At 33.3% G+C, this 144,179-nt stretch overlaps 4 protein-coding genes and 5 long non-coding RNA genes across 9 annotated transcripts; 5 read left to right on the plus strand and 4 right to left on the minus strand.

Annotated features, from left to right (window-relative positions):
• The first annotated feature begins 733 nt into the window (after positions 1-733).
• On the plus strand, positions 734-24,975 carry LOC145306458 (protein spinster-like). Its single transcript, XM_080148556.1, has 22 exons — positions 734-799; positions 5,228-5,304; positions 6,772-6,871; positions 7,020-7,109; positions 8,836-8,896; positions 9,275-9,364; positions 9,594-9,657; positions 9,987-10,040; positions 10,628-10,683; positions 11,443-11,516; positions 13,308-13,350; positions 13,653-13,682; positions 14,236-14,300; positions 15,358-15,482; positions 16,165-16,235; positions 17,518-17,578; positions 19,609-19,684; positions 20,378-20,463; positions 21,312-21,420; positions 23,577-23,627; positions 24,187-24,305; positions 24,830-24,975. The coding sequence occupies exons 2-22, from the start codon at positions 5,246-5,248 to the stop codon at positions 24,885-24,887; spliced, it is 1,542 nt and encodes a 513-aa protein (XP_080004682.1). The 5' UTR covers positions 734-799; positions 5,228-5,245; the 3' UTR covers positions 24,888-24,975.
• LOC145306459 (uncharacterized) lies at positions 24,921-31,158 on the minus strand. The gene is made up of 5 exons (XM_080148557.1): positions 30,918-31,158; positions 30,016-30,123; positions 29,445-29,492; positions 28,303-28,356; positions 24,921-25,984 (listed from the first exon to the last, which is right to left on the minus strand). The coding sequence occupies exons 1-5, from the start codon at positions 30,990-30,992 to the stop codon at positions 25,874-25,876; spliced, it is 396 nt and encodes a 131-aa protein (XP_080004683.1). The 5' UTR covers positions 30,993-31,158; the 3' UTR covers positions 24,921-25,873.
• A 2,463-nt stretch (positions 31,159-33,621) lies between these two features.
• LOC145305505 (uncharacterized) lies at positions 33,622-37,162 on the plus strand. The gene is made up of 6 exons (XM_080147133.1): positions 33,622-33,717; positions 34,286-34,449; positions 35,048-35,097; positions 35,612-35,694; positions 36,270-36,356; positions 37,066-37,162. Exons 2-6 carry the CDS (start codon positions 34,286-34,288, stop codon positions 37,123-37,125), a joined length of 444 nt encoding a protein of 147 aa, XP_080003259.1. The 5' UTR covers positions 33,622-33,717; the 3' UTR covers positions 37,126-37,162.
• LOC145305506 (uncharacterized) lies at positions 37,117-39,452 on the plus strand. Its single transcript, XR_013874605.1, has 2 exons — positions 37,117-37,257; positions 38,277-39,452. It is a non-coding gene; the product is annotated as an uncharacterized LOC145305506 (long non-coding RNA).
• Positions 39,453-59,752: 20,300 nt separating this feature from the next.
• On the minus strand, positions 59,753-66,141 carry LOC145305450 (uncharacterized). Its single transcript, XM_080147067.1, has 4 exons — positions 65,066-66,141; positions 64,667-64,780; positions 62,533-62,637; positions 59,753-60,381 (listed from the first exon to the last, which is right to left on the minus strand). The coding sequence occupies exons 1-4, from the start codon at positions 65,664-65,666 to the stop codon at positions 59,753-59,755; spliced, it is 1,449 nt and encodes a 482-aa protein (XP_080003193.1). The 5' UTR covers positions 65,667-66,141.
• Positions 66,142-68,492: 2,351 nt separating this feature from the next.
• Positions 68,493-74,269, minus strand: LOC145305828 (uncharacterized). The gene is made up of 3 exons (XR_013874719.1): positions 72,689-74,269; positions 70,262-71,668; positions 68,493-69,016 (listed from the first exon to the last, which is right to left on the minus strand). It is a non-coding gene; the product is annotated as an uncharacterized LOC145305828 (long non-coding RNA).
• A 14,796-nt stretch (positions 74,270-89,065) lies between these two features.
• LOC145306546 (uncharacterized) lies at positions 89,066-91,025 on the minus strand. Its single transcript, XR_013875061.1, has 3 exons — positions 90,971-91,025; positions 89,697-89,762; positions 89,066-89,408 (listed from the first exon to the last, which is right to left on the minus strand). It is a non-coding gene; the product is annotated as an uncharacterized LOC145306546 (long non-coding RNA).
• A 44,804-nt stretch (positions 91,026-135,829) lies between these two features.
• Positions 135,830-136,366, plus strand: LOC145305451 (uncharacterized). Its single transcript, XR_013874597.1, has 2 exons — positions 135,830-135,924; positions 136,192-136,366. It is a non-coding gene; the product is annotated as an uncharacterized LOC145305451 (long non-coding RNA).
• Positions 136,367-136,672: 306 nt separating this feature from the next.
• Positions 136,673-137,811, plus strand: LOC145305616 (uncharacterized). The gene is made up of 3 exons (XR_013874639.1): positions 136,673-136,792; positions 136,878-136,986; positions 137,665-137,811. It is a non-coding gene; the product is annotated as an uncharacterized LOC145305616 (long non-coding RNA).
• The last annotated feature ends 6,368 nt before the right edge of the window (positions 137,812-144,179 follow it).

Here is a 144,179-nt window from a genome sequence, read left to right on the forward strand (position 1 = left end):
TTTTTAATTAGAGTTTAATATTTCAGTTGAATATTAAATGCGTTGATATACTTAGGACTTGATCACAGAGATGCCTTGCTAAATGGACTTACGGACTTTCTTGTAATCGTCATTTAATGAAATCGATAGGACAATTCTAACAAGCCTAAATTAACGAAAACAGCAATCCATTTTTATAGAAAAGCTTCTCTTATACACAAGTAAAAAATATCATTGTTTATTTTAAATTCAAAAACAAATTATTTCATTAAAAATCTTCAAAACATATCTTAGAAATCTACGAAATATGTAAACAATTTATGCTATCATGTGTAGACATTAGATAATTTTGGAAATTATGAATATTTTGAAATACATATTGAAAATGAAACTTTTCTATAATTAGGGTCGATCCGTTTGTACGTTCGTAACGGAAAGCTATCATCGTTATTACAAGCGAGGTAAACCAAGGATCAAGTGCTTATTAATGCAAGTAAACTCTTATACAGTAACATGTATTTTTTCAATTTTGCAAGAATTTATATTTGATTCTATTAAGACTTCTGTATTAATATTCTGCTTATTCTGACACTCTACAAGTGTTAATGTTCGTTTGTCCTGCCGTATTATTCTAAAGATTCGCATTTATGGATGTTGTCATCTTTGTTTTGATAAATGTTTTACTTTTGATGCCATAAACTTAATTTGCCTATTTATTACAGGAGTTAAGCTTCGCTAAAATGACTTTATTTTCAGATAAAAATATGTTAATAGGAAGATCTTGGATTCTTTATCTTCTTAACTTCAAATAAGATAAAAGGTAAGATTTTTTAAAGCTGCAATCGATTTGTACATGTTTAAATCTTATTTTAGTTCTTTTCTAAGTATTTTGCTTTAACATTAGAGTAAAACATTAGAGGGTTAATTGGTCAAATAACTGCATGTCCTGATCCTAAGGACCTTGTACCGACTCTCAATTGGGTCTTTGAAAATCAACCAATAGTTTCGGGAATATCAACACCGCGAAGGTGCAGAAAACGATTTGCTAGCAGAAGTAAAAGGTTCTTTAAAGAGGGGGACAGGTAGTTATCTGTATATACATCTATACTATACATCTGTTGCTTTGACCCTCTCCCTCATACTTATTATTTAGGGTCTCCAAATAGGGTGTCGACCTACCTCTTTACACAATTTCTTAAAATAATCCTGAACCTTAGCTTCCTTGGACCAATGTAAATATTAATTGAAACGATTGGTTAGGTTTATGAGACCTATATTCTACATAACAGACATACCAATATTTATTGCGGTTATTGAGATCTTAAGACTCAAAGTTATCCTATCGCTGTTATATTAAAATTATCAGCTGCGCCCATAGCATCTTGGGGCTCTGTATTCAAAAAGAGAGGGAAATATAAAATAGTCAAAAACCATCTTAAGATTTAAACTTAAAAATGAAATAGCCTAAAACCAACCGGGGATTACACAATTCCTAACCTATTTCGTAAAGTAATAAGCTTTTTTGTCTGTAGTAAGTATCTCCTAACCACTGAACCTATATTGTTCTCCTTTACGTCCAAGCTTTTTATAGGTCCTGAGATAATTTTAGGCTATTTTTCTGCCCATCCATATACCAAAATGAGCCTCTACATGCTAGGGGCACAGCTGGTAGTTTTGTAAAATAAGAAATAATAAAACAGGTGACTTAAGTATTTCAAAAGGTTAAATAAGATATGACAGTATTAAAAGGTAGCCAAGCAAAAAGAATTATGAACCCAGTATTAGTGTCGGACTGATTATGACGTAACAAAAAAAATTAGCCAATGAGAGGCGACTATGAATTTTACCATTGGTCAATAATGTCCTCTCATTGGCTAATTTTTTTTGTTACGTCATAATCAGTCCGACACTAATACTGGGTTCAGAATTATTGATGGTTAAACATACAAAATGAGTTATAGAGCAGATGCATCAATTGTCATAAAATCAAGAAGAAATAATATGCAATTAATCGTAGGTAAAAAAAATCACGAAACCTCTCTAAGACATAAGAATTTATGTCTTTTAAAGCATGACCGACAGTCTGACGGAGCAAGAATAAGATTTACTAAAAGTCATTGTTACTGGGACTCTATACCTTCAGTTTTCTATCTTAAATAGCAGCTGAGAAATTTAGATTTCCCTCATAGCGTTACGGACGGACTAACGGACAGACAACTTGAATTATAGAGTAGCCTGGCTTTTGAAAATCTAAAAAATAGTCAATAAACAAATTTAAAGATAAGGTGAAATCACTTCGTTCTTAAATATACAGGGGCAATAACTAAATATGTTTGGCTCTTATCATATTAACTTAAGACTACAGTCAACATTAAACCAACCCCATCTTTTTTTTTTTAGTTGTTTAAAAAAAAATTTTTTTGGGGGGGTTAATTTTTTCTAGAGTTGTTTTCTAGGAGGGTCGTGGTACCCTCCCCCAAAATAGTTATAAACCTTCCTATGGCCTGTTAAGGAGAACCCGATGGGTTCAGCGGTTAGCGATATCCTTCAGTACAAACAGAAAAACAAATAAACTTTATTATACGGATTATATAAATAATCATTTTTTTGGTTTTTCACAACCAATGAAACGATTGAGTTTTACATTTTAGGAAAGCATCACATTGGTAAGGGGATTGTTTTCGGCCATTTTTTTTTATTGTGAATATGGTTTTAGACTTTTTTTCTCATGCCCCCATCCCTATTAAATCAAAATATCCCCTAGAAGCTGAAGGTGCACCCGTTAGTTTTTAGTAAGAACTATTGTATGTCCATTACGATTTTGTTAACCACTGAACCGATTGGTTTCTCGTTACTAGGAAGCTTTAAATGAAGTCTGGGAATAAGGGATGGTTTTAGGCTATTTTGCCACCATACTGCATCTTGGAATATTAAAAAGTTTTCAATTAAATCGTGATTTTAAAGGATATGTTATGTTTATTACATTCTCCTTCTTAAAATAAAGATAATCTTTTTATTTCTCCTTTATACTTTTTAATAGTATTTTTTTTTAATTTGCGATAAACAATTGTTATCAGTTATAAATTTCCCAAGTTTAACTAGCTGTTTAATACACCTCACAATATATACATGGCATGGCATTATCTTTTTAATTCAGTTATCAAGTTAATTTGTGATTTTTAATCCGTGATTCACCTGTATCTTTATTTTGTGCAGTTAATATATCAACATAGCTATGTAGTCAAGTTGTCAGCCTTTATCCCTTTTTTTGCCATATAGTCGCAAAGAGGGAGGGGACAATAGACTGATTTTTTTTACACTAGTCCCCAAAGTTTTATTTTAACATTTTTTTATTCGTTGGTTTAACAACTTTAGTGTTTTTAGATTGGTTGGTTTATCAAGTTGAATGTCAATGTGTAAACTTTCAACCACTGATTTTAATCTACAGAAGAAATAATTTGGTGCATCATCATTTGGGTTGTACATCATTTAATCGGCTATTGTCTTATCCCTTTAAATCCCTGATAAAGTCGACAATTATTTTATAATAAGAATATTATAAAAACCCGAATCTGATCCAAACTGAAAATACATGAATCGCATTTGACTTTAAGTTATACTTGCAAACCAAGTTTTTTTATTTTATGGCTCTTAAACTTTGGGTACACTGCACTGGTCCAAACTACTATTAAACTTAATTTCCAACTGCAATAGGGATAATTATGTTTATCATACCTAACCTAAGATCCCTGCAGGTTTAGTCATCTTGCTGATTTTTAAATCCATTATGGGTGATATGCGGCTGCCGAGCCCTGATATTAATTTTCCTATCTTGAGTTCATTGTATTATATTATTGTTTTCTGTGTGTAATATGAGCTTTCAAAAATTCAAATGAAGTTATACTTCAACAAATATAAAGTCATTTTCTATTACGTCATATACTTCAATGTTTTCTTTCTCTGTTTTTTTAATATCAAAGCCTTGTGTTTGTTTCTGTCAGTCCTTCTTTCTATCCTTCTGTATGTCCCTCTGTCTGTCCATCTGTCTGTCGCTCTGACTGTCCCTCTGTCTGTCCCTCTGTCTGTCCCTCTGTCTGTCCCTCTGTCTGTCCCTCTGTCTGTCCCTCTATCTGTCCCTCTATCTGTCCCTCTATCTGTCCTTCTGTCTGTCCCTTTGACTGTCCCTCTTTTTATCTCTTTGTCTGTCTATCTGTCTGTCTCTCTCTGTCCCTCAGTCTATCTCTCTGACTGTCCCGCTGTCTGTCCCTCTGTCTGTCCCTATGTCTGTCCTTCTGTCTGTTCTTGTGTCTGTCCTTGTGTCTGTCCTTCTGTCTGTCCTTCTGTCTGTCCCTCTGTCTGTCCCTCTGTCTGTCCCTCTGTCTGTCCTTCTGTCTGTCCTTCTGTATGTCCCTCTGTTTGTCCCTCTGTCTGTCCTTCTGTCTGTCCTTCTGTCTGTCCTTCTGTATGTCCCTCTGTCTGTTCTTTTGTCTGTCCTTCTGTCTGTCCTTCTGTCTGTCCCTCTGTCTGTCGTCTGTCCTTCTGTGTGTCCTACTGTCTGTCCCTCTGTCTGTCCCAATATCTGTCCCTTTGTCTATCCCTCTGTCTGTCCCTCTGCCTGTCCCTCTGCCTGTCCCTCTGTATGACCTTCTGCCTGTCCCTCTGTCTGTCCTTCTTTCTATCCCTTTGTCTGTCCTTATGTATGTCCTTCTGTCTGTATATCCGTCTGTCCTTTTGTCTGTCAATCCGTCTGTCCTTTTGTTCATATTTCTGCAATAAAAAGCGGTTGTCAATTTTAATCCTTAAAAATACACATGCTTTACTTTCCTTGTTAATCATAGTTAGAAATGTAAATAAATTTATCGTAATCATTGACTTGTAGGTTTATTGCTTATCACCATTTTCAAATTTAAACTTATGGGATGATTCTATCATTTTAAAAATGTATATGGGTTTTTATGTTCTCTACTGTTTCTGTTATGTTATTGATGACATCAAACTCTCAGCTGATATTAAATTCACTAGAGGCTGCGCTCCGTGCATTTGGTAGATATGTATTCAACGAAATAAGAAAAGTAGAAAAGTAGGCTTAAACCAAACTTAGATATAAGAATTAAATATCCTAAAACTATAAATAAATTCTAAATGAAGAACTCAATAGGTTCAGTAGATATCGATATCTTAAGTTGAAGACAAAAAACCTTACTACTTTAAAAATGGGCTTTTTTAATGATTATTTTTTTATTATTAGACTTGTAAAAGTGGAAAAATGAAGAAGACGTCGGTAGAAGAGAATTTCACAGAAAAACAAACAATGAAGGATCCAAGGTTAATTAATTTACAATTAGATAGAGGCTACGCCCCCTAGAGGCCTCTAGGAGCACTTGAAGAGGGGGGAGGTTGATTTCGATAACCTAATTTTTATTTTAGATTTAAAAAGAAACTATATTTCTTTAAAAATCTTAGTTAAAAAAAAATATTAAACTTTTTCTTTTTGGTGGTGGGGGGGGGGAAGTTTTATTTATTTTTCTAGAGGCGATTTTTATTAGTTATTGGATAGCAAGATCCTTCGGTTCAACCATACACACAAGACATACAGTCATCCTGTTACTTTATTATAATTTGTAAAATGTTGTCGGAATCAAGCATTACCGATACAAAGTACTTTAAAGGCTGCTCAGACCAAATGGCTGAACCTACATGTAATGTCTGCACATCGTTATAGCAGTCATGAAAAGGCCCAATAATACCCAAAATTGGTTCCACGCCAAACGTAGGAGTCCCAAACGTAAGAGTGGAAAAACATCGGAGTGGACAAACGCAGGAGTCCCAAACGTCGGACTGGGACAAACGCAGGAGTGGGACAAACGTCGGAGTGGACAAACGCAGGATTTTTGGGACAAACGTCGGAGTGGGACAAACGTCGGGACTCCTGCGTTTGTCCACTCCGACGTTTGGGACTCCTACGATTGAAGTAGGACCCAAAAATTCAATAATGTAAATCAGACGCCTGGCTAGAGAAAACAGGAAAAGGGTTATATTTCAAAGAAGGTTATACTCGTAGGAATATGATATGTCTGGCCATACTTTTCATACTTTATATTTCAGGGAAGGGTACACTAGTAGGAACATGGTATGTCTAGCCATACTTTTCATACTTTATATTTCAGGGAAGGGTACACTCGTAGAAACATGTTATGTCTAGCCATACTTTTCATACTTTATATTTCAGGGAAGGGTACACCCGTAGGAATATGGTATGTCTGGCTATACTTTTCATACTTTATATTTCAGGGAAGGGTACACTAGTAGGAACATGGTATGTCTAGCCATACTTTTCATACTTTATATTTCAGGGAAGGGTACACCCATAGGAACATGGTATGTCTAGCCATACTTTTCATACTTTATATTTCAGGGAAGGGTACACTAGTAGGAACATGGTATGTCTTGGCATACTTTTCATACTTTATATTTCAGGGAAGGGTACACCCGTAGGAATATGGTATGTATAGCCATACTTTTCATACTTTTATATTTCAGGGAAGGGTACACTCGTAGGTACATGGTATGTCTAGCCATACTTTTCATACTTATATATTTCAGGGAAGGGTACACCCGTAGGAATATGATATGTCTAGCCATACTTTTCATACTTTTATATTTCAGGGAAGGGTACACTCGTGGGAACATGGTATGTCTAGCCATACTTTTCATACTTTTATATTTCAGGGAAGGGTACACTCGTAGGAACATGGTATGTCTAGCAATACTTTTCATACTTTTATATTTCAGGGAAGGGTACACCCGTCGGAACATGATATGTCTTGGCATACTTTTCTTCACTAATCTTATCAATTACATGGACAGATATACAGTCTCTGCTGTTTTAGAGGTATTGCATTTTACATTTATCTATCAATCTATCTATCTATCTATCTATCTATCTATCTATCTATCTATCTATCTATCTATCTATCTATCTATCTATCTATCTATCTATCTATCTATTTATCTATCTATCTATCTATCTATCTATGTAGAGTATATCTAAAGAAGTATGCCTACCAGAACGCTGTAGTACAACTCAGGAGGGACTTATCCAGACTGCCTTTGTTCTTGTGTACTTTGTTGTAAGTTTTTCTTTTACAATATTTTAGCTACATTATGGTTATGATAGTCTATTTGGAAATTTTATTTATAATTTAATAAGGTTTTTAATGTATTTTACTTTATTATATAAAGAATAATTGATTCTCTAATGTTTAATGTTATATTTCGAGAATTAAACAAGGATGACAACATCCATTAGATAAAAGCTCTAAGACGGTTGAACGAATCTTAATGAATATAGTGTTACAGTGCTTTTAATGTCAAAAGAAATTCTTTTCTCGTTTTCATTCGAATCCGGTGGATAGGAACCGGTTCTCATCCATACGAAAAACTATGTCTAGCATCGTATTATACCCAACTTTCTACGAATATAGAAATGTACAATCATAAGATTAAAACCAGTTTTTTTAGCCGGTGCCTTCGGCACTTCGGGGCTAAAAAAACTAGTTTTAATCTCATAAGTGTACTTTCTATATCCGCGGAAAGCCGTTTATAAAACGATGCAAGAAATAACTATTAAAGCTGAAAAACTGTGAAATTACTTAGTACACTGGGTTATAGATATAGAGTTGCTTTGCTTATTATGTAGTTCATAAATTTTCTAGGAAACATCCTTCCAAAAATAAAGGCAAAATGATGATTACATCATTTAAACATTCAACATGATACCTTTCAGTTACATGAATCATCTTTCAATGTTTCAAATCGATAGAACTATTTTAACATACCTAAATTGCAAAATATCTACATATACTTTATGAACGGCCTGATCAAAGATACCAAACAGCTTTGCTTTTAAAAATGATTTAAACAAATACAAGTTAAATTCAACATTTGTTTTATATATTTAATTTTGTACTTATTATCAGGTTTTTTAAAAGCGAAAATTTTATTTATGTAGGCTGTGTACGTCTTAACGTCGGACCTGCATTTCACTCTTTATTTGGTATAAATTTTCCGATTCCTTGGACAATGAGACATTGCGTCATAAGCGAAGCATCTCTATAATAACATACCAAAATTAAATTTGTACTTTATTATTAGAGATCTTGGATTATTATATTACTAGAGGCTACGCCCCTAGAGGCCTCTAGGGAAACAAAAAAAAGTTTTTTTTTCAATCGCGCTTTATCGATATTTTTTTTTTATTTTTGGCGATATTCTTGGGAGAATGGTGATGCCTCGAAAGGAGAACCATATCAGTTCAGCGGTTAGCGAGATCCTTCGGTACACACAGATATCCTTTACTTTGTTATAAAGATTTTAAACATTTTGAAGATTTTTACTTTTTTCCACAAATATAAAAAGAAGCGCAAATCTATATTTGTTAATTTTAATTTGTTTGATTACTTTCTTCTTTGTCGAGCTTTGCCTTAAATGGATATTGTCATCCTTGTTTACACACAACTTAAACAATATGATGATTAGGCAAATAAAGAAAAAAATAAAAATATGCAATACAATCATTTTTGTTCATTTTTGTGACATGCAAGTTATATATTTTTTTTAAGCAGTTTCCCTTAAATTACTTGATTTTTCTTTTGTTTACTTTATGCCAGGTTAGGTTAGGTTATCTAGGTACTGGGTTGATGACAATGCAGGTATAGGGCTCCCGCAAGGGTTAGGCATAGGAGAAAAAGACCCCATCTCTTATTTTCAATTTACTTGAAAATTAAGGGGGTGGGGTTTATTGCTCGATATGCACTCTAAGAGAAAGCATAGGTTCTTCATTAAATATTTTTCTAGGTTGCACCAATCTTTGGATACCTTGGGGACAGATACTCTAGAAAATACATCATGGCTGCAGGTTTACAGATTTTATAGAGGACAAGACTATGGACGATGAATTAATGTAGATCCCCATTTATGTTAATCGATATTACCAATTCTGTATTTGTTTAAAAGTTTGGACAACGAATAAGAGAGCGTGATTATAAAACTGTGGGTATATTTAAATTTCATTTTGTATTTTTACTGGTTGCACCTTTTGTCAAAGTAGTAAAAATAGTGAGGTAAGGGACAATAGACAGATCCCTGCTTTCAGATATTTGTTAGCTACAAATTTCATCATCTACTACATTAGACAAATCTTTTCAAATGGTTTTTTATAAATAGGGTTCGAAATTCTAAGCTAGTTTTGTCACCTTTCTATGGGCGATATTTTGAAATTTTTTTTATATTTCAGGTGTATTGGTGTGGGGAGGAACTTCTCTGTCTGCCAGCTTCATGACATCCTACTGGCCATTCCTTACTCTCAGAGCTCTTATTGCTGTCGGTAAAGATATATAAAAAGTTATATTTTTAAACTCTGAAAATGCAGCCGCTCGTCTTCTGAAAAGTGTTGAGTTCGAATCTCAGCCTAAAACGGTATTAAGTGCCTGGATATACTGCAAAGAGTTGTCTGTGCCTCCAGCAGAAAAATAATCTGCTGCCATATTCTTTATTATAGTCGACTGAAGATTCCTCATTTTCAGAAATACTAACTTATGATTATAAAAATTAAGGTGAGTCAGCTTTTACCACCATTGCCCCAACAGTACTTGGAGATCTTTTTAATGAAGAAACTAGGTTTGTAAAAATTTCATAATTAGAAAAATGTCTATTTTTTTAGTTCAAGATATCAAATATTAAGAATACTAAAAAAATCACAATCATAATATGAGACAACCTGTCAAGTCGTAATGTGCTTGATTAAACATGACGTTTGAGAAACATTTATAAAACTATGGTTAATCAATTAATCAAATTAAAGTTGTTAATTCTACTATATGAAAAGTAGATAGTAAAAAGAGAAAACTTATTGAAATTCTTTTCGTCCTATAATGTGGTAATGTTTTTAAAATTAATGAAACTTTCACGTCCTTGTGATGTCTGATATAAATTAATATAATATTTAGGAGTTTAGTTCTTGGTTTGTTTTACCTTGCAATTCCATTTGGTAGTGGCTTGGGGTAAGTAAATATCTTAATTTTAGGGTTTTTTTAGCCAGATTTTTTTTTACATTTAGGGTTGGTTCGTAATTGGTAGCTCTTATCGATAATCTACGCATGTTAGAATTGTCCTATAAAGAATGATGATTACTGTAATAGATAGTTACAAATTAGAAAGCCCAGGAACTCTAAAATCAATACCAGAAAATCAGCACGTGTTGACTTTTAGGCTTTTTAAAATCAATACTTGATATAATAAATGCATCCTTTTGTCTTGATTTTGGAATTGGATTCCGAGGACCATTGGGTATAATAATTTGATCGAAGTTTTTATATAATCAAATTTAGAAATATAAGTATATCCATGCAAATTGAATAATTTTGACATTGATTCATATAGAACTTTATTTAAACTACCAAATAAGTTTACAATAGATTTGTTTATGTTTGTTTGTTTGACTTTCCGGGCTGTTAGCTTCCCTTCAATGGATATTATCATTCTTTTTTTTACAGTTTTTTTATTAAAAGTTCTGGAGAAACTTGTATTAGGTTATTCTCAAGTTATTTTTTGTAGTTAAATGCACTAAAATATATTGTAAATATTTTAGTTATGTAGTAGGAAGAGCGCCTGAAGATTGGCATAATGGCCTTAGAATTACTCCCGGTAAGTTAAATCTCAGGTATTGTACAAAAAGATATTTAGGTTGAAAAGAATTTTAATGTTAGAGGTAGATTTAAAATCTGCATCAAATTTTAAGGATTCTTTTTTTATAAAATTCGTTTTTTGTATAATGCTTTATCTAAAAGCGGAAATACAATTTAAGTTAATTAATTTTGACGTCTGTGATTGGTTGATTTTGATATCCGTGATAGGTGGATTGAAAACTACCTGCGGTGGAATGATGATTAACTTAAATTGTATTTGCTCTTTTAGATAAAGAATTATACAAAAAACAAATTTTTTTAAAAAAAATCCTTAAAATTTAATGCATATTTCAAATCTACCTCTAACAATAAAATTCTTTCCATCTTATATATCTCATTGTACAGGGATCTTAAGGGATAAGACAATGGACATTATATTTTTGTACATACTTCTACACGATGCAGCAAACATATTACCCTTCCTCAAAAAAGTGTTTAAAAAAAGCGTTTATTTCTAATATTCAAATTGCGCGTCTTGTGTTAATAGTAGAAAAAAAGCTTTTATGTTTCCAAAAACTAAAGCTTATAGCGGTTCTAACGATATGCCTAACTTTTTTTCTACTATTAACTCAAGCCTCGCAATTAAAATTCAAAAATCTAGGCAATTTTTTCTTCACTCTTCATATTAAAGTTATAATTATTTAGAATCAACCAAACGAATAAGAAAAATTTGAAACAATATATTAATTAATGAAGTATATAACCAAGTATATTTTAGGTTTAAACTTCTTAGCTGTGATTTTAATTTTATTCTTTGTGGTTGATCCTCCTAGAGGTCTTAATGAGAAAGAGGTAAACTTTTTTTTCTCGTATTCATTCGTAACTGATTAATATTCGCTGGATTTGAACCGCTTCTCAACCGAACGAAAAAATTATGTCTTGCATCATATTATATCCAGGTTTCTACAAATATAAAAATGTAAATCATAAGATTAAAACCACTTTTTTTAGCTCGTGCTTTGGGCATCTCAGGGCTAAAAAAATGTGGTTTGTGTTCATTTTAAAGCCGCGGAAAGAAATAACTAAATATTTTTTTAAAAAGTTAAAATATGTCTGCCTGTACCGAAAGTCCTTGGAAGGCTTATAAATATTTGTGGGTACCACCATCACCACAAGAGAAATCGCCCGTGGATGAAAATTGACCCCCCTCCCCCCAAAAATCCATTTTTTTAACTTAGTCATATATCAACAAGATGTATTATAAAAGTCAAAAACGAAAAAGGCAATAGCCTGTAAAATCTATAAACCCACAATTCCTACATGTAGGTTCAATGTATAATGATCTCCAGTTGTTTCAACGAGCACAGCCATGCTGTCAGAACTGGATCAACTACAGTTGGAAGTCATTTCAAGGCCCAAGGACACAATCTACAGGACTTAGAAATTGTCCCAATAGAGAAAATAAGAAGCACAGACCCCTGGATACGCCTAGCTAGAGAAAAACTTTTGATTAGGTCTTTTGATTCTGCTCTCAATAAAATTGTGTAATTTGCTTCACCCAACAAACATTCAATCATTAATCAAACAAAAAAATTCTTTCTTAAACAAGACCCATCTTTTCAACAAATTTCTTTTTCAACACATAACATTTGTTTGCAGTTTCAAAGATCTACTTAAAAAAAAACCTCATCATTTAGTTTGTAAAAATATTTTATTACTGAACATTTCTTTAAACTCAAATTAACTGTGTGCATTTGCAAATTTTTATAAAAAAAACCTTTTAAAACACATTTAACATTTCAAAGGATTAAGCTTCTTTGATATTTAGGTTATCCTTAAACACAAATCAATTGTTTGCATCATCAAATTATACTTCCAAAAATCTCAAATAAGTCAACATTTTTATACCATGTAGTTTTCATTTCATGTTTCATCAAAAAAATGTACACATTTTTTCACTTTTTTGGTTATTTAAAAAGAACACCATTTCTTCCTCCATCCTAAAACCTAAACAAAGCAGGATATCATAAAGATTAAAATTTTTCCCATCCCAGGAATAACTCCACCCATTTTTTTAACAGATTTCAAAATCCAAATCTCCACCCAGGCAATTGCACGCACAACCAAGGACAAAAACAAATCCACAAACTTTTTCCAACTCCCCCCCCCCCACTCCTCCCACTTTTTCATCTCCTCCCAGTTTTTTTCTGTCTCCGCCTTCAACCAAACTCACCTATCTAAAACTCCGCCTATTTCCTAACCATCCAAAAAATTCCTTCAATAAAAACTATGCCCCGCCCCATAACTCAAACAAGGCCAAGATTTATTCCCTACTCCTCCTTTTTTACATAAAAAAAACTAATGTTTTAATCTTTTTTTTCAAACTTTTTCAGTTGTCAACTGTATTTTATGGTAATACCTAAGATTCAAAATAATTTGTGACATTGTTCTATATAAATGTATGTTTAATATCTTTGATCATATTTGCTGTTATCCAATGTCTCATACCTATATTTTTTTAGACAAAATGAATTGAAAATGATTGCTAAAATTGAAATATATCTTTATGTCTTAGAATAGTGTATTTTTTTAAAAATAGGTTGAAAAACATACTAACTTTAAAATATAAAATTAATTATTTAGGAAAGAGATTCTTCTTTTGTTGAAGATGTGTTCTACCTTATGAGTAAGTTTACACAATATTATTTATATCAAACACTAAAATAAAGTAAACTATTATTTTTTTGTATTTTTATTGTTAATAACTTTGCATTATATCCTCTAAATTATTATTTCTGAATATACTTTTTTTATCACATGCTTTGCTAATATCATAAATTAAAAGACAACTAAAGAAATTTTTGTGTAAATTAAAAAAAATAGAAAAAATAGCTTCTTTAAATTTTCAAAAAAAATATTTCTTTAAAAATAAATTTTCATGTTAAATTTTATATTTTTTATAATTTTTGATATTATGTTTTTTTTCAGAAATCAAGTCATTCCTTTTGAACGTAGCAGGTTATTTTTTTCTATTATTTCAAAATTATTCAATGATGACAACACCAGATCTATAATATAGATGTATATACATACAACTACCTACCTTCCTTTTTCAAAGACCTCTTTCGTCTGCTTCTTTATTGTCTGCTACTTGGCTGTGTTAATTTAAGCGACATGACCAAATAGAAAGGTTACACGAGGTGGTTGCGATCGAGAGATACAGATATTTAATCCTTTCTCCTTGTAGTGTTTTACACTAATATGACAACATATACAAAAGAAAGCTTAATAGATTTGACAAACAAAAAAACGTTACTAAATATATTTAATGGGACATATCTTCACTAAAGACTGCCCTCCTAGAATCTAGCGTATGTATTCGAAGGGATAGGAAATACCAAAAACAATCCCAAGACCTAATCTTAAGAAAAACATTCTAAAACCATACCGGGAACTATGTAAAGCCTCCCTAATGAGGAGAACTCAACCAGTTAATTAGTTATTGAAATATTCAGCTTTAGATAAAAACCTTATTACATTATTTAATTTTAATGTTTTATATAATTTTTAGGTTTTACCTGTGTAACCTTCACAACTGGTGCTTTGTCCTGGTTTGGTCCAACTTATGTTAGTCATGTAAGAATATATTTGATACCATCAGCCAGTGTTGCGGAGCCGGAGCCGGGAGCCGTGGAGCCTCTATATTTTGCCGAAGCCGTAATTTTCGTTAAAAAATGGCTCCGGCTCTGGACTAGATAAATAAAAAGATTTTTTATAAACTCTGTTTTGTCATGTGCAAATGCCCCAATTAAGTTTTTCAAGTCCATTTTTATCAAAAATTGAACTTTTAAAAACTTCAAAAGTCAAAAATAGACGTGGGAAAAAAAATATGTCGAGTTTTTTTTTATTTTAGGTCAGAACCGGAGCCGCATCAAAATCAAACGGCTCCGCATTCGCAACGCTGCCATCAGCATATTTATGCAAAGCGAGAGGGGCAAAAAGCTGTTTTTTACTTTATCCCCGAAGTCTTATAATAATGTTTATTGTTGTGTGGCTTAACAACTTTGGGGACTTTTACTGAACTATGATATTGGTTGATTTATTGAGTTGATTGTTCAAACATTTCAATAACTAATCTTAATCTAAAGAAGGGGTAATTTAGTGTGTCATCACTGGGGATGTACATCAATTTATCGGCAATTGTCTTATCCCTTTAGATTACTGATATTTATGTGGATAATGCAATCGTCGTATTTTCACCGTAGTTTTTCTCCTATTTCTAGCCCATGCGGGGGTCTCTAACCCTGCGGGTTAATCATTAACATATACCTAACCTAAAATAAAGCTATTGTTAAAATACGACGAAACCCGCTACTTCGTTTTCTTTCCATGATCCGTATTATCATATGAATACAATTTCCGAATTCATTAAAGTATAAATGATTCAACTTTTAGTAGCTGTGCTTAGTGCCGTAGGAAAATGGGGATAGTTGTCACCTCTTTTGGCCTACCTATTCTATTGACGTCATAGTAGAAGGAAACAGAAAGGAAAGGGGTAAGAAAACCTATAGAAAAGAGATGGTATTTGGATTAGGGTATTTTCTGATGGCAATAGAACAGGTAGGCCAAAAGCAGTGACATCTATCCCCATTTTGCTAGGGCACTATAGACAACTACAATTTTTACTGCCCAGGGCCTGAGAAGTTGCCTGTACCAGGCTGGTGTAAATAATGTAACCACAACATCATCATTGAGTTCAACAACAACAGAAGCTATTTCAACAACAACATCAACCCTTAGCTTTCTATTCAAAGAATCAGGAAAATATTCAATATATTCGTTTTCTAATGAAAATAAAACCATATAAAAAGTGAAAGGATATTTGTCTGTTTGTACCGAAGGATCTCGCTAACCGCTGAACCGATCGGGTTCTCCTTAACAGGGTAGCTTCTCATAGGTCCTGGGAAGGTTTATAACTATTGTGGGGGAGGGTACCACCACCCTCCCAAGATAAATCACCCCTAGAAAAAATTAACCCCCCCCCAAAAAAAAAAAATTTCCCCCACCCCTAAAAAAAATAATTTTTTACTTTTTCTTTTCAAATCTACGATAAGAAATTGGGTTATCAAAATCGATTCTTTATCTCCTCAAGTGCCCGTAACCGCTAGTAATAAGTATATGGGTTAAAATTTATTGGTGGAAAAGTATTGAAACTGCTCCTTTGCATGTAGATGTCCTATAGCATCTTTTTCAGCAAGAATTTTTTTTTCTTCTAATATTATCTCGTGATTTCAAGAAAGATTTTGACAAAAAAGTTATATACAACAATTACGCATCTACTATCGAACAAGCTCTTGCTGTAATTTACCTTTTTATAATACACTAGCACAAGACATATGTGAAATTTTTCTTGAAATCTTAGACAAAAAAAAACCAACTACCTTATATAATAGGAAAGTAGAATCGTATAATATTAAAAATATTGAATAAAAATTTTATTAGATAGATGTGAAGACAGAATTGCTCCTGATGATGTTTCTTTCTACTTTGGACTAATTCTTATGTTATCAGGTACTACCGGTTGCTCCGGTAGTTTCCCTGAAACGCTAAATCGAGCAAAATCCCTAACACTCTTATTTAGAAAAAAAATTATTTTTGGGTATAGTCCCTTTCGTGATAACGCCTCTTAAAGGCCGCATTTGCACATTAGCGTTTAATAGATTATTTTATGTTAATTTAGGTTTTGTGATTGCCTCGCAGGGTTAGAGCCTCCCGCAGGGGCTAGAAATAGGAGAAAAGCTACTGTGAAAATACGATGATATGCCCTTTAAGAGGGGTTGTCACGAAAGGGACTAAAGCCGAATTCTTTTTTTGTGTGTTTTATTTTAGATCATTTAAGGTTATATTGGCCATCAGGGACAGGTAGTTCTGTAAGGTTTAGTGCACTGTATGTATATCCTTCGCAAGGGTTAGGGCCCCGTGGGGCTTAGGCATAATAATTAACTAACCCCACTCCCCTTGTTTTCAACTAAATATGTCAGGTACATGACATTAATAGTAATATTAATGGAAATGCTTTGGCTTACCATAAATTGGTGCAACTTATTACCATGCTTTGCTTGAACTCAGGGGTATAAAGCGATAAGACAATAGCCGATATATTGATGTACATTCCCAATGCTATTACACAAGATTACCCCTTCTGTAGATTACAATAAATGGTTGAATCGTTTAGACACTCAACTGTAATATGGACGTATAGCAGACTGTAGCTAATTATAGAATAGTCTTGCAATTCTTACTATCAAATAATTCACTTTATTTTTTCATGAACTTTATTAACATATAAAAGCATTCATGCAAATACTATTACTTAGGTATTGATTAACTTTGGTTTTACCCTTGATTGGATATATATAGTAACTGTGGCGTCCACACCTAGGGACTCAAGCCTACAGCTACAGGGGGCGAACCTAGCAGTGCTAAATTCTAAATCCAACTAACTCCCCGAGTATCATACTTTGCACATTCTTAATTTGCAAGCAGCAGCTTGTAATACTTATTTATGAAATTTAGCCCCTCTAGCCTTTACCCTTTTGTTAGCTGTCTATTTACTTTTGAGAAGCAAAGCTTCTCTTTAACCCATACCCCACAACTGAATGAACCAACTAATCAAAATTCAATAAAAATCCCCAAAGTTGTTAAGTTTATGATTAGGAAACTTTATTATAAACTTTGGGGATCAGTGTAATAAACAACCCAATGCTAAAACAATGGCTAAAACTTCAAAGCAAGGTGATTTACAAAATTAATTTTTAAATGAAATGAGTAATCAACTTAATGATGTATCTAGGTGTTGTTGGTGTTCTAAGTGGTATGTTCATGTCAAGATTACTCAGACCTAAATATCCAAGGTAAAATAAATCAAATCAATATAAAAATGTAGATGATTAATCTCTTAACTGGACCAATAGGAACAATTTTTGTGAACAATCCGACAATGTTATTTGTTAGAAATTGTTGACAATTTTTATTTCATCCTTAAAAGAAATCAGCTAGTATAGTTCAGATCCTTTAGGATGAAGCTTTGCTTTAGGAAAAGTATATCCATAAAAATTTTGAGTTATGGCATTAAATCCTCTGTGACTAAAAAATAATATAAACAAATCTTCTGCTAGATTTGCCCCCCAGTCTCATTTGTAGTTATATATTTAGAATAGACCCCCTGATTTCCTATGGAGTTAGCTTAATTATGAGTGTTCCTCTAGTCTCATATATAATTATATATTTAGAATAGACCCCCTCATTTGTGGAGTTAGCTTAATTATGAGTGTTCCTCTAGTCTCATATATAATTATATATTTAGAATAGACCCCCTGATTTGTGGAGTTAGCTTAATTGTGAGTGTTCCTCTAGTCACATATATAATTATATATTTAGAATAGACCCCCTGATTTGTGGAGTTAGCTTAATTGTGAGTGTTCCTCTAGTCACATATATAATTATATATTTAGAATAGACCCCCTGATTTGTGGAGTTAGCTTAATTGTAAGTGTTCCTCTAGTCTCATATATAATTATATATTTAGAATAGACCCCCTGATTTGTGGAGTTAGCTTAATTGTGAGTGTTTCTCTAGTCACATATATATTATATATTTAGAATAGACCCCCTGATTTGTGGAGTTAGCTTAATTGTGAGTGTTCCTCTAGTCTCATATATAATTATATATTTAGAATAGACCCCCTGATTTGTGGAGTTAGCTTAATTGTAAGTGTTCCTCTAGTCACATATATAATTATATATTTAGAATAGACCCCCTGATTTGTGGAGTTAGCTTAATTGTGAGTGTTCCTCTAGTCACATATATAATTATATATTTAGAATAGACCCCCTGATTTGTGGAGTTAGCTTAATTGTAAGTGTTCCTCTAGTCTCATATGACGTATGAGGGGATGTACAGACAGACTGCGAATACGAGTATAGAGTAGCTCCGATACAATTTAATAATCAATAATCTAACAAAGTATTTCTAAAAAATACACATTTATTAAACATATAAAACTGGTTAGAAATAGGCAGATTAATGGGATTATTATTATAGGATATATTTATTATGATATATAAATTAAAGGCTTGGACGTCCTGTTTCTTAGTTAGGTAAGAAACGACGTACTTGAACACGTGGGAAATATAGATACCGCCAGCCTAGACTTATAGGCTTGTATCTAACCGAATGCAGACGGGAGGAAGCGTATTCACTCTTTGGCCTGCAACAATCAACTAGCCCTCAACACAGCAGGATGGAGTATGGTGGCGGTTACAAGTGGAGGTCTGACTCAGCCAGAGAAGTATAGGAATGTGAACAGGGATAAGGATACATAAACTTGGGTGTTGATTACCACACATATATAATTATATATTTAGAATAGACCCCCTGATTTGTGGAGTTAGCTTAATTGTGAGTGTTCCTCTAGTCTCATATATAATTATATATTTAGAATAGACCCCCTGATTTGTGGAGTTAGCTTAATTGTGAGTGTTTCTCTAGTCTCATATATAATTATATATTTAGAATAGACCCCCTGATTTGTGGAGTTAGCTTAATTGTAAGTGTTCCTCTAGTCACATATATAATTATATATTTAGAATAGACCCCCTGATTTGTGGAGTTAGCTTAATTGTGAGTGTTCCTCTAGTCACATATATAATTATATATTTAGAATAGACCCCCTGATTTGTGGAGTTAGCTTAATTGTGAGTGTTCCTCTAGTCACATATATAATTATATATTTAGAATAGACCCCCTGATTTGTGGAGTTAGCTTAATTGTGAGTGTTCCTCTAGTCTCATATATAATTATATATTTAGAATAGACCCCCTGATTTGTGGAGTTAGCTTAATTGTGAGTGTTCCTCTAGTCTCATATATAATTATATATTTAGAATAGACCCCTTGATTTGTGGAGTTAGCTTAATTGTGAGTGTTCCTCTAGTCACATATGGAATTATAACAGCTAAGGTAATATATATAATACAAAGTAGCTTGATGTCTGTCCGTTTGTCTGTCTGTCCGTCTGAAGCTTAATATCTCGGCAACTACTGAACCGATTGGGCTCTACTCTTCAGGGAAATTTAGCTAATAGTTTTAAATAATTTACAAGCAGGAATAATTTGACATGACTATGCTGTTCTAAAACATGTATCTGTCTATATTGTCCTAGCAAAATGGGGTTAGATCTCTAATCTAGTGGGTGTCTTACCCCCCTCCCTTTCCCTTTCCCTCTAATATGACGTCTAATAGAATAGGTTGGCCAAAAGCGGTGACTTCTATCCCCCTTTTAGTAGGGCACTAAACACAGCTACGCCTCTACAATATCATTATCCTACTATATAAATAAGGTTTTTTTCGTCTGTTGCAATGATCTCGCTAACCACTGAACAGAGTCGGTTCTTCTTTACAGTTGATCTTCTGATAGGTCCTGAGATGGTTTAATGCTATTTCATATAAATAAGTCTGGGTATGGTTTTAGGCTGTTTTTGTGCCCTTTCATATCCCTTCGGATATAGAGCCCCTAGATGCTAGGGGCGCATCCGCTAGTAGATAAAACAGCAATATTGCAATTCCACATTTTATGATGGAAAGTTGTGGACAGTAAAGTTTTCTTTGGGGTTAGATATCCGAACTTTGGGTACTTGACATTTTTTATTTCAGGACGATTTGATAGTTGCCTTTGTGTTTGTATTCTTTGGAACAACTTTCCTCAACATGAACTGGTCAATTTCTGTGGATATGTCTTTGTAAGTTAACATACTTGTTGGTTCTTTCCATAAAAGTCTCCTCCCAATCAAAGAAACATCCCCCACCCCATTTTTAAAATTAGATTGAAGGATTAGGGTATTTTTTCGTTTGTTTATTACTTTAGGTCAAGTACGGTTAGGTTAGCCCCAAAGGGTAAAGAAACTGCAGATATAGTGTTTTTAAAGAAAAAGTAATTCCCACCCTCCCCCTCACATTTTTTTCAATTTATTTAAAAAATAGGGGAGGGGCTGCATGTGCATATGTCAGCTATTCAATTTAAGGAAAAGAGCGAAGCTACATCATTAGTATTTTTATGTCCTTCTGTCCGAAATAGGAATTTTTGCTTATATAAAATTCTCTTTTAACATATTTAAATGAGGACAAGTAACGCAACAAAAAATTACTTAAAGAAAAAAACAAGTTTCAAACAAATAACCAAAATATATCAATCGAATAATTATATTTTATGGAAGGCACTGTCAATAAATCACCAAACTTGGTATATCATGTTATAACAGTCCTACGGTAGGGGGACAAAGTGTCTCAAAAATCAGCAATGTGACGTCGTATAAATGAGGGAGATGAAAAGAGAAGTGGGGAAAAAAACACCTGAAAAAGAGATGGGTAATCCCTCAATTTTTATAACGTCACATGGCTGATTTGTTGAAGCACTTTGTCCCCATACGTTCTACGATTTTTTACAATCCATCGGGGCAATATTTAGGGGTTTTTAGGGGAGCTGTAATACTAACAACAATAGAGTTGTTATTTTGTTGTCGGGACTTACCCCCTTGCTGGATCCCCCCCCCCCCCTACTTCACCCCTCTATTTGAATTTTTGTCTCCAGGTATGTTGTGATACCAACCCGGAGGTCAGCAGCCGAGGCCATACATTTGATGGCAACTCATGCCCTAGGTGAGGCGGGCAGTCCCTACATCATTGGATCTGTCTCAGATGTAAGTTTTATAGGTTTTTTTTGAAAAAAAGTCCTCCATTATTCGGTTCTTCCAATTCAAAAAAAAATTAATGCTCCTTTGTAATTTCTATGGCCTTGAAGTACCCACAAAGATTTGTCTGTGTGTATCTTGGTCTGTTCGTCCGTAACGGTTAGCTCATATCATTAATTTATAACCCGCGACCGTGGCTCAACACGTAGCGCATCCGCTCGGCGTCGGGGAGGTGATAGGTTTGAATCTCGGACCAACACCGCGTCATAACTAAAGACGTTAAAAATGGTTCCTACTGCTGCTATGTCAGATGCGAGACATAAATAGTTAGAGTAGGGGGAATGCCTTGGCCCAAAACAGGCGCAACTCGTTACCATGCACAGTTGGGACTTTTCAGACAAAGGTCGTGCATCATAGAGAGTTGGTTGTCTGTTGGATGTTACTTAACCTAATATCCTTGGGTGTATGGACAGAGAATGGTGCGTACCAGTCATCCTTAGTTCTCCTGAATTGCTGGACCAGGACCTGGACAGTACATCAAGTCGATAAGGTCCTTGACTGCAATTCCGCCCGTATGAGGTAATTGAAGGTAAATTAATCATTAATTTATACAGGTTAGAATTGTCATATCGATTTTAAACTTTGCATGATGATCCCTATGACAGTTAGGTACAATTTAGAAAGCGTAGCATCTCTATAATCATAACCAGAAAGTAAGTATGCCAATTTAAAACATGCTTTGTGTGTTTCTCGGCTGGTATTGAAGATAGTGAAGATTCCTATTATATATGTGCATCTACTCTACACATTATTTTGTCTGTCTTTCTGTCGGTAATGCTTAAAAAGACCAAAACCTTATTGTTGGATAAATGTGATTTTCTCAACTGCTATTTTAGATAGACAGCTGACATTTTTATTCAAGATTTCTTATATTTATACGGATCTGCTCTATTCGTTTATTTTGTCCATCTGTCTGTCGGTCAGGCTTAAAAAGACAAAAACCTTATTATTTTAGTTTAAAATGACCTCAGTTTTCATGAAAACTATTCTTGTTTTGTATGCCTTGTTGTTTTGTAAGCTTTGTCTAGTTGTTTTTATTGAGTTTTTTTGGATGCGCCTGTTTAAGTGCCTTGGCATTCGATTCCACAATCTGGTCATATTATTGGTCAGAATGTGTACACAGATATTTTTTCATTTAATCCCTATGAAATGTATCAGCTATAAACAGTATAATTTCTTAAGGAAAAGGTAGCTTTCGGTATAGTACAGTTAGGGAGTTGAATCCATTTTTATAGAAGCAGAAATATACTCTATGATTATGGTTTGGACCCTCTAAAACTGTAATCTACCTTTCCACTTTCCCCTCTCTTGGTGAAGATATCTTCAACGCCGATACGATTTTTGAAATATAAGATTCCACTTTTGTCTCTCTTGTTGAAGATATCTTCACCAAGAGAGGCAAAAGTGGAATCTTAAATTTCAAAAATCGTATCGGCGTTGAAGATATCTTCACCAAGAGAGGTGAAAGTGGAATCTTACATTTCAAAAATCGTATCGGCGTTGAAGATATCTTCACCAAGAGAGGGGAAAGTAGAATCTTACATTTCAAAAATCGTATCGGCGTTGAAGATATCTTCACCAAGAGAAGGGAAAGTAGAATCTTACATTTCAAAAATCGTATCGGCGTTGAAGATATCTTCACCAAGAGAGGGAAAAGTGGAAAGGTAGATTACAGTTTTAGAGGGTCCAAACCATAATCATAGATTATATTTCTGCTTCTATAAAAATGGATTCAACTCCCTAACTGTAGTATATCGTCGCTTATGTTATTCGAATGAATCATGTGTGAGTTAAATATAAACAAAAATACCGCGTCTGCTAGAAATTCCTTTTTAGGATTGACGGATTTTTGCGAAATGATAATTTTGTAGCTGTGTTTAGTGCCGTAGGAAAATGGGGATAAATGTCACAGCTTTTGGCCCACCTATACTATTGACGTCATAGTACGGGGAAAGAAAAAGGGAAGGGGGAAATAAACCTCCTATAAAAGAGATGGGGTATAAAGTATTTCCTGACGTCAATAGAATAGGTAGGCCAAAAGCAATGACATCTATCCCAATTTTGCTAGGGCACTATAGACATCTACATAATTTTTATATTTTTAGGCCATTATTGAAGATATTTGTCCTGACCTTTCCTGTGATGATATAGAGTTGGTAAGCCTCTTGTATTCAGGGATATTAAGGGATAAGACAATGGACGATAAATTGATGGTTGTTGGTTTAAAAGTTTGAACTCAAATTTCAACACACCAATCAAGTACCCACAGTTTTGAGCCAACGAATGAGGAAACATGATTTGGGCACCAGTATAATTTGCTGCCAATTATCCCCTCCCTGACTGACCTTAGAAGATCACTGGTGGCTGCATACAAAGCATTTAAGGTCTTTGATTTTTGAGCTTCTCTCTTGTGGATGTTTTCATCTTTGTTCATTTATTTTTACTTAGTCAACACAATTCATAAAAAGAATATGAGGTAGCTGTATATAGTGCCCTAGCAAAATAGGGATAGATGTCAACACTTTTGACGTGTCAATTCAATTGACATCATGATTAAACCTATTTCCAACCTCTTTTCTATATGGTTTCTTTCCCCCTTCTCTTTCATTTTCCCTGTACTATGCCGTCATTAGAACACGTAAGTCAAACGCGGTGACATCTATCACCATTTGGCTAGGGCACTATGAGGCAAGGGTTTTAGAAATTTATTATCAGGCCAAATACCTGGGTCTACAGCGTGCAATGTACCTGGCCTTTGCCCTCCTGTTTACTGGAGGTGTTCTGTATTGTCTGGCAGTCATCTGGATCAAACCTGAGAAGGAAAAAGTGGACAGGTAAAAAAAAAATTTTGAAACAAGGAATATTTATTTCTCGCATCGTACTATAAACAGCTTTCCGCGGAATGAAATGAAAAATTATAAGATTAAAACAGTTTTCAATTGATGAGAACCAGTTCTAATCCACTGGATATTAATCGGTTTTGAAGCTATACTTGAAAAACAATTCTACCTACAAATATTTTGCTAAACTAAAAGGCCATTATTTTCTTTGCTAAACTACGTCTCAAAATAGATATATTAGAGTAAAACACTAGAGGGGGAAGTGGTTGAATAATGGTATGCCCCCAGGACTTTGTGCCGACACTCAGTTGGGTCTTTGAAAATCAACCATATAGTAATAATATTAACACAGCTAAGTAGCAGAAAAAATTTGCAAGAAGACGAAAAGGGTCCCTGAAAAAGGGGGGCAGGTTATCTGGATATACATCTATACTATAGATCTATTATAGATATGGTTTTTTTTTATTTTTTCGATCCATATTGGTAATGAAGAATTTAATGCAAATCTTTGTATTTAGGTATTTAGAAGCAGAGCTAGCCAAATATTCAGAAGTTGTTGCTTTAAAAGCAAAATAGAACAGTTAATTAAATATTTTTATTTCATAAAATTTTTATGATGTACAGAATTGATTCATTTTGTTAAATAATAAATTTGAAATAATTATTGCAAGTAATTTGATTTGACGAAACTCGAGTATATGTAGCAAAATTTACTTCATGTATAGTAAAAAATAATAGTTATTTCTTTCATCGTATTATAAACGGCTTTCCGCGGCACCTCGGGGCTAAAAAAATCTGGTTTTAATCTTATGATTGTACATTTTTATATTCGCAGAAAGCTGGATATAATACGATGCTAGACATAGTTTTTTCGTATTGATGAGAACCGGTTCCTGTCCACCGGATTCGAATGAATACGAGAATAGTTATTTCTCGCATCGTATTATAAACGGCTTTCCGCGGATATAGAATGTACAATTATGAGATTAAAACTAGTTTTTTTAGCCCCGAGGTGACGAAGTCACCGGCTAAAAAAAACTTGTTTTAATCTTATGATTGTACATTCCTAAATTCGTAGAAAATTGGGTATAATAAGATGCTAGACATAGTTTTTTCGTATGGATGAGAACCGGTTCCTATCCACCGGATTCGAATGAATACGAGAAAACATATTCTATAGTCAACTGACTGAATTTTATGAAAATGACCTTTTTATTATAAGCAAATAAAAAATGGCATCAATGCATCAAAACAGCAATCACAAAAAGACTTTATTTCATTTTAATCATAAATTAAAATGAAGGATAATTGTTGAATTTTTTATGAGGTTCAAATAAAATTAAGATAACTGCAAAAGTTATAGTTATTTTTAGAATATAAAAATTAATCTTATACCACAAAGTTTAACAAAATTGGTACTTTTTACAAATAATTAAATGTGTTTAGCAACTCAATAAGTTCGTCTGTCATGCTACATATAATAATATTTTAATAATTTCAGAAAAATAATTTTATCACATTAAATCATAAAAGGAACATACATCTGGAATTTTGCAATGAGTTTAGGTACATGCTCGCATGTAATCACAGTTCTTTCCCAATTTCTTGAATTTCTGTGTTGGTCTATGAAATTTGACCATGTAGGCACAGGTTTCATCACATGATTCAACACACTGAAAACAGTTATTGTCATAAATTGGAGAATTTAATAAGTTAAAAGAAAGGAGGAGGTGGAAAAGGGGTTTGGGTAAAGTCCCTTTCGTGGCAATGCCTCTTAATGGGCGTTTCTTCGTATTTTCACAGTAGCTTTCTTATAATTTTAGCTCCTTCGGTGGTGTTCCATCCCTGCGGTGCCAATTGCCTTAAAGGGCGAATATAGGTTTGATATAATATGAGCTTATTTCAAAGGTGCCATTATATAGATTATAAATAACTTAAAGATATTGACATATCTAATTGTATAAGTCTGTTTATAGCTTAAAACCTGTCTAACTCAAAATAATATTATGTAATTAGTGTGGTTCCCTAAGAACTCAAACACCCTAGCATCACACAAGGCTTCGTAGCAAGGTTGAAATAAAAAGCTTTCGTTAAAGGATAGTCGTAATAACGTGGAAACCAATTAATCAGGGGTAAATATACCCATCTTCTACCTTCATACAAATTATATAAAGTAAAATATTTAAAAGTTTAAAAAAACATCAAATAATGTAAAAAGTAAAAAAAAAATAATTGATAAAATTTTCTTGGAGGAAGAATGATTTCAAATCCCTGTTTTTTTAAGGTTCGTGTGTGTGTGTGTGTTAAAATGGCGTACTTGAGGGTTTTTATATTTTCCAGAATTAACCAATGATCTTTGTACAGAAAATAAACTTTAAGACGTATTTTTTACCCTAGTCAAAACTATTGGCGTACTTTAACGCAAATTAATTTTACTTTTTTTAAAAATTGAATTAAAGAGTATATAATCTAAAATATTAAACATTTAAATTATCATTTAAGATGCGGGCCATTGTAATAGTCAATCAAACTTAAGCAAAATAGTAAAAAAAGTCTTGTAAAGGGCTAAAATAAACCGTTTGTCGTCAATCTCATTTATCATATGTTCAATTGAAACAGAAAATTGCAAAATCTACTTAAGGATTTTTTTGAATTTTTAAATTTGGCGTAGATATTCTAAAAGTATGAAATGGCACCTTTCATATAAGCTCATATCATATCGAACCTATATTCGCCCTTTAAGGCGCTTTGCCACGAAATGAACTATATCCGGAGTTTTTAACCCCTAAAACATAACACCCCTGATTATACCCCCTCAAAATGTTTAGAAGTACGATTAGATTACCCTACAAATTTTTAAAAACACTCATCTAAATCCCACCAAAAAAAAACTTGAATGGGAGAATATAATTCGAATGAACTGACAAAATGCTGTATTCCTAATTAAATAATTTAAATAACATCAATTTCTTATCCAAGAGAGAAAGGAAGAGAGACTAATTTGGATGAACTCTAGGTGCACTTGAGGAGGGGGAGTTGAATCCCAAGACACATTTTTAAAATTTAGATTCAAAAAAGTAAAAAAAAAATTGGTAGGTGTTTCCCCCCACCCCATTTTTTTATTTTTTATTTTAATAATAATTTTATTTTTTTTGGGGGGGGGGCAGCAGTAATTTTTTTGGAGCGATTTCTCTTGGAGAGTGGTAGTACCCTCCCACAAAATAGTTATAAACCTTCCCGGGACATATGAGAAGCTACCCTGTTAAGGAGAACCCGATTGGTCCAGCGGTTAGCAAGATCATTCGTACAAACAAACAAACAGACAGACATTGTTCTACTTTGTATTATATATAGACTACAAGAAATGATGATTATCAGAGAAATAGGAATATTATATGATTTGAAATGTCCGTCTGTCCCTATGTCCGTAAGAAACGTTTTGGAGGAAACGTGAATTTCTCGGCTCCTATTCAAGATAGATAGCTGAAATTTTTAATAAAGATTCTTTTAACATATGCCCATCTAATCTATACATTGTTTTGTCCATCTGTCTTTTATTTGGGGTGCTAGATCGATTCCTAGATTTTGAAGTTTTCATGATTTTTCAACTCCTTTTCAAGATAGAGGGCTGAAATTTTCACTAAGTTTCATTAAAATTTGTCTATTAATTGGGGTGCTAGATTAATTCCTAGATTTTTAGATTTTCGTGGGTTTTTTTCTATTCCTATTTATTCGGTATTGAATACTTCTCATATTCTATAAAGTTTCATTAAGATTTGTTTATCAATTGCTGTGCTTGATCGATTCCTAGATTTTAAATTTTTCGTGATTTTAAAGGTTGCATGATTTTTAAGTTTTAGTGATTTCCCTATTTCATCAAGTTTAATGTTTATTGTATGACACTGCTTTATAGTAAATTTTTCCCCGATATCCATTCATAATTTTTGAGCATCGCTACTTATAGTTATTGCATATGAAAAATATGAATTACCCATTCACTTGGCTTGAGTGTGGTTGTTAATGCTGGCCAATCCCCAACAAAAGTCTAAATTTATATTATGTAATTAAATCTTTATTAAAATATTAAAAATACTAGCGGCTTCGCCCCTGGCCTCTAGGGGCGAAGCCGCAATTGGTTTGATCAACCTAATTTTTCGTGTTTTGAATTTAAAAGAAAAATTAAAGTATTTAATTTTTTATTTTGGGGGGGAATTATTTCTTTTTGGGGGGCGGGGATGGGGGTGTCGCATCCCCCCAAAAAATGGTTATAAACCTTCCGGTACCTATGAGAAGCTACCCTGTAAAGGAGAACCCGATCACGATCGGTTTAGCGGTTAGCAAGATCCTTCGTACACAGATACAGACAGACCTAGTTCATCTTTGTATTATAGATAAGTTATCAAGAAAAAAAATTTAAATTTGAATGATAATAAATGAGATAACTTAACTATACCACAAATGTATTAAATGGCTTTGCTTATCTTCATTTATCATTTTATCCAGGGAGTAAGGGAGGGGACAATGGGCAATTAATTCAATATAAGAGCTATCAAAGAAAGGGCATGAAATCCAGTTTAATCCAATAAATTTGTAGGAAATTATAAAGGGATTGTTAATTCAATAATAGATTTCCATAGCGTCATGTAAAGTGAAATCACAACTTGTTTTTGATGAAATATATTGAGGTTTTTTGGTGTGATTTTTATATTAAAAGATTATTGGACCCGGCCAGCTGCTAGCAAGAATATGACTGCCCCTTTTTATTCTGTTTATTTCCCTTGCCCCTTGCCCCCACCTCCCTTCTCCCTTCTCCCCGTCTGCTACATTCCAAACTAACACAACGAGTGTTTATTTCCCTTCCCCCCAATTCCCGTATCCCTTCTCCCCGTCTGCAATATTTAAAACATTCATAACGAGTAGCGGCATTCTATGCGCAAGTCCCCAAACTCAGTCAGAAACTGCTAAATTCTTGCACATTCCCTTTAAGCCAGTCCCCAAAGTCTGAGACTCCTAAAAATTGAATATTCGATTCATTGTCCCCTCCCTTACTCCCTGATTTTATCTATCTAATTTAATTTTTCTTGAATTTGAAGTATAAAAGAAGAAAAGCTAATATTATAAAAATAAACTTACTATGGGATAGCGTAGTACAAACCAATAAATTTCTGTATCTCCAGATAACTACAACAAATACAATCGGATCATGGAAAGAAAACGAAGTTGCCGGTTTCGTCGTTTTTTCACAGTAGCCTTTCTCCTATTTCTAGCCCCTGCGGGGGGATCTAGCCCTGTGGGGCAACTATTAACATTTACTTAACCTAGCCTAACCTAAAATAACCCTTCAAAAGCTACTGTGAAAATACGATGAAACCGTCAACTTCGTTTTCTTTCCATGATCCATAAAATCCTATTTACTCAGGAAAAAGATAAGGTACTTCTAACAATTCTATAAAGTAGTAAGCTTTTTTTGTCTGTAGCGAAGGATCTCGCTAATCACTGAACCGATATGGTTCTCCTTTACAACGAAGCTTTTTATATATCCGGAGAAGGTTTTTAACTATTTATGGGGAGGGTGTCTCCACTTTAAGTGTCCCTAGAGGATTCTAGGTGCGTAGCCGCTAGTAACTCTATATTTCTGTATGTATGGAATAAAACTATAATATCTGGGATAGCCTAGCAAACTTTATAGGATATGGCATATTACCTTTTCATAAAGTCCTTGTTCAGTTAAATCATACTTCATTTTACAATCAGGTCTATCTATTACAACAGACTGAAGTACTTTGTGATGATGGTCTGTCAAATTTTCTACCTGAATTATTTATAACAAATATTAGAGTAAAACACTAGAATGAGAAATGGTTAACTAACTGTATCTCCCCATAGCAACCGCCTTGTACTACAACCTTTCTATTGGGTCATTGAAAATCAACCAATGGTATCGCTTATATTAACATAGCCAATTAGAAGAAAATAATTTAGAAGCTGACGAAAGAGGTCTTTGAAATAGGAAGTTTTCTGTATATACATCTATGCTATAGATCTGTTTAACAAATAAAGTTCCTAATTAATAAAAGAACATAATTGTCTCTCAAACTTTAATTTATGTAATCTAGTTATATTTTTTCATACAATGAATATTATTATGTAAGAAGTCATATTTATATGAATAGGGGACCTAACGCCCGCGTAAAAAAAATTTCAAATTTGGAAACAAACTTCCTAACAGATGATTATACTTAATCTTGACAAAGAGTAGGAACACTTCAAACACATTTTGGTATGAAAAAAACCTTTTTTAAATTTTATCTATTGAACAATTGAATATCTATAAAATAAAGTACTGCTTTACGACATTATATAGTCATTCATAGTATGAATCAAAAGTGACAAAATATAAGGAGCGTCCAAGGGGAGAGGGGTGTAAAAGGTTGATAACCCTAAAAAATTTTTTTTTAACTCCCCCCCAAAAAAAAAAAAAAATCTTGGACGTCCTTACAAAATATAATTTAAAAAAATCTTTGTTTGCTTGAAGTTAAATAGACTTTTTGTCTGATTGACTAATATGGGTATTAAATCTATTTATAAAAATTAAACATGCTAAACCTTTTGCCATTGTGAGTTGATCAAACTTATTGCAGAAATTATCAAGAAAATTTTTAGCAGACCAACTTGCCACATTGTTCTCTTACTATTACTTCTGTTGAACTGATTTTTTGTTTTACAAATTGAATTTACATTTTATAAGATTGTATTGAAATAATTTTACAAATAATTTAATGTTTAATAACATGCATATAAAGAGTTATCAAATATATATTACTTAATGTGAGGTGTAGAGTTACAGGATCAATACAAATCCAAATTACTATAAAAAGTGTCCATTTTAACAACTATAAAGGAAACTGTATAATTCAACTATGAACTCTGGCCGCGGCGCTCGGCACTTTTGCCTGCCTAGCTGCAGCGCTCGGCCCCCTAGCCTATAACCTAACCTAACATAATTGTAACAAAAATTGTAATTCTCTGCAAGCGTCATAGAGGATAACGCCAAAAATTACTAAAGTCACCAAAGTTGTAAGGCTAACGAATAAGAAATCGTTATCATAAATTTGTGGGGGCTAGTTTAATAAACAGCCCATTGTTCTCTCTCTCTCTCTCTGTGGATAAATAGCTATAAATACAGCCTTATAGGAAGACTTACTTTAATTAAGGCTAACTAAAACTCAGATATGTACAAAAACAGATAGGCTTACATTCAGTCTTAGATACATGATTTGTCAGTCCGTCTCTCTATCTTTCAATATCTTTTATGAATCCAGAATTTTCCCTTTCTCTCTCCAGTAGTAACAGTTATGAACAAGGATGACAATATCCATTAAAGCAAAGCTCTGAAACGGTAGGACAAACGAACATTAACACTTGTAGAGTGTCAGAAATTAATAATCAAAATAAAATGTATAAAAGTAAGCAAATTTGTTGAAAAACTACTTAAATACAGAATAATAAATAAGAACATACTCACATTTTTAAAATTGATCATAGAGATGCTTTGCTTAAAACATTGTACTTTGTTGTCCAAGGAATGAGTATTCCAAAAGTCAGATCAATCGGATTATTATATTACATAAAAATTTGTTGTTAAAATAGTTAAAAGTCAACATGTTTAACGTACGGACATTCTGGTAACGATTATAGAGTTGCTACGCTTTCTAAACCGTACCTAACTACAACAAGTTTGGAAAGTTTGAAATTGATAGGACAATTCTAACATGCCTAAACTAACGTAAAAAGCTATCCGTTTCATACGGACGTACGGACATACGTAAAGACAGGCCGACCCTAATTATAGAAAAGCTTCGCTTTTACAAATAAAAAAATGCATAAGTTGAAACAAATATATGTATCAACAGAATTGATATATTATTATTTGGATGTTGCACCAGATTTTCATTTACTCTGATACTCGCAGCTGGCTAAAATAACGACCCCCCCGCCCACATCCTTTATCCCACATCCTACCCTCCTACTGTATGAACAAACTGCCCAAAAATTAGGTCCATGTAAGCAACCAAAATTGACGACAAATTTATATATTAACATATTCTGTATATCTAGTATCAACAGGTAGTAAGAACCGTTAGATCTAAATTTAGAAAATAAAATAAACAAACCTTAACAATTTTATTCGGAAATTTTCATAACACTTTTTGTTTTTAGAATCCTAGATTTTTATCTTCTTAGTAAGGTTTTATTTTCGATTGCGATTACGCTAACAACACAACCGATTGAGGTCCCTGTTTTTTGGGAAGCTTATGGTTTTAGGCTATTTTCTGCCTTTCTCTCTTATAGGGTAGGGAAGCAGTCACTTGAAAGTTAAATATTTTTAAAACCTTTATTTGGTTTGGGGCAGAGTAATTTTATAAGAGTTCATTCTTAGTTAAAATTATAACTTCTATGAGGGTTTATGCAATTATAATTAAATTTTTACAATTTTCGTCAAAACAATCCACGATTTGTGCATATCTTAACAATTTCTGTATTTCTATTATTACACAAGTATTATTATGCGTTGCAATTTCCCTCTTTCTGATAACCACTGGTAACTTCCCCATTTTAAACTATCACCTTCCTCTCCCCCTACCAAGCGTACAGCGGTCAATCTAACCTAAGTACAGTTACAGGATATTTTACCCCTCCCCTCTTTTATCAGTGCAACAATTCTTAAGTTTCCCTCTTTATAAAAGGCATATTGATGGCCTAGGTTGGGTTTTTAACAAAATTGTAGTATTTGGATTTAAACATATTAATAGAACTTAATAAAAGAAATGTTTTTTTTTCGATTATACTTTCAATAGTATCTCCTTTTCCAAAGAAAACAGTATTAACATAAAGAGTTTTATGTTATTATGTCAATGTGCCTCAAAAACTGGAAAGATCCACTTTAAACTTAACAAATTTTATCAAGTAAAATTGTTTGTAATCGAAGAGCTATGCCTTAAAATAGATGTGCTGAATTTTGATGTGTTTATCTAATGTAGGAAATGATAGAAAATAGCAAAATGATTCATATTTTATTAGAGTAATAATATGCCTCACCCAAACAAATAATCTATTATGCTTGCACTCGCGTTGGTTTTAAGCTATTTTACAACTGTAGAATGCATTTACGCTAAATGCGTCATTTATTGCAATCACGGTCAGACATCCAGGTTTGTTGCTATAAATTAGTTAGCCTACAAATAGCGCTTTTGTTAGAACACTTTTGGTATGGGTGTGTACCGGCACGGCGCCAAGGCCAACTAGGCTAGGTATAGGTAAGTATGCGTTGACCGTTATAATAACCATTCAGTTTAGTACTGACTTTCAAAGTTGCACAACTTAAGTAACCCTACATAAATTTAAGGTAAGATGAATATGTATACTTAATTGATTTTTATCAGAGTTTAATTTCAAGACAGGCGGCTGTGCTCCTTGGATCTAGGGGCACTGCAATCCAGGGAAAGCATAAAGCCATTGGGAGACTTATATCTTAAATTAAATAGCCTAAAACCATCCAGAGACATATATGAAGCTTTTTCAATATTGGAAATTTAAAATTAGGTCCTAGGACATATGGGTTTATCAGAGAGAGAGAGAGAGAGAGAGAGATAGAGAGAGGGGACAATGGGGTGTTTATTATACTTGTTCCAAAAGTTTTATAATAACTCCTCTTATTCCTTGCCTTGAACAACTTTGGGGACTCAAGTGAATTTCGATTGGTTGATTCATAAAGTTGAGTGTTCAAACGTTTCAACAACTTAATTTTATCTACAGAAGGGATTATTTTGTGTTCATCATTGGGGATGTAAATAAAATAATTTTTTTTTTGGCCTTTGTCTTATCCCTTGTGCTCCCTTGGTTTTAGGCTATTTTTTTCTGAACTACTAGTAGAAGACGGTAATATAAAAGTTATACTTATTTTCTTGTTTTAGATGAAGCTGTTTATGTTAGCCTGTCTTGTTGGTTTAGCCGCTGCCGCTGTCGAGGAGCAGCCAGGAGCAGCTGAGCAGCCGCGCCAGGGGCTAGTGGAGCAGCCACAACAGTATTACTATCCCTCACAACCATATCCATACCTTCAAAATAGAAATGCCGTCGGGTAAGGAATAGTCATTTATCGCATCGTATTATAAACAGCTTTCCGCGGATATAAAATGTACAATTATAAGATTAAAACCAGTTTTTTTTAAGCCCCGAGATATCGAAAGCACGGGCTAAAAAACTGATTTTTTCTTAAGATTGAACATTTTTATATTCTTAGAAAAATGGATATAATAAGATGCTATACACAATTTTTTTCGTATGGATGAGCACCGGTTCTAATCCACCGGATATTAATCGGTTTGGAATAAATACGAGAAATATGTATTTAATTTTATCGTGTAGCGCAGATGTACTCTATAAATAAGTAATATTTAATGCCATACGTTCGTTTTTACTCTGTTCTAAGCCCTGAAACAATAATAATTAAGAAACCTAACCTAACCTAACCTACCTGCTAAAAAAGCTTTATAAAAACGGTTAAAATTAACTTTACAGCGGTCAACCAGATAATATTATTTTTTCTCTTTTTTTATTTTAAAAATTACAAAATAAATGGGGGAGAAGGAGTGGTTATACTTGCGATTTAAAGAATTTCCCCACATTTTTTTGCTATTGTTGTTGAAAATATAAAAATGTGTGTGGTATTGTTTCAGGGCTCAAGAACAGAGAACTGGGTTATTTTCCATTCCCGGATCTTATGCTACAGGGATACTACATCACAATTTTTATTCACATTTTTTCTCAAAATAGGGGTTGTCTTCCCCCTCTCACCCTCCCCAGAAAAATAATATAAAACCTCCTCAAGACTAGTAGATATATTTTCTGATACGAAAAGAAAGAAATTAATTGACTAAGAATTGCTGCGCTAATTTTGGAATTTTGTGATTTTGATTTTATATGAATGCTCGTTTTTTATGACAACTTAAACATTTTTATAAGGTTGTAAAAAGTACTAATTTAATAAATATAAAAAACATAGCAAATTAAGACCGGAAAGATGAAATGAAAATGCAGGAAAAAAATATGCCTTTTTTAAATTGTATGCTGGATGCTTATTTATAAATGGAATCTTCATTAAAAATTACAATTGTCTATCTTACATAGCAGCCAAGAAAATTGCACTTTCCTCATAGTATTAAGGACAGACGGACATATCAAGTTAAAGAGCAGCATCGCTACTGCCAATGCTAAATTGTGAGTATCTTGTGTCTCCCTGGCAGGGCTGGTCACAACATTCCTATTCGTCCTGGGAGTTATCCTCTTCATGGACTTCATCCTTGGTGATGTCAACATTCTTCAGGCATGCTAGGATTTTCCAATATTACTTTGGGCACTTTCACATAAAGTTCCCTGTTGAGCACTGGTATCCCCCCTCCCCCTTCCCCTAAGGAGGTCTAAACTTTATTTTTAAGGTGGGTAAGGCGGAAATGGGGGAGGGGGGTTGAGGTAATCTATTTGTAAAATTTTGAGGGGGTAATCATGAGTTTAACTGTTTAAGGGGGGATAAACACCCCTTTACCCCAAACCCCCTTGAAATCATGCCCCACCTTTATTATTTTCTAAATGAATAAAAAATCCGAAGGGGGCTGTTTTTTTTCGTTTGTTTGCTTTAGGTTAGGGTAGGGGTTTGTCGCAGGAATTTTTAAAAATAAAATCAACCAAGTTTTTATGTCAAGTAATCAGAGAACGCAATTATAAAACTTTGGGTACCAGTGTATATTTACATTCAAACCGCACCTATATACCCATTTATTTCTCCCTGTATTCAACAGATTAAAATTTTGTTGATTTATCCAGTTTTAAAAAATCCATTGATTAATCTATTCCCCTTACAATCTATATATTCATTCAAATCCTTAAAACTGCCTGTATCAGACAATAATGGGCCGTGCAGGACGTAGCTACATGCCAGCTGTTTTACAAGAGCTGGAATCCACTAACATTATATCAGCTGCCAATGAGGTGAGCTACACTTTTTTTTAAATCAAAGCTTTTCTATTATTAGGTTCGGTCCGTCCGTCAGTCCGTAACGGTTAGCTTTTTTCGTTAATTCAAAAGTTATAATTGTCCTTTCGCTTTCAAACTTTGCATGGTGATTCCTGTAGTAGTTAGGTAGGATTTAGAAAGCGTAGCAACTCTATAATCGTTAGCACGTAAATTTTAAACATGATGATTTTAACTTTTTTTTAACAGCATACTTTTATGCGATATTATTTTTTTTAATCGATCTGATTTTTGGAGTACTGATTCTTAAGACAACAAAGTACAATTTTATGAGCGTAGCATATCTATAATCAAGTCCAAAACATTAAAATCAAGTTTCCTTAAACATTATACATAACATTTACCATGTCGTGCTAGGAATCGTTATATCAAAAATCACATGAATAGGATGATTATTTCACATAAAATTTTTTGGCAAAAAGTAAAAAAATAGCATGTATAAAATAGACGTACGGACTTTCTGTTAAAGATTATAGAGTTGCTACGCTTTTTAAATTGTACCTAAGTGTTATAGGAATGAAGAAAGTACAAACCAACCCTAATTATAGATAAGCTTCGCTTTTAAAAATTGTTTGCTGTTGTTTTCTTTTAAATTAAATAATAATTTAGAGATTTTCTCTAACTTCAATAATTCTACTTGAAAAAATAATTTTTATTTTTATTTCAGTTGTACACTGCGCTAGAGAAGTATAAGAGTTTCAACGAGAATGTGCCAAGAAGCTTCTAATCGCTCAGGATTGCTATGTTTAAACCAACAAATAAGTTATAGAGTAGCTACGCTACGGAAAATATAAGCAAAGTGTAAATATGTACAGACATATGTATTAAAGATGTACAGTAATTTCAATTAATTTAATAGGTATTTTTAATTAATTTTTGATAACTTTTTTTTGGTAGCTGTCTGTAGTGCCCTATCAAAATGGGGATAGATGTCCCAACATTTGGCCTATCTATTCTTTTTACATCAGGAAATACCCTATACCCCATATCTTTTATAGGGGGTTACTTTCCCCATTCCAAATCTTTTTACCCTCTACTATGACGTCAATAGAATATGTAAGCCAAAAGCTGTGACATCTATCCCCATTTTGCTGGGGCACTAAACACAGCTACGTTTTTTTAACAAGAAATTAAACAAATAAAGTAAATTTTTGGCCCTTTAACACGGATTACCTTGCTAGCACTGATATCACCCCCCTATGTTTTTAAAAGTAATTGAAAAGTTAGGAAAAACTAACCCCTCACCCCATTTTCAATTAATTTTAAAAATAAAGGATTTTTAAAAGCGGGCTCACACTGCTCAATAAGTTTTTTGTGTAAAAGTCCAAAATATTCTTTTTGTGTGTAATAGAAAAGTAGGATCTACTGCAGTTGACGGTAAAATATTGCTGGTAAGCAATATTTCTAAAAATCTATGAATTTTAAAGGCTGCTAGCTGCCAAACGGCTGAACGTACAGATCATGCCCGCACACTGTTTTAAGCGGCATAATAAGGCCTACAAATAATCTGGAATAGCCATATATCAATAATGCATAATTATCTCGCAGTGCAGAGAAATGCGCGAAAAAGACCTATTTTACGCATTTTTTCTTCAGTGAAGCTTTCCCTGTGCATAATTGGATCTTGGCTCTTCCAGATTATTAGTAGGCCTTCTTATGCCGCTTAAAATGGTGTGCGGGTTTGATCTGTACGTTCAGCCGTTTGGCAGCTAGCAGCCTTTAAAATTCATAGATTTTTGGAAATATTGCTTACCAGCAATATTTTACCGTCAACTGCAGTAGATCCGGAAAGTAAGTATGTAAGCGTCTTTTAAGATTCTGTAAGCTCTTCTGACAGAGTTATAGTCAAATAGATGTTCTTTATTGATTTTTTTTCAGGGTTGGTGGTGAATTATCTTTCGAAAATCCTGTTGATTTCTCCTCTTTTATGCCCTCCAACCTCATCACCACCATGATCTACGCCCTCGGCATCCTCTCCCTGGTCAACCTCATCCTGGGCCTCATCCCCGACGAGACTGTGCGCGCGTCGGCTGAGGAGCGCGCAGAGGCCGTTGACACCCCTGCAGACACCGCCGAGGGACGACAGCTGACGGAACCGTTGGCCAAAACTGTGTTTGCGGCGATTTCAAAGTTGGCTGAATATTATGATTAATTGAATTAAAACTTTTTTTTTATTTTTGTATATACAAAACTGTATTTTAAAACCAAAAAAATATTTGGCATTCGTAACTTTTTATGGCATTATATTAACTGTAATTTTTATATAAAAACCTTATGTATTTTTATGAATGGTAAAACTTATCTAATTTTTAACTCAAAACAAAAAAAATGATTCAAAGTTACCACTAATGAAGTGGTAATACCCAGGGAGAAGGAGGGAGGGGACATTGGACTGTAAATTACACTAGTTCCCAAAGTTTACAACCACGTTATCCTATTCGTTGGCTTAAACATTTGGTCACTTTTATTAAATTGTTGGTTTTAGACTAGACAATATTCAAACCATTCTAATCTTCAATTTCAATTTCCATTGGAGATAAATTTTAGGTATTTATATAGATTTATTGTCCATTGTCTTATCCCTCTAGATTCCTGTCTGGTAACCCTCACCCCCACGCTATACTGAATAGTGCCATATTATTGGATTAAAGTGGGACACCTGTTTTACATTATTAAATTTCCCGCCCCTTTTTTCGACTATTAGATAATTTTTTACCATTTGTATTCCTGGCCGGAACCTGACCAGTGATATAGAGTTTCCCATCTTTAAAAGCATCCTTAAAATCAGGTATGGCTCTTAGAATCCAATCCATTACCGCTGAATTAAAACCGGTTCTGAGCCATACTGAAAAATCAAGTATTATAGAGAGTTTTCCCCTAGGTATAACAAAAATATTTAAAGGATTAACTAAAGTTTTTATCAAACTGTTATTTAGTATCCGCAGAAAACTGTCTATAATACGATGCGATAAATTTAAAACGGGACCTCCAGTATAACTAAATTTAATTGTAACTTTTATGTATAACTTTATGAAAATAAATTTGAAAATTGTATACTTTTGTTTTCATTTTGACACATGCAAAGCTTGTTCTATAACTCTTGAAAATGATCTTCCTTCAAGCATAACCTGATATTTCATGAAAAATTAGTGTTATTTCAGCAATTAGTAAATAATAATTTTCATACAGTTTAGTGCAGCTTATATCAACAATGAAATTAATTCGGGAAAAAATCACGAAACCTATACGTGTTTTTCAGCTGTAATTGGGTGGCCACACATCGTAAAATTGACGACCTTCTCCATTTGCCCCCCCCCCCCCCCGAAATATTATTTTATATGTATTTTGCTTTTTGGTTATACCTTATACCTGAGTTTAGTGGCGTCGTCCAAAGAAATATTTACTCCCCCACCCCCCCTCCTATTGTTTTATGTCTAAGTTTTTTTTTCAAAGAATTGAGAACTTTTAAAACCAACTCGATTTTAATAATATTATCCTATGTCTTATTTCTAATAAAAAGGTAGAGTTTTATGTTTGTCTTTTAAGATCTTGTAAACCAAGTGAATTAATTTATTTCTTCATTTTAGGGAAGTTGAGTATCTGGAGTCAGGATAGTTTTATGCTATTTTCCTGTAGCATAATTTTAATCATTGCGCTTCTGATGGACATTTTTTTCTTTGTAATAAATCATCTAAGACATCCTAAATCTATTTTAAACTTAATTTTTAAGTGTTTTTATTCGTAGTATCGTAGTTACCTTATGATTAGGGGCAATCTCGCTAACCGCCTTTAAAATTATAATCTGAAATGGAGTCGGCTACTCCCCCCCCCCCCTTTCTTTAAGGTCCACTAGAGGCCTCTAAGAGCGTAGCCGTTAGTGTACAAGAAAGAACTTAGTACCTATAATTAAAATTGTTTGTATGTATAGCTAAATGTTTAAATTATATAATATAAACTGCGAACCAAAAAGATAGGCAAATCTGAATTTGCAGAATAGCAGCTTTAATATTCATTTAGGTTGATTTTACTGTAAATATAAAATGTAGATGCATCTTTTGGTTACAAGTTTCCACTGTTATTTTTTTATTAATCAGCACCAATGAAGCACAAGATCTCAAAAACAGCATTTTGGGTAAAAACTGGTGAACCAAAAAGATATGCAAATCCAAAACAAATTAATTAAAAAAACGATTTTTTTGCACTTTTCTTCTGTTTTAAAGACTGATTCTGATAAATTAACAATTTTATAAGGGATTTATGCAATTATTATTATGAAATGATAAGGTAGAAATTAAAGATTTTTAAAAATAAGAAATATTAGGAAAAAAGAAATTCGACCCCTATCACTTAAGAGGACAGTTGCTGACCTCCAGTCTTATGGATGAAGCTAAATACATATTAAAAATAATAATTACTCCCAAAAGTATACAAAAATTACTTTTAATGTGTAAAAAAAGTCCGTTTTAAATTCTTGATTTTGAGGATGATGGCCTTTAAGATGCTCCTATGGATAGTGATGGTGAGCCAAATGTTATCAAAGTGCATGACCATGATGACAACTTATACATTGTACTATGGTCCAATTTTTGTATTCATAGCAGCCTCCAGCCAAGCAGTATTTATAAAGAAAAATAAAATGCAATTTTAATTACTCCAATTCATAAGGTAATTACCATAGTTTTTAGAAGATGTTTATATTTCTTGACGTCAGGCTCCATTGGAGATTGCTATTACTACAAAAAATGGTACATAGGTTGATAGACAAGTTGTTGTAATGGGCATGTACTTAGATAACATTTAGCTCACCATCATCACCAATAGGAGCATCAGAAAGGACATCATCCTCAAAATCAAGATTTTAAAATGTTTTTTTTTAACACATTAAAAAGCATTTTTGTATACTTTTCAGGGTAATTTTTTATCTTTAACATGTATTAGGCTACATCCATTAAACTGGAGGTCAGCAGTTTTAAGAGTTCCTAATATAAATGTACAGTGAAAATTAAAGCTTTTATTGGAAAATATTTATTTTTTCTCTAATTAAAAGATATTAGATAAGGTTATGACTTATAAGTAAAGACAGCCAAAATTACTCCTTATAATAAGGATATATATTGGGAAATCATCAATCACTGTACCATTGTTGAGCAAATTTTAAAAAATTTAATGTTTTCAAAAGGGTGTGCAAAAAATACTTCCAATTTTAAAACGCGGTGTTTGTTAATGGTAGAAAAATATATTTGGCTTTTAGATATACACATATTTATTTTTATACTGTTTGTACTTTTTTTTCTTATTTCCTTTCAATATTTCTCAGCACATAGTACTCTGAATTGAGATTTGTCATTAAATGAAAAGGTTAAAACTAACTATTATACTTATTTACTTTCTTTTATTAATCTTTTATTAACTTTCTATAAAAATATAGCATCACAATTAACTCTTTAAAAAAATTTAAATAAATAAGCCCTTCTTTACTTTCAAATACCAGTATACCTAGCAATTCATTAACTTAAAATGTTTTATGATAAAAATAACTCAACTGAATATTACAGATAGCCATGAAATGCGTTTATAACAGCATTTGCATATTTTTGACCAAAATTACTTCTTTGTACCATTGTCTCATGAGGTAACAAGTCTTTTGGTGTTAACACAAATGAGATAACTCTCAAATTCTATCTTTGTAATTACATCCATGACAGAGAAAAACTTTCGACATTATTTCTAGCACATTTCCTCGTTCTTTCCATGAGAACATGTGTCTTGCCTAAAATTTCATAAAGATCCGCCGCCTTTTCCCCACCATCCGTCGAATGCCAAGTTCAGCTGCGGCCGCCGAAATTTATATTTTAAGAAAAAGAATGAACGCCCCACAGTGCGATCTTTAGAAAAAAATTGGGACATCCAAAAAATTTTAAATCGACTTTTATCTATCCTAGGACCTAATAATTAAGAGATATAAGTTTTCCGGAATTTTAATGTAGGGAGTAGATTTAAAATCTGCATCAAATTTTAAGGATTTTTTTTTATAAAATTCGTTTTTTGTAAAATTCTTTATCTAAAAGCGAAAATACATTTTAAGTTAATTAATTTTGACCAATAGGATAGGTGGATTTTAAACTACCTGCGCTCTAATTGGTTGAATGATGTACGCCATCCAATCAGAGCGCAGATTTTTTAAATCCACCAATCACAGATGCCAAAATTAATTAACTTAATTTGTATTTCCGCTTTTAGATAAAGAATTATACAAAAAACGAATTTTATAAAAAAAATCCTTAAAATTTGATGCAGATTTCAAATCTACTCCCTACATTACAATTCCGGAAAACTTATATCTCTTACTAATAATGGCTGTAAGTAAACAGCTAGAAAAGAAATTTTTGAAAAAATATTAATTTTTAGATTAGATTAGATTAGATTTATTATTCTTGGGTGTACATACATAGAAAAAAAAACAACAAAATAATAAATGAATTAAATGAATATTATATACATTTATATATACAGTCAAATTTTATTGATATGATTAATTTATAAAAAAATTTTCTTCCCAAATGGCAGTTTCCTAAAAACTAGGAAGTATGCAGTAATGTGTATTCACACATTGTTTTCATACAGGCCATATAAATAAGACAAAAAAAATAGAAAAAAAGATAATAAGCAATAAATAAAATCATATTGGAGAGGAAAGAATGATAATAGGAAGGATTGATTAGGACATACAAGTCTCACACCATTATTGCAATAATAGAAATTAAAAAAAATTTTAACAAATAGATTTTGATTGATTTATCAGATTTCAAACAATATTGAAAAGAAATATAATTTTATCTACATTCTTGACATAATGGGTTGTTACACACTAAAGTTAAGCTTGATAACAAAGATTCTTTTAGATTTTTTATAAATTTTTTCTTGATTGATTGTGGGTTAATAAATCATTATTACAATGGTTATTCCATAATTCTTGGAAATGATACTTAGGAAATCTTTCAATAGATTTAAACTTCGGTTTTTTAACATCAAACATATTAGAGTTTCTAAGATTTCTGGTATGTAATTGATTACGGCGAAGCCATGTACCTTGAAAGGAACTTGGTAGCTTACTGTTTATAAAATCATACATAAATAATAATTTCAAATAATTAGCTGATTCATGTAAAGGAAGGACATTCATTTTTTTAAATAAAGGCATTGTGTGTGAGATGTGTTTCTTACTAAAAACAATTCTTATTGCCTTTTTTTGCAATTTAATTAATGGGTCCATAGTAGATTTTAGACCACAACTCCAGGCAGGTAAACAGTAAAGTAAATGACTATTTATAAGTGAGTGAAAAAGCATTTTTTTGCTATCTAAATTCAGTATATGTTTAGCTCTATTTATAAGAAATAAGGAACTAGAAATCTTTTTACGTAAATGTTCTACATGATATTTAAAATTCAAAGAAGGATCTATAAATACACCTAGGAATTTAATTGCAGGAATATTGCTACTTGAATTGACATAATTTAAGATTTTTATTTTCTCAGGATCAAACTCATTTTCATTGTTAAAGTTTAGCTTAATATTAAGAGCATTCCAATCAATAGTATTTTCATTTTTATTAAATATCATGATTTTAGTTTTATCAGGATTTAAGCTCATTTGATTACTCCTAAACCAATCAGATATCTTTTTAAGTTCATTGTTTAATTTCAGTTTTATCTCTGTAAAGTTTTTACCAGAAATTAAAAAATTACTGTCATCAGCAAATAATAGGGTAAATAAATCAGTACAGTTTTTAAGATCATTTATGTAGATTAAAAATAGAATTGGTCCTAAAATAGAGCCCTGTGGGACACCTCTATCTATGTTCAGCTTTGTTGAGTCAGTGTTGTTTACATGTACAAATTGCTGTCTATTACTTAAATAATTTTTAAACCATTCAAGTTCAACGCCATTAATGCCAATTTTTGACAACTTTTTAATTAAAATAGAGTGTGGAATTGTATCAAAACATTTTGCAAGATCACAGAAGACTCCAATTACAGTTTTATTATCATTTTTTGCTTCAGCTATATAATTTAAGAGGTGTATCACGGGGTGTATTGTAGACTTTTTTGATTGAAATCCATACTGATGTTCAAAAATGATATTATTTCTAATCAAATAGCATGACAGTTGTTGATAAATGACTTTTTCTAAAACTTTTGAGAAAATAGCTAATAAACTTATCGGCCTATAGTTTGATGGATCAGCTTTTTCATTAGAATTATTCCCTTTTAACTTAAAAATAGGTATAACTTTTGCGATTTTAAATTCAGAAGGTATTTTCCAGTTAAAATAGTTTGGTTAATGACATGAGAGAGAGGAAGGGCAATAACATAAATTATTTTCTTCAAAAAAGAATTTGACAGGCCAAAAATATCCATACTTTGTTTATTTCCCATTTTTTTAACAATATCTATAACTATATTTGGGTTTATTGTATGCATTTTAAAACTGGAATTATAATTAGGTATATAGCTACACGGATCAATGTTAGAAGGATTTATTTTAGCTGATATCTTGCTTGCTACAGAAGTGAAGTGTTCATTCAATTTCTCAGAAATTTCTGCATTATCTAAATATATAGCATCATTAAACTTCAATTCATTGATACATGTTGCTTTATCTTTTGTTTTTCGGATTGCATCTCTAATAATATCCCAAGTTTTCCTCAAGTCAGATTTACATTTTTTTAGCTCATTGCAATAATACAATTTTTTAGCTGTTTTTATTGCACGATTATAGACATTTCTATATCTATTATACATCCTAATATTATCAGCAGTTGGTTCATTAATACTTAACGTGGACAATTCAAATTTTTTATCTCTACATCTCATTAAACCATCAGTCATAAATTTTTCAATTTTATGTATGTTCTTATTAATTCTAATCCTTTGTAAAGGAAAAGAAAGTTCATAAAATTCATTAAAAAGCTCATAGAATTTATTAAAACAATTTTGGGGTTCTAAACTGTTAGTTACATTTTCCCAATTAACATTTCTTAATAGATTGATAAACCCAGTAATTTTTTCTTCATTAATATTTCTTGTAAAAAAATAAGATTCTTTACTTGCTTTATATGAATAAGGTGTTATTGTGAAAATTGGGAAATGATCAGATATATCATTTAATAAAATTCCTGAATGAAAACTATAATCTTTTGCGTTAGTAAAAATTTGGTCAATACATGTTGCTGATGTCCTAGAAATTCTTGTTGGTCTTGTTATCAAAGATAAAAAACCATTTGCAATGCAATTTTCAAGGAAATCATTTGTTTTTTCATGACAGTGATACTTTAAGATGTCAAAATTAGAATCTGTGAAAATGTAAGAGGCACATTTAAAAGACATTAATTTACTTTGTAGGTTAGAAAAATTATCAATAAAAAAATCCATTTGTTGAGATTCAGTAAATCCCATTATAGAAGTATTAGGCCGGTAGACATTACTCAAAACAAATTTTTCTTTGTTATATTCAAGTTGAATTGTGAGTGACTCAAATAAGCCTTCTTCAAATGTTGACAATTCATTCAATATTTTGAATTTTAGATTTTTATGAATATAATAAGCTATCCCGCCGCCCCCTTTATTCTTTCTACATTTATAGATAAATATATAATCATCTATTTTAAATATATCTTGGTCATAAATAGTCCAGACTTCTTGCAAAGATATTACATCTATTGTAACTTTATTTTCTTTTAAATAATCTATATATTCTTTAAGCTGAATAAATTTACTATTAAGACTCTGAATGTTCCAAGAAAGAAATTTTAATGTTTGAAATTGCTTACATTTTTCAATAAATTGTTTGTTATTAAAATATGAACATGCCAAATCAATTTCATAATACGGATTTTCATAATTATTACCATTTAATGTAGAATCTTTATATCTAGATAAGAAATCATATTCAATATTATTTAAAATCTGACAAATACTACCCACCCTATCGAAAATCATTAGATAAATATAGTGTGAGACAAATACATAAAGGGTATGATGAAGAAACGAAGTTGGGGGAAAATAGGGAGAAGTTTTTAATGAATGAAAAATAAGGAAATTGGGTGTAGATTAACATGTAAACAAAACTCAGCCTACAAGGGTATTATATTAATTTTACATGAAGCAATTTTTAGTTGCGAAGCTACTCTATAATTTAAATATTATAAAATATAATGTAAGAGGATAAAACTTAGAAAAAAAATCAAAGTATTACATATAATAGAATCATAATGTTTAACATTTAACAATATTTCTCAATTATTTGATTAGGTGTGATTTCAAACATTTTCACTTTGAATACTTTATCACTCTTTTTAGTAATAAATTTGACAATTTTGCCATCTAGATGCCAAACTTTTTCAAATTTCTCAGATTGAATCAATTTTTGCATGACAGCATAACGGCGTTTGGTAAGATCAGCAGCAATACGATAACTTTTTGTGCCTTTTTCACAATCAATTTTCCGAACCTTAGCAAAATTTTTGTTGGCAAGAATTAGATTTCGAAGGTTGCGATTTTTGAAGCGCACAAAAATAGGTGGGCACATATAGTTACCACTCTTTGGGATGGGCAATACATGAGCTGTTTCAATGTAATCTGATGGATGTTCAACGCTGAAACCAATAGAATCTTTCTTTTTGTTCAAAACAGGCCCAAGCATCTCATGCACCGCAGCCATGCAAAGCTTAGCATGGTCATATTCAGAGATATTTTTGGCTTGGGCTTCTGGTACGAACAAACCATTTATACGCACACAGTAATTCCTTGATGCCTGCTCTCTAGCATCCACTCCTTCTCTGACAGCCTCAAGTCCTTCCTTTAAAGGAAGTATATCCTTATCATTAATTTGTGCTTTAAATGCAGATAGCTCGCTTTTTAAAGCATCTAAATCTGCCTTTTTAGGCCTGGACTCAAGATCTTCATTAAGCTTCTTTACCTCCTCTTTCAGATCTGTATTAGTATCCTGCAAATCACTCATGGCTTTAGAAAGAGAAGCCAGTTCTTTCTCATTTGCAGTAATACGGGCAGACAGACTCTCAATTACTTCTAATTTAGATAGCCTATCCTTAATATCCCGAATATCTTCTGATAGTGTAGTTTCTACACTTAAATTGTTAAACTTTGACATTTTGTTAATTTGATCCCTTGTATAGGAAATGAATTAGAAATACATGTGTTTATAGGATGATTTATGCCATTTTTAAAAAAGGTAGTGAAAAATTTCTTTTCAGTTTTAATGATTTTCCAGTTTTTTTACACAATTTTTTCAAAGCAACAAAAAATACATTTATGTTTATCTTATGAAAATATTTTTTGGTTGAGGTACTTTTTAGATACCTGTACAAATATCCCATGAAATAAAAATTAAAAATTGACATTTTGTGAGAAAATTTCAACAAAAATATAAAGATTTTTAACCCCAAAAAATCAGTTTTTTCCATTTTATCCAAAAACGGCCAGGAGGCCCCGGGTTTTTCAATAATAATATCAATATACAACATGTATTGTGTATAAAACAGTTTTCACAACCTGGGGCCTCCTGGCCGTTTTTGAGTAATTGGGCATTTTACATTGCATGGTTTGAACAATTTCGTTCTTGTTAATTTCAAATTTTTCCTCCTTAGAGGAGGAAGGAGTCATTTTAGAGCCCAAAGTCATCTCTGCAATGTTTTATAACTTTTTGAGGCCTATTTTACTTATACTGGACCTACCTAAAAATGCCGGGACTCGAACTGGGTGCACCTGACGCTATATTCATGTTCACAAACATTGTTTGCATTGAAGAAATATTTACATAGACGTTGATTTTGTTAAAATATTCAAATCGTAACTAAAGTTATGAAGGTTTATAGATTTTTTAAAAATAGGGTAGCTTCGCTCCTCCAAAACCGCCAGACGTACTTACCAAATGCACATTAGAAGTTAACAGAGGCAAAATTTAAGTTATTTCCGAGTTAAAGCAAAAGAAATTACATCATTTCTTCAAATACAAGCTTATTTATTGAAGTTTACTTTTGTCTACTCTAAATGTCCCGTTTTTGGCAAAAGATCGCACTGTGCGCCCCCCCCCCCCCGGCCCCCCCCCCCACTGATAAAGGTGTGGCTAGGGGACCGACTGTTATAGGTTAACAACAAATTTTTATGTGGTAAAATTACCCGATTTGTCTAATTTTGGAAATTCTGATTCCTAGTATAACAAAGTACAATGTTATGAGAGAAGCATCTCTATAATGAAGTCCTAAAACATTATCATGTACACACAGCTATCCTCAACAGTTTAGCGGATTTATAAACAACACGCTCTAAGCGGTCAATGGATCCTAAAAATAGACATACTTGCTGAATCATTCCTGGTTTTACCTAAATTATACCTGCTCCTTCTTCGGGACTATAGGCTTTTAAAGATTTTCACTTAAATTACCCTATTATTTGACTTAAAAATAGTGTTCGACAAGACATCCTGTCGCTGTTTATAAGTTTTAATACAAAAAAAGATGTTATTATTTTCTTTTAAGGCCATCCAAATGTCTTATATTAGATTTAAATTTAACCGATATAATTGTTATTGGTTCCCTCTGCCGTTTCTATCCATATTTCATGAAATTAAAACCATGAGAAAGAGTTGACAAGAAAATAAGAAAAGTGTTGAGAGGATAAGTAAAAACTAAGTTAATGATAGAGTTATAGTATTAAGACTAAAGTAATTGTATCTAATATAAGGTTTAACAAGGTAAATCTCAAGAAAAACGTAAATATAATGGTGGGACAAAATAAATCATAAAGTAAATGATCAGTTAAGTTGTCTTAATAAATAGGAAATAGAGGAATAGAAATAAAAGAAAAGAATGATAGGAGAATATATAAGAAAACCGAGAAACCCTTAAATATCAATATAAAAATATAGCATGACCAACAGACTGACAGACAAAGTAAGTTGTATGCTGTTACTTTTTGTTAAGGGATATCTTCACAAAAATTGACTTATCTATCTGAATTAGTATTGGTTAAAATTAAATTTTACCATATTGTTATGGACTGACAGACAAGATAAATTATAAAGTAGTTCTGCTACTAACCCGCAACTATGGCTCGTCATGTAGCGCATCCGCTCTTCGTTGGGGATGTGATAGGTTCGCGGTACAATTAAAGAAGTTAAAAATTGTTCCTACTGTTACTATATACGGTGCGCGGCATAAATAGTTAGAGCAGGGAGACAGGGATCTAAAGGGATAAGACAATGACTTATAAAGTGATGTAAATCCCCAATGATGATACACAAATTTACCCCTTATTTAGCTTACACAAAGTGGTTGAAAAGCTTGGAAACTCAACTTAAATACCAATCAATCAAAACTTAATAAAAGTCTCCAAAGTTGTAAGCTAACAAATAAGAAAACACTATATTAAAACTTTTGCTACAGCCCAATGTCCCCTTTCCCTTCTCAGACAAAGTGTTGGTTGTCTGTTGAATGTTACTTAAATGAATATCCAACAGTGGGCGGTAGAGCTCCCATGACAAGCGCGCGGATTTTGAAATCGAAGGATAAACCCACCCCAATTAGGTATTTATGGTATACTCTGCTAACTTAATTTGAAGTCAAATAAGCTGATCATATTTCTACCATCCACTGTCTTATATTATGCCTGGAGTAAAACTTCAATTATAAAGGTTAGTACTCTAGCCTATAACTTTTCCTCAAGATAAAAATACAGTTAATCTTTTAGATGATTGTAAATTTCTTTGCTATTGATTATAGCATACTATTGAAAATCTGTATGCAAAAGATAAATTTCTTGTCAAGTTTCACAATTATCATTTTTATCTTTTGATATGATAAAAAGTAATGCAAAATTTAATTTTCTATTTTTATCATTGGTGTTGGGCGTTATATACCAAAAATATTTGATGCAGTTATCAGTAAGTATATAAACAGCAGGTCAACAGTCTTTAGATTTATGAAATAATATTAAATATGTATTAGATGGTAGTTCACAGCACAAAAAACGCGCGAACAGAGGTTAGTGGGTTAAACTACTTTTATTCCTCAAAAAATAAAAATCACCCTGTGATAAACATGCTGCTACTTTTGTTTTCCATAAATTGTTACATGTCTGTTATTACTTTAAATAAACATATGGTTGCCCTTTAACATCCAGGGGATTTGTATTCAAAATGGAAGGAAAAGGCAGAAAAATACCATTCTGAGACCGATTTAAATTTTCCATTATTTCGAGAATTCAATCAATTCATTAGTTATTGAAATCTTAAGCTAGCTACAAACAAAAAAAAACCTTAAAACTTAAAAAGAGAATAAGTATAAAATACATTTTACATTTGTGCCAATAAAAAAATTGATCCTAAATTCATGTTAGTATATCATACTGTAATCTTAGGCAATATAATTATTTTTTAGGAACCGCTATTCTTGACTAGCTGGAGATTTAAACGCACACTAGATCATTTTCTGATAATATTTTTTTCTTACTCCCCTGTAATTTATTAATTACATTTCATATTTTGTTTTGGTATCTATTTCAGCTTAAAACTGTAGTTATAATGTCACCAATCCTACTTTATAAAGTAGTAAGTTTTTTTGGGTCATGTGAAGGAAACGAAGTTGCGGGTTTCGTCGTATTTTAACAGTAGCTTTTGAAAGGTTATTAGGCGATTGGCCTGCAAGATTAGGCAATTGGCCCCGCGGGGTTAAAGCACCAGCAGGAGCTAGAAATAGGATAAAAGCTAATGTGAAAATATAATGAAAACTGCAACTTTGTTTCCTTCACATTAGCCAGTTTTTTTTTATAAAGCTTAAGATCTGAAAAGTTGTTAGGTTGTACTTTTCAAGAAAGCACAATAATTTTTTTAAGTTATTTTAGGCTATTTTCCTCCTCCTCCGCCTTCCCTAGAGGATCAGGTTGACCAATTAGTAATCTTATAATGTTAACATAGAAAAAAAAATAAAAGAGAGGAATCGAAGCAACTAGAAGACGAAAATAGGCAGTGGGCCTAGAGGCCTACTCAGCGCTGTTGCCGCGCTAAAATTTATTGCTATTCCACTACTTTTCAAATGGGAGGATTAAAAATTATTTTAAAAAATATTTTTTTACTTTTTACTATTTCCATATTTAGGGCAAGAATATTAGATTAGATATTTTCGTTTTAATGTTTTAACTAAAAATTACATAGAATTTTATTTTTATTTAAAAAAATTTGTTCATGAAAGATGAATCCTTCTATTTCTAAAAAGGGGGAAATTTTTTTCATAATAAACATTCAGCTGATTCTGACCGCCCACGGCTGTTTGCTAAATATCGCTTTTCTTTTTATTCCCATTATTATTTATGATTGACTTACAAAAAGCCCTGGGCGGTTTTTGATTTTCGTCTGCTTCTAAATTTAGGGATGGGGAAGTAGTATTTTACCATGAAAAAGGGGTGAGTATTCATCCTCTTATCCTTTTTCCTTATGAATGTTAAGTAGTAAGTTTTGTGAATGTATGAATTAACATTCTGATATTTGAATGGTAATTTTGTATAAAAACAAACACTGTAAATAATGGTAGAAGCAAACGCTGTTAACAATTTTATTAATATATTAAATACAAATGACTCATTTTTTGTAATAAAACTTATGAACAGCGCAGGATGTCTTGTCGAACGCTATTTTTAAGTCAAATAATAGGGTAATTTAAGTGAAAATCTTTAAAAGCCTATAGTCCTGAAGAAGGAGCAGATATAAATTAGGTAAAACCAGGTATGATTCAGCAAGTATGTCTATTTTTAGGATCCATTGACCGCTTGGAGCGTGTTGCTTATAAATCCGCTAAACTGTTGAGGATAGCTGTGTACAGAGTGATTCGAAATAAACTGAGTTTTCTGATTTTCCGTCAAACCAGAAGGAATACAGAAAAAAATTATATGTCCTTGTTCTCGGTGAAAAAGTACGTCAAATTTGTAAAAGGTGTTTTTCATTATCTCTAAAAATGCGGCATCTATGATTTAGTTTCGAAAAATGCTTTATGTGAAAAAAATTGAATAAGAAAAATTAAGACAACTTTTCTTTTAATATAAGTATAAAAAAATCTTAGAATTTCAATATTAACCCTTAACGGTCGGGTTTTTTTCTATCTCATTTTCTGTGTGTGAAAGATAAAGAGCCCAAACTGCGTGACTTTTTAAGTATATGTATGACACATAACTGAGAGTTGGAATTTTTTGAATATCTCTATCCTGGCGGGCACAGGATGCCAGCAAACCTGGCAGGGTCATCTAGGTATAGAGCAAAAATATTTTTTTGACTTAAACAAAGCATTTTATCTTACTAAAATAATAAAATATTCTCTAGTAGTACCTCCAAATTTTAAATACAAATGTTCTAGTCAATTTAAGGTTACTGATCCTCCAGGTCTCCAGACATGTTTAAAAGGCTCCTGTGGCCGCAATTTTTGACTTAGATACTTCAAATTTTAAACTTAAGCTTTTCTTACATGTCTAATTAATAATCATATTTAAATTTCGTTTTCCGCCGACCGCTGACTGCGGTGGCTGGCAGCTGCCAAGTACAGCTGCGGCCGCTGAAATTCATTTTTGATATTTTTAATATAAAATTTATATTAAGATGAACATTTTCTGCAAAAAAAAATTCTACAAAAAAGTTATTGAAGTTTGAATTTTTTGTCAATCAAATTAAAGGATTATAGAAATGATATGAGGTGGGGATGAACAAACATGAGCGATTTTTAAAAGCGAAGCTTTTCTATAATTAGGATCGGTCCGTCCGTCCGTGACAGTTAGCTTTTATTCGTTATTTTGTGCATGTTAGATTTGTCCTATCAATTTCAAACTTTGCATGGTGATTCCTGTAAGCGTAGCAACTCTATAATCGTTACCAGAATGTCCGTACGTCCATTTTAAACATGTTGATCTTTTTACTTTTTTAATAACAATTTTTTAGGTGATAAAATCATCGGATTGAACTGATTTTTTTATTACTGATTCCTATTACAATAAGGTACAATATTATGAGTGAAGCATCTCTATAATCAAGTATTAAAAATGTCTGTATGTCCTTAAACAGAATTCTGCATTTAAAAAGTTTTGCAACATATAGATGCTACTAATAGAATGTATATCTTTGTTATGATAGTGATGACACTCTGCAAAATATACAGGATTAATATTCATGTAGATTTTTATCTTCAATTGCCCCAGGATTGTTTATTTGATCAGTATACTTATTCAGAATAACAACAGCAAAGGATGTTGTTCTATGTATTGCATTTCTTGGTAATTCGAAAGAATTATTATTATCAACTATGAAAATATTTCTTGCTTGAGCACCCTGAAATTCATAGATATTTGTTACTAGTATTCCTTCAGTTTTTTTTGTATATGATTTAAAGCCTCTAACAACTTGTATAGTTGAGGGAAGGTGATTCTTTAACAACTCGAATAATGCAGTGCTTCTCTATAAATCGAAAATTGTCCGTCTGTTATAAATAGGGAAAACGTGAATTTCATGGCTGATATTTAAGATAGACTGTTGAATTTTTATGTGATTGTTTTATTATTATTCATAATCCTCCAATATATAATTTACTTGGTCCGTCTGTCTGTCGGTCGTGCTGCAAATACTTTTTATACGTTTTATCATCACTGAACATCGGCTCTATAACTGCCGTATGTCTAATAAGGATCTTTGTGCTTCACGCTACTGAGATGTTGTCATACTTGTTTTGAAGAGCGTAGCTATCTTACAATTAGCTTGTGTGACCTTGCGACGGATAGATCAGCGAAGCCTTTAGTTGTGTGTTGGGAGGGGGGGGGGGGGGAGGGTGGAAGTTCTTCTTCCAAATTTTTGATAATATGAACAATTATGTGTAAAGAAATTTATCAGCCATTATCTTATCCCTTTTAGATCAATGTTCTGTGCCTCACTGAGCATTGAAAATAATTTGTTTATAAATTGTTATGATTGTTACAGGAAATATAACCCACAGTTCGAAATCATAGGACAATCATAACACGCCCATGTATACAAAAAGAGCTAACTGTGATGTACGGACGGACAAAATACCCTAATTGTAGAAATGCTTTGAATATTATTAAAAAATTTTAGAAGAAAAGTACTTTTTTGTGTTGCAATGAAAATTTAGTGGTCTTTCACGCATGATCTCAAAAACAGCTGGACAATAAATCTAATGTTTACAGTACTGCTTATCTTTTTATCTTGGGCAGTCTTTAGGATATTTGGATATTTCATACATTTTTATACATGAAGAGGTTGTGTGAATATTTAAAAAAATATAAATAATAGTTACTTACCGCTTCAAGTTATAAGTTTTTATTCGATTGGTAAAATTAATAATTGGTTTTACCAGATTTTGAAACCTTTCAAATCTAGTACTGACACTACAGAAACTGTGCTGCCAGCTATTTAGTAGATATCAATAATCAAAATAATTCTGTTGGAACAATAACATAGTAAATTAGCCTAGTTCTATTTTGTGTCTATTTAGAGCATACTAATAAAAAAAGTTTAGAAGGCATAATTATACTTTATGCTAAAATAACAAGATGGCTATATAGATCTGTAGGTATTTAATTTAAAATACCCACAACCATGGATTAACATGTAGAGTGTCATCTCTTTATTAGGAGGTGAGGGGTTTCAATCTCGTCATAACTGAAGAGGTTTAAAAATGTTCCAACTGCTGCTATGTCAGGTGTGTGACATATTAAAGGAAATGCCTTGCACTTAGCTTCCTAGAGATACATTAAACTACTTGTCCTTGTGTCTCATTATCTAATAATACAAAGTAGCTTGATGTCTGTCTGTCCGTCCCTTAAGATCTCGGTATCCACTGGATTCTACTCTTCAGGGTATATACCTATTGGTCCTGTGGTGTTTCTAAGCTATATTCTTGTGGAGGTAAGACATCCCCAACCCCCCAAAAAATGAAAATTTCTTTCCCCCCCATTAAAAAAAAAATTTTTGGGTGCTGCCCATAAATTATGGGCAGCACCATAATTTTCTTTTAAAATTACCTCATAGGGCAAAGCTCCTAGGGGTTTAGTGGGGAAGCCGCTAGTATTCTATAATGTAGTATGGTTTTTATTGTCTTCATCTTAAGATTTAAATTTTCCACTGCTGAACCAATTAAACTCTCACTTCACAGGATGGTCTTAGCCTATTCAGTTTTAAAATGATTAAACACGTCTTGGGATACTATGCTATCTTTTTGCTTTCCCTCCCCTTGACAAAACTCCTAGATGCCAGGGGCGCAACCACTTTCCTATAATTTAAAGTAGTAAGATTTTTTGTATTATTTGTAGATAGGACAATTCTCATATGTTACGGACAAAAGCACAGGAAGACAGACCCAAATTATGGAAAAGCTTCGCTTATTATGCTTATTTTCATAACAAGGATGACAACATCCAAAAAAGCAAAGCTCTGAAACAGTAGGACAAACGAACATTAACACTTGTAGAGTGCTAGAATTAAAAAATCAGAACATAAATATAAAAATGTCGAATCAAAATTGTAAGTAAATTTGTTTAAAAACTGCTTAAAACAGGATAATGTTTAAAAACATACTTACGTTTTTAGGACTTGATTATAGAGATGCTTCGCTTATGACATTGTACTTTGTTGTCCTAGGAATCAGTATTCCAAAAAATCAAATCAATTGGATAATTTTAACTGATAAAAATTTGTTGTTTAAAAGTTAAAAATCAACATCAAAATTGACGTACGGACATTCTAGTAAAGATTGAAGAATTGCTACGGTTTCTAATTCGTATCTAACTACCACAGGAATCACCTTGCAAAGTTTGAAATCGATAGGACAATTCTAACATGCCTAAATTAACTAAATTAAAAGGTATCCGTTCCAGACGTACGGGCGGACGGACGGACCGACCCTAATTATAGAAAAGCTTCGCACTTAAAACTATTGTTATCTTATATTGTTGATTACAATACTATATGGCTAACTTGCCCCTAGCTTTAGTAGAGGGCGGGAGGAGGTTGAAAATATATAGCCTAAAACAACCCAAAGACATTGAAAAGGTTCCTTGAAAAGTAAAACAAATTTGGAACAGCATTCCCAAAGATCTATAGCTTTAGACAATAAAGATTTATAATTTATATTAGAGGACCAACAGCCGCGAACTTTGCATCTGGGGGCTCTGTATTCAACTGAATAAAAAATGAGCAGAAAAATAGCTTAAAACCATCCAATAGCTTAAATATAAAATATTCTAAAACAATTCCAGGAACTATATGAAGCTTCCTTAAAAAGGAAAATTCAATTAATTTCGTAGTTATTGAAATCTTAAGCTTATGACAAAAAATACCTACTATATATGAAAAGTTAAAGAATGTATACCATTGTTCTTAAATTTTACTTACAAGATAAATTATAGAGTAGTTGCAAAAAAATATAAATAGAAAGATTGATAACAATTAATATTTATTATAACAAATTAAAAGTATTTATGCATTATTGGTAAAAATATGGCATTATAATATTTTCTTAAAAATTAGGAGTAAATTAAAACACTACACTATGTGTTTTTATTGATTTGAAAGGTCAGAGTTTTTTTACAGGTATGTGTTCATGTAGATCATCATCCTCAATTAGGTTTAGAGCTCGCTTTGGACCGCTGAACATATCAAAATCATCATCATGGACAACTATGGCAAACTTTGGTTGATGTAATATTATTGAATCTCTACATTTTGTATCATATTTATTTCTTTCCTTCTTACTCTTCTCAACTCTAATACTGGTCTCATCATTTGAATAATCTAGTGACAACTCATCTGCCCAAGCTGCAAATTCATGTTTATGATCAATACTTTTATCAGCAAATACAATCATATTCTTTATTTCAATGAAAACTTCATAATTTCGGAAATGCTCTAAAATGATATAATTGATATGTCTTGGCTTGTTTACTAGATCTTTCATATCTTTCATTGTATCAACGTCATAGCAGCTCCATGAGACATTAGCATAATTTCTAGAAATGTTTTTCTTTACATCTTCATATAAATCTCTATTTTCTAATTTGATTTTTGTTTTAATTTGTTTCAATCTTTCTTCAATAGGTAAACTAAGAAACTTCTTTGTATTTGTCTCTCTGATAATATCCTTGGAATTTCTTGAGTATGTAATGATTGAAATACTCTCATCTTTGTCTAATAATTTGTACTTCTCTAATATTGCCTTAGTTAAGGAACTAATGACACTCTGGAGCTTTTCCATCAGGATAAATATATTCATGCAGATTTTTATCTTCAATTGCTCCAGAACAATTTAGTTTATTGTTATCTTTATCCAAAAGAATAATTGCAATGGACATTGTTCTAAGTATTGTATTCCTCATATGGTCAGGCCAGGTACCCCTATCTTTATAAAATATGATAATGTTCCTTGCTTGAGCACCCTGGAATTCATGTATATTTGTTACCAATATTCCTTTAGGTTTTTTAATGTATTCTTTAAAATCTCTGACAACTGAAGTAGTTGAGGAAAAGTGTTTGTTTAACAATTCAAATAAATCAGTATAATCAATTTCATCTGATAATATAACAACACTTTCTTTAGGTTTATGTATGAAATATTTGTTTACAGCAGCAACAGCTAATAAACTAGGTTCAATGTCATAAACATTTCTGTAGTAAAAATTATAGTTACCCATGACATTAGTATCAGGAGAACAAGACATTTGATGAGTAGAATCCTGGTCTAAAGATCTAGCTAGATGTATAATTTGTTGAGAATTTCTCATATTTTTGTAGAGATTAACATGTACAGCATTATGATTCACTTTCATAGTTCCTAACCACTTTGCTTTCTTAGTTTTGAAATCTTTTCTCCAATCTTTAAAGCCATAATCTACTACTTTTAAGTTAACACAAATTGTCTCCAAAGAGTCTGGAAAAACAATTTCTTCAATCATCATTTCATCAATGAACAAATGATCGCATGCATTGACTCTCAAAAAATTATGGAGAGCTTGACCAAAATAACTTTTTTTGGCCATAGTCTCATGAGGTAACAAGTCTTTTGCTGTTAACACTCTAACATTGGGATAGCTCTCAAATTCTATTTTTGTAATTACATCCATAATGGAAGAATCCGACAACAGAAGATTCTCACTGTTTTGTTGTGTTATTGCAGTTAAATTGACATAAAATATTTGACTTTGGACATTATAAGTAGCACATTTCTTGGCCTTTTCCTTCAGAACATATGTTTTACCAGTTCCGTAGTCCCCATCTACAATAATGAATTTAGCTGACGAGTTTACTGCTTGTAGTTGTTCATTGGTAAGCATGTATTTAGAAACATCGCTGTCTACTGATACTCCATCATTTTTTTCTGTTAAGACCTTTTCAGTTTCTCTACTGATTGTCAAAGGATCTGATATTAATTGATTAAATCTACTTGACTCTCTAATAGAAATGTGATATATCAGTTCAGCAACAAGATTTTCATATACTGTCTGATCATGTTTATCAGATGTAACAAGCTTGTGTTCAGATATGTGTTTCAACCAAGGTGTTACATCATCAACATCTTGTAGAATAAATTGCCGACAGTTGACACAGGGAACTGTGGTTTCTTCATCAATATTCAAATAAGGAACAAACGCAGCCCTGACAAACACCCAATCTTTGGAAAGCATTCCTCCAAATAATTTCTGCATAAAATGAAAATGCTGTTTTGTATTATCTGATGCATCTTTAATTAGTAGTTTAAGTTTGTCACCACTATCTTGTCGTCCTAGTTTTACCTCAACGTTAATGATAGCACTGTATTCTGGAATAATGATTAGAGAATCCCATTCTGTTTTTGTTTCTTGAAGGCTAAAATTATAGAACTGATATTTGTAAAAGTTTTCAAGTTTATCATCCGGGATATTGTATAGGAATGTATTTTCAATAATAATAGGATTTTCTTTAGCATTGCAAGTTTTTTCAACTATTGCCTGTTGCATCCATTTCAAACGTTTTCTGTCTACCTGACTTTTTAACACCTGAAATAAATAAAGCTAATATTTGACATGTTTTAAAATTTTTATTTGTTGAAAAGATAACTAATATAATTTATGAATAAAAAAGAACAAAAAAGGAAAGCCAAAAAAAAAAGAATATTTTTTAGCAAGTTTGACAAAAAGTATGTTATAGATATCTCAAATTAAGATTATTTAATTGATCAAAATAAAGATAATTGTGCCTTAAATTATAAAGTGAATAGAAGGTTTAAAGGAAAAGATATAGTTTATCATATGAAAATTTAGCATTCCTGTTTAAACAACCAGTTATCTGGACCTTGAAATTCCATTGGATTTCTCCTCCACTTCAAATGTTCATCAATACAAGACTTTAGTTTCGCCTCTTCAATATCTTCAATGCCAAGGATATTCTTCAATTTGTTTTCATACTGATTAAAATCTGCATAATTATCCTTGCTTCTGGTATCTTTCCCTTGTTTAGTTAATTGGTGAATACAATCAGCTGCTTGAAAGCCTTTTATAATGAAAGCTTCCATGTTTGATTTTCTTGTTGCATTGACAAGTTCATGATGTAAACATTCCTCAAGATGGTTAAACAAAATCTGAGCATCTTGCTGTTTCTTGCCCACTTTTCCTAACACAGTTGGTTTCTTGGGTGTTACAAAATGATTTGGAATAGCTGTAACCTTGCAGTCTGGATCATAATAATAATCAGCTACTTTTCGTTTTATCTCTTTAATCTTTTCTTTGGCTAATATTCTTCGATTCTCTCCTGCAGGGCCATGAAAGTTTATACTCTGATTTAACAGCTCTTTACTTAGTGTAGATGTTTGTGTATCTTGTGTTGATAATGAGTAAACTCCAAATTCAAGACCACAAGTGCACAAACTTGGTTTTACACTTTTCTTCTCTGAAATAAAACAAGGATTACAACATCTATAATAGCAAAGGTATATAATCAAAAGTAATGACTGATGGATAATTACTGTAGTGGAGTGTCAGAACTTAATGAACAGAACAATAATTTGAAAGTCTAAAACAATTGTACATAAATTTGTTGCGAATTGCATGGATACAGTATACATTAAAAGAATTTATTTTCATTTTTAGGATCTGATTATAGAGATAGCTTCATTAAAATAGTGTACCTGGTTTTCCTAGAAATCCTTATTCTTAAGATCAAATCAATAGGATAATTATATCATATAAAAAGTTGTCAAAAAATCTTAAAATTAGAAAAAAAATATTCAAAAGTTCTTTCATTCTGTTTCAAATGGACTTTCTGATAACAATTAGAGTAGTTATGCTTCCTAAATTGTATATGTCGTTAAAGGAATCATCATATTAAATTTTAAATCAACAGGACAATTCTAACATGTTTAAATTAATGAAAAATAATTAAATTACCTAACAATAAAAAGCCTATAAGGCAAAGTTTCTTTTTGATATGAATAATGAGTCCTAGTTTTCCCAGAACAAAATTTACTTTTTCATTTATTATATTAAAGATTAAAATAGCTTGATCTTAAAGGGCGAATATAGGTTTGATATAATATGAGCTTATTTCAAAGGTGCCATTATATAGATTATAAATAACTTAAGGATATTGACATATCTAATTGTATAAGTCTGTTTATAGCTTAAAACCTTTCTAACTCAAGATAATATTATGTAATAAGTGTGGTTCCCTAAGAACCCAATTTATACCCTAGCATCACACAAGGCTTCGTAGCAAGGTTGAATTAAAAAGCTTTCGTAAAGGATAGTCGTAATAACGTGGAAACTAATTAATCAGGGGTAAATATACCCATCTTCTACCTTAATACAAATTATATAAAGTAAAATATTTAAAAGTTTAAAAAAACATCAAATAATGTAAAAAGTAAAAGAAAATAATTGATAAAATTTTCTTGGAGGAAGAATGATTTCAAATCCCTGTTTTTTTAAGGTTCGTGTGAGTGTGTGTTAAAATTGCGTACATCAGGGTTTTTATATTTTCCAGAATTAACCAATGATCTTTGTACAGAAAATAAACTTTAAGACGTATTATTTACCCTAGTCAAAACTTTTACGCAAATTATTTCTACGCTTTTAAAAAATTGAATTAAAGAGTATATAATCTAAAATAATAAACATTTAAATTATCTTTTAAGGTGCGTGCCATTGTAATAGTCAATCAAACTTAAGCAAAATAGTCAAAAAAAAAGTCTTGTAAAGGGCTAAAATAAACCGTTTGTCGTCAATCTCATTTATCATATGTTCAATTGAAACAGAAAATTGCAAAATCTACTTAAGGATTTTTTTGAATTTTTAAATTTGGCATAGATATTCTAAAAGTATGAAATGGCACCTTTCATATAAGCTCATATTATATCAAACCTATATTCGCCCTTTAAGCATTGAATGGTATTGAATAATTTACAGTATTTAAATGCCAAATGTAAAGCCAAAAATCATATGTCATACATTTTATACTTTTATTTTCTCTTTAGGCAATAATCACAAGGAAAACAAATGGCTGCTAAAATATAGTGGAGTGTTAAAAAATTATGATTAGGGGGGGGGGGTGGCAGGGCTAATTTCTAAAATAAAATTAGTGGTAAACCGCAAATATTGGGTAATAAACTATGCTTTGGGGGCTCAAATTGAAGTGAGGACGCTAATTCTATATTTATAAATTAGGACTTTTCATTATAAGGGGTCACTTTCACTCAAAATCTGGGGAAGTGCCTAATCAACTCATGGGGGTAACAAACAGTGTGTGTGTGTGTGAGGTTTATTTGTTTGATTAATTGTTGTTACTATTGGTCAAGTAAGGTTAGATTAAATTGAGTACTGGGTAGCCCTTCAGGGGTAAGCATAGGAAACAAAAATACTTCCTTCCCCAAACTCCGACAACATTTAATTTTGCCTTTTCCCGAGATACATGACCCAAGTCTGTTGGTACAGAGTGGGAGAGTTTAGTACTCCACAGGGAAATCACCAAATGATACTTAGATCTTCCCAATATTGTTTCTATAAAAGCTCAATGATCTTAAAATTTATGGATTTTTTAACTTACCTCTTGTAGAACCAGCTGTTGATCCTGTAGTTGGTTCAGCATCAATTTCTTGTCTGGAACTGTCATGAGCTGGTGTTAGGTTTCCTAATTCTTCAGCTGGATTATCTAACAATAAAAAAGTCTTTTAGGCATAATTTATTTTTTATGTAAATAATTAGTCCCAGTTTTCCCACAACAAAGATTTGTATAAAATTATTAATTATAAAATTACTAAATTCTTGTAAGATTGACCAGTATCATTTTAAAAGCAAAAATTTTAGCTTAAAGGAAAAGGCAAATTTTTCCCCTAATCTGGGACATAATAAAAATCAGCGGAAAAAGCCGTTTTTTTCAAGGAAATAAGAGCCCTTTTTGCCCTAACTTTGAGATTTTGTGCATGAGATACTGTTAACCCTTAAAGATCGGGGGGGGGGGGGGGGGGGTCATATTGACCCCCCCCCCCTCTAGTTTTCAATATCATTTTTTTGTAGGTAAGATAGAGAGTTGTGACTTCATGACTTTTTAAGTTTAGTAATTATACGTCGGCAAGAGTTGATCTTATAAGGATATCTGGTCTGGTCTCTGTCGGTCGTGGCGTCCGGTCAAAGTCGGTTAGGTGGCACCAAATTTAGAAAAAATTCTATATAAATCTTAATTTTTACATTATGACCCTTGTGTATAAGGTAGAAATCTAAATTTTTTTTGGTGAATACTTAGATATTAATAACCTTCTGACAAAAGTGGTGTTATGACCGTTTGACCACTCCCTGACCGACTTTATGACCAATTTTTCTCCGGTATTAACTACAGACATATATCATGAATATTGTGGCTACTATTACAGCTAGAGACCTAAAAATTTTTTTGGTAAATCCTTGAGCAACAATAAACAGATAAAATATTAATTGGCCCCACCAACCGCCGTAACCGCCGAAAATGGCGGTTTCCATTGTTTGCCGTTTTTCGGCAATGATCAGAAAAAGTAATTTTTTTGTTATGAAAAATAAAAGTTCGTCCTAAAATTTGGTCATACTAGCTGCAAAATTGGCTGCTCTACAGCTGTTTTAATATTTAACGGCTGGCCGCTAAAAAGCAGCTAAGGAGCGGTCTGACCGCTATGACTAGAAAAAGTAATTTTCTCTAAAAATACACAGGAACCACCAGAAAAAAATTTTATGTCTCTAACTGTAACAGGAGCCGAGATAGAGGGGGGGTCAATATGACCCCCCCAATCTATTAAGGTGGGAATTGGGTCCGATCTCCGGGTTAAGGTTTGATAATCTGATGAGAAATTTTTTTGTTTACAGTCCCTTTAAGCAAATTTTAGATAAATGTATAAAAAGCTTAAATATTACTTTATTTGTGAAGTATGAATTGTATTATTGTAGGGTCTTCTATAAGAAAAATAAAATACAAAAATTTTCATCAATCTATCTCTATCAGGAGCCAATTTTAAGGTATCAAATGTACATACAGACAAGGTTACAAAGTAAAAGGGTAAAAAAGCAAATTTGGGTTCACCTTTTTGGAATTGAAACTTCTATATAAAAAGGAAAATGCACAAAAATTTTGGACATATTTGCCCCCCCCCCCCCCCCGCCCTTGAGTCATGGTTTTCCTAGACCAAAAATGTGCTTCAGTATATTAAAGATACAAATCGCTAGATCTTAAGCATTGAATATTTTCATAATTTACAATATCTTAAATTACAAATATTTTCGTAATTGTTAAGACAAAAATGTCATATACATATATTATATTTTTATTTTCTAGTTAGGCAACAATTAGAAGAAAAACATTTCGATGCAAAAATACAGTGCTTCTATGCTTTGGGGGTTCAAATTGAAGTAAGGGCGCTATAAATTGGGGGTTCACTTTCCACCAAATCTTGGATAATGCCAAATCAACTCATGGGGGTTTATTTGTTTGTTAAATTTTTATTACTATTGGTCAGGTTAGCTTAGATTAATTTGGGTACTAGTAGCCCTGCAGGGGTGAAGCATAGGAAACAAAAATATACCCTCCCCCCCTTACCAACTTCTTAGTTTGAATTTATTTAGGGTGGGAGGGTAAGGAAAAGCACCAAATGATATTCATTATAATTAACCCCATACAAGCTCAATGATCATAAAATCTATGAATATTTGTAACTTACCTCTAGTAGAACCAGCTGTTGATTCTGCAGTTGAAGGAGACGGTTCAGCATCAATTCCTTGTCTGGAACTGTCATGAGCTGGTGTTAGGTTTCCTAATTCTTCAGCTGGATTATCTAACAATAAAAAGTCTTTTAGGCATAATTTTGTTTTTATGTAAATAATGAGTCCCGGTTTTCCCACAACAAAGATTTGTTTAAAATTATTAATTATAAAATTACTAAAATCTTGTAAGATTGACCAGTATCATTTTAAAAGCAAAAATTTTAGCTTAAAGGAAAAGGCAAAAATTTTATATATATTTTGCTCAATTGTTAACATTTAAAAAACAACTTCTAAGAAAAAAAGTATATAAAAATTATCTAACTGTAATGAAAAAGATATAATTAAAAAAAACTTACTGGAGCTAGTTTCACGTCCACTTGGTTTCAACTGATTAATTTCTGTTATTTCATTATAGTGAAGGTGATTGAACTTTTCCGTGTTTTCATCATGAACAATCAATGTTAAACTTGGTTGCGCTCTTAAAATCACATTTCTGCAGAAATTGTTGAAAACTTTTAAAAACCTTTTTGTTAAGATTACAATGTTATCGGCCTTGTCCAAAAAAAAGTGATCGTGTAAATCATTTGGATCAATCTCTAATACTTTTATGCTCATATTTTTAATGCCTGAAACTGTTTCTTCAACTCTCTTTCCATTGCCTTTCAAGACCAGTATTACCAAAGAATTACAAGAAAGTTGTTGTATTTTTTTCACAGCAGAAATAATAATTTCCTCATCATATGGATTCTTAGTTTCAAAATAATTAACAGTTAGCTTTGATTTTGGAATATGTTTGTCAAGGTTTGTGTCTTCAGTTAAACCAGGAACACTTCTGATAGCATTATGTATGTTGTTATTACAAATAAATATCACTACAGACACAGCCCTCAGAATTAAGTTCCTCAATACATCATTTGTCTTACTTTGATTATATATTATTATGTTTCTTGCCTCCATGCCATTGAATGTTTGAATGTTTGTTATAAGAATTCCTTCTGACTTGGTAATAAAGCTATGTAATTCCTGGCGAAGATCTTTTGTTTCATCACAAGTTGATAATTTGATTATTTTTCTCTCTGTATATTGCTTCTTAAAAAAGCAACAAAACCTTTCTAAGTGATCAGGGTCCTCTAAAAGAATCACAACAGGCTCATTAAGATCACTAGAAAAATATTTCTTGATTGCAGCAATTGCTAAAGATGCATTTTCAAATTGTAAATTTTTATAGTAGAAATTAGTAGGACCAACAATATTCTTACAAGGTAGAAGATAATTCTTTGTTGTGTAACTTAGCTTCCATCCTATAGCATCAGAGGTATTTACAACATTTTCTGAGTTTCTAATGTTACTTGTTAGAGAAACATGTTTAGCATTGCACAAACTTTTCCTCCATTCTAACTCTAAATCATGTAGAATGAGTTTATTAATCTTAGAAAGTTCTTTACAAACTAATGACTGCTTTCATATCCCAAAATGCTCTTGATTTGGAAAAAAAAGAAGGAAGAATAGGAGAGAGGCAAATATTTTTGTTCCATGGGAGAAAAAAAGTTTCCCTTGAGGGTTGAATTATCCTGTATAATATAAAACTCAGATATAATAACAAGACAGTATTTTCACTTTTTTAGAGATAATAATTTCTGATTCTTTGAATTAGTTAAAAATCTTGGGTCATAGAAAGAAAACAAAGTAGCGGTTTTCGTCAAATTTTCACAGTACCTTTTCTCCTAAGTTTAGCCACTTGAGGGCAAATTTCCTGACCCTGCAAACGATCATTAGCATTTACCTAACCTAAAATAACCTATCAAAAGATACTGTAAAAATACAACACCCACTTCATCGTTTTCCAAAATTTTATATCTTGAAGTCAAAAGCTAAGCCTACAGTTCCTATTAAAAGTTCCATCCAACAGATCCGAACATGCAGGTATATGCCTAATAATAAAGGTTAATGGCATAATTCAGAATTTAATAAACTTTTAATGCTTTATTATAGTTTTTTTTTTTAAAGTTTGCTAGTGCATTAGGCTAACTACTACATTTTAAAATCATTTCATTATTGCCCTCCATCCTTTCGACCCAGAAAATAGACCTAAAACACAAGGGTGGGAGGTGTTTTAGTCTCAACCCTTACCAAGTCATAGAATAAACCTATTTGAGTTGAACATTTAAAAAAAATATCAGTCATTGTGATTTTGTCTAAAAATCCCCATTCTTTCCTTGAGTGTTATCAGTATTTGATGAACCAACTTTTAATGTAACACAGTAATATTTTCCGGTTTGAAAGAAATTTTTCCAGGGAGTATATTTGTTGGGCTTAGGAAGTTCATCTATGAAAATATTAGTGTACTGATTATATTCCTGGAAATATTTATAAATCAAGTCATATATGTCTTCTTCGGAACTTTTAAAAGTTATCTGATCCAGATGCTTGGTTGTTTTTACATCAATATTTTCAAAATCTTTGAACATAAACTCTGCAACAAAGTCCATTATTGATACATCTTTTAGCTGTTGTGGATTATAAGAGGAAAGATTTAGGTATGCTAGCTTGCAAGTTGGATTATTTCGTGCAATATACTTTGCCCTCTCCTGTAGAACATATGTTTTTCCTACTCCATGATCACCATCAATGATTAAAATGGATTGATTAGATTGATGAACAAGTTGCTGTATGTCACCATTTTTTGTTATGTTGTGAACTAGTAGATTTTCTGTTTGCTTTGAATGTTCAATTGAGCTCATCATAAGTTTGTTAATCTTTTCAGCATTATGTAACAATGTTTGATATCTCTTTGTTTGTTGAGTTCCGAACCCTGGCTCGTCAACAAGCATTCTTAAATTGTTAGCTTTATGAATCAAAGAAAGAAATATAGTATCAACCATATGGATGTATTGATCATTGTTATTATTAGAATGTTCACCTTTATATTTTTCAACCCTTATTAGTTTTTCAACCCATACTTTCATATCAAACATTTCCTTTTCTCCCAACATGAAATTTTTACAATCAGAGCATGGCTCACTTTCTTTTCTTTTTAGTTCTAGTTTAGGAAAGCAAAGTGCTGTTATAAACTTCCAATCTCCAGATAGAACGGGTTGAAACATCTTTTTGAAGACTGAAATATTCTGTTTACTTTGATTGGCCGCTTTTCTAAGTTTGCTCAGCTTTTTGGTTTGTCTCAGTTCTATGTTCACTATTAGTTTTGATTCTGGTAGAATAAGTAAGGAATCCATTCTTTGAGTGTTTGTTCTTATGCAGCTATCGTATCTATTTTTCAAGTTTGACTGAATATCCTTTTCATCCTTAATGATTCATAAATATACATAACATCAAATAAAGCTTATTTAAACTAACAATACATATTTCAAAGTAACAGGATGTCTATCTGTGTGTCTGTTAGTTCGAAAGGATCATGCTTACCGCTGGACTGGTATGGTTTTTCTAAACAGTGAAGCTTCAGAGATGTCCTCGGAAGGATTATAATTATTTGGGAGGATGGTAGGGCCACCCTCCATACAGAAATTGCCCCTGGAAAAAATGACCTAACATTTTTTTTCTTTTTAAAACTAAAATCTAAAGGGTGGGTCAACATAACCCCCCCACCTACCACAATTAACAATAGATATGGCATAGCAGCTTGTGAAAATTAAATAAAAATGTTTTTGTTACTTTTACAAAAATGCAAATGAACTATTCTCATTAGTCTTTAATACAAATTATTAAAATCTATCTCGTTTAGATATTCATTTTGAATTCTAATATATATTCATGTATCATTCCTTATTGAGGAGCTCATCTATATTCTCTGATGAAAGAACTTTTATCAAATCAACTTCATAAGGAGTTAAATGTGGATGTTTCTCTTCTTGTTCTTCTTTTCCAATTTTATCTTTGAATGTCTTCTTATTTATCAAGTCAAATAAAAAGTGAGATTGAAACTCTTTCATAACAAAAGCTTTGGCATTTAGGTTTCTAACTGCATTTATTATACTTTGGTGCATAACATCTTCAACATAATTGCTTTTAAGAGTTTGATTTACAGTTTTTCCTAACAATTCATCATTTTCAGGCAACCCAATGTGATTTGGAACTGCTATGATATTTTCATTAAAAAGCCCTTGGCTACTCTTCAATTTGAGTTCTTCAATCTTACTTTTATTTTCATCATTTAGAGGAAATGCTTCATGAACATATTTTGTATCATAGTAAGAACCCCCTATTTCTGATAATTTGTACACACCAAGTTGTAGCCCACATGCACAAGCTTTTGCCATCTCTACTAATGGTCAGCCTGTTTGAACCAATACCTATGAATAATAGAAAAACAAATAATTCTATAAAGATATTAAATTCGAATTAAAGGATTTATTTGGTTTCTTTAAAAAGCAGCAAGTAATAGAAAACGAGATAGAAAAAACGCTAAGGGTTGAGTGTAATGGCAACTACCACATCAAATGTAACTAATATCAAAATCATATATAGAATAGTTTAGAACAGGTATGTTTTTAAAGAAACAAGGATGGCAACATCCATAATAGCGAAGCTAAAAAGTTAGGATCATATAAAGGAAATGAAGTCATTCCTAAAAAGGACAGAAATTCTCTTACAAAAAGTACAGAAATCATCTTCCTCTTTCTCAGATAACTCAAATATGGACAAAAATCACTTTCCTTTCTTCTCACATATCTGAAAAAGAGGATAAAAATCCCCTTCCCAAATCTCACTTAATCTTCCTAATTCTAAGAAAATTAACCCAATACCTACAAGTTCTCCCTTATTATCAGATAACCTACCTTATTCTAAGAAATTCTTCCTTATTCTAAGAAAATCTACCTTATTCCCCCAAATTCTTACTTATTCTAAGAAATTCTAAGAAATTACATATGGACATAGGGAAAAAAATAATTATAGTGCCATTTCATAAAAAACTTAAAATTAAACTGAAATAATTCAAGAAACCATTTAAATCTAGCACGCCAACAAATAAGGAAATCTTAATGAAACTTTGTGGAATTATGTACAATGTTAATTTATTTAATCAATACAAATTTCTGTCGTCTTTAATGAATATGAAGGATCCGAGAAAATCATGTTTCCCCCAAAATGTTTCAGGCGGACATACGGACAGACATACATTTCAAATTATAGAGTAGCTTTGCTACTAAAAATCATTTAAAATGTGATAATATCTTAATGAATATCTACATTAAAAACAGTAGTTTATATCAGGGGCGTCCAAGTTTTTTAATTTGGGGGGGGGGGGGTGGTAGAATACTTTAATAGTGTCCTCTTTCTTGTTAGAAGCGAATTCTAAGCACCAAAAATATATAGAGAAATATGAGAAATTAAAAAATGGCCAAAACCTGCTATTAAGCACTCAGACCGCCATCTGTGTTTATAATTAATTATGCTCCTTAATGAAGGGAATATTGTCAAACAGTTTCAGCCTTCTATCTTGTATGGAAGCCCAGAAAATCATGTTTCTCCCAATTGGTGTTTAATGGACAGACGGACATTTGGAATTATAGAGTAGCTTTGCTAATAAAAATTACCCTTTATGTATCATGTATATATTTGTTCATTTTTCTCCGGATTTGTTCACAATTTAAGGAGGCCATAATAATTCCATATTCATAAACTATCATCCTGGCATTTTAAAAAATGAAAGATCTGAAATAAATCATGCATTATTATAGATCATTCAAATAAGATAAAAGATAAATGAACTAATTAAATGAAGAAAATCCCATATTATACAGCATGAATCACAAAAAAGTAGTTTTAAGGGTTTATTTCGTAATGTATCATCAAAAGAAGCATATGTCTATGTTCTGTATACATTTCCACGCCAAACTATATAAAAACTTAAAGTTTACCTACATTAAAATGGAGGTTTTTGTTGCTAAAGTTTTAAAAAAATTACTGAGCAAAAAGTGACATTTTACATGAAATGACCTTTTAAAAAGATTAAATAAAAAATCTTTTTATTTTTGTTATGAGGAGAAACTTTTTACAGAATTGTATCAAAAAATTTCTTTTCTAGAGGGTAGGTTAGGTAATCAAAAGAATAATCACCATTTATTGCATAGTATTAATAACAGCTTTCCATGGATATAAAAATGTACAATTATAAGGGTAAATCCAGTTTTGTTAGCTAAAAGATGCCTAAGACACAGACTAACAAAACTGGTTTTGATATTATGATTGTACATTTTTATATTCTTTCAACTATTGGATATAATTCGATACATTACAATACATGAATTATCAGTATGGATTGGAACTGGTTCCAATCCAGCGAATATTAATCAGTTTTGAAGCCATGCTGGAAAGGTTTTTTATCTATCTGATATATGTTTCAAGATCTAAATCTGTAATGAGACCAGAAATTTTCCTTATAGCATCTGTTTTATGTATCACTATTGTAAAACATTGAGTCCTCAAGATAAGGTTTCTCAGCAATGATTGTTCATCATACATTTCCTCATTTTGGAAAATGATTGTGTTTCTTGCCTGTGCACCATTGAATGATATAATGTCTGTAAGAAGTATTGTTCCAATATCTTGGTTTATTTCCTCCATCACATTCTCGGTGTCTAATTGTTCAGTAATGCTGTAAACTTTATATCCTTTTTCTGAAAGATGCTTTTGAAGTTTTTCATTATACTCATTCAATAAGGTTTTTTCAATTTTGTCAAAAATTATAACTATTGGTTCTTTTGTATGATTCTTAAAATATTTAATCATCACTGCCTTTACTAAATCTACACAATCAACTTGTTTGTTGTTGTGAAAATGATAATTTAAAGGGCCAGAAACTGTTTTGGTTGGATTAAGATATCTCTCTTTTATCACTTTATTATTATCACCCAATCCCAAAGCACAGGATACATTGAATACATGCTCAGAATTTCTAAAGTTGTACTCTAGCTTGATGAATTCAAAACCTCCAGAAATATCTATAAATAAGGATAAATTGTTTGTTTTTTTTGTCTAATCTTATCGATTCCATGAGCCAACGCACATGACACATTATAAACATGCTCAGAGTTTCTAAAGTTATATATAACAGTTAGGGAGTTGAATCCATTTTTATAGAAGCAGAAATATAATCTATGATTATGGTTTGGACCCTCTAAAACTGTAATCTACCCTTCCACTTTCCCCTCTCTTGGTGAAGATATCTTCAACGCCGATACGATTTTTGAAATTTAAGATTATACTTTCCCTTCTCTTGGTGAAGATATCTTCAACGCCGATACGATTTTTGAAATGTAAGATTCCACTTTCCCCTTTCTTGGTGAAGATATCTTCAACGCCGATACGATTTTTGAAATTTAAGATTCCACTTTTGCCTCTCTTGGTGAAGATATCTTCAACAAGAGAGACAAAAGTGGAATCTTATATTTCAAAAATCGTATCGGCGTTGAAGATATCTTCACCAAGAGAGGGGAAAGTGGAAGGGTAGATTACAGTTTTAGAGGGTCCAAATCATAATCATAGATTATATTTCTGCTTCTATAAAAATGGATTCAACTCCCTAACTGTATAAGCTTGATATATTCAATGTCCTTATGGTAGTCTAAAAGACAAAGGATATATACACATACTTTTCGTGAATAAAAAAAAACCTTATCAAGTTAGGTGTATTCGCCACTTATTAAATTTGTCAAGGGTGGACACACTTTTTTAATGAATCCTTACCAAAATATCAAGAAATGTTTATTATTTATCAACTAAACCAGAAAAAAAGGTACAGCCTCTAAGGGAAATATATTCAAAATACAGAGATTTCAAATTATAGAGTAGCTTTACTACCAACAGAGGGAAATTGTTAGGGAACCCCACCGTTTTTTTTAAATTAATTCTAGAGTAATCAAAAAAGACAATTCAAAGTTATAGAGTAGCTTTGCTACTGATAAACATTATAAAATTAAATATCTAAAAAAATAATAAATATTCAATATATCCTTATTTACCTAATTTGTCTGGTATTACATCTAACATTCCTCCAGTTTTCACCTTTAGAGTTGCACAAACAGATTCATTCCATTCCAGTATGCTAAAAAAATTCTCATCACTTGACGGTACAGGTAGTTCATCAATACATATCAATGAATAAGGTTGCTCATTCTTTTTTTCTAGGAATGTTTTAATTAAATTATAAATATTCAATTGTTCATTTTGACAGGCCTCTTTATCAGTATGATGTTCATGGTCAATCAAATGCTTTGCTGTAAATACATCTATATTTTCATTATCTTTGAAATCATCGTTGTCAATAACATTTTCATGTTTTTTGAAATGATGTTTGTCAATGTCATACATCAAAGAAAAGACCCTCAATTGCTCACAAGTAGGAGTTTCTGTATCAATAGAAGATAGGTTTAAGTAAGCAACTTTGTTTTTTTCCTCCTTTTTTGCATGGATACAAGCTTTCAATTTTAACATGTGGGTTTTTCCTGTCCCAAAATCTCCACCAATTAGGAGAATTCTAGAGGTAGAGCTAAGGATAGCCTCTTGTTTGATTGTTGGTTTCATAATCAATGGTGCTTTCTTATTCTTATTATTATTCTTACTTTCTAAATTCTGTATACATCCATTATTAAAATATTTCATTAGTTTCGTATTTCCCCTCTCTCCCGATATGATACACAATTTTTCAGTCAGTTTTTCTTGTGTAAACTTGCTAAGGCTAATTGAGTTTTCATACACGCGAGATTTAGACTCTTTTTGGTTTATAATTTGTTTTTGTATCAGAGGTACTATAATAGATTGTATTTTATTATAATCATTCATATAATTTTGATTTCTTTGTAATCTACTAACTATTTCTTCAATCCATTCTTTTATTCCATTCTCTGCATGGTTCAAATACTATATTGTGCACTGATATTAGAATAAGTTAAAGTGAAGATACTGACAAGAAATTGATATGCTTAATACTAATCCTAAAGTTCTGATCCTTCAGGTCTCCAACAATCTTAAAATGGCTGTGACTGCATATTTATATTTTGTGATTTCTATATTACATTTTCATAAAGATAAATATTTTCTTTTAGCTTAAAAATAGGAAAATTATGACCGTTTAAAAGTATAAAAGTATCTAAATACAAAGGTTGTTAAATAAATGGGTAAAGGATGTGAAATATGACTTACTTACTTATAGTCGGAAATTCTTTATCAAACCTGGGACATTTTTAGCTTTCCATCTCTAATAGAAGCTGAGATAAAAGGGGGGGGGGGACGTTCCAAGCGTCAACCCACCCCCCCCTCTCTACCGATTAAGGTGAGGAAAGGGACCTGACTTTAAGGGTTAACATATAAAGTTTGTAATGAATAGTATTTGATATTTACAAATATGAATTAGCGTAGCACCTTAAATAATATGAAGAAATTTAATCAGTTACGTTTTATAAAACCCATGCATATTGTACTTTCTAAATAAGTATGAAATCCTTGCAATAATGTTCTGTTATGTACACCTAAATCATAAGCAATCTTTGCTGAAAATAGAGTAAGGAAAAAAGGAGTTGCTATTTAATTGATAAATGAAACGGAAAGTTAATAGAAGTTAAACTGTCAGAAACAAAGCTGAGGCTATATTTGTAAATTTTTTTAATTATGCATGTTTATATTAATGATTTTATACAAATAATATCATAATTCTTTAATTTTAATACCATGAGTTGTAATAAATAACAAGGATGACAACATCTATAAGTAGCGAAGCACAAAATCTATTATGAAATAGACAAACGTACAAAGTGAGTTATAAGGAAGTTTTTACAAAGAAAAGAAAGAGAGATAATATGAAAAAAAATAAAATCACGAAACCTTAAAAAATAAGATTTATATCTTTGAAAGTTGTAAAAAGAAAAGCAGCGAAAAAGCTACTTAAAAGCAGTAAGAATACCATAATTTTTTTTTATCACCTAATTAAGGGATTAATGTCGAAAAGTTTCACTCGTTTATCGTTTGTTGGAGCCGAGAAAAAAAAGTAAAAGTGGCTAAATAGCTGCTTAAAAGCAGTCGGACTGCTATGGATGTTTTGTACTTAATGTTAATGTCGTGTGGGTGATTTGCACCTGGACTGAACAGTCAACTTGTCAACTCAAGGTCAGACTCTTGGTCCTTCACCTCATACCCGTGGTACAGTACATAATTATGTTTCATATCGATGGGAATATTGACAAGAAGTTTCAGCCTTCTATATTTTACAGGAGCTGAGAAAATAAGTTGTAAAAATAAAAGCGGCCGAAAAACTGCTTGAAAGCAGTCCGACCACTATGAATATTTTATATTTACTTATGCTCCATATAGCTAGAAATGTTGACAACAAAGAAATTTCTTTTGTAGAAGCGTAGATAATCACATTTCCCTCAATGCATTAATAACAGACAAATGGACACACGGACATTTGAAATCATAGAGTAGCTTCGCTGCTAAAAACTGAAAATCAAACATAGTCATAAAATCCGAATTGATATTATTAAAGCAGTTTTTACAGAAAAGGGACAAATTTGTAAAAAAGTAATGCATTCAATTACATTAAATTCCAGAGATAAAGCAATAGTGATTAAGCTTATTTATACCCTGCTATTTACTCAATATTCATTTGACACCAAAAAGCTTTAAAAGGGGAAGGAATATTTTTTAATGTTTAATAGATTCTGTAAGATTATTTTTAATATAAAATTAATATCATAAATCCTAATGAGAATGAGAATGGATAATAGACATTATAGTAATAGATTCCTGAAATGATATTTTCTTTCCATATAATAAATTTGCTACAGTAATCACATGGCTTTTTATCTGTACGTTTGTCATTTGTAGGTTTGTCATCTGAAGGTTTGTAATTTTTTTTTTGTTTTGTTTTGGAGTTTTTGTGAAGACTTTCCTTTGATGCAGCCAAACAGGCAGCTTTGACGAATATCCAGTCTAGCGTGACTGTTGTCTTAAAAATCTCTAAATGCTTTCTTAGCTGATTTGAAGCTTTTTTTAGATTGTCCCAGAAATTTTTCTCCTTTCCTCTTTTTGCCTCTAGGTTTATTATAAGTTTATATTCTGGCAAAAAGACCAAGGTATCAATTTCATATTCCTTTTTTTCTTTCACACATTTCAAACTTAAACCATTAAAAACAAAAGCCTCTAGTCCTTTTGCTCTTAGACTATGAACAATTTCTTGCAAAAGTACATCTTCAAGATACTTGGCAAGATATTGATTGGAAAGTTCTTTATTTCTTTCTACTTTTTCCATTCTTAATTTTTCATCTTTTTCTAGATACAGAATATCATTTGAATTGATTATAGTAAACTTTGAAGCAGTATTATATTGGATGGGTATTTTTATGATATCATTGTGATTTTCAAAGCATTGCTCTCTGTTGATTTTTTTTAGTTTGTTTATGATATCTTCAGGAATGTTATCCTCAGAATTGTTATCTTTAGTATCATTATCTTTAGAAATGTTACTGAAGCCTAAACTTAATTTGCAGAGACAATCATCAGAGTTTGAATTAGGATTTATAATACTGGGTTCTTCATAATTGGTTTCATCAGAGTTTGAATTAGGATTCATGCTACTTGGTTCTTCATAATTGGTTTCATCAGAGTTTGAATTAGGATTTCTGATACTGGATTCTTCATAATTGGTTTCATCAGAGTTTGAATTAGGATTCATGCTACTTGGTTCTTCATAATTGGTTTCATCAGAGTTTGAATTAGGATTTCTGATACTGGGTTCTTCATAATTGGTTTCATCAGAGTTTGAATTAGGATTCATGCTACTTGGTTCTTCATAATTGGTTTCATCAGAATTTAAATTAGGAATTCTGATACTGGGTTCTTCATAATTGGTTTCATCAGAGTTTGAATTAGGATTTCTGATACTGGGTTCTTCATAATTGGTTTCATCAGAGTTTGAATTAGGATTCATGCTTCTTGGTTCTTCATAATTGGTTTCATCAGAGTTTGAATTAGGATTTCTGATACTGGGTTCTTCATAATTGGTTTCATCAGAGTTTGAATTAGGATTCATGCTACTTGGTTCTTCATAATTGGTTTCATCAGAATTTAAATTAGGAATTCTGATGCTGGGTTCTTTATAATTGGTTTCATCAGAATTTGAATTAGGATTTCTAATACTGGGTTCTTCATAATTGGTTTCATCAGAGTGTGAAATATGATTCATGATACTGAGTTCTTCAGAATTGGTTTCATCAGAGTTTGAAGTATGATCCATGATACTAGGTTCTTCAGAATTGTTTTCATCGGATTTCTGAAAAAGATAATAATGGCAGGAAAATTTTCTGTTGTAAGAAGTAAATCTAATCTGTGCAGTGGCCTATCATTGTTCAAATCTTGGAGATAGTCTCAATAATGTTTAGAGTGTTTAAGGGACATGTATATTGTATAATCCTTTTTAAAAGCACCTTAAACAGATTTCTAACTCAATCCTAGCCAATTTGGCATGAAGAAGACAGACCCGTCCAACATTGAGACATGACGGCTCTGTCTATTTTTAGTTCTTGATGTTGCCAGGTCTTTCTTTTTGATGCAAAATTGGCTAAGATTGTGTTAGAAACCTTGTTAAGGTGTCTATAGAAAGGTCTTTACATAACCCATTAAAAACTCTACAAAATATGAGATATATCTACAAGATTTCAAGAACTTACGACGGTTTGTTCTTCTTCAAAAAAGGCAAATTAATTTGTAATAAAATATGAATTTTCCTCGTACCCTGGTGTACTTGTATTAAATTCAATTACTATTACATTCTTATACTTGGAAAACAGAAAAATATTAATAGAATAGTAATAGAATAATTCTTGTAATATTAACGGTTTTTTTAAGATAAGTCTTATCTTATTTTTTTTCTAGAGTTATAATTGAAAAAGACGTTAAAAATTTAGAATATTAACAAAAAAATTTCTCAAGAGGGGTCCGGGATGTGAAGTATTTATTAAGTAAAATATCTTGGCTTGTAACATGAGACAAAGTGTTTATACATATCATCAAAAATATTTTTTTTACTTTTTAAAACTTTTTGATAACCCTCAAGGGCACTCTAGTCTTTACCACTGCTTAATCTAACCTAACTTCAAATAAGCATAAACACAACTGTTAAACTAAGTAGAGCTTCCAGCTTGCCTTGTTTTAATTTTTTTTGAATAAATTGAATTCTTTACAATTTGGGAATTGACACCTTTCTTAAAAAGAATTATTTCTTTTTTGTATAAATACCTATTCTATACCCAAAATTTAAGTCCCAACACCCTTCTGTTCTACTACATATTATTACTTGGAAAGTATTCCTTTAAAACTTCTAATAGAGTGTTATGCTAGATTTTATTCTGTTACTAATAAAAGCTTTTTAAATATCAGATTTATCATTTTAATATTATTGGGGTATAATAGATGAATTCTATAAAATTAGATTGTAACTAAATGTTTAATTCTAATAATTTGCTGCTTTAGAAAAACGTTTCATTTTTAATGTTTGTCAGTTATTTTTTAAGTCAGTTTGCTGACAACTACCAAAGTGAAAGGACAAATATATGTGGAAAGAAAAACTGACAAACAAAGAAACTGAAAATCAAAGAAACCTAAATCATTACATATGTGCAAGAGTATAAAATAAATTATGATTTCTTTTTAATTCAAATATTGAAAGAATTAGATGAATTTATAGTTGTTTTATGCTTTTGAATTTCGACAAATTTAGATATTCATTTTATTTTAAAGTCTTAAATAAAATATTTCCTAAAAGGGCTCTTCCTTATTATATTATTCAGCTAATGATTTTATAATAAGTATTAGTTCACAATCTATGGAAGATAATTTTATTTATAACATAAATAAAGAAAAAGGAAGAAAATATTGAAATCATCAAAAGTTTTAAAGATAGTTTTTAGAATCAGTAATCAATTTGTGTTTATTATATTCTAATTGTTAATATTGATTGTTGTTATTTATATAATGGTATTTTAGTTAAGATATTTAGAATCATTTTTTCAAATTTCTTTATATTATTGTTTAAGAAGATTTTATTAAAGGAAAAGTGTTAAAGGTAAGAATAAAGGGTAAAATGAAAGGGTAAGAAGGGAAGGGAGTATAAAGGGATTTGCCAGGGGGTGTGAGACTTTTTTGGGATGAAAAAAGGGGAAGGGAGGCGTTCCCTATTTTAATTTCAAGGGGGTGTGACACACCCCTCTACACACAATTAGATGAAGGGGATATATCAAGAAGGGGCGGGGGTGGAATGGGAGGGGAGTAAAAGGAGGAGGGATAGGGGGTAGATGAAGGAGATAATAGGGGGGGGGGGAATAAGGAAGCGGTGGGGGGTATTCAGAGGAAGGAGGGGGTACATGAAAGAGAGGCGGGGGGGTAAAAGAAGGAGGGGTAGGGGGTAGATGAAGGATATAATAGGGGGGGGGAATAAGGAACCGGTGGGGGGGGTGGAATTTGTTCCACTGGCAAGAAATTTTGGTTTTTTGATAACTTGTTTACCCCATCCCTTATCCTCCTTCCCCACTTTTGCTTTCATTACAAAATTCTTCCATCCAATCTTAACAACGCTACTTAATAATATAGCTCACCAAATTTAAACATGAGCTGACGTTAAAATCGGAAATACATATCAGTCATTATGAAAATAATATATCCAAGTGCGTCTGTCGATAAAAAGAGAAAGACGCAGTCACTCATTTAGCTCTATATTTTAAATTTTAAGTATAAAAATATCGTTTTCGGCTATTCCTTGTCCGATTTAGGCTTTTAATTATATCCTGTCCGAGACAAATTTAGATCCATTGACTAATCAAAAATCGTTTCAGTTAGAGGTGTACCCAACGTCTCATTTTATTGCTACCCAAAGTCTTATAACTACGTTGCAATTATATAAGAAACCCTAAATTAAGTTTAACAAAAGGAGTATACTACACATTTAAATCACGCCCCCAACACGTGGTTTAGTTTGGCACTAGTTTGTTAGCAACCGTGGGGGGTATTCAGAGGAAGGAGGGGGTGAAAAAAGGAGGAAATGGGATTAAAAAGGGAGTAGAAATTGATAAAAAAAAAGTAAAAGGTAGTATAAGAGGAGGGGGTATATGCAATAAAACTTAGAGGGGGGGGGGGGGAGGTTAACACTTATTCAGGGCTTAATATTTGTTATCATTTAAATTAAAAATTCTAAATGTTCATAAAATCTAAATTTAAATTTGTTTTTTCTTTCCAAAAAATATGAAAATTATTAAACACCCCTGCTTTTTCAAATTAGGTTAGTTTTAGAAATATCCTGAAAAATTAGGATAATAATAAAACAGGTGGTATTTTAGTTCATTTTCCTATTCCATTACTCATCTTAAAATTTTGAATAGTCCTTATTAGTGAGAATTTCCGTTAAAATTCCAACAGAAATTATTTTTAAAAAGTGTCTTAAACAGTTCGAGAAAATAGGGAAAAAATAAGACAAATTCTGTCTTAAACTTTTGAACTATTCTAAAATTTCTCCATTATTATTCCATTTTTAAGCTATATTTATTTTTTTGAGACACCAGGGTAGAGCAAATTTCTCCACAAGGGCTAGGTTTCGAGCTCTAGTGCTCTGGAGAGGTGAATAGATTAAAAATTCTGTTTTGTTTTCTCTTGCTTAGACATGAATTGTATTATTCTTTTTATTAGTTTTGGACCAAAACTGTAAGGTTTATATATAAATAAGGATGACGACATCCATAAAAGCGAAGCTCTGAAACGGTAGGACAAACGCACATCAACACGTGTAGAGTGACAGAACTGAATAATCAGAATATGAATGTAAAAAGTCGAAACTAAATTGTAAGTAAATTTATTAAAAACTGCTAAAATACAGGATTCGGTGTAAGGACATGCTTACATTTTTAGGACTTGATTATAGAGATGCTTCGCTGATATCATTCTACTTTATTGTCTTAGGAATTAGTATTCCAAAAACTAGATCAATCAGAAATTTTTATTACCTAAAAATTAGATGTTATAAAAGTTAAAAATCATCATATTAAAAATGAACGTACGGACATTCCAGTAACGATTATAGAGTTGCTACGCTTTCTAAATCGTTCCTAACTACTAAAAGAATCACCATGCAAAGTTTGAAATCGATAGGGCAATTCTAACATGCTTAAATTAACAAAAAGAGCTAACTGTCTGTGACGGACGGACGGACTGACCCTAATTATAGAAAAGCTTCGCCTTTAAAATGTTAAGCTATTGTTTTTTTTTTCTCAACACCCTTTTAGAAATATTTCATTGGGGGTTCGCCACATGGGTAGTGGGGGACCGTTCATATTTATTTGTACTGAAAAACCATTTGTTTTTTTTATCTTAGGGTGTATTTGCCTTTGGGAGGAGAGACCTACTGTCCCAACTCAAAAATAGCCTAAAACTAAGTTACTGCCAGTGATGATTAGTAAGGTTTAAAGCTACAGACAGAAAGTCAGATATACAGTAAGACCAGTAAGACCCACGAAAAAGTATTTAGGGTGAACAGCCCATATTTCCTAATATATCATCAAAAGTTTTATATGTCCTTGTTCTCTGTACATTTCCACATTAGACTATATAAAAATTAGAATTTTACCTTCATTAACAACGGAGATTTTGAGAGCTAAAGTTTTGAAAAAGTGACTAAGAAAAAAGGTACTTCTTATATGAAACGACTTTTTTTTTAGCAAAAATAAAGTAAAAATGCTTTTATTTTTGTTACCAGGAGAAACTTTATACAATAGTGTAATAAAAAATTTAGGCTTTAAGTTCAAAGTATTTATTCACATATTTTTTTGAGTCTCTTAAGGTTAATGATCTTTTGAAAAACTTACTTTTTAAGCAAATTAAATTAGATAAAACAACCAAATAAATAAGTAGAAATATAGCAAGAAATTTTTTTTGTTTCATAATCCTAACTCTGACAACAAAAAAGATATCACTAAAATAAAATTATTTTTTTATTCTAAAAATCCCCTTTTAAATGATTGAGATGTCAGAAAAGTAGGCGGAATAACTGTCAAAATCAATCCCTTTCATAGATAAGGATAAGTAAAATAACCTGAAATTTGCAAATAATCAATTAATTCAGTAGTATTTTTTGCCATTAAAAATTAATATTTTTGTTGGAATAAAAAATAAATAATTAGTTAACTTGTTTTTCTTTGTATATCATTCTTCAGTGTCCAGAAAGATATACTATAACATTCCAAAATTAATTAGAAGCAAAAAAATCTTTTTCTCTGTCACTTTTTTCAAAACTTTAGCTCTAAAAATTTCCAGTGTTAATGGGGGTAAAATTAAAGCTTTCAATATGCTTGTGTGAAAATGTACAGAGAAGAAAAGGGCCATGAACACAGTAAAAGTGTCGGACTGATTATGACGTAACAAAAAAAAATAGCCAATGAGAGGCCATTATTGACCAATGGTAAAATTTGTAGTGGCCTCTCATTGGCTAATTTTTTTTACGTCATAATCAGTCCGACACTTTTACTGTGTTCTAAGGACATGCTACTTTTGCACGCTTTTCCTCAACAGTTTAGCGGATTTAAGACCAACACGCAACAAGCGGTCTATGGATCCTATAAATAGACATATTTGCAAAATCAAAACTGGTTTTTCCTAAATTGTATCTGCTCCATCTTCCGGATTATAAAATTTTTAAGAATTTGAATAAAAATCTGTGATAATTTGACTTTAAGTAATGATGCCCAACAAACAGCAACCCATTCCAACTATGCATTGAACTAAGTTGCGCCTATTTATGAGCCAAGGCATTCGCCCTACTCTCACTATTAGTGTCTTGTATCAGACATAGCAGCAGAAGGTAACATTTTTAACGTCATTAGTATAACATGGTGTAACAAGAATCGAACACACAGGCACGCTATCATTTACGCTAATACGACGGGTTTTTAATATAAAGCTTTACAAATGGTACACAATATTGGTTTGTCCAATCGTTTCAGAGAGCTTCGATTTATGGATGTTGTCATTCTTGTTAACATAAAATTAGTTATTTCTGCACTATTTCAGGACATAATACAAGGGCGTCAATGCTTTTTTATGAGGAAGGGGGATAAATTAAGGGACTTCATATGTAAGGGTTAGTTTTATGTAGCATCAACACTTATGAACAAACACATACACACACACAGATAAAGAAAATTATAAGAAGAGAGAGAGAGAGAGAGAGAGAGAGAGAGAGAGAGAGAGAGAGAGAGAGAGAGAGAGAGAGAGAGAGAGAGAGAAGGGAAAGAGAGAGAGAGAAAGATAGAGAAGAGAGTATACGAAATTGTCACATTTATACATATAATAAAACAAGGATGACAACATCCATAAGTAGCAAAGCTCAAAATCATGAATAGACATCTGGAAAAAATGATCCATAGAGTATGTAAAAAAAACTTCAATAATAAAAATCACGAAACCTTTATAATTTTATAATGGTCTTTTTTGAAGCATTATGCTAATAAGAAAAAAATCGTTAAAATCTAAAATTCGATTTAGCACCATAATCAACAGTTAATCTTTATAGAACTTGGTCAAAATAGGAAGAATGTTGACTTAAATAATCACTAAAAACTCCAATCGTTTTTCTTGAACAGGAGTTGAGAAATTCACAAAAACTTGAAAACTAGGAATCGATCTAGCACCCCAACCAATAAGGGTATCGTAATAAAACTTGAAGGAAATATGTAGAGTTTAAACTTATTAAATCCCTAAAAATTTCAGCTGTCTATCTCGTATAGGGATAAAAAAAATCATGAAAATCTAAAAATCTATAGGAATCGATCCAGCACCCCAACCAATAAAGGCATCTTAATAAAACTTTATGAAAATATATAGAGTATGAATTTATTTAATCCCTGGAAATTCCAGCCGTTTATCTTGAACAGGAATTGAGAAAATTACAAAAACGTAAAAATCTAGGAATCGATCTAGCACCCAATTTAATAGACAGATGGACAAAACAATTTATAGATTAGATGCGCTTATATCATAGTTATCTTCAATAAAATTTTCAGCTGTCTGTCTCCAATAGGAGCTAAGAAAATCACGTTTCCCACATAGCATTACTGACTGAGTGACGGACAGACAAAGTGAATTATAGAGTAGCTTTGCTACTAAAAATGCACAATGCAAATAATTAGCATATGTAAGAAATTGTAGTTTTCAAAATTCAACCAGGTAATTTTAAAACTTATGAACGGCCACAAACAGCTGCAGCTAAAATCTTTTCTCCTGGTCTATAAATGAACTAAATTTTATGATGCTTAAGATCCTAGATCGGGCAAGTCTGGGCGAAATTTGCTACAAGCTTTGAAAGTTGACGTATGCTTTAAAATAAGCAAAATTTTAGGAATATTTTTTTATAAAATTGATTGTTTAAATTCCTTTTTAAAATTTAATTCTAGTTTTACTTTTATTATCGGATGACAATTGTTATAACGTTTATCTGAAGCTTGATTTTTTGAAAATCGGCCATTATTAGCCTGAGTAATCAATGTTTCAAGATTGGTAGGTAGTGGTCAAAAATAACCTCTAAAGAATGCGACCCTACTCTACTTTTTTAGGCACTGGGCGCACTCATAAATACACCTGGACCTTGAAAATATCTTTTTTAAAAGCTTTAACGTATATAATTTAGTCTTATAAAGAAAAAAAATATAATTACCAAGAAACCAAATATCCCCCCAATTTTTGTATTTTGAAACCTGCTTGCCCACTGTGCAATGGAAGAAAGAGGTTGAAATTCAGGGATAGTACAATGGAAGAAGAGGATTAATATTTAGAGATAGTACAATGAGCTAAATCAGCTCAACAACCAAACACAGCTATTCGCATTTGTTTCGGCTATGATTTAACGCCTACAAATGCATATAATGAAAAGTGGTGTTTTTATTGTATTAAAGTAATCAGTTACCAGCAACCTAAGTTTCTAACAAAGATAAGGTTATGAGTTTGCGTATAGGTGAGGTGATTTAATATTATAATTTATTTAATAAGCAATGGAAAACTTTTAAAATTTTCATTGTAGATAGAATGTAATTTTGAAATGCCTAGAACTTTTTTGTTATTGAAGCTGAAGTTTTCAAATTAGGGGTATTGATTTTACTTGTGGCAGTCTTTCGTAGTTAAAGCATGTTATTTCTTGCAGGGTTCCTTTAATATTCAGGGATGAGACAATGGAAGAAAAAGATTAATATTCAGGGATAGGACAATGGAAGAAAAAGATTAATTTTCAGGGATAGGACAATAGAAGAAAAAGGTTAAAGGAACCCTGCAAGAAATAACAGGCTTTAAAGGAAGCCTGCAAGAAATACCATGCTTTAACTGCTGAAAGACTGCCACAAGTAGACCCAATACCTTAAATTTGAAGCCTTAAGCTTCTATAACAAAAAAGTTATAGGCATTTTAAAATGACATTTTATGTACAATGAAATTTCGAAAGAATTTCAATGCTAATGTTAGAAATTTTGACATTAAACTACGTGGCCTAGAAAACAAAATTATAACCTTATTTTTATCATAAATTAAGGTTGCCTGTAACTAATTATATTTTTACATTAAATTTATTTTTATAGTCAAAATCATTAAAAAAAATTAAGCTTAACTTGGCTTGTACCAAGTGTACAGTAGCCAATCAGAAGGCTGAATCAGCTAAGCAACCAATAACAGCTGAGCTTGTATTAGTTTCCCCCTTTGTTTCAACTATGATTTTTGTTTACAAATGCAATTAAAATCGAATTTTTTTCATAGTTACCGGCAATCCAAGTTTCTGACAAAGATAAATGCATTTGAACTTAAGGATCAAGTCAAGCTGAGTGTGCCAATGGCAACAAGTAAAACAAAGCGTGCCAATATTCTCCCTAGTCAAGTAGAGTATGCCAATATTCCCCCAAGTAAAACATAGTATGCCAATATTTCATCAAGTAAAGCATAGTATGCCAATAGTTTATCAAACAAAGCAGCTTAGCAAAAAAAAGATGAATTTAACATATTTTCCGATTTATATTATAATAATTCAACATACAAATTTAATACTTTATGATGTACGTAAAATATATAAACTAGCAGTTGCGGCCCTAGCATCTAGGAGCTCTCTATTCCAAGCAGTAGAAAAGTTACGAAAATTAGCCTAAAACCATTAAAATTTCAAAATAAAAGATCTCACTAATGGATGGACTGTTATGGTTCTTCTTTCAATGAAGCTTCTTATTGGTCCTTCAAAATACCATGATTTTGTTACAATAGTTTTTCTTTTTAAAACTTAAATGTAAAGGAGATTTTCAGCTCTCTCCTTCCCTCAAATGCCCCTAGAGACATCGAGGGGGGAGGGGGGGTGGAGCCGCTAGTATATACACATAAATTATTTCAAAATTTTAGAAAAAGCATATCTTGACAAGTAAAGCAGAGTATGCCAATATTACGCCAAGTAAAGCAGAGGGTGCCAATATTCCCCCTAGTCAAGTAGAGTATGCCAATATTCCCCCAAGTCAAGTAGTGTGTGCCAAAACAGGCTATTGGCATACTCAGCTTGACTTGATCCGAACTTAATTTAGTGAACCACTTATTTTTTCCTGGTAAATTGGTTAAACTACATATATATGGCATATATTTGAAAGATTTTCTACCACGTAGTTTTTAAAATATTAAGACTTGAAAATCGTCTTTACATAAAATGATATTTTGATATGCCTAGAACTTTTTTGTTATTAAAGGTAAGGCATTAAATTTGGGGTATTGGGTCTACTTGTGGCAGTCTTTCAGCAGTAGAAGCGTGGTATTTCTTGCAGGCGTCCTTTACCTGCTGAAAGACTGCCACAAGTAGATCAAATACCCCAAATTTAAAGCCTTCAGCTATAATAACCAAAAAGAAGCCTATTCAGGGATAGGACAATGAAAGAAAAGGATTAATATTCATGGATAGGACAATGGAAGAAAAAAACTAATATTCAGGAATAGGACAATGGAATAAAAAGAGTGAAATTCAGGGATAGGACAATGGTATATAAAGGTTAATATTCAGGGATTGGACAATGGAAGAAAAAGCTTAATATTCAGGGATAGGACAATGGAAGAAAAAAGTTAATATCCAGGGAGGTCAATAGAACAAAAAGATTATTATTCAGTGAAAGGACAATGGAAGAAAGAGGTTAATATTCAGGGATTGGACAATGGAAGAAAAAAAATTATATTCAGGGATTGGACAATGGAAGAAAAAGATTAATATTTAGGGAAAGGAAAATTAAATAACAATATCAATATTTAGGGATAGGACAATGGTAGAAAAACTTTAATATTCAGTGATATGACAATGGATGGATCAGAGGGCATACTTTACTAAAATGGAGCAGCACTGCAAATAAAGAAATCAAAAGAAAAATGGAAGAAAAAATAAGTGAGAGAAAGGTTTTAAAAAAAAAGAAAACGCTAAGGCAGAATGTTATTACGTTCATAGTATCAAAGGCTTTTATTATAAAATAAATAACTAAAATCAGCCGGACAGAAATTCTAACGTAAGTAGTTGAACTTGAAGTAATCTTTATGTGCAAGTTAATATATTATATTCATTTTCTAATATTTCCCCTGTGAATATACAGTGAACCCGCCGCCCCCCCCCCCCCCCCCCAAAAAAAAAAGGCATAGGAATTGTCAGGGAAATTTTAACCAAATCCATATTTCTAATTCTGAATAAAAAAATGCATACCTAGCGGATGCGTACCTAGCATCCAGGGGCTCTGTAATTAAAGGGGCAGAAACAGGCTAGAAAAAAATAGCTTAAAACCATCTAAAACTGAAATAGTCTAATGCCCTCATGGGACCCATTTGAAGCTTACCTAAAATTGAGAACCCAATCGCTTTAGTAGTTATTGAGATTTTAACCTTCAGACAAAAAAACTTTCTATATATATTATTAGCGTTTGCCCCTTTATTATCTACGGACTAGAAAAAAAAGCTTAAACCCATCCCAAGACTTAAATCTAAAAATTAAATAGCCTAAAACCATCACGGGACCGATGTTAAGTTTATATAAAATAGAGAACCCAATCAGTTAGGTAGATTATATATTAAGAATGAGACATTGAAATCAAATTGATAATATATTTACAATAAAAATATTTTTATTAGTTATTTATTGTTGTATGTTGTAAATCATACAAAACTTGAATAGAAGCTAAGATAATAAAGTCTTCCCTGGAAATACTAAAAACTATACTGACAGACCGACGGCATAAAAAGGGGAAAAAATACATTTTTAATTTAAAATTAAAGCCGTCTATCCTTAATAGCAGATGAAGAATTATGTTTTACCCTCAGACGGACATTTCTAATTATAGAGGTGCTTCGCGTAAAAAATATATTTAATAATAATTAAGCAAGTGAGGTTTAGGGTGCTTTCCCATATCGAGTACATATCAAGCATTGAAAATACACTTCCATTTTTTATAAACTAGTGGTTTCGCCCCAAGAGGTTTAATCAAACCAATTTTTCGTATTTTAGATTTAAAAAAAAAAAAATTAATTTTGGGGGGGTAATTTACTTTTTTTTTTTTGGTGGGGGTAGTTGACCCCACTATTTTAATTTTAGTTTTAAAAAGAAAAATTTTTTTTTGGGGGGGGGGGATATTTTACATTTTTTGGGAAGTTGGGGGTGTCCCACACCCCAAGAAAATAGATATAAACCTTGCCGGGACCTATGAGAAGCTACCCTGTAAAGGAGAACCCGATCGGTTCAGTGGTTAGCGAGATCCTTCGCTACAAACAGACAGACATCGTTCTACTTTGTATTATAGATAAATTGTAAATTAGAAGGGATAGGTTTTCCCATAAGCCTAATTCTTGCAAGGGGCCCTAACCCACCGAGGTTTACACTTGATGTGCCTTTACTCTTGATAGGATTAATTATAAGAATTTCTAAGAAATTTTAAAGCTTAACAAGGATGACATTATTTATAAGTCCTTAGTAAAGCTAACACATGGAAATGTTTACAATAGATTTATACAATATCTTTGATAGTAGATGCATATAAAAGCTTTCCAACAGACGGACGGACAAAGTAAGTTATATACTGGATGTTCATCAGTATGGGGATGTTTTTTTTAATTCCAGCCATTTATCTTTAATAAATGAAGAGAAATTCACGTTTACTCCTTTACGGTTTCTTACTGACAGACAGACATTTCAATTAGAGTACAAAGAAACATATGATAAAATCCATAAACTTAGTGAACTTAATAAAAATCTAATAAGATAGACAATGTGGTTAAAACATTAGATTTCAATAGAAATATATACAGTAAATTCTAAACATACATCTCTAAAACCATAAAATCTAATTACTAAAACTTTAGCATAATGGACGGACTGACTGACAAAGATAATTGAATATATGATGCTTTTTAGTCAGCGAAATCCTCACAGACAAATTTGCTTTCTATTTTTATTTTAAAGTAAATCATAATTCTGATTGTGTACCAGACAGACATATAAAGTTCATGTAAGATTTTCTGCTAAAATATTTTTTAGTAGAGAAGCTACTCTATAATTTGAAATGTCCCTCTGGTTTTTTTCTAATAACTCGGACCCTAAGGCGGCCTAAGGCCGCTTTGTCACTAGTTAATTATACCTGTATTGTAAAAGTCAACTAAACGAAGATAAATTCAGACCTAAAACATGAATTAAATACACAATAATGTTAAAATATAATCTTTACTACGTAGAAAAGTGAGATTCATAATTTTTAAAAGTGAAGTTTTTCTATATTTAGGTTCGGTCCGTCCGTCCGTACGACCGGAACGGTCAGCTTTTATTGTTAATTTAGGCATATTAGAATCATCATTTCGACTTCAAACTTTGCATGGTGATTCCTGAAGTAAAACGATTTAGGAAGCCTAGCAACTCTATAACCGTTACCTGAATGTTCGCACGTTCATTTTAAACATGTTGATTTTTACCTTTTTTGACAACAAATTTTTATTTGATATAATTATCCGATTGATCTGATTATTGGATACTGATCCCTAAAACAAAAAAGTACAATGTTATAAGCAAAGAATCTCAATAACCAAGTCCTAAAAATGTAAGTATGTCCTAAAACATAATCCTGTATTCAAGCAGTTTTTCAATAAAATTACTTACAATTTTGTTAATGTTCGTTTTTCGTACCGTTTCAGAGCTTCGCTTTTATGGATGTTGTTATACTTGTTCTAGTACTTTTAATATTGAATTAAAATTGTTCTTTTAAAAGACAAAAATTTGTCAATTTACCACATTTTTAATAGTTGACATTTTATAAAATTAAAACGCCTGTCCGTCAACGCCAATCACAGGAAAATTACAATTAAACAAATTTTTTGTTAGGTATGATATATTTAGAAAGCGTAGCAACTCTATAAATTTTACCAAAATGTCCGTGCGTCCATTTTTATCATGTTTATTTTTAACTTTTTTAACAATAATTTTTTTATGCATTGGTCTAATTTTTGGAATACTGATTCCTAGTACAACAATGTACATATTATGCATTATAAGTGAATCATCTCTAAAAATGTAAGTATGTCCTTAAACATTATCCAGTATTTAAGCAGTTTTTCAACAAATTTTTTACAATTTTGTTTCAAATTATATACATTCATATTCTCACACTCTACAAGTGTTAATGTTGGTTTTCCTACAGTTTCAGAGCTTCGCTTTTGTGGATGATAAAGCAAAAATTTATTTTGCCTGTCTCCTGTGGCCACCACCAGGGGCGTCCAAGCTTTTTATTTTGGGGGGGTAAAAATTTTTTAGGGGGGGGGGTAAAATGGCGCGCGAAGCGCGCGGCAAATTTTTTTTACCCCCCCAAAAATTTTACCCCGGGGGTAAAATTTGCTTGGGGGGTGGTAATTACCCCCCCTGAAATCTGTTGGCAGGGGTAAATTTAGTTTATCCCCCCAAAAATTTACCCCTGGGGTAAATTTTGAATGGGGGGGTAAAATGAAAAAAATCGTTTGGGGGGGGTAATCGCCCCATTACCCCCCCCCCCCTTGGACGCCTATGGCCACCACGGTAAATGGAAAAAAATTGTTATGAGTGTATTTGTATTGTTTAAGAAAGCTGAAAATTTTGCAGCTGTGCATAGTGTTAAAAGTAGCCAGGCTAAATGGTTTTATTAAGGACCATCCAACATGGAGGTTATTTTTGTGAAACAAGGTTTTATTTAAGCTTTACCCAGCTAATTTTAGATTACCTTAATTATCATAAGTCTCAAATGTCCAGGCTCAAACCACATATAATAAATTTCTGAAAGTAAAGAACATTGATAAAATTTTTTTAATACAGGCAAAATATACACTCATATATCTTATCTAGTAATTTACAATTTGACCCTTTAGTAAAGGTAACAACGTAAAGTGTATGAATACTTAGGGTGCTTGCTTACATGTGAAGACCGGAGCACCGAACCCCCCCCCCCCCCCCCCCCCGCTTAGTTTTGACAAAAATCAAAAATAAGGGGGGGGTAGTTTTTTAATGTCTGGAAAACGGCAAGGAGGAAAAGTGCTCAGCAAGGCAAAGACTTAACCCCCCCCCTTAATTTTGAAGAAAATCAAAAATAAGGGGGGGGGTTAGTTTTTTCACTGTACAACACGCCAGAAAGTTGAGTGAGGTAAATCAAGAAAATCCAGTATACCAGAGGGGAAACCTTATTACAGGGATATTCATGTTTTGGGGCATAATTTCCTTATTTATTGACTGATTTTAGTAATTGATGTATCCCTGAACAGAAAATAAGGAGGAGGGGGGCCAGTAAAAGGTTTTAATTTTGCGCAAAGCATTTGTTAATATATTTTTGGAGAAAAAATTATGAAACCTCTCACATATTTTAAAGTTTATAATATTGTAATATTGTAATATAAGTGTAAGATGCAGGGTTCGGAAGCCGCGTCTCAGCCGCGCATAAGCCTCAGTTTTAAACCTGCTTGTGAGCAGAAAAAGAAATTTTAGAAAGAAGGATTGTCTTCTAAAGAGCAGTTTTATACATCCAGCTGAATTTTATAGTGATAAAATGAAGATTTCACTGAGGCTTACACGCGGCTTACGCGCGGCTTCCGAACCCTGGTAAGATGAATGACAGACTGATCTGCGAAAAAGCAATCCGACCGCCATGGATATTATACAGTTATGCTTCATAAGGATGAAAATTTTATCTTAAATAAGAGCTGGTTTCCCCAATTCATGCCATATATAAAAATAGCCAAAATCCTGCTAAAAAGTTGTCCGACTGCTAGGTATGAATGTTTTATACTTATAGCTAATTATGCTCCATGATAAAATGGGAATGTTGACAAGAAATAACAAAAATAACATTTCTCCCATAGCATTACGGACTGATTCACGGTCTGTCAGACGTTCAGACATAGTGAATTATAGTGTAGCTTCGCTACTAAAAAATTTACATGATTTAAATGGACTTACAAATTTTATGATAACGCGATAATTGACTTGCTAAAAAATGTTAAACTTCCAGCGATTCAAAAAAGTAATTAACAAGCATAAATGCAATTTAAAATTAAGCTACAAAAATTTGAACTAAATCAATTGCGTCACACAGTCTCCATTACTAATGTAGCAACAAGTTGCTAGGTTTGCATTGCAACTAACTAACTATTACTAATACTATTACTAAACTAAACTTAACTGAAGAAAGAACAACAAAGCAACAAATATACATATTTCTGGTTAGTGGGTCTAAAAAAGGCTTGAGTTAGATGATGTTTATAAATTGGCAAGATAATACAATTTTATTATTCAACAAGGATGACAAAATCCATAAAAGCGAAGCGCTGAAATAGTAGGACAAACGAACATTAACACTTGTATAGCGTCAGAACTGAATAATCAGAATATAAATGTAAGTAAATTTGTTAAAAAACTGCTTGATACAGAATAATGTTTATGGACAAACTTACATTTTTAGGACTTAATTATAGAGTTTTGCTTATAATAATGTAATTTGTTGTCCCAGGAATCAGTATACAAAAAATCAGATCAATCGGATAATTAGATCATATAAAAATTTGTTGTTAAAAAAGTAAAAAAAAGTAAAAAAAAAGTAAAAAAATTAACATGTTTAAAATGAACGTACGGACATTTTAGTAATGATTATAGAGTTGCTACGCTTTCTAAATCGTACCTAACTACTGCAGGAATCACCATGCAAAGTTTGAAATCGATAGGACAATTCTAACATGCCTAAATAAACGAAAAAAACTATCCGTTACTGACGGACGGACCGACCATAATTATAGAAAAGCTTCGCTTTTAAAAAATGAAGATGATAAAAGAAGTTGTTAAACCTCCCTTCCGCACAGTTATGGAAGTTTGTACAGTTAAAATTCTTTTAAAAAGGATAAAATATTGAAATTATTTGTTTGTTTGTGTTAACGTTATTTGTATATGTTTGGCTTGAGTGTAGTAGGGGAGGTCTAGAAGACACTGCCAGACCCAAGCAGGTATTCAGGGAATGCACATTGTTAGTTTTATTATTTTACAACCCCAAAATTTATTATGCAGTATAGTAATACTTTTAAGAAACACAAAAAACCTTGCTCATAGAGTGAACTTTTTGAGGAATTTAAATTAACTAACTGAAAATTGTCCCTTTCCTCCCTGATAAATTTAACTGTTGAGATATAAGGCACAAATTTGATGTACCAGTGGCGTGCCCAAGAAGGAGATTGGGGTGTCTAAAAACTCCATGACGAAAGTGGGGGGGTGGGGGGGGGTGAGACCTTTAAAATAAGACATATTTACTCTTATAAAAAGAGAAAATTGCTAAAATGGATCTACAGATGTAAAGGTTAAATCACTTTAGTTGCATTGCTACGTAAATTTTTAGAGTAACTTTACTTTTCGATTATTTCATGCCTAAAAAGGCAAAAAAATCCCCTCCTATTCTTTCATACATTAAGTACTTTTATTATAGAAAAGTTCGCTTTCACAAAACTACTCGCCTAGTGTTGGCCCCCCTCGAAGTATTAATACACAATTTAGAAGATCAGCTATTCTACAGTGTGTTTTTTTTTATGAGAACTTTTTTGAAAGCAATTTTACCCCACTCAAGTTATCAGAATTTAATGATTAATGGCTTATTTTCTTCGTTTTTTAAGGGAAATTATGAAACAACAAAAAAAATTACAGTTTTTGTTGAAAAAGTACAGTAAAGTTGAAAATTAAAAACTTAGGTGTCAAAATCTAAAAATGGTTTTAGCGCATTTTTCTTATGCTCAAATAATCAACCTTTTGCAAGAATGGCTGCTAAACACTTCAAAGTTGAGATATAGAGCTAAAAATGTATACAGATACTATTAGGACATGTACTAGAATATATCAAAGTTTGAAGGTCATATCTCAACCAGGGAGGGAGTACTGGCCCCCCAAAGTCGACTACAGAAAATCCATTTTTTTAAGAAAAATGCGCTAAAACCATTTTTATATGTTGACACCTAAGTTTTTAATTTTCAACTTTACTGTACTTTTTCAACAAAAACTGAAATTTTTTTTTTGTTGTTTCATAATTTCCCTTAAAAAACGAAGAAAAAAGCCATTAATCATTAAATTCTGATAACTATAAGTGGGGTAAAATTGCTTTCAAAAAAGTTCTCATAAAAAAAACACACTGTATAACTAGGGTATATTTGTATGCAAATTTTCTCACAACATTTAAGCCGTCTTTTTTTAGCAGCTAAAAAAATATTTTAAGAATTATTCAAATAACCTTAACTACGTCACAAACTCAACTAAACAACTCTCTCTTTTGCCGCCCGATGGAAAAAACTAGTTTATCAACCGAGCGTCAAAAGTCTGTTTAAGTTGTGATCACAGTAGATTTCAAGTTTGAGCTCTCCCTATAAAAATTGTAATTATTTGTAATGCCGTAACTGTAGGGCTGAGCTAAAAAACAACTGCGTTGTGAAGCACAGCACAGGCAAATTATTCTTCAGTTATTACAGGGAAGGAAAGGGAACAGACATTTCAAAATATTTTTTTTCTCCTCAATTCTAAATATTTACATGGTACTTAGGTATAACATAAAAACAATTATAAAAAAATCTTTTTGTTTTCATATGCATTCCCTGTGTTTATTTTGTATGTATAATGTTTATGTAATATATCAGCTTATAAAACCTAACGTGATCGTAAAAATCCCATTTGTATAAAATGTTCCATTTGAAAATCCTCTTTTTAATGTTTTAATTAAAAAAATAAAAATTTTTAAATCCCATAAGAGGAAATGTGGATTATTTCCTTTAAGGTATGTTTAATAACGTGCGAAGCTCTTCGAAAGATTTTTCTTACCCCAAAAATCAATACTTTGATTTGTATAAAATAAAGGCTGAAATAACAACCATAAGTAGCAAAAGTAGCATATCATAAAATCTATTATGAAATAGACAAACAGACAAAGTGAGCTATAAAGCAGATTATCTGTTATCATAACAAAGAAAAGAAAGAGAGAGAAAATGAAAAAAACTTAAAATCATAAAACCTTAAAAATGATTTATGCCTTCGGAAGTTGTAAAAAGAAAATCAATCAGACTACCATTGTTTTTTTTCCTAATTATGGTGAAAAATGAAGGGAAAATTGACCAGAAGTTTTAACAGTATATCTTTTGTAGAAGCCGAGAAAATCTGTTGTAAAAAGCAAATGCGGCTAAAAACCTAAACAATAGATGAAAAAAATAAAAATAGCTAAAACCATGCCTAAAAGCTGTCCGACCGCTATAGATGTTACTACTTCATTATGCTCGATATTGTTAGAAATGTTGACAAGAATTGCATGACTCCCATACCATTTTCGACAGAACAAGGAAATGAGTTATCTAAATGATGCCCATTGGTCAGGGGAATGTTCACAAACTTTGGGGGTCAATACGTCACCCCTAATTTTTTTAAGCGAAGCTTTTCTATAATTAGGGTTGGTCCATCCGTACGTCCGTTACGGATAGCTTTTTTCGTTAATTTAGGCATGTTAGAATTTGCATGGTTAATCCTCTAGTAGTTAGGTACGATTTATAAAACGTAGCAACTCTATAATCATTTCCAGAATGTCCGTACGTCCATTTTAAACATGTTTTTTAACAACAAATTTTTGTGTGATCTAATTTTTCCGATATTATCAAGTCCTAAAAATGTAAGTATGTCCATATACATTATTCTGTATCAAGCAGTTTTTCAACAAATTTACTTACAGCTTTGCTTCGACTCTTATATATTTATATTATGATTGTTCAGTTATGAAACTATTTAAGTGTTAATGTCCGTTTGTCCTACCGTTTCAGTGCTTTGCTTTTTGGATGTTGTCATCCTTGTTTTGAAAGAGGGTTATCTTTATATCATAGAGGCAGGGACGTCCAAGCTTTTTTTTTTGGGGGGGGAAGGGGGGTTGGTTAAAATTAAAAGAATGAATTTTGGTTTGTGGGGGGTAATCACCCCTTTACCCCCCCCCCCCCGTATGGACGTCCCTGAGGTAGACAGATGTATATTTGTAGTATGGATTCGCTATAATAGAAAGAACTGATTAAATAGGTAATAATCTTGTTAAAGTTGGAACTTATGATATTATACAGATCCACAGAATACATTTATTTCCCATCATGCCTTAGGCTTATTTGGTTATATAAATATGCTTTATGCTTCACATACCTACCATTCAGTGTGTGTGTGTGTGTGTGTGATGATGTATTATGTGCGTGCGCTTGTTCGTGTGAGTGCACGCAGCGCATCATGAGTTTTGTATAGGGTCCTACGACAAACGCAAGAGTCCAGAAAGGTCGGAGTGGACACTTAACCTAACCTAACCTATTTTAGACCAACTCATAGGTTTTTTAACCTTAACCTTAACCTTACCTAACCTATTTTAGACCATCTTATAGGTTTTTTAAATGCCTAACCACTGCGGGATGCTTATTTGTTCATTCATATCTTAACCTAACCTAATCTGTAAAGAAATACTTAATAAAATTGATTTTTTAACACTCCTTCGTTTGTACACTCCGACGTTTGGGACTTCTGCGTTTGTCCTGGAACCATATAATTAGTAACAAAACAAAGAAGAAGCTTATTGTGCTTAATAAAAAAGGACGTCATAAATACAAATGATAGATGATATGTCAGTATACATTATACCATTGGTCAATTCAAATGTATCATTGGTCATTTGTTTTGTATGACGTCATTTTTTATTAGGCTCTAAAAGTTTTATTGTAGAATAAGAAAATTAATAAGGTTTGTTTTTTAAGACTTTAAAATAGGAGTAAAACTCTAAAATTCTGTATGGCAGTTGCTCTAATTTGGTGTATAGAACTGTGAAGAAACAGCGGCAAAACCGCCATGCCGCTGAAAACCAGTATATCCCGCCGTTTTTTTCCTTCACAAATCCACGCTATACCCCACTAAAGCAACTGCCATGCTAAATTGTAGAGTTCTACTTTTATTTTAAAGTCTTAAAACACACATTTACGGAATTCTACAAAAGCTACCACAATAGACAAAATATATCTAGCTAGCCTACATAACATGAACACTTTTCTTAGCCTAACCTAAGTCAACCTACATAACCTAAACACTTTTCTTAAACTAAACTAAGCTAACCTACATAAACTAAACACTTTTCTTAGCCTAAACTAAGCTAACCTACATAACCTGTCCAAATGAATAACTTAACGTTTTTCTAATAATCCAACTCAAATAGTTAATCAGATATTATTCAGATAGGTAGAGTTTTGTTTGTCTTTAAAATCTTGCAAACCACAAAATTGATTTAGTTCTTCATTTTAAGGAAGTTTAGTATTAAAGTCAAATTAAAGTTTAAGCCTATTTTTCTGCTGCAAAAATTACAAATGGAGAGGTAGGTTGTGGGTAAAATCCGTACAGGTTGTGTGTTTCAAGTTAAAAACCGTAGTAGAACAATAAAAATTCATGTTAACTTAAAAAAAAATTGTTGTCTTTAGTTCTTTTCAATAAGAACTACATATATTTAGTGAATATTATCTTTCTACTACTATTTTTAAGCCTTAAAACACATACTTTTACGGATTTTACCCGAAACCTTCCTTTCCCTTTAATCACTGTGCTGCTTACGGACATAAATTGTCTTTGTAATAAATCTGTGGTATCCGCCTCGGTTAAATGGCAGATACCCAAGTTCAAATGATTACGGCAGTGCGAACAGACGTGGACACATATATTATAGAGAAGCTGCGCTTCTCTAGCAATCACTAAATAACAAACAGAGTCTATTCAGATGTTACTTTATTCAGGGTCTAAGGTTTACTAAAGTTATAATACAACAAATAATAAATACACAGATTGGAATAAATAATCCTAAAGCAACATCAATATAAATACATATACAATAATCAGATTGGGCAATAATGATCCCCCATCCCTGGAAAGGGTGGGGGAACCAAACAATACAGCTTAACCATAATGTTAAGGCTGTCAAAATCTATCATTAATTTTAAAGCATAGGGAGGGGTCAGGCTGACCCCTTCCCCGGTACTCGGGGGAGGGCCCTCGGCCCTTCTCCGAACCAAGGTCAGGGTTGCCACAGAACATGGCTCAAGGTTGCCGAATACCACAACTCTCCCCTCGGAAGGCTGGGAGGGGGTTTCCCCACCAGACTTCCGACAGTGGTTGAGGCCTTCGGCCCGCTCATTAGGGGATTGTTATTTACAAGAGTTAACGATTCAATGGAATCCTAGTGGTGATTTTCAGAGTTGATGGGCCCCCAACGTGTGGTAGAAGGTAGAGGCTGGCTTTTGTTGGGCACGTAGCTCGGCGCCAGCGGGTGTCAGGCCAGCATGGGGCGCAGCCGCTGCTGGGCCGGTCAGCAACGGGGCATTCTGGTTGGCGGTGGCAGCGGCTGGAGCACTGGCTACCAGGTTGACTGTCTGGGCGACAGCCTGGCCTCCCGAGGGGCCGCGGGGCTTTCCAGAGTGCGGCCCAGGCTTGCCTAGGCGGTCATTCCCACTATCGGCTGATTTCATGGACACCATTTCCTCGGCTGCTTCCCGGCCAATAGGAATGGCATCCCAGTCCACTGAAAAGTCCCAGTACTTGGCATGGCTGATTCTGGCCCTGGCCAAGGCCTTACGATACAAGGTTGGGTGATACAGAAATACTTGTGACATGCGTTCAGGGCGGCACGTACACCTCCTTGTGCAGCTGCCAGGGAGATGATGGTTAAGTCTCCCAGTAGCTTGAGGATCAACAGCAACAGACACAGTATGGCTGCGCCATCTCCCCACTCGTGAAGAGCCTGTCTGAACCCAGCCCAGACATCCAGGGTTTCCTCCCCTTCCTCCGCCAGTCGGTCAATATTATAGGACACGATTCCATGGTCTTTGGTGGCTGAACAGCTGCCTTGCTGGATGCATGAGCCATACGACAGGCCGGTCAGCATGGCGGCCTTATACGCCGGGAACGATAGTAGCTGCTGCCAGTCATTCAGCTTGGCCTGGGAATACAATCCTCCCGAGCTAAAGTCATCCAAGGGCTCGGTCAGCAGTTGCTTGGGTGTATCCAGTGGGGGCGGCCTCTTCTTAGGTGCTGGAGTCAGCTCTATCCACCCTTCCTCGGCGTGCACAGTTAGGGGGTAGGTAGAGGAGCAGGGAATCTTGGTGGCGTGACCGCTATACACCTTCGTCACGGCATCTACAAATCCTGTGGGCTCCACCTGCACCTTGTCCCAACATTCATTGCTCTCCCTTACCACGTATTTATTACGCTGGCAGGTAAGCTGGAGCAATACATCTCCCCTCAAAATAGAGAACATGCTCCCCTGGACACGCACCGGATGGGCCGGGTCTAGCTGCTGGAGCTTCCAGCAATTGGCCGCTACCTCTTCTGCTGCTGCGCTTCGCATCCAAGTTTCCAGGGTAAATCCAATGTAGCCCACGTGTATCTGAGCCTGGAGGGGGACATCCACGTACCTGGCCGATACTCTGGGCAACGCTGCCGAACAATGCTGGGTGGTTGGTGGCATGGGCTTCGAAGTCACAGTTCACTATTGAGGTAGGGGTAGTCATGTTGATAAAGAATTGTGCCTGATGGTCAACCAGGAACGCATCCATCACCAGGCTGGGCTGGAGGCTGCGGATCAGCCTCAAGGGGCAATCTCTCCCCAGGTGGTCCCACACGTACGTGGCCTCTCCAGTGACACAGGACAGCTCGGACTGGGGACACGCTAGGGTCAGGTGGTCGGACTGGGACTCCACCCGTCCGTTCTCAACTACGTAGGTCTCCTCCTTGACCAGCAGCCGTCGCTCCTGTAGCACTAACTCATTTCGGTACAGCTGGCCTTCAAAATGGACGTCCTCCCCTTCACAACCCACCCCCTCGGGGCTGTTGACCAATGCTCCTACCATATCAAGGGTAAAGATGGATGTCACCCCTCCCTCTGGGGCTGCAGGCTCGTTCCGGGGTCCAGGTCTCTCGGTGGCAGCGACGGTTGTCGCCCCAGGCACCAGTGTGGGGGCGCTGGATAGCACCCCCCAGTCTTCACAGGTGGCGGCGGCGGTTGCCGCCCCAGACATCAGCTTGGGGGTGCGGGGCCGCACCTCTCGTCCTTCCCAGGTGGCGACGCCGGGTGGTGTCCCATACATCGACTCAGACTCGCTGGTTAGCGCCTCTCGCCTCTCCCGCTCGACGGCCGCCAGGGCCTCCCCGTACACCGTTCCGGGGGCGCTGGGTAGCGCCCCTCTGCTTTTGCTGGGGGTGACAGGGGTTACCTCCTCCTTCGGGGGACTCGGTCTGGCAGGCACCATCATGTTGAGGCCGAATGGCAGAGGCCGCAGGACTTCTGGCTCCGCAATGTTGGTTGGCTGCAAGAACTCCGGTCCCATGTGGTTGAGGCTGAAGCCAAGGCCAACCCGGTTGGGTTCAGCCGCTCCTCCCAGCACGTTGATCCTGGCTGGGATGGTCCCAAACTGCGGCATTCCTTCTGAGTGGCCCACAGCGCTGGGAGCAGCTGCTTGCTGGAGTGTTGCTGGGGGCGCGCTCCCTTCCATGTTGGCTACCTGGCTGGGCTTCCCTGAGTGAGCGCCCTTGCCGGCTACACGTCTCCTCCCGGCTACCTGGTCCCAGTCAGCCTTGCACTCGGCTGCCGTATGGCCTGAGTAATGGCAACGTTCACATCTGGCAGAACGGTCACGGCGGGGCTGGGTGCGTCGCTCTTCTAGGCTGACCTCCATAGGCGTAGGACAGTCTCTGACTCGATGGCCCTTCCCATGGCAGCGGTAGCAGCGGCCTGGAATCTTGGATGCGTCGTCTGGTGCAACCTTCCCCATCTGGTGGAGACCCGGAGCCAAGGCGCCAATCTCCATTGGCTCCGAATCATCATACTGGGGCAACTGGACGCTGGCCGATCCCGTGAGCCCGTCGGTGGCGTCCACTAGGCACACACCCTCCTTCAGCTGCATGGTGATCATGGTCACGGTGAACATGGCTCGCCTTGTATACTCAGGTACCGAGGCGATCTCATGTCCCATCATCTCACGTTTCACGTTGGCGTTGCGGATGCTGCGGTTAAGCTCATCAATGAGCAATTCCAGGTCTTTGTGGCTGTAGGCCTCCCTGTACAGGGCGCACTTTGTGGAGATATAGGCCTGGATGGGCTCCGTCGAGTGTTGCCTGTAGTCCCTGAAGGCTTGCTTCAGGGTCTGGGACTCATAGGCTGGACGAAATAACATTTCACACTTGGCCTTGACTTGTTTGTAGGTCAAGGCTTGGCCTGCCTCCCCAAACAGGTGGGAGGCCATCTCCGCCGCTTGCCCCGCCAGGGATAGTAAAAGGGCGTTGCGGCGGTTCAGCGTGTCATGGGGGGGTACGCGGTAAGCCGCCCATGACATCTCCAGCCTCCGGATGTGGGAGTTCCAGGACTGCTTGGGCGGTCCTGGGTACTCCGGCAGGTTACTCAACATCAGCTTGCGGTACTCGGCTGGAGCCGGCTGGGGATTGTCCTGGAGCCATCCTTGGAGCTGGTCGCCTCCTTGCGCTTGTTGTTGCTCCATCGGGTCAAAGGTTCAGCGACGGGATACTAAGTTTAAGTCAATACTATAGGCGGCTTACACTTATGGTTACTATCCTAGCAACCGCTACCGTTTATCACTTGGTTGGTAGTTTGAACTACAAAGATCTAAAATAGGTGTACACTAGGGTACTTTTCACTAGCTTCTCAGCTTTAGGGTAGGCTGGTAGGTGTAGAGAGTTGTTGAGGGTCTGAACTGCTGTCAGGAACTGTGTCTCAACCATGACACTTTGGTTGAGCTTGACTTCCGAATTAGCGGGAAGTTCACGAGATCAGTTGGCGAACATACAAACCCCCAATACCAGGAACCATCAAGTTTCAACAGCAGGTTTGAATATAGATTTATTGATGAAATTATTTCAAAGACCTGAAATTACAATATCAATTAGTTTATAATTCCAGTTATTTATAACCACGTAATCTTATTTGCTTTTTAAAAATCATTTTTCTCTACGGTAAAAAAAATCTTTGGAAACTTTGGCTTTAAAGGAAAATTATTTGGTTTAATAAATCATTGTTAAATGCAACAATAAGGCACATAAAAATTACTAAAACATATATTAATCATAATTAAGTTTCATGCTTAGCTGGCTAAAGCCTTTTTAAAACTACATATAATCGTCCTATACACCATTCTTCCTTATAAAATTAACAAATTCTACCTGAAGCTCTTATGGTTTCAAATCCCTGATATACTAGGGTCGTTCACACACAATGAGACCAATGATAGGCCCAATTTTGTTCTCCAAAATCTTCACACTCTCATATCTCATTCAAAAGTAAAGAACGTGCGCATCATAATAAACAAAACAATCCATGCCGCGCCACATTATGAAAGGAAAGCCATAAAAAGACGACATTTGCGCTTAGTTTTTGGTTAATGATAAGGAATTAATTTTGCACTTGATAAACACAAAGCTTCCTCGAAAAGAGGTTAAGACACACCCCCCGTTTGAAAGTCAAATTAACTTCCTTAACGAGATTCAAGGTTTTTTTTGCGCTGAGCACTAGCAACATTTCTCACTAAACTCAACTCACCATAATCACATGAGAATGGCCACATCTCGAAAACGTGACAATTTTGCTCCTAACTAAATGAAACCCCGTGAAATGCATACACAATATTATACTCCTCACTAGGACTCATAATACCTCACATTTTAGGATAGAAGGATGGGGATTGGTTTGTACCATACAACATTCCATGCACATGACAATCACAAGATCACATACACAATCCTAAAATAGATAATCCTATTAATCATGATGTTGTAAATATAACAACTATACTAATAATAATCATTTCATAATCAATAGGTAATAAATCATTATTAATAAATCAATAAGTACCTACGAAGTCAGGTTGAAATGTAAATGTAAACAAATAATGGTAAAATTAAACGAAATAAATCTTAGACAAGAAAATTAAGATTTATAGGTACTTAAAACTAAATTTGTTAAGCATCAAAAAGAGTAGTAAGAAAAAATTTTTCAAAATCCTTGGGCAGAAAGTTTTTCAAACCTAATGAATAAGAACTGTAATATCTTAATCAACAATAAAACTTTTTAATACTTAAAGAATGGCAAAATAATAATATCTTCGTTAGAATTTTCATTGAAATTATGAAAAAATACCAATTTTTCTTTGTAAAAAAAATATGAGACTTTAAATATGAATTTTCAATCATTCCTTGATCTGAATAAAAATGTTTTACTTGATTGAAATTCATATATAATTTTAAAAAAAATCTGCTAAAAAATACTTGATTTTTTTCTTAGAATAAATATCGAATCACGCAACCTCGACACATTTATTCCTTTTTGTTAAACTTTTCAGGTAAGTTTTAAAATGAATTGTACTTTTGAAAAGAAATTAAACTCAATAAAATTAAATTTGAGCATATGAAATAGAAGAATATTTAATCGCATTTCATTTGATTCTTATTTTAGGCATAAAAATAGGCATATGAAAAATGTGGCTTTTTACTAAAAAAAACTCAATTTCCATAAAATAAGAATCAATTATTAATCATAATTTTTAACAACTGCCTGACTGATACAGCATGTTCTTCTAGGGGAGATTTATCTGTCAGTCTGAACAAGACTCTTGCAGTCTTTCTTCCATCCTCAATTCTCGTCACTCGGCCCATCCTCAAACATCTCATCAGCGGATTGGTACTCGTAACCAGAACTATATCTCCATCAGCTAGTGGCTCCGCCATCTCATCCTTCCACTTGGACATCCGTAATATCTTCGGTAGGATCTCCTGGCGGTAGGCAGTCCAAAACTGGGCAGACAAATCTTCCAACAACTTCAACCTGGAGGAAATTTGGTCCTCCGGTTTCATCGCCACATTGCACAACGGCTGGCGGTCAACATTTCCCAGCAGCTGGCCAGGGGTAATCAGCCGCCAATTCTCCACGTCGTTCGCAGCTTCAATCGTCAATGGTCTGCTATTCATCAACTTGCTGACCTCCGCCAACAGCACCAGGAGCTCGTTGAAATTAACAGAACTATTTACCAACTTCTTGGACAGCAATCTCTTGGTTAATCCCACCATTTTCTCAGCCTGCCCAATATAATGGTGGGCTCGGGCCGGGATCTGAGACCAAGAAAACTCTACCTGGCTGCCCAACTTCTGCTCTAAAACTTTGCGAGCACCGGATAATTGTGTGCCCATGTCGCTTACTATGATCTTCGGCAGACAATGAACAGCTTCCAACTTGCGCAGGGACAACAGGATACTGCTGGTATCATACTTTTCCAAGGCATCTAACCATAACGCCCCTGAGAACCTGCAGACCACCACGAACACCCACACCTTCTTCGTTGCTGTCTGACTCCTCGTTTTGGCGGCAGCTCTCCTCGTAACCAGCGGACCCATCAGGTCGACTTGCACAGCTTCAAAAGGCCTGCTCGGGACCAACTTGTCAGGTAACACGTCCTTCATGGTAGCACGACATTCCTTAGCCCTCTCAACACTGCAGGGCCAACACTTCTTCACCTCCATGATGGACAACCTCCTTGCCTTCACAATCCAGCACCAACGGCGGCTCTCAGCTAAAGTTCCACGGACACCAGAGTGAAGCTCAGCATGCGCTTCTCTCATAAAAACAGCAGCTAACCAATTATCAGGCTCCAAAATTATTAAACCTGGCATGTCTTCAAATATCATTTTACGGCCACCAGTAATGGCGTCAATGACTGGCTGTCCACGACCAACCATCTTAAGAATCCTCATCTCCCTGGTCACATAATTTCCTCCGGGACCAACGACAGGCCAGGTCAATGATACTTCATGCACTAATGGATTTAATGACGCATAATTGCCTTTAGCGTCATTTATCCACTCATCCTCTTGGCTTCGTGACACAATGAAAAGTTCCGCCGCCGCCATAAAATTGTACAAAGACGGCTTGTACACAGAATCTGCGGCTGCTACATGACTACCAGCGGCTGTAGTCTTACCTTCTTGTCTGCTCTTTAGCTTCTTCAACCAGGTGTTCGCAACTTGCAGGACAGCTGCCATAATACGTTTGGCCTGTCCAAATGATCTCCTGTGCTTAAACCTAAAGACATCTTCAGCGGCTTCTCCGGCAACTTTCATTGAACATAACTTAACCATTTTGGTATTCAACTCCTCTGGGGGTAAAACCTGCTTGACTTCTTCGGCAGTTTTCACCGGCCACGCACTTTCATCCTGGCGCAACCATTCTGGGCCCAATCTGTACCTGGAACCTGGTCCCAAATCTGATACCTTGCAGGTGCTTCTGGTGCCCAAATCTGCAACGTTGTGCGTCCCCGGGACCCACCTCCAGTCATCCTTGTTGGTTGCAGATTGAATTTCTCCAATACGATGAGAATTAAATGTGTTCAGCATAGCACTGTTGGAAACTATTTGCGATAAAACACACGATGAATCAGTAAAGTACATCACTCTGATAATATCAAAGGGCAGGGCATCTCTGACGGACTTTGCCAACCTTGTGGACATCTGGCACCCCATCAACTCAAGGCGTGGAATTGATTCACACTTGACCGGCGCAACTCTTGACTTGGTGGCTAGCAGAAACGTTTCAAATCCTTGTCTAGTTGGCCACCTCAAATATGCATTAGATGCATAAGCCTCTGATGACCCATCCGAAAACATCATCAAGGATGGAAGGCCAGTTGGTTCATCCGGGACCACACAACGGTCAAACTCCAATTTAGCGACCTCAGCTCTGTCCTCCAGCGACTGAACAAGTTCATCCCGTAGACTTTTTGGAATGAAATCTTGCCAGCCCAAATTCAGCAAACATGTTTTCCGCAGGACAAGTTTAATTCTCAACAGAATAGGGCTGCAAAGCCCGATCGGGTCGAAGGTTTGGGCGGCGAACCTGTGGACCATCTTCTTTGTCAGATTCTCGTCCAAGGCGTCCTGGAGGTTGTACAAATCAGCATCCTCTTTCACCTTCCTTCCCTTGACTTTACCATCTTGGTTGACTCTTGTGGCGATGGACAACACATCGGTGGCTGGCTTCCATATCAGCCCGAGAACCTTGGTAGGCTGGCAATCATCTCCAGAATAAATGACTTGTTTGAAGGAAAAACTACCTTTGCCGATAATCCTGTCGGCCTCTTTCATCATCTCCTTGGCTTCTGGCTTCGATCCTGCTCCCGAAATAACGTCATCTATGAAGCTGTGCTTCTCAAGCTTGACTGCAACTGGAATCTGAGGTAACTTGAATTCCTCATCAGGGTAGGTAGGTATTTGTGGCTCCTTCCATAACTCAGGTTTAGCAACAATTTCACTACCGTTTATCTGTCCCTCTCCATACATCTCCTTGACCTCTGCTTCACTCTTTCCGCCGAACAGGCGGGACGTCAACTTCAGGGCTGTAACTGCCAAGTTTCCCGCAGCCAACTCGCCGAAATTCACAACTTTGGTCAGGTAAATTTCAAGTGGACCATCTGGCGTCGGGGAAAATAAAACTCTCTTCATCTGGCTGTCAAACTCTGTGGCCAGGATGGAGTTATAAAACTTGGAGATATCCGCGGTTATACCAACCTTGTAACCGCGGAAAAGCATCAAATGATAAAAAATCTTCTGCATTGGCGGCGGGCCTCCCAGCATTATGTTATTAAAACTGGTACCCTTGAACGTCAGAGAACTATTTGCACACAATCGCATGGGTGTGGAACTTGAATCCTCCTTGAACGCAACCACTATTGATGAACAAGACTTAGGTCCTTCATACTGCAATTCTTCAGGCGTGGCTTTTTGAAAAACGCCTCTTCTTATGGCGTCGTTGAATACCTCCACATACATTCCATAGGTACCTTCCTTGACCATCCTGGCACGATCCTTTTCAGCAATTTTGCGGGCTAAACTCTCATTGTAGGGTAAAGTGTGAGGATCTTCAATATAAGCATATTGACCTGTCCACTTGTTGGACTGCAAGTCCAGTGTTAAACCTGCCTCAATTATCCTCTGCCTCTCACGCTGGTCCCAGGTAGTGCCATCGGCCATAGCCTTGCACTCTTGACAAGCAGTACATCCAGGACAAAGTGCCTGCGGCTGTACGCCAAACGATTCAGACGTCAGAAAGTCTGGCAAAGTGCCTCCACTGACACTGACAGCCTTATAAGCCGACTTTTGATCTCCAGCTCCACCATCAGCACTCGTACAGATAAAACCACTACCAAAAATGGTTCGCCACAACATAGACTGGCCCACTTTCTGGTAGGTTGAAGGAAACACGTCAGGATGTGTATTTCCAATGATGATATCTAAGCCTCCACTAATATATGTAAACCTTTCTGGCGGCATTTTAAATATCTCGGCGGCAGTTTCGGGGTGGACCGAGCGCATCTCGTTGGCCCCGCCGAGGGTAGGCATGACAGCTGCCTCAAACTCCCTCAAATTGCCGTCCCTATCCTTCAGATAAAACACAACATTGCGGCAGGAAGACTCACTGCCATCAGCTACAGAAATAGTTGTATATCTGCCGGTAGATTTCAGCTTCAACTTGTTGGATAACTTCTCAGACACAAGTGGCAAATTTGCCCCGGAGTCAAACATTACCGTGGCGTGGCAGGTGCCGCCGCCAGGTGCTACAACAGGAACTAACTGAAGTAAGAAGGTACAGGGGCTGGGTGCAGAACTTGACTTGTAAACTGTATTCACACCAGCACTAGCCTCATGGAGTAACCTGGAATGGTATCTGTCGCAATTATTGGTACCACAAACACCAAGCTTATCCGATTTATTACACTTGTCAGCAGTATGGCCGTCACATAGGCAGAGTTCACATAACTTCTTCTGCTGGACAACTTTCTTACGGTCAACCACATCCATCTTCTTAAACGTGAGGCAACGGAAAATCGGGTGCTTCTCCTTGCAGCTCTCCACAGGACATGCACTGTTCCACTTGGAAGCCTTGTCCTTTCCAGCCTTTCCATTCTTATTGTCGTTGCGGCCAGATACTTGCGCGGCGGCAGCTCTGTCACGATTTCTCTTGCCGGCGCCATTATCATAGGACATATCACCGGCCAACATGGCACCCCTGGTCCTCTCCAGCAGTTCTACAATCTTCGGGATGTTTGGTTGGTTCATGCTACCTAGCTCCATCATAATTTTGTCTCTCAAATTTTCAGGGCACTTGTCTTTAAAAATATGAATAAGAGTTAGGTGGTTGTAATCCTTAGCTGCAGAACCAACGATGGCTTCTACCTCCTGCATCATGCTCTTGAAGGTAGCAATTGCGCTAACCACGTCCACAGGTTTATCCACAGGTTTCATCTTGTTTAACTTAGTTAAAATCCTCATGAACCGGCGAGTGTTTGATAAAAACATCTGATCAAGAAACGCCCATTGTTCATTATGATCTCTAATCGCTGACACTTGCTTGCGTAGTTCCGGGTTGGTTATCACCTTCTCCATACACAACATCAGACTTAACCTCTGGTCAGCAAATCCATAACCAGAACATAGATCTTTAAAGACCTGTTTAAAGTTTGGGTAATCCGTGTCAGTACCGTCGAACGACGGCAAAAAACTGTTGTCCCAGCGCCCATACTGCGGGTTGGAACTCCGAATATCCACGGTAGACATACTTCTGGAGAGCATGGCAGGTGTCCCACTCTCATCCAGGTTAGATGAACGACGTTCCATCTCTCTAAGCCTTCGGTACATATCACGTACTTCTTGGCGCAACTCCACGGAAATTTTAAGCACTCCCATGTCCATCTTCACCTTCTCAATGACGTCGAGGTTCCTGGCGACAGTGCTTGACCTCGCGTCGTCTGAATCATTGTCAAGCCAGTACAGAATTTTTGTACACTGCTCCAACGACGCATAAACTTTATCTGCAACAGTTTTCTGCTCACTAGCTTCATCCAAATCACGCTTAAACTCGCGCAGCTCACTAGTCTCCACGGCAGGTTTTAGACTTTTTATTAGGTCAGATTGGTCCTTGACCTCACTAAAAATGTCACGAATTGATTTTACAGTCACATTTTCACATGAACTAAAACTTTGGCAGGCTTTTAGATTGTCATAAAACACTTTTAACTGCTCATCAAAAACTTCTAGCCTTTCACTGCCAATAGCGATAGCTCGCTCAATTTTCTGCTTTTTGGTTAGTGGCATATTGATTCACTAGGTACTTATTTCACAGAAAAATTGTCACAGTTTATTGCATCAATAATTCACTGGATGCTATTGATCTCTTGATGAATGCTAACGCCTATTCATCAGATACTTTGAAATTGTCTCAACCATGACACTTTGGTTGAGCTTGACTTCCGAATTAGCGGGAAGTTCACGAGATCAGTTGGCGAACATACAAACCCCCAATACCAGGAACCATCAAGTTTCAACAGCAGGTTTGAATATAGATTTATTGATGAAATTATTTCAAAGACCTGAAATTACAATATCAATTAGTTTATAATTCCAGTTATTTATAACCACGTAATCTTATTTGCTTTTTAAAAATCATTTTTCTCTACGGTAAAAAAAATCTTTGGAAACTTTGGCTTTAAAGGAAAATTATTTGGTTTAATAAATCATTGTTAAATGCAACAATAAGGCACATAAAAATTACTAAAACATATATTAATCATAATTAAGTTTCATGCTTAGCTGGCTAAAGCCTTTTTAAAACTACATATAATCGTCCTATACACCATTCTTCCTTATAAAATTAACAAATTCTACCTGAAGCTCTTATGGTTTCAAATCCCTGATATACTAGGGTCGTTCACACACAATGAGACCAATGATAGGCCCAATTTTGTTCTCCAAAATCTTCACACTCTCATATCTCATTCAAAAGTAAAGAACGTGCGCATCATAATAAACAAAACAATCCATGCCGCGCCACATTATGAAAGGAAAGCCATAAAAAGACGACATTTGCGCTTAGTTTTTGGTTAATGATAAGGAATTAATTTTGCACTTGATAAACACAAAGCTTCCTCGAAAAGAGGTTAAGACAAACTGATTTGGTTTTCCTTATCACACTGTAGATGGGGAGGGAGGAGCTTTGCAAGTTTTTTCTAAAAATATCTCTGTTGTATGCTATAGAGTAGCTCCCCTCCTGTGTGTGTGTGAAATCCCCTTTCTTGCAACGCGCCTACGCGCGGTCAGAGTGCGCACACAGGTAAAACGCGCATCTATCCCTCAATCTGCTCTCTCATTGGTCCGCTTTATCTCCTTTGTCCGTCGAATTTTTGTTGCGTTCCGAGCTACGCTGCGCAACCCGTGAAATGCGCTCCATTATCCCGGTCTCTGTCTCCGCACGGTAGACGGACTTATCCGAGTGTGGGGAGAAGTGGGAACGCGTGAGGGGACGGGGTAAAGCCGCCCTTCCCCAGGTGGGGAGGGGGGTGCCGCTGGCTTGAGGTGACTGGGTTGTGAGGTAATTGGGCTTCTCCCTTAATCCTTGGCTTATCTTATGTCACCTCAATTGTATTTGCTTCAATTTATGGTGGGCCCCTCCCCTTCCGTTGGGATAAGGGGGTGTATTTGCCGTGCTGCAGGTTTGGGGGTCCGATTGTTTACCAATGCATTGTTAGCTTACATCTAGGTTCTATTTTTGGCTTATCACAAGTTCTATTTTTGGCTTATCACAATCCACGGCAATTATTTACCAAGCCCTGCCCATAAATCTATTGTTTAGCTTTCACACCAGGGTGGTAATCCATAAAATCTGATATAATATCTGTTTTTTCTCAATGGGTGGCTGCGCTGTAGCCTCTCAGGATACTTGGAGATCTGGTATAATATCTGTTTTTCTCAATGGGTGGCTGCGCTGTAGCCTCTCAGGATACTTGGAGTTAACGTAGTTTTTCTTCTGCTTGGTACACTACACTCGTATTTTCGCTCACAGCTCGCAGCTCGCAGCTATTTTGCTTGTTTCAGCCAGTCGACGGCAGGGAATGTCCCGTCCTGCAGCGCCGTGGGTCCAAATCCGGGTGGTGGCGGCAGGGAATGTCCGTCCTGCAGCGCCATGGGTTCGGATCCTGCTATCTTTTGCAGTAAATGGTGGCCTGTTTTCAGCCGTTTGCAATTATTTGGCCTGTTTCAGCCCGTCCGCATGCCTGTTTCAGCCTTTGAGCGCCCAATCCTCCGTTAGATTTCGTCGCTCTTCGCGGTTCTCCGTCGAGTTTCGCCACTCTCCGCAGTCTCTCGTCCGATTTCGCTGCTCTCCGCAGCTCTGGTTCCGCCACTCTCCGTGGTCTTTCGCTAGGTTTCGCTTCCACAACTGCCGGATACAGAGTTAGACCTTGCTATCCAGGGTGGGTAATTCAGGTTGCTTGTGTCAGTTTTGCCAGTTTCACTGCTAGGAGTACCTTAGCCTCAGCTGCGCGTCTGCTCTACACTTGTGGTTTGCCGTAATCTCACACAGCTGTCACCAATTTGTGGTATCCGCCTCGGTTAAATGGCAGATACCCAAGTTCAAATGATTACGGCAGTGCGAACAGACGTGGACACATATATTATAGAGAAGCTGCGCTTCTCTAGCAATCACTAAATAACAAACAGAGTCTATTCAGATGTTACTTTATTCAGGGTCTAAGGTTTACTAAAGTTATAATACAACAAATAATAAATACACAGATTGGAATAAATAATCCTAAAGCAACATCAATATAAATACATATACAATAATCAGATTGGGCAATAATGATCCCCCATCCCTGGAAAGGGTGGGGGAACCAAACAATACAGCTTAACCATAATAAGGCTGTCAAAATCTATCATTAATTTTAAAGCATAGGGAGGGGTCAGGCTGACCCCTTCCCCGGTACTCGGGGGTGGGCCCTCGGCCCTTCTCCGAACCAAGGTCAGGGTTGCCACAGAACATGGCTCGAGGTTGCCGAATACCACAAATCATCTAAGACATTTTAAACATTTTTACACCTAATTTTCAAGTGTTTTTTTTTATTCGTACAGTATCGTAGTTACCTTATGATTAGGGAACATCTTTACGTCTTTTCTTTTTATTTTTAAGATGTAAAAGTAAATATCATCTTATTTTTTTAACAGATTTTTAAATATTTAATAAAAAAAAACTACAGTTAACCCAGGCGGAATAAGGTATAGACAACAAGCAAAATAAATCTGAAATAATATTTGGGGGTAAAGGGTCTTCTTTACTAGCTACAATGCTTTGCCTCCCAAAATCACGAAGATTTCAGCTAAAATTACTAAATAGTTTTTCGAATTAATTTCATTGTTGTTTAACAGAATTGATTAATTCTTGCTGTGCTACATTTTTGTCCTTGTTTAAATATTTTAGCTTCAGTATAAAAATATTAGTATTACATGTAAGTTATTCTGTAGTAAAAAAAATATGAAAAACAAGGACTTATATCTCTATAGGATGATCACCCTTTTTAATGTAATTTAAACCATATTTTAGAGGCGTGGTGAAATTGTGTATACTGGTATTTACATACAGGGTGCGCCACATATAACCGGACTTTTTTAAAACGGCCATAGCGCCAAAACTACATGACCGATCAGGACGTTTGACCCTACTATAAAAAGCTTAGTTAATGACCTTTCTGCCCATAAAAATCTTTGAACCATTGGGGACGTGTACTTCGAGCTGGCCGCGCATATGTTCAACAAGGCAGATTCGAAATGCGCCGTTGGTATAATCTGGATTCTCGACTAGAGCCCACTAAATCGGACCTCAGCCCATCTCATATAAGAGCCTCCGTGTCAAAGGATAGCTTGAAAGTTGGGTAAATTTGGATCCTGCAGTTACTTACGTTCCTAAGGAAATGGGGCCTCCCAGCAGCCCGATCTTAATTCAATGGACTTTTGGGCCTGGGGCTACTTTAAATCATGCGGTATAGGAGGTGGGGAGAGGCGGTGATTGAGACTGGCGGCCATTTTTTAAAATAATCTAATAGTCAGTCATATACCTATTCTGCTTCCCAGTTTTTAAAATTTAATAAAATCTTTAAAATTGAAGATTTTATGTTCATTTGTTCACAAATTAGAAAAAGTCCGGTTAGATGTGGCGCACCCTGTATTTAGACACATTGAACCCTAAATTTTACTGAAAACCAGAGATTTTATAAACATGATCTCTCATTCCTTAGTTTAAGTACTTTAATAAAGTCTTGATTGGGTGGTACAAACTTTTCATCCTCTAATTTCAAACTAGGGAAGGGGTGATTTTGTTTTTCATCATTAGTAATATACCAGAAATTATTGACCATTGTCTTATCAGTTTCCTGAAAAATACAAATAGAGTTTACTGAAATTCATCCATGAAAGGCTGGACGGTTTGACGGACGTAGGGAAGTCTAAATTATAAAGTAACTGCGCTACTAATAACATGTTTTTTTTCTTTGTGCAGGGGAGAATATATTATCTAAAGAAAGACTATATTGCCCTTAAAACTTTTCATACAAGTTAGTGTAAATTTCCAATACCTTATATTTTTAAATCAATTACATATATTATCAAATTATATGAATTATTCTTACTTAACAGGATCTCTATGTGTCTGTACTGAAGGAACTAACTAACCAATGAACCGATGTGGTTCTCCTTTACAATGTAGCTTTTCATAGTTTCTGGAAAAGTTAATAACTATTTTGAAGGGAAATAACCCCCCCTCCCCCCCCCCCCCCGAAGAAAAATATATTATTATATATGAATTATATTATTTTTGTATTTGAGATAAAAAATATAGAAATTAATATGAAAATGATTTTAATTGATAAAATGAATATTCTTTTAGCATTTCATGTTACTTTTATAGAAGGTAAATATGAAAACAGTAATAGTGTCTGACTGATTATGACGTAACAAAAAAAAATTAGCCAATGAGAGGCCGCTATTGACCAATGGTAAAATTTATAGTGGCCTCTCATTGGCTAATTTTTTTTGTTACGTCATAATCAGTCAGACACTATTACTGTGTTCGGTAAATGTCCATAATATTTATAAAGAGTAATGCTGATTTGTATGAAGAACATTGACAAGAAGATTCAGAAGCAAATCTCATATATAATTTCTATTTTCCAATTTTGTTTTTAATGAGCGATCTTATTAAGCAAGTCAGGGGAATCTCCACAAGAAAAGAAGCATTTATCCCTTTTTTCAATGTACTTTATGTAATAGGATATTTTGCACATCAATTTGAGAGACAAATTCCAATTCCACCATTTATCCTAACCACGCCACCGCCGTCCACTTCTTTACCACCGCCAACAACAACAACATTAACTACTACAACTACAACAACAACTTTGATTAGGCAGGTTGTAAAACTCAATCAATTGAAATAAAAACAAGGGTGGTTTCCCTCAAATCGAATGCTAATAGTCGAGCACAGAAATCCTCTTTTTTTGATTTTTTTCCCAAAATAATGGAAGGGGGGTAGTTTTTTGTGTTTTGAATGGTTGGGTACAGGGTAAAGAGAGAGAGGAGACAATGGGTTGTTTATTACACTAGTCCCCAAAGTTTTATATTAACGTTTTCTTATTCATTGGCCTTACAACTTTGGGGACATTAGTGAATTTTGATTGGTTGACTCATTAAGTTGAGTTTCCAAACGTTTCAACCACTAATTTTTATCTATGGAAAAGGTAATTTTGTGTATGATCAATAGAGATAAACATCAAGACGGAAAGAGTGAAAGAGAGAGAGATAGACAGAAAGATAAAAAGACAGGCTCACTGGCTGACAGAGAGAGATAGATAGAATCAAATATAGTGTAGACATGAATGGGACATACAGAAATTTTTAATCATAGAAAAGCTTTGGTACTAAAACATTACACAAACCTGTAGGGAAGATTGTCTTGTGGAAGGTGCAATATGGATTCTCAAATCTGTTACCTTTAAAGGTAAAACAAGGATGACAACATCCATAAATAACGTATGTCTAAGAACCGTTTCTAATCTATCGGATACTAATTGGTTTCGAAGCCATACTGGAATATCAAACTACTAGCGGCTACGCCCCCTAGAATCCTCTAGGGGCCCTTAAGGTAGGAAGGGGAAAAAACGATTTCATCCCATTTTAAATTTGAGTTTGAAAAGAATAAAAAAATATTTTTTGGGGGGGAGGGGGATGATGACACCCTCCCCAAAAATAGTCTAAAATCTTCCCGGGACCTGTAAGAAGCTTCACTGTAAAGGAGAACAATATAGGTTCAGCGGTTAGCGAGATCCTTCAGGACAGACAAAAAACGCTTACTACTATATAATAGGATATAGCAAACAAATGGACTTGAAAATTTTAAATATTTTATCATTTTCTTAGCTACCAATGTACTCAATAAACTTAATTTAGAATCCAACTATGAAAACTGTGCTCGGCAGTGTAGAGAAAATATATTTTGTTTGAGCTATACATTTCAAAGCTTAAAACAATCTGTCTGCTGGAATTATGTTTTAGAGGTAATATTGGTATAAGCGCAGCTACACTATAAGTAGAGAATACTCTGTGTTTTAGACGGCATTACCAATTATAATAAACAAAATTGCCCTTTCTGTAGATTTAAATTATTGGCTTTATGGCTTAGATAATATTAGTCCAGAACCAACCAATCAAGATTAAACAAAAGTACTCAAAGTTAAAGAACCAACAAAAAACGTGGTTCTAAAACTTTGGGTACAAGTATAATTTATTGTCCATATCTTGCCTCTCTTGGATTTAGTGTATTTGAAAGTGAAACTTACAGAGAACCTAATAGAAAGCAGTAGTACAGACAGCTGTACCAGCTTGACAGACAGAAAGATCAACATTACAAACAGACAGAGCAGTATAACAGACAGACCACTGAATCTTAATGTCAAAAGCATGTATACAGACAGACAAACAGATCAGCACTACAGACAGAAAGATATATCTCCATTACAAACAACAAATAGATCAGCATTACAGACATACAAACAGATCAGTATTACAGACAGACATTTAGATGAACATTGCAGACAGACAAATTACTTAGCTACAATAATTGGTAATAAAAACATGTTACTTTAACAAGTAAATGTCTTATAAGGAGATACGAAAAGTGTCATAAAAATACTTCTAAATCCATCTCTTTTTTAGGGGTTTCCTTTCCCCCTCCTCTCATCCTTCTGTTTTAGACGTATATTAATAACGTCACATATGACCATTTCCGTATTTCCGTTTTATACAAAGATAATTTTTCAGGCTCAAAAATGCACAAACTGTTACTCAGGAATGATTTGTTATAAAAAAAAGATATTAATACTACAAGCATCTTATATCACTGTGTTATTCTTCCTCTTTTGTCCTTAAAGTCACTCCATAACTATAAGAGGGATATGGGATTTTCTCAGCTTTTGTTAAAGATAGACGGCTGAATTTTTTTAAGATACCCTATAGCAATGAGTAAGTAATTTACTTTGTCCGTCGGTCTCTCAGACATTTTACAAAATATAAATAATAGAAAATATAACAATACGTGAGATAGGTTTTGTGATTTTTTTCTCCAATACATTCCTATTCTTGATTTTAACAAAACCTCTTTGTCCGTATTCCAAGCAATAATTTTTGTGCTTCACTATTTATTTGGATGTTGTCATCTTGTATTTCTTTGTTATCTATTAATATAGGTCATGATAAATCAAATTTTGAATAGGATCAGATTTTAATTCACAAGAATGTGGAGATGTGTGGCCGCAAAATCAATGTTCAACAATATTCAAGGAAAAGTTTTCATTAATTTTATATGATAAGACAAAAGCCAATACATTGATGTAATATTCTAATGATGATTAAAAAAACTATTCTATCTGTAGATTACAATAACTGGTTGAAATGTTTGGACACTCACCTTAATGAACTAACTAATCAAAATTCAATAACCACTGAACCACTGAAGGTTCTCCTTATCAATGAAGCTTCTTAAAACCCTAAGAAAAGGGTTATATGTACTTATTTTGAGGAAAGGTACCTTTACCCTCCGAAGAAAAATTGCCCTGATAAAAATGCCCCCCACACCCACATTTTTTTTCTTTTTTAAAAACTAAAATTGAAAATGCCCTTTAAGCCGTTTTTTTTTCTTTTCAACAATTGAAAAAAACTTTATGCAAGGAGAAAGTTATTCAACACAAGTATATAAACAAAAATACAAGCACACCCCAAGATTGTAAAATTCAGTGTATCAGGAAAAATAAAATATAATATTTTGGTAGTGAAGTGAAGACCAGCGGATTCGTCCCTAGAGGCCTCTAGTGGCACTTGAGGTAGGGGGAGTTGAATAAGATAACTAAATTTTTAGAAAACAGTAAAAGTGTCTAACTATGACGTCAGAAAAAAATTTACAATTAACTAATAAGAAGCCAGTATTCACTGTGGTAAAATATATAGCGGCCTCTCATTGGTTAATTGTTAATTTTTTCTGACGTCATAGTTCGACACTTTTACTGTTTTCCAATTTTTATTTTAGATTGTAAAAGAAAAAAATGAGGGGTAGTTTTTTTGTTTTAAAAAAATTCAAATTTCATAGAGGGGGCGGGGGGTATTTATTTGGGAGGGTGATGCTACCCTCACCCAAAATAGTGATAAACCTTTGCAGGACCTAAGCTAAGGAGTACCACATAAGTTCAGCGGTTAGCGGTACAAACAAACAGACAGACATATTATAAGGACATAATGCCAAAATAATGACAAAATATGGACATAATGACAAAATATGGACATAATGAAAAAATATGGACATAATGACAAAATATGGACATAAGGACAAAATATGGACATAATGACAAAATATGGACATAATGACAAAATATGGACATAATGACAAAATATGGACATAATGACAAAATATGGACATAATGACAAAATATGGACATAAGGACAAAATATGGACATAATGACAAAATATGGACATAATGACAAAATATGGACATAATGACAAAATATGGACATAATGACAAAATATGGACATAATGACAAAATATGGACATAATGACAAAATATGGACATAATGACAAAATATGGACAAAACTTTATAACAACATACAAGAAAAGTAACAGGGTGTCTTTCTGTCTATCTGTACCGAAATATCTCACTAACTGCTCAACCTGTATTAGGTTAGCTTCTATTAGATCCTAGAAAAGTTTATAACTATTATTGTTGAGAGCTCACCACAATTCCAAGAGAAAATACCCTCAGAAAAAATTACCCTTCCCCCAATAAATTATTTTTTTATTATTTTCTTTATTATATATTCAAAGTCATGTTTGGATTTCTTCACCCTTTTATTTAACAACCTTTGTTTTTAGATCGTTTATAAATCAAGATTTCAAAGTTATGTGTCCTACCCATATTTAAAAAGTCACTAAGTTATAGCCCTCTAAATTTCACACACAGATAATCAGACAGAAAAAACCATTAAGGGTTAAGGTTTAACCAAGTAATATATTTGATGTTTTTTAAAGAAATGGTTGTGCTGCATTTTCATGGAATAACACAAAATGTATTATTATCCTGTTAGAAAAATTTGATAGCTATAAATCTGTTTCTGGATTTAATTATTGTTAAAGTATTTTCTTGAAATAAAATTACATTTTTAAGTAACTCCAATATCTTGATTATTTTAAGTAGCAAAGCTATGAGCGAAGCAACTTTTTAATTCACTTTGTCTGTCCGTTAGTCCGTAGGGCTATGGGCTAAACGTGGTTTTCTGATCTAGATAAAAAGCTGAAATTTTAAGGGATTAAACAAGTTCACATTCTTCATATTTCATTCAAGTTTCATCAAAATTTGCCCAATAATAGGAGTGCTAGATCGATTCCTAGATTTTTAGGTTTTTGTGATTTTCTTAATTCCTATTCAAGATTGAAGGCTAAAATTTTCAAGGAGTAAATATGTTTATATTATACACATTTCCATAAAGTTTCAATAAGAGTGGTTATTTCAACCAAGATTCATCAAAATTTGCCCAATAATAGGAGTGCTAGATCGATTCCTAGATTTTCAGGTTTTCGTGATTTTCTCAATTCCTATTCAAGATTGAAGGCTAAAATTTTCAAGGAGTAATTATGTTTATATTATACATATTTCCATAAAGTTTCAAGAAGATTGGCTTATTGGTTGGGGTGCTAGATCGATTCCTAGATTTACTCAACTTCTATTTTAGATAATAGGCTAAAATTTTTAGGGATTAAATAAGTTTACATTCTACAAATGTGCACATTCTAGATTTCCTCGTACGGGCGGGATTGCAGTACAGGACCTTATCGACTTGATGTACTGTCCAGGTCCTGGTCCAGCAATCCAGGAGAACTAAGGATGACTAACGCACCCTTCTCTGTCCAAACACCCAAGGATATTAGGTTAAGTAACATCCATCAGACAACCAACTCTCTGTGATGCACGACCTTTGTCTGAGAAGTCCTAACTGTGCATGGTAACGAGTTGCGCCTGTTTTGGGCCAAGGCATTCCCCCTACTCTGACTATTTATGTCGCGCATCTGACATAGTAGCAGTAGGAACCATTTTTAACGTCTTTAGTTATGACGCGGTGTCGGCCCGAGATTCGAACCTATCACCTTCCCGACGACGAGCAGATGCACTACGTGTTGAGCCACGGTCGCGGGTCAAAAAATGTGCACATAGTTTCATTATGCATGATTTGTCTATTAATTGCGGTGCTAGATTGATTCCTAGATTTTCAAGTTTTTGTGAATTTAAAAGTTTTGAGACTATCAAATTTAATGTTTTTTTTTTATTTTGCTACTCTATAGATACTTTTTCCCTTATGTTCATTAATGAGTTTTAAGCTTCGCTACTTATGAATGTTGTCATCCTTGTTAAGAGTGTAACCCTTAAATGCAACAGGATGTCTATCTGTGGTTCAGTGATGTTATTTTTTTGCTACCGCACTCCAATAGAGGTAGAGTTCCCATCTTCCCCTAATGGTACTTGTGCATTCCAAGGAGGGGAGGGGAGGGGAGGGGAGGGGAGGGGGGATATTAAGCTGTTTATTTCACCAGTCCATAAAGCCTTACAATAATGTTTTCTTATTCATTGGCTTTACAACATTTGAAACTTTGGATCATGGAAAGAAAACAAAGTCATTCCTAATTAGGACAGAAGTCACTGGAAATTGATCTAAGGAAGGCTACTTATGTCCTTCATCTAACAAAATCTTAAGGGAGGTGACTTATGTCCTTTGTCTGACAAATTCTTACATTAGGAAGGCTGCTTATGTCCTTCATCTTGCAAAACCTAGCTTTTCTGTCCTTCACATAGCAAAACCTCACAAAACCTAGCTTTTCTGTCCTTCACATAGCAAAACCTCACAAAACCTAGCTTTTCTGTCCTTCACATAGCTAATTCTTGAAAAATATAGCAAATTCTTACAAAACATAGCAAATTCTTGCAAAACATAGCAAAATCTTACAAAACATAGCAAATTCTTGCAAAACATAGCAAATTCTTACAAAACATAGCAAATTCTTGCAAAACATAGCAAATTCTTGGAAAACTTAGCTTTTCTGTCCTTCACATAGCTAATTCTTGCAAAACATAGCAAATTCTTACAAAACATAGCAAATTCTTGCAAAACATAGCAAATTCTTGCAAAACATAGCAAATTCTTGCAAAACATAGCAAATTCTTGCAAAACATAGCAAATTCTTGCAAAACATAGCAAATTCTTTGAAAACTTAGCTTTTCTGTCCTTTACATAGCTAAGTCTTGCAAAACATAGCAAATTCTTACAAAACATAGCAAATTCTTGCAAAATATAGCAAATTCTTGGAAATCTTAGCTTTTCTGTCCTTCACATAGCTAATTCTTGCAAATCATAGCAAATTCTTACAAAACATAGCAAATTCTTGCAAAACATAGCAAATTCTTACAAAACATAGCAAATTCTTGCAAAACATAGCAAATTCTTACAAAACATAGCAAAATATTGGAAAACTTAGCTTTTCTGTCCTTCACATAGCTAATTCTTGCAAAACATAGCAAATTCTTACAAAACATAGCAAATTCTTGCAAAACATAGCAAATTCTTATAAAACATAGCAAATTCTTACAAAACATAGCAAATTCTTGCAAAACATAGCAAATTCTTGCAATAAGGGTCTCAAACTCAAAAACAAAGTTTCAGTGCGATCCGACCACCAGTTCTCAAGATATGGTGACCTGGTGTCCTTGGTACCGACGGTAAGATTTGGGAAATGGTTTGAATTCTTAGTAAATTTGGCCAAAATTATTTTGACACTTAGTCAAATTTTTGAAGAAAAAAAAACCAGGTGACACCAAGCGTACCTACTGAGAGGACACCAGGTCAAAAATAATAGTGTCAAAAATTTTTTTGGACTTAGCCAAATTTACTAAGGATTCAAACCATTTCCCAAATCTTACCGTCGGTACCAAGGACACCAGGTCACCAGGTCACTGGTCAGATCACGCTGAAACTTTGTTTTTGAGTTTGGGACCCCTATTGCAAGAATTTGCTATGTTTTGTAAGAATTTGCTATGTTTTGTAAGAATTTGCTGTGTTTTGCAAGAATTTGCTACGTTTTGCAAGAATTAGCTATGTTTTGCAAGAATTTGCTATGTTTTGTAAGAATTTTCTATGTTTTGCAAGAATTTGCTATGTGTTGTAAGAATTTGCTATGTTTTGCAAGAATTTTCTATGTTTTGTAAGTATTTGCTATGTTTTGCAAGAATTAGCTATGTGAAGGACAGAAAAGCTAGGTTTTCCAAGAATATGCTATGTTTTGCAAGAATTTGCTATGTTTTGCAAGAATTTGCTATGTTTTGCAAGAATGTGCTATGTTTTGTAACAATTTGCTATGTTTTGCAAGAATTAGCTATGTGAAGGACAGAAAAGCTAAGTTTTCCAATATTTTGCTATGTGATGGACCAAAAACCAATTTTATGCAAATATTGCTATGTGAAGGATCAAAAAGCTAGGTTTTGTGAGGTGAAAGGAGGCTACTTATGTCCTCAATCTTGCAAAATCTTTGTTAAGGGAGGCATGTTATGCCCTTAATCTAACAAATTCTCACTTAAGGAAGGCTACTTATGTCCTTCCTAGGAAGGTGACTTCTGTCCTAATTTAGAAATGACTTTGTTTCTTTCTATGATCCGAAACTTTTATTGAATTTAAATTGGTTGGTTCATTTAATTAGGTGTTAAAACGTTTCAACCATTAATTGTAATCTAAAGACAGGGTAGTTATACGTCATTGTTTATCCCCAATCCGTTACCCAGTAACTAAAGTAAAATTTTGTGTAAAAACAAAATTATCCCTTTTATAGTTTCAAAATATTGGTCAAATAGATTATATGCTAAACAATCTTATGAATAGTTCGTAGAGTCAACGTGTTTATAAAACTTTGGATACCAGTACAATTTACAGTCTGTAAGTTTTTTTATATGTTCGATCATGTACATGGCCATTACTCAGTGAAAAATGCTTACAAAACAGATTTTTTGACCTAAGATACTAGAACAGCTTATATTGAAATTATTGAAAAAATATGCAAATTTGGGTGAAAGTTTTTATATGTTTGGTTACTATAAGATCATTGGAAAAATCAATTTTTTATACTTTTCTCTCATTTTAAAGTTTGATTCTGTTAAATTAACTTTTTTGAAAGAGATTTATGCAATTTTTTTATATAAATGTTAATTGTATTTCAAAGAAAGAAAATTTGGAAAATCAAAATTCGATCTCTATCACTTAAATGTTACTGAGTTCAATTGTGTTAACAAAGTTTTAAAAAAAAATCAGGTTTATATCTTTAAAAATAAGCTCAGAACTCATATTATTAGTGTTTTGGTGGGTCTTTTGCTCCACAAGCCCCTAGAAGGAAAGTCCCAAAATTAAATGTGTATTGGTTACTTAGTTTAGTTTTATTTCAAAAGTTTTCTTTCTGTGTGCTGATATCTCTTTTACTTCTTGAGATAACTACTGTTGGCCGAAGAGGGGGGCAAGTAGGGGCACAGAAGTTTAACTGCCAGTTTTTGCCAGTTTTGGAGCTGGAGGCGCCGATTTTTTTAAACTGAGCATAATATCTTAATAAGTTGTAACTATAAGCAGTGAAAAAAGTGACAAAAAAAAAGAAATTTTTTAGGCCTTTTCAAAGGGGAGTTTTAAAATCCCGTTATTTCATAAAAAAAGTTAAAATGCTTAGAGAATGGCTTGGAAGATGAATTTAGGTGTTCTGCATATTTCAATTTAAACACATAAGGCCAAAGATATAATATCCCAAAAATCTTTTGTCAAAGTCTACTCTACACCTAGCGCTGGCGATTTCTATTTTTACAGGTATAAAATGCATGATTTTAGAAAACTGACTGGCGCTAGGTGTAGAGTAGACTTTAACAAAAGATTTTTGGGATAATATATCTTTGTCCTTATGTGTTTAAATTGAAATATGCAGAAGAGCTTAAAACCTGCACATTGCTGAGATATTGTTAAAACCGCCGTGCTACCGTTATCTGTTGATATTTTACATGCCTGGCGCTAGGTCGCCAGTAGAGATAGAGAGCTGAAATTTTGTACATGTATTTCTAGGCTCCCAAAGAAACTTTTTAGGTTAGCAGAAGACTAAAATTCGAAAAAGTGTATTTTCATGAAAAGGTCTAATAAACATACTTTTAGTTTAGGATATCTAGGCCTATTTTCACTTTTTCCTCATCATCCTATGCAAAAATTGGATAAAAGTTTATTATCTTATTTGAACAATGCATCAGTCTTAACCCTTAACGGTCGGGGGGGGGGGCGTTGAACGCCCCCCCCTCCGGTTTTTTCTATCTCATTTTCTGTGTGTGAAAGATAAAGAGCCCAAACTGCTTGACTTTTTAAGTATGGGTATGACACATAACTGAGAGTTGGAATTTTTTGAATATCTCCATCCTGGCGGGCACAGGATGCCAGCAAACCTGGCAGGGTCATCCAGGTAAAGAGCAAAAATATTTTTTTGACTAAAACAAAGCATTTTATCATACCAAATTCCTAAAAAATCCTCTAGTAGTATATCCTTATATGAAATACAGGTGTTCAAGTCACTTTCAGGTTCCAGGTATGATCCTGCAGGTCCTGATCCTCCAGGTCTCCAGAAATCTTTAAAAGGCTCCTGTGGCCGCAATTTTTGATCTAGAGACTTCAAATTTTAAACTTAAGCTTTTCTTACATGTCTACATAACGTATTAAAATTTCATGAAGATCCGCCGCCGTTTTCCCGCCGACCGCCGACTGCGGCGGCTGGCAGCTGCCAAGTACAGCTGCGGCCGCTGAAATTTATATTTTGATATTTCTAATGTAAAATTTACATAAAGATAAACATTTTCTGGAAAAAAAATTTTCTTCTAGCTTCAAAAATAAGAAAAATACAGCCGTTTGAAATTTTTAAGTAAAAAAAGACCTAAAAGCAAAGGTTGTTAAATAAAAGGGTGAAGGAAGCGAAAATTGACTTAGACCTATAAAAGATCGGAAATTCATTATCAAACAGGGGACTTGCACAAAAAAATTTAGCCCTCTAGCTCTAATAGGAACTGAGATAATAAGGGGGGGCGTTGAACGCCCCCCCCCCCGACCGATTAAGGTGCCCGACTGTAAAGGGTTAATGAAAATAAATCCTGTTAATGGAAATATTTTATTTCAGATATATGCATATATATATATGCATGTTTGTTTGGCAGAGATATTAAGATCAGTAAGGTTTCTTTCCTAGTTTCTGCTTTTTTGGCCACATTTGGTTCATTATTTTTTCTTGCAACCAAACTACAGCTATTGACCTAAACAGATTATTACCATATCTACATAATAAAAATGTTAATGTCGTGTGGGAGAGTTGCACCTGGACAGAACAGTAAACTTGTCAACTCAGATTTCATTTTGGGACTTTACTTCTAGGGGATTGTTTGACAAAAGACCACCAAAAACTAAAAAATTGAGTTCTGGACTTATTTTTAAAGATATCAACCTTATTTTTTTTGAAAAAACTTTTATCACATAACCAAACTCAGATTTTATTTTGGGACTTTCCTTCCAGGGGCTAGTGGAGCAAAAGACCCCCCAAAACACAAAAATATGAGTTCTGAGATAATTTTTAAAGATATCAACCTGATTTTTTAAAGAAAACTTTTAAAATAAAACTAAACTTAGTATTGTTTACACATTTCGTTTGGGGTCTTTCCTTTGAGGGGCTTGTGGAGCAAAAGACCCCCCAAAACACAAAAATATGAGTTCTGAGCTGATATTTAAAGATATCAACCTGATTTTTTTAAAGAAAACTTTTTAACATAACCAAACTCAGCAGGGGCGTCCAAGCTTTTTTTTGGGGTGGGAGTAAAAATTTTTGAAGGGTGGGGGGGTAATTCGTTTTTATTTTATTTTATGGCATAACATCACGCAACCTTTCACTACAAAAAAATTATTGTATTCTTGACATTAACAAAAATTTGATTAGTATTTTATAGACCATTATTTTAACACAAAGTACCCTTTTGAGCACTAATACACCATCCTTCCAAAATTTTTGGATGAATTCAAAATAAGGGAGGGGAAAGGGTAGTTTTTCGTTTGTTTGTTACATTAGGTAAGTTTTGTTTTAGTTTGTAGAAGTCATCCCCCTCCCCATTTTTAATTGTAGTTTTTAAAAGGAAAGGTAAAATAAGTTTTTGTATTTTTTTTTTACAGGGGTGATTCTTTTTATGATGGTGGTGGTACCCTCCTCAAAAATAGTTATAAACCTTCTTCGGACACATGAAAAGCTACATTGAAAATGAGAACGTTATCGGTTCATCTATAAGCAAGATCCTTCAATACAAACAAACACCACACAAAGACTAGTAGTTATGTCCCCCTAGAGGCCTCTAGGGGCACTTGAAATGATGAGGGTTGAATTCGCCTCCCTCCCCCCTCACTTTTTTATTTTAGTTTTCAAAAAAGAAAAAGTAAAAAAGAATTTTGGTGTAGGGGGGTGGGGGGGATCAGACAACTAACCATTATGTTTGTTTTTTTTTGTTTTTTTTGGGAGGGGGTTACTTAGAGTTTCCTGCTCAGTATTAACAAATCAACAAAATTTTAGATGTAATTAAAATTGTAAGAAAGAGTTCAACTTGTTACTTGCTATCATTGTTCAAATTGTTATGTTTCACTTTTAAAACAACTTAATCACTCAATCAAGACTATGCTGAAAATATCAATTAATTTTAGAATAAAAGGAAATCAAAGCTAGATCTAAAGACGACGACCTTTAGTATATTTATAAGCCTTGGAATACATAAATTGAATGATTATTTAGTGATTTCCATCATAGTCAACAGTTTAAAATCAATAGGACAATTCTAACATGCCTAAATTAACAAAAATAGCTGACTGTTTTGTATGGATGTACAGACCCTAATTTTTAAAAGTCTTGCTTTTACAATTACATTTATTTTAAGTACTTTTGGTGACATGCTTAATCTTAATAAAATCACCCTTGATTTTAGATAAGGGGGCTGTTAAAAGTAATACAAAGAGATTAAAGGAACATGTATTACACTGTTTTTTCATAGAAGAAATTGAATCATTTTTTATTTTTATTTTCAACACAAGGTTATTTGTGTATCTCTTGGTACAAGATACAACCATATTTTTAGTTAAATCTAACTTTTAATAAATTAAATGAATCAGTCTGTTAGACCAAGGATAGAAACTCAGCAGACAGACAGACAGACAGACAGACAGGCAAGAAGAATTATCATATTACAGTTTGACTATAAAAGACAATTCATTAAATAAAATCCAATAGAGAACCTGTGAATGATCAGACAGATGGAGGAAAGACAGACGGACAGACGGACAGACGGACAGACGGACAGACGGACAGACAGACAGACGGACAGACAGACAGACAGACGGACAGACAGACAGACGGACAGGTAGACTTAGTGACAGACAGTCTTTGAGGAATTAACAAATTACAATTAGGCTATGCTAGATGATTTATTGAAATCCAAAAGAGAGGCAGTTAGACAGATAGACAGACAAAAGGAAAGAAAGACAGAGGGACAGACAGACAGTGGGACAGACAGACAAAGGGGTATTGCATAAAAACAGTTTGGCTGCTATATGAATCATTAAAACCCACCATAAAAAAGAAATTTACATTAGTTTCTTTATTTCGATCAATACTCAACGCCCTAACCCCCTCCCCAACTCAAAGGGGTTTATTATTTCTTAAATCCAATAAGTGCTTCTCAGCATAATAAAATTGAATATACTTTTTAAAAGCGAAGCTTTTCTATAATTAGGGTCGGTCCGTCCGTCCGTCCGTCATGGATAGCTTTTTTCGTTAATTTAGACATGTTAGAATTGTCCTATTGATTTCAAATTTTGCATGGTGATTCCTTTAGTAGTTAGGTACGATTTAATAAGCGTAGCAACTCTATAATCATTACCAGAATGTCCGTACATCCATTTTAAACATGTTGATTTTTTTTACATTTTTAACAACACATTTGTATGTAACCTAATTTTTGGTATACTGATTCATGGGACAACAAAGTACAATATTATAAGCGAAGCAACTTTATAATCAAGTCCTAAAAATGTAAGTATGTCCATAATCATTATCCTGTATCAAGCAGTTTTTCAACAAATTTACTTACAATTTTGCTTTGACTTTTATACATTCGCATTCTGATTATACAGTTCTGAAATTATACAAGTGTTAATGTCCGTTTGTCCTAATGTTTCAGAGCTTTGCTTTTATGGATGTTGTCATCCTTGTTATTTCATCAATTTATCTTAAATAGAACGAATGTTATAATCATTTTATTGTCTACAAGCAATATGCTTTGAGTAAAAATCAACCTAATTGTCAGTAAAAACGTCATATTTATGCATATTTACACAGTAAATAAATTTTAAAATTGTATTTTATTGTAATGAATAATTTATGGTTGTATGAATTATCAAAAACCTAAAAAAACCCTAAGTTAGTTAAATTGTTCCAAGTAATGATTTATTTAGTATGAATTTGGTGTCAATTTCCTATTAGAGCCGCAGTGGCAGGAGTCCCAAACGTCAGAGTGGACAAACATAACATAACCTAACCTTTTTAAGACGATCTTATAAGTTTTTAAAAGCCTTACCCCTGCTGGTGGCTTATTTGTACATTTATTTCTTAACCTAACCTAATCTGTATAGAAATACTGGGTATAGTCCTTTCCACGACATCCCTCCATAAGGGACGATTCTTCGTATTTTTCACATTAGCTTTTCTCCTATTTCTAGCCCCTGCGGGGGGCTCTAACCCTGCGGGGCCAATTACCTAACCCTGTGGGGCAATCACCTAACACAATATAACCTAACCTAACCTAAAATAACCTATAAAAAGCCATTTTAAAAATACGACTAATCGAGGGATGTCGTGGAAAGGACTATACCCGAAATACTTAATTGAATTAATATTTTAACACTTTCTAAATATGACAATAAATACGTTTATCCTCATATAAAACACATATAAATAACATGATTTCTGTATCTTCAGATTTCACTTCTAGGTCGATATATATGGTTCTTCTTTACTGTAAAGCTTCTTATAGGTCCAGGTGAGATTTTTCTTTCTTTATATTAAAACTAAAAAAAGAGTTAAACTGTTTTTAACCTATTTTTAAAACGTATATAAAAAATATACTATGACACCAGTAGAATGAGACTGCAGAGCCTAAATTTGAATTAAGTCCCCAATAAACCTTTTTGGGGGGATTTAAATATTAATTTTTACTGTTGCCGTGATCATTTTGACCGAAGCACAAGGTCTTTTTTTTATTTTGGTAAAATTCGTAGCTTTTAGACTGTTTTGCTTCATAAATATTGTATTCTGGTATAGAGTAAAATTAGGCCTTTTGATTTTACTATAAAAATTCACTAAAAAGTTAATTCTTGTTTAACATGTTTGTGTTCTCTCACTTATTTTAAAAACATAAAAAATGGCTGTAAAGGGTTAAATGACAACAAATGCTTATGCAATACAACAAATTTATTTTTGTCACATATACAAATGTGTTACAAAATAAGATTATTCAAACTTATCTTTTAAAATAATTTTAAAAAGTATGTATCTTTTATGTGTATGGTTTTCATTCTTTTCATTTTAATTAAATAAAAAATATTTAACTACATTGGAAATACGTCACTTTGTGAAAACACTCTTTTTTTGAATTGTAAAGAATTATATAAAACAAGACTTTTTATTGGTTAGATTTCAGAATTATTTGTTTTATTGTAAATGTTAGATTTTTCAATAAAATTAATTGTTTTGGAAAAAAAATTATTTCCAATGAACAGAGTAATGTTTTTTTATTGTATCAATATAAAGTAAATTATATAAAAATGTTCTGTAAGCCACAATATTACCCGAAGTAAAAAAAAGAGCTTTTGCTTCGGTCAAAATGATTACAGCAACACTAAAAATTAATTTTTAAATTCCCAAAAAAAGTTTATTGGGGACTTAATTCAAATTTGGGCTCTGCAGTCTGATTCTATAGGTGTCCTAGTATATTTTTGACCCCCCATTCAAAAATAGGTTAAAAACAGTTTAAGGGTGGTTTTGCTCCCCTCCCCCCTACTCGCAGAGGACCCCAGAGGCCTATGGAGTAGGAAATAAATTATATTTTGAAACACTGTATTGTGTATAGATTCATTAAATATATATCATGTCAGTTAATACTCTTGCATTACTTTTTTAATACCATTTCTTTTTTTTCTCTCTCTAGCTCTCAATCAACCATTTCAAGGTTCATGTACCAAAACTCAGAGATCTAAAGGGACAAGACAATAAATTGATGTACATCCCTAATGATTATACATAAAATTACCCCTTCTTTAGATTACAATTAGTGGTTGAAACGTTAGGACACTCAACTAAATGAATCATCAAATAAAAATTCACTCAAGGTCCCCAAGGTTGTTAAGACACCGAATAAGAAAACATTATTATAAGACTTTGGGGACTAGTGTAATACACAGCCCAATGTCCCCTCCTTCCTGACTAAAACTGCTTTGAAAATGAAAATGTAATTTAAATTTTTCGTGTGGAAACCACAAGGCACTTTATGAAAGTGACCATGGCATATATATTTTTAGCGACAAAACCTGATTTTACTAATATTTTTGTCATATTAATGGATGATGTAGATTACGTGGATTTTTTGACAGTGGAAATTTAGTCGTCAATTTTGGTTGCTGATATTCTCCTCCTTTATTGCCAGGTACGTTCTTCTAGTAGCAGAGGATGGGGGTCGTATCGGTATCGTTATATTAGCCAGCTGGAAGAAACATTTTATCAGTGTATGCTAGAACCTCTCACAATATCCACTTATTCTATACAGGGATAAGGGATAGGAAACCTGGCCATTAATTAGGTCCCGGCCTAGATTCTAAAGGGATATTGCAACTTTTACCAATTCCTAATTAAATGTCGTCACTTGCGGACGCTCCCAAGTAGCTATCGCTCTAAACCAATAAGCATCGGTCTGTTTTGTATCAACCAATCACCAATTGGCGGATGAGAATATAATAAAACGTGGCAATGACAAAATTTATCTTGTCTGCTTCTGCAATTAAATTCCTAGGTGTATTTATAGATCCTTCTTTAAATTTTAAATATCATGTAGAACATTTACGTAAAAAGATTTCTAGTTCCTTATTTCTTATAAATAGAGCTAAACATATACTGAATTTAGATAGCAAAAAAATATTTTTCACTCACTTATAAATAGTCATTTACTTTACTGTTTACCTGCCTGGAGTTGTGGTCTTAAATCTACTATGGAACCATTAATTAAATTGCAAAAAAAAGGCAATAAGAATTGTTTTTAGTAAGAAACACATCTCACACACAATGCCTCTATTTAAAAAAATGAATGTCCTTCCTTTACATGAATCAGCTAATTATTTGAAATTATTATTTATGTATGATTTTATAAACAGTAAGCTACCAAGTTCCTTTCAAGGTACATGGCTTCGCCGTAATCAATTACATACCAGAAATCTTAGAAACTCTAATATGTTTGATGTTAAAAACCGAAGTTTAAATCTATTGAAAGATTTCCTAAGTATCATTTTCAAGAATTATGGAATAACCATTGTAATAATGATTTATTAACCCACAATCAATCAAGAAAAAAATTTATAAAAAATCTAAAAGAATCTTTGTTATCAAGCTTAACTTTAGTGTACCAACCCATTATGTCAAGAATGTAGATAAAATTATATTTCTTTTCAATATTGTTTGAAATCTGATAAATCAATCAAAATCTATTTGTTGAAATGTTTTTTTTTAATTTCTATTATTGCAATAATGGTGTGAGACTTGTATGCCCTAATCAATCCTTCCTATTATCATTCTTTCCTCTCCAATATGATTTTATTTATTGCTTATTATCTTTTTTCTATTTCTTTTGTCTTATCTATATGGCCTGTATGAAAACAATGTGTGAATACACATTACTGCATACTTCCTAGTTTTTAGGAAACTGCCATTTGGGAAGAAAATTTTTTTTATAAATTAACCATATCAATAAAATTTGACTGTATATATAAATGTATATAATATTCATTTAATTCATTTATTATTTTTTTTTTTTTTTTCTATGTATGTACACCCAAGAATAATAAATCTATCTATCTATCTAAATCAAAATAGGAATTAATAAGAAAAGGTGTTTGATCACATCAACTTAATTATCAAATCTGCCCAGAGTTTACATTAAAAAAATACCATTTATAAAAAAAACAAAAATAGAGTGATTATTTTTGGAAAGTAGGTAGCTACGAATTATTCATTTGGTAGTTTATAAATGAAATGTTGTTTTTTAAATTTTAAAACTTTATACGGAATTGATTGCAAACACCTCAGTATTATTATATGTTAAAAAGTACAAAAATATTATTCATGGAACAAGAAAAATAATAGAATGTTACCTAAGTGCTAATTTACTTTTACTAAATTTATTTAGAATTTCAATATGCAATGATAAAATAATATTTTCAAATAAAATTTTTACTCTTTCATAAAAATACAAACAAAATGATAGCTTTCGGAAAAATTCAAATTACTAGAGTAAAAGATAAAAAATTTTGGGAGACAAAAAAAACATCATAACGTGATTTTAAAAAAAGCCATTAATATATTGGTTTATAAAAAGTTCTAATTTTACTTTAGCCTAGCTACCTGAATTTTATTCTATTCTTTATTTACACACACACACACACACATTAGTGTTGATGACGAACTAATGCACCTTCCCATAACTGGTTTTTTAGGCCCAGGCTTGATATAGGCCTGAAATAATATTTTCCTACGTTTCCCATCCCTTATCCCTGATTCTATATCCATTGTCAAAGATATTTGAAACACAAAGCATTATTCTAAACAAGGATGACCACATCCATCAAAGCAAAGCTCTGAAATGGAAGGACAAACGCACAGTAGCACTTGTAGATTGTCAGAACTGAATTAGCAGAATATAAATGCATCACTACAAACTATATTGTAAGTAAATTTGTTGCAAAACTGCAGAAATATGTGAAAGTGAAACTGTTTAAGGACATACTAACATTTTTGGGACTTGTTTATAGAGATGCTTCGCTTATAACTTTGTACCTTGTTGTAATAGGAATCAGTTTTCAAAAAATCGGATAATTTCAAAATACAAAAATTTGTTGTCAAAAAAGTTAAAAATCGACATGTTTAAAATGGACGTAAGGGCATTCTGGTATTGATTATAGAGTTGCTACGCTTTCTAAATTGTATCTAACTACTACAGGAATCATCATACAAAGTTTGGAATCGATAGGACAATTCACACTGTTTAAATTAACGAAAAGAGCTAACTGTCTGAGACAGAAAAAGATTCGCTTTTAATAATATGTTATGATAAAAGTTTTCATTCCAATTTAATATTTGTTTATTTTTCAGCTTTTTTGTGACTTATCATTGGTAGAAAAACGTGATTATTTTCTGATTTGCATTACATAGACAAAAAATAAAGATAATAATAAAATTTACCATTTACTCTCCTGTGTAAAATTCTTATTTGATAGTTAAGGAAAAGGTGGAAAATATTTTTTTTTAAATTTGATTAATGAGTTTACTATTTTTACCCAATTCTAATGTTTTTATAAGAGTTAAATTTATGGATTGATTTATCTATGATTGATATATGTATAAAGTTACCAACTCAATTTCTATTATACCAAATTTATTTCATGCTAAATGGCAAAAATTGGCGTTTAAAGGAAGCCTGCAAGAAATACCACGCTTTAACTGCTGAAAGACCGCCACAAGTAGAGCAAATACCCCAAATTTGAAGCCTTCAGCTTCTATAACAAAAAAGTTCTAGGCATTTTAAAATGACATTTTATGTACAATAAAAATTTTGAAAGAATTGCAATGCTCATGTTGAAAACTTTGAAATTAAACTACGTAGCCTAGAAACAAAATTATAAGCTTATTTTTGTCATAAATTTAGGTTTCCAGTAACTAATTATATTTTTACAATAAAAATACCCATTTTTATAGTCAAAATCATGAAAAAAAATTAAGTTTTACTTGCGTTGTACCGAATGTACTGTAGCCAATCAGAAGGCTGAATCAGCTTAACAACCAATCACAGCTAAGCTTGTATTAGTTTACCCCTTTGTTTCCGCTATGATTTTTGTTTAAAAATGCAATTTAAATCGAATTTTTTTCATAGATTTTGACTATGAAATGTGGTGTTTTTATTGTAAAAATGTAATCGGTTACAGGCAATCTAAGTTTCTGACAAAGATATGGTTTTATTTTTGTGTCTAGGCAACGTAATTTAATATTGTTTTTTCTTTTATGAGCATTGGAAATCTTTCAAAAATTCCAATGTACATAAAATGCAATTTTGAAATGCCTAGAACATTTTTGCTATTGAAGCTTAAGGCTTTAAATTTGGGGTATCGGGTCTTCTTGTGGCTGTCTTTCAGCATTTAAAGCGTGTTATTTCTTGCAGGCTTCCTTTAACCTTTATAATAAGCAAAAAAAGCACATTCCTTAGCATCTAGGGGCTTTGTTTTAAAAGGGCAATATAGGGGGCATAAAAAATAGCATAAAACTATCTCAAGACTTTAAATTAGAATTAATATAGCATTTTGTCTACAAGCCGCAATTGTGGATAAACATGTAGTGCATCCACTCTTTTTTGGGAAGGTGATAAGTTTGAATCTTGTCCTAACTAAAGAATAAGATGTTACAATGGTTCCTACTGAAGCTATGTCAGGTGCAAGGTGTGACATTACCTTGCACAGAAAGGCCTTCCAGACAAAAGTCGTGCATAAGGGTTGGTTGTCTAAAGGTCATTTGACATTATGTTCATCCTTAAGCAAGATTTGGTTCAAATATACACAAAAATAAGATCTTGTGATTCTAGGCTAGAATAGAATAAAAATATTAGGAATAGTCCCTTTCGTAACATCGCCCCATAAGGGGCGATTCGTTGTATTTTTAAAACGGCTTTTTATGGGTTATTTTAGGTTAGGTTAGGTTATATTGGGTTAGGTGATTGCCCCACAGGGTTAAGTAATTGGCCCTGCAGGGCTAGAGCCCCTCACAGGGGCTAGAAATAGGAGAAAAACTACTGTGAAAAATACGAAGAATCGCCCCATAAGATGTGATGTTACGAAAGGGACTATTCCCAATATTTTTTTCTATTCTAGCCTAGAACCACAATATATTGTTTTCGTGTATATTTTAACCATATCTTGCTTAATGATAAATATTTAGTTCTGGCAACTTAATCCCTTGTAAGATTATAGAACTATAAGAAACATCCTATACTATTATAACATCATATTCATTTGAATGAAAGAATTAAGATTAGTTTTGAAACATACAACATTAAGTGGTTTCCATGGTCAGTTTTTTAGTCTGTTATAATATTACCTTCACCAACTAGCATAGTTATATATTTTGCTGTATTACTTTTGTTTTAAAATGTCTATGAACAATGAAAGTTGCACATCCTGTTAGAGGAAGTAAAGATTATTTTCAGTGTGTTTAGTTTAACTTTCCATGTCTTCTATAAAAAAGCAAATCTATTCCAATTGATCTTTTGATTTTATTGTAACTATATTCATTAAAAGTTGTTTAACTGGTATTTATGAAACTACATGCAAAATGACAAAATTTATGATTTCAAACATTGATTTCAAAGGTTAATATTAATTATATGGCTTTGCTTGAAATATATAGATAGAAAAATTCATTGGATTTATAGTGTACTAGTAGCTGCTTCCCTAGCATTTAGTGGCTCAGAATTTGAGGGGGTAGCAAAGGAATGAAAATGGCCTAAAAACATTCAGGAACCTATGCGAAGCTGCTCTGAAATAAAGAATTCAATCAAATTGGTAGTTATGAACATCTTAAGCTAAAGACAAAATGCCTTACTACTTGATAAAATAGGATGAAATTAGATTTATAGAATACCTTAATACTTACAATTATAATGGTCCATTTCAGTATATTTTGTAAAATGTTGAAAAGGTGCCAGAGTATATCAGTAATGGGAAGTAACATCAAAGAAATCAATTCTAATGTCACAGACAGAGTTAAAGTTAGGTAATATTGTTTGTTTACATTGTAAATTAAGAACTTGGAAAATAAAAGGTTTTCACTCAACAATGATTTTAAAAAATTATTAAAGGTTTGCCTCTCACTTAGAAATTGTCTTTTTGAATATACCAAGATTTATTTGTTCAATAGAACTATAAAATTGTGATAATAGAAATTAATCTAAAATGAAAAAGGCATCATTGATTAATTAATTTTGTAAAAGGTAAATCTTGCATTACTGCACAATTACTGTATCTCTTCAATGAACTTCAGGTCCACCAACTCTTGGCCAATTGAGTCACCTAGTAAGGAGATCAGATTTGAAGAAAACAATCTTACCATAGAAAACAAAGACAACATTTTACATCATAAGAGTCCACGGCATGTGTCCTGCAGTGAAGATGGACAAAGCACTCACAGTGCTACCTCTAGGAATTTGAAAACTTAAAGTTATTGGAAAATTAAGAAAATTCATTGTTTTCAGTTTAGTTAACTAAAGATATGTTGAAAAATTTTATAGATAAGATGAAAATTTTCTTTAAAATTGCAACTATATTTTTCATAGTCCATTAGTTTCTCAGCCATTACTTCTACATCCTATTTAGAATATTTAGAACAAAAAGACCAATGCAAATATGATAGACTACTAGACTATTAAATTTAGTTATCATACAGATACCATTTGGTATAACTCAATATATTTTTTTTTAAATCATAATTCCATAATTACTCTAAGTATGAATCATAACTAGGAGAAAGGATTCCATAATCCACATGAGATGTCACAGTTTAGAGATTGGTGTAGATGATCTTGCACCAGTAGAAGTTCCTGTCATTGTCCATAAACCTCACCATACTTCCACTGAAATAAAAGGTGAATATAAGAACAATATATTTTTTATTGGAAGATTCTAATACTTAAACTACCTTTTAAATATATTTGGTAATATTTGCTCTAGAGAGTTGTCAGCTTGTGACAGTGCAGCCAACAAGGGAGAGGAGTCCTAGCAGCTTTGCTATGGAAGATACAGAATTCTTTGCTTTTAGCCTCATCAAACCAGTTTACAAGTAAGATTAATCACAGAAATAAAAAAGCAGCTTATAGTGCCTAAAGAAATATGACACCATACTATAAAAATGACCAATGATTGGCCAGTATACATTTAAGACTGGTCAATTACAATGTATACTGGCCTACATTGGTAATTACCTGTTTTCCCTTTAACTTTTTAAATTAATTGTTATCCCTCTATTTATTTTTGTTAAATTAGATGCAAATTTACATTTGTTTAATTTTACATTACATTGGTGACTCTGAATCAAAAGCACAAGAAAAGTGTCCAAAAAGTAAAATTGATTATTACAACTAAATAATTTTAAATCTATAAAAAAATTATTTGATTGAAATATTTGTTTTAACTCGATATGACTTTATGTTGATTAGATTGTTAGGGGGACTGGTTTGATCAGATTAGGATATTTGGTTTATTATAATTGGAGAGAGATTGACTTTTCATCCATTATCTTTTCCCTGTATACCTGGCTTTTAAAATTATTACTTATTACTAGGGTTGGGCCGGATATCTGGCCAACGTTCGATATCCGGCAAATTACCGGATATACGGCGTCAAAAATCAGCCGGGTATCATGTAACCGGATAGTTTTAATATCCGGTATCCGGCCGGATATGCGGCCAGATAACCGGCCAGACCTGATATCCGGCCCAACCCTACTTATTACTTCCAGGGACAAGATAACTCTGAAAGAAGTTGCGGAATTCTTTATCAAAAGAGCCAAGCAATGAGATGGAAGATTACTGATTTGACTTTTAAAATATTTGTTAGTTTATTCCTATTTTAAAGTTAATTGTATTACATTATTTACTTAATAAAATGGTCGGACCAATACAAAGCATTTAAACTAAACCCCGAACCACTTCATTATGCAATCTATATTTTGCTGGATATTTTGTCTATGGTAGTCCATAAGTGTACAGCTTTACAGTATATTGTTTCTATTTGTTAAAGCAACACGTATGATAAAAGAAAAAGATTCTTTTTAAAGTAAAATGCTTATATATCAATTGAAATCTATATTTTTTGATTTTTTACTGATCCACTTCATTATGCAAATCAAAATAAAATCAATGGGAAAACGTTTGTTTTGCACTTTTCTCCACTTTTCAAAATTGATTATGATAAAATAACAATTTTTTAAGGGATTTATGCATTAATTATAATGAAAAACAGTTTAAGGTAGATTTTAATGATTTTTCTAACTAATAAACAATTTTAAAAAAGAAATTCTATTCCTATCACTTTAGAGGACAGCTGCTGACCCCCAGTCTTATGGATGAAGCTATATACATGTTAAAAATAAAAATAACCCTCAAAAATATACAAAAATGTTTTTCGATGTGTTAAAAAAATCCATTTTAAAATCTTGATTTTGAGGACGATGGCCTTTAAGATGCTCTTACTGGTAGGGATGGTGAGCTAAATGTTATCAAAGTGCATGCCCATAATGAATACTTATATATTGAACTATGGTCCAATTTTTGTAGTCATAGCAGCCTCCAGCCACGCAATATTAAAAAAGAAAAAAAATACAATTTTAATTACTAAAATTCATTAAGTAAATAATGTAGTTTTTTTTATAATGGTTATGTTTCATGTCGTGAGGCTCTATTGGAGGCTGCTATGACTACAAAAAATGGTACATAGGTTAATAGACAAGTTGTTGTAATGGTCATGTACTTAGATAACATTTGGCTCACCATCACCACCAGTAAGAACATCTTTAAGGCCATCATCCTCAAAATAAAGATTTTAAAATGGATTTTTTTAACACATCAAAAAACATTTTTGTGTATATTTGAGGGTTATTTTTATCTTTAACATGTATTTAGCTTCATCCATAAGACTGGGGGTCAGCAGCTGTCCTCTAAAGTGATAGGGATTGAATTTCATTTTTAAAATTATCTATTAGTTAGAAAAATCATTAAAATCTACCTTAAACTGTTTTTCATTATAATTAATGCATAAATCCCTTTAAAAATTGTTATTTTATCATAATCAATTTTGAAAAGTGGAGAAAAGTGCAAAACAAACGTTTTCCCATTGATTTTATTTTGATTTGCATAATGAAGTGGATCAGTAGAAAATCAAAAAATATAGATTTCAATTGATATATAAGCATTTTACTTTAAAAAGAATCTTTTTCTTTTATCATACGTGTTGCTTTAACAAATAGAAACAATGTACTGTAAAACTGTATACTTAAGGACTACCATAGACAAAATATCCAGGAAAATATAGATTGCATAATGAAGTGGTTCGGGGTTTAAAATAATAAATAACTGGCTATATAATTTTTATTACAGAGGAATATAAGAAAACCCTCGAATTCTTGAGAATTGATGTCGTATATGTTTTTTTGGAATTAGAATTATAAAATTTCTAGGAAAAGTATGACGACTTTGTAATATATTATTTACTTGGAATAATAGCCCAATTCTTTAGTTTAATAAAGAAGACAACATCCACAAAAGCAAAGCTCTGAAAGGGTATGACAGACGAACATTAAATCTGAACGAGTATCACAACTAAATATACAAAATGTAAATATATTATTTTTGACAAAATCATACGTAAATTTGTTGCAAAACTTAAATACAGAATACTGTTTAAGGACATACTGACATTTTTAGGACTTGATTATAGAGATGCTTCGCCTTTAACATTGTACCTTATTGTAATAGGAATCTATTCACCAAAAATCAGATTAATTGGATGATTATATCACATAAAAATTGTTGTTAAAAAAGTTAAAAATCAACACGTTTAAAATGGACGTACCGACATTCAGGTAACGATTATAGAATTGCTTCGCCTACTAAATCGTACTATAGGAATTACATGCAATAGTTGATTTTGATAGGATAATTCTTTCATGCCTAAATAAACAATAATAAACAATTTCCCAATAAGGTGAGAATTTCTCTCAGATAACAGGACTTATATAGTATATGTATACTTCCAAATTTTTATTGCAACCTAAGACTAATATGTAGTTAGTAACTAGTCCTATATTCAAAATTGTAAGGAGTTTAAGGAAGCTTTACATATATCCCAGGTTGTTTTTTGGCTTCTTCGTTTCTAGGCACTCAGTCGCTAGAACATATCTATAGTATAGATGTGTATGCAGATAAAAACCTGCCTCCCTTTACCAAGGACCTTTTTCGTCTGCTAGCAAATTGTTTTCTGCTAATTGGCTGTGTTAATATTCCCGACACTATTGGTTGAATTTCAATGACCCAATTGAGAGTCGTCACAAGGTCATTTTGATGGGGAGATACCCTTCCCCCTCTAGTGTTATACTCAAATGTCGCTAGTACATTTAATTTATAAAGTCAGGGAAAAGGGAATGCTATTCTGACAAACAATTCTAAAGGAAAATTTCCCCACAAACCCCTTCCCCTTTTCCTCCCCTTCTTACCCACCCCTCTTCAGTTATTTAAAAAAAACATGATGTACCCCCAGCTAACTTTCAAAGGTTTCGTGATTTTTTGTAGAATTGATTGTAACAATAGCTTGGCCTGATAAAGTAGCTTCACTGCAAAATAATTTTTCAAATATCCGTGAAAACAAAAATATGTATGGTTTTTCTAACTGCAAAAATGTTTTGTCTGTTATATGTAATCAGGGAAAAAAGGATACCTACTTAGAAGCATCCATAGATATCGAAAACATATAAATAAACAAATATGAAAAAGTCTAATATTAGCGAATCACAAAAAATATTTGAGAAAAAACCAGATATAGAGCAGATTTTATAGATATACATAAGAAAGAAAAAAATCACGAAACCTTTTCACACCTAAAATATGACAGGTACAGGGAATCTACATAATATTAATCAGACGTCTATCTTGGACAGCAGTGGAAAAATTCACACTCCGTTTCATACAGACGGACAGACAGACCTATAATTTAGTTATAGTGATGCTTTGCTAATAAAACTAATTATGGAAAATCAATAAAACCAGGCATATGAAAGCTTGTTGTAGGGTTCTCATTGGCCAAGGCATTAACCCCACTCATTATATAACTAATGTAACATAAGCACCACTTTTAACGTTTTTGGATATTTATTGATACTAATTTTCTATCTTTAAATTTCTTTCAAAGATAATAAAGAAAAGATAGGAACACAGGTAGAGTGTTCAAACGTTTCGACCACTAATTTTGATATACAAAAGGGGTTATTTTGTGCATCATTATTGGGCATGTAAATAAATTTATCGGCCTTTAGATCCCTAAAAAAATGCACTGCTGTCTAAATACATAATGATTTTAAAAATATTTTGATTCACGGAAAATTTATTTCATCTAATCAAAAAAACCTTATAAATTTTTCCTAAATAATTATATACATACATAGTTTTCAATTCTTTTTCTCCATATTCTGTGATCCCTTTATTATTTAAATAATTGAAAACTTTACAACGAGAGAAAGCTGTCAAAAAACTCAAAATATTTCTGAATATAAAAAGAAATTTCTTAAAATTCAATAAAGCATAAACAGTTATATAAATACTAGTCGCTTCACCCCTAGCAACTAAGAGAGGGAAGAATGGGAAGTAAAGAAAATGGCATAAAACCACCCAAATCGGGCAAGTAGCTTCAGACGAAAAACACGTACTTCTTTATAGTATAGTCTAGCAGCTAACGCCCCTACCCAGCATATACTTTTATCGCATTATTTTAAGAAACATGTCGCATTAATACGTCCTTAATGACGTAACTTTTTTATTACTAAACAAATGACGTTTCACATTTTTTTAAAGGACGTTTTGTGTACCAAAAATACGTCGTTATCTTTAAAAAAACGTCACAAAAAAATATATAAATAATAGCAATATTTTGAATTTAATGACATGTTATCTTAAATAACGGCGCATTAAAACGTCAATTTTTCATTTAAAACGTCCAGAAAAACAAGATGGCCAACAAACTAACAATATAATTTAAATATTAATTAAAAAATAATAATATTTTATTAAATCCTAAAAATGCGGCCTTAACTCTGAAAAAACGTCACTAAAAAATATAAATAACAAAAATATTAAATGACATATTATTTTAAATAAAGACATAACAAAATGTCATTTTTTTACTTTAAAACGTCAAAAAAAACAATATGGCCGCCAAAATTGGTATTTAATGTGTATCAATAAAATATTAGATTTAATATTAAACAATTATTTTATTGAATCAAATAAATATTTTTTGAATTAAATCATTAGAATTGATTAATAATCTAGATGCTTGAATATGAGAAATGTACACAGGAAAAAAATAAGACCTCACTCTTAATCAGGAAACAAGAAAATCTTTTTTTTAATATATTTCTAAATTTCTGCCTTTTATTGCCTAACCAGCCGACCAACAGACAAAATATCATGGAACAGATTGGTTAGAAGCCTCTAGGGGCACTGGTAGGAGGGGGAAAAGTTGACCTTATCCTATTTTAAATTTGAGTTTCAAAAGAGTTTTAAAAAATGTTTTTTTTTGGGGGGAGGGGGGGTTTAGAATCCTCCCAAAAGATAGTTAAAAACCTTCCCAGGACTTATAAGAAGCTTTACTGTAAAAGAGAACAATATCGGTTCAGCGGTTAGGGAGATCCTTTGGGACAGACAAAAACGTTTACTAATTAATATAATAGGATTGATATAAAATAGAACTCTTACCTTTAAAGTTATAAAACCAATTGAAATTCATTAAAGTCTCCAAAGTTGTTTAAGCTAACTTCTTACCTCAACATTGTAAAACTTATATTCATGATTTGTCGTCGATTATGATCTCCTTTCGAAATTATGCAACAAGAGAAGGAAAAATGTTTTTAAAATTCATTTAACTCATTCTCTCATCACATTTACGAACGAAGTTCTATTATTGAGTAAATCTTATTCTTTACACAGATTAAATTACTCATAAATTGTAATGTTTGTTTGAGGGGTTTAACTGTTACTAAATACTAAAATAATATTTATATGATGATCAGCGGTCTGACATAGTTCAGAAATTATTTTTGTCTTTTCATAAGACAAATTTAACTTCAAAAATAAAAATAATAGATTTCTTGGTATTATTTTTATGTTACAAACTTTTAATTTTTAAGAAGAAAAAAATATTTAAAAATTATTATGTCAGAATTTTTTCTGAACTCTTCCTTATTTCCTAAAGTTTCTTGAAAATTATTTAACTTATCAAGATGACACATTACACAATAAGGACGTATAAATGCCACATTATTTATTTCATTTACTGTAACATTAATATGTAATTATAAAATATATATTAATATGTGGAAAAAATACAAAATGACGTATTGAAAGAACCTTAATTTTTATATTTAATCAGGCATTAATTTGTAATTTCTTTTTTTTAGAAAAATAATGGCAAATAAAAAACAGTTAAGGCCATATTAATAAGTCATTTTTTTTAAATACGTCACAAAAAAGACGTATTAAAAATTAACGACATGTCAATGCGACCTTTCTACAGAAACAAAACCACTTTAGTAGATGCTGGGTAGAGGCCTCTAGGAACACTTGAATGGAAAGATTTTGGAGAAGACATTAGCCGATAAATTGATAATCACCCGTAAACAAAATTAGCCCTTCTGTAAATTACAATTAGTGTTTGAAACGTTTGGACACTCAATGAATTGAATCAACCAATCAAAATTTATTTTATTTAAGTTTAATGTTTTTCTCAGACAATGCTCTATAGTTAATTTTTCCGTATGTCATTGGCCACCCATAATTTTTGAGCATTGCTACTTATGATTGTTGCCATCCTTGTTTTATATTTAATTTACCTTCTGCAGTTACCTTTTAATTACAATTATGAATGCATATTTTCTAAAGAGTAGCACGACTGTAAAGGTTGAAAAAAGTGCGACCTTGCTGCAGCTGTTTTTGAAGTGTCAGCGGCGAAACAAATTGCAGCTGAGGTTTTTTTAGAATCTTCTCCAAAATCTGTATAAACAAAAAAAATAATAGAATAAGTATTACCGTGGCAGGGATCTAAAGGGATAAGACATTGGCCGATATATTGATGTACATTCCCAATGATGATACATAAAATTACCCATTCTATAGATTTCAATCAATTGTCGAAACGTTTGGACACTCATCTTAAGGATCCAACCAATCAGAATTCACTAAAAGTCCCCAAAGTTGAAATGCAAACGAA

The sequence above is a fragment of the Acartia tonsa genome, chromosome 14 (assembly GCF_053477335.1).
Source record: "Acartia tonsa isolate MP-2025a chromosome 14, ASM5347733v1, whole genome shotgun sequence".
In the NCBI taxonomy this organism is placed as follows: domain Eukaryota; kingdom Metazoa; phylum Arthropoda; class Copepoda; order Calanoida; family Acartiidae; genus Acartia; species Acartia tonsa.

Bases quoted from the DNA above. Each gene is read 5' to 3' on its own strand.
- LOC145306458 (XM_080148556.1), top strand. From the start codon at position 5,246: ATGAAGAAGACGTCGGTAGAAGAGAATTTCACAGAAAAACAAACAATG. The intron at 5,305-6,771 runs GTTAATTAATTT...TTTATATTTCAG, and splicing joins CAAACAATGAAGGATCCAAG to GGAAGGGTACACCCGTCGGA. The intron at 8,897-9,274 runs GTTTACAGATTT...TTTATATTTCAG, and splicing joins AAAATACATCATGGCTGCAG to GTGTATTGGTGTGGGGAGGA.
- LOC145306459 (XM_080148557.1), bottom strand. From the start codon at position 30,992: ATGTGGCAAGTTGGTCTGCTAAAAATTTTCTTGATAATTTCTGCAATA. The intron at 30,124-30,917 runs GTTTAGCATGTT...TAAATAATTCAG, and splicing joins TCAACTCACAATGGCAAAAG to GTAGAAAATTTGACAGACCA. The intron at 28,357-29,444 runs GTAAGTTTATTT...ATATAAATTTAG, and splicing joins TTGTACTACGCTATCCCATA to ACTTTTGTTGGGGATTGGCC.
- LOC145305505 (XM_080147133.1), top strand. From the start codon at position 34,286: ATGAAGCTGTTTATGTTAGCCTGTCTTGTTGGTTTAGCCGCTGCCGCT. The intron at 35,098-35,611 runs CAGGGATACTAC...GTGTCTCCCTGG, and splicing joins CATTCCCGGATCTTATGCTA to CAGGGCTGGTCACAACATTC. The intron at 36,357-37,065 runs GTGAGCTACACT...TTTTTATTTCAG, and splicing joins TTATATCAGCTGCCAATGAG to TTGTACACTGCGCTAGAGAA.
- LOC145305450 (XM_080147067.1), bottom strand. From the start codon at position 65,666: ATGGAGGCAAGAAACATAATAATATATAATCAAAGTAAGACAAATGAT. The intron at 64,781-65,065 runs GTAAGTTTTTTT...TTTTATTGTTAG, and splicing joins TGGACGTGAAACTAGCTCCA to ATAATCCAGCTGAAGAATTA. The intron at 62,638-64,666 runs GTAAGTTACAAA...TTTTATTGTTAG, and splicing joins AACAGCTGGTTCTACTAGAG to ATAATCCAGCTGAAGAATTA.